Source organism: Hyaena hyaena, unplaced genomic scaffold (genome assembly GCF_003009895.1).
Source record: "Hyaena hyaena isolate Hyena2069 unplaced genomic scaffold, ASM300989v1 scaffold_311, whole genome shotgun sequence".
NCBI lineage: Eukaryota > Metazoa > Chordata > Mammalia > Carnivora > Hyaenidae > Hyaena > Hyaena hyaena.
Window position 1 is genome coordinate 1,122,146 of NW_024080944.1, and position 143,776 is coordinate 1,265,921.

Genomic DNA, 143,776 nt, shown 5'->3' on the forward strand with positions numbered 1-143,776 from the left:
TCTGTCTTGTCCACACTTTGCTTATGCAATTTCCTTCATCCCAGCAATGTTCTCCCCATCCTCACTTTACTTTCTCCAGGATCGGCTTAGATTGACCCTCCTCCAGGAAGCCCTCCTTAAGCCACCTACCAACCTCTACCTGCTCTGAGAGTCCACTCCTCGCATCCCAGGCCCTTGCCCAAGCACTGGCTTGGCTCTCCCTGTGGACTGAGAGCTTGGGATGGCAGAGTCTGGGCCTGTTGTTCCCACACACACCTGAACCAGACACATGGCCTCAGCAAAGGTCCGCAAGGTGGAGATGTGTGTGGACGTGCCCCCTTGTAGCTGGGATGCCCGTGAAACCTGCAAGGAAAGTCTTTGGGGGAGAGAAGGAATTCCTAGAGCCAAGGACCTGGCCATGAGGCCTCTGGGACCTCAGGCCCTTTCACCCCCTTAGCCATTCATATTGTTGGGCATTGGAGTGCACCCAGCACTGCCGGAACACGAAGAAGGGGGTGAGGTCCCATCCTGCTGGACCTCCCATTCTGAGGGGAGAGACAGGTAACAGGAAGCAAAGCCTCGGAATGATGTCAGAGGGAAGAAAGGAGCCGGGCGGGGCTAGAGAGCAGGGAGCAGAAGGCGCCCAGGACTGACAGTGATGAAGGAAAGCCAATGCGAAGATGCAGAGTTGTGAAAAAAGTGAGAGGGAGCCATACATACCAAAGTGGGGAATCACTGGGTGGGAAACTTCCTGCTGTCCCATCCTCAAAGGAGGAGCTGCTGGGCTCTGGTGAGCCGGGCTCGGGTCAAGAGCCACTGTGTGGCTACCTGCCTCAAGCACCAGTTCAGTTTGCCTGTGATGTATGACATGTCCCCAAGGTTCCTAGTGTATTAGCCCTGCCCCCCACACCCCTGTGCAGGCATTTTGGGAGCCTGTGACCGCTCCCCAAAGCCAGTGCCCATCATAACTGAGCCCTTAGCTCTCTCTCATACCTGGCACATTCTCTGAGGTTTGGCCTTTCTCTCCATGACCTATTTCTGACAGAGGCACTTGCTGAGACAGTCCCCCAACTGCTTTCTAATTGTCTATGAACAGAGCATTTGGGGGGCCCGGCCCCACACAGGGCTGAGCTTGAACCCATCTAACATTGCCAGTCTCTGGACAAAGGCCATCCTCTTTCATTTGTTTTTTCTTCAAACCCTCATGCCAGCAGCCGGCCTCTCTCACTGAGAAACAAAGATTTCATCACCTCACGATGTGGCAGCCAGACAGGCAGCAGGTAGCAAATAACACGGTTACATGGTGGTTGATTTGTGCAGGACAGTGGGCCTGCTCCCCACAACCTGGCTCCCAGCTACAGCCTCTGGACGGGAGACACGGCTGGGCCTTGGCCAATGGACAGGAGACCATGCGGAGCCTTTCCCCGGGCCCCTGGCAAAGAGAGGAATGTCCACTTTCAGTCAAAAGCCCAAGGAGCTGGTCTGCTCTTCCCCCTAGTTCTGAGGGGCTGGGTCCCATTCCAGCTTGTAGACATGTTTTCTCATCCCACTTCGTGTGTGTGTTTAAATAAAATTGAGCCCAACTCAGTGAAATCAAGTAATTTAACAGAAAATCCAGATTTCTAATGTCTCTTAAACAACAGGGAGATGTGGTGAGACCAGGCCCACATTCCTTTCTGGTGACGCTGGCTGACGCTGGGCAGTGACAGCCTCTTGAGAAGAGGTCTCTGTTCTCTGATCCAGCGCTAGGTTCGCCCTCCCCACAGCACAGCATCGAGACCTCTCACTGCCAACCTCCCTCATGGGTATAACTCTCTAGATCCGGGTAAAGGCTTCTGAGTTCACCTCTCTGGGCTATTACTATAACACGGTCACATACACAGGCACACTCAACCAAGGGCAGCTCAGGAGGGAAGCCTGAAAGTTCTAAACTTGACTTTGAAGTGTCTCATAGCCTCAGCCACTGATGCCCAAAGGGCTCACCGACACCCAGGATCTCTGCCCAGATACCAGGGTTAACCAGTATGCTCCTGGTCAGATAATGAGCTCTTAGAGGACACGGAAAAGAATTCTTGGGTACTCTTTTTTTCTTAATGTTTATTTATTTTTGAGAGAAAGAGTGCAAGCAGAAGAGGGGTGGAGAGAGAGGGAGACACAGAATGTGAAGCAGGCTCCAGGCTCTGGGCTGTCAGCACAGGGCCCAATGTGGGGCTTGAACCCATGAACCGCAAGATCATGACCTACGCTGAAGTCGGATGCTTCACCGACTGAGACACACAGGGGCCCCCTTGGGTATTCTTTTAATGAGCTACATGATATGACTAGGCAAGCCTGACTGCCCCTGAGAATCCTCTGAGGAACTTTGTAAAAAGTCCCAGTGTCCAGATCCTTCTCTCCAGACCAATTAAATCAGGTCCTCTGGGAGTGGGGCCTGAGCCTTGGCAGTTTGTAAGCCTCTCTAGGTGGTCCTAATGTATAGCCAGGTTGAATCTCTCTGGAAAAGGTGCCTCATTAAGTTGTCTCAGTGGAGACATGGTTGACACTAGGGGAGAAAGCATTTCAGAGAACAGAGAAAGCTATCCTAGCCCACCTAGGATTCCCAGGGAGAAAAGATTCTGAAGGGCAGTTGTCACTAATGTGATTAAGTCTGAAGCCAGGGAGCACTTCCCAACTCTCTTTCTTCCTTTAGTGATGCTGAGTTGGTTGCTCTCCAGAACCAGGGTAGAAGGACCATTCACTCTGCCCCAATGGTGCACAATTCTCGATGAATTCATTCCTGCCCCGCCCACCCCTCTGACCTATGGAGCCTGTGGTGTGTGGAGAATTTCCTAGACAGATTTGTCAGGATCACTCAAAATATCCATAGAATAATAAATACAGAGCAACTGAGAGTGGCTTGGTTTCGAACATACTCTTTTGAAAAGAAGAATTGAGGATGATGAACCCCAGCTACAAGAATGCTTTGGTTCCCAATATTTCCAAACCTTACTTCCCTAAGAAAGATGGCACATTTGTCCCAAATAATGATGCCCTCCTCCACTTCTTTGATGGGTTTGGGGAGTAAATGAGCCAGTGACAAGCTTGGTGACAGTGCCCCCACCTGCTTGAGAGGACAGTCAAGAAAGGTTGCCCACTTTTACCTCTTCTGTGCAACATTATATTGGAAATCCTAGGCAGTTCAATAAGACAAGAATGAAAAATTAAAAGGTATAAAAATTAGAAGAGAAAAAATAACACCATCATTATCCACAGATGACATCATTGTATATATAGAAACAAATCTATAGAAAACTGTGAGAATCAATAAGTGAATTTAGAATGATCACTGGATACAGGGTCAATGTTTTTTTTAATTGTATGTATAGGGGCACCTGGGTAGCTCAGTCAGTTGAGCATCTGACTCTTGATTTTGGCTCAGGTCATGATCTCAGCATCATGAGATCAAGAGTCACATTGGGCTTTGTACTAAGCGTAAAGCCTGCTTAAGATTCTCTCTCTCCACTCCCCCTCTCCCTTGCTTGTGCTCTCTCTCTCTAAAATAAAAAATAAAAATAAACAAATAAATAAACTGCATGTCTGCATATTAACAATTAGAAAATAAAATTTTAAACAATACCATTTATAGTAACAAAAATAGGAAAATCTTTTTTTTTTACATTTGTTTATATTTTTAAAAATTTATTTTCTTTTTTAAATGTTTTTTCACTTTTCAGAGAAAGAGCATGGCAGAGAGAGAGGGAGCGGAGTGGAGAGAGAAGGAGACACAGAATTTGAAGCAGCCTCCAGGCTCCGAGCTATCAGCACGGAGCCTGATGTGGGGCTTGAACCCACAAACCATGGGATCATGACCTGAGCCAAAGTCAGATATGTAACCAACGTACTGAGCCACCCTAATTTATTTTCAGGTTAGTTAACATACAGCGTAGTCTTGACTTCAGGAGTAGAACCCAGTGACTCATCTCTACGGGTGACACCCAGTGCTCATCCTGAAAAGTGCCCTCCTTAATGCCCATTATGCATTTAACTCACCCTCCCTCACCCCACTCCAGAAACCCTCGGTTTCTTCTCTGTATTTAAGAGTTTCTTATGGCTTGCCTCCCTCTCTGTTTTTATCTTATTTTTCCTTCTCTTCCCCTATATTCATCTGTTGAGTTTCTCAACATCTGTCTCTCTCCGTCTGACTTATTTCACTTAGCATAACACCCTCCAGTTCCATCCACGTTGTTGCAAATGGCAAGATTTCATTTTTTTTTTCATCACAAAGTGGTATCCATAATTTGGCTATTGTTGATAGTGCTGCTATAAACATTGGGATGCATGTGCCTCTTTGAATCAGCATTCTTGCAACATTTGAATAAATTCCTAGTAGTGCAGTTTCTGGGTCATAAAGTAGTTCTAGTTTTGATTTTTTGAGGAAACTTCATACTATTTTCCAGAGTGACTGCACCAGTTTGCATTCCCACCAGCAGTGCCAGAGGGATTCCCTTTTTCCACATCTTCACCACCATCTGTTGTTTCCTGAGTTGTTAATTTAAAAATAGGGAAATCTAATGAAAGGTATGCACGGCCTCTACACAGAAAACTGCAAAACATTTTCAAGAGACATTGAAGAAGCTCTAAATAACTGGAGAGATATACCATGTCAATCAGAAGATTCAATATTGTTCATAAGTTACTCTTCCCAAGATGATCTATAGAGTCAATGCGATAGCAGTAAAAATTCTGAGTTTGTTGTGGAAATGGACAAGTTGATTCTAACTTCATTTGGAAAGGCAAAGGGCCTAAAGCAGCTGTAATGATCTGAAAACAAGAAAAGCAGAGTAGGAGGACTTATGTTACCAGATACTGAGAGTTGCTATAAAGAAAAAATAAGTAAAATGGCTTGTTGCTGGCATTAGGATGAACAAAAAGATCAGTGACTAGACTAGAGTTCAGAAACAGACCCATGCTTGCTTGGTCAATGGTTGTGTCACTGAAATTCAGTGAGGCAAAGATGGTCTTTTCAATAAGTGGTGCTGGGTTGGGACGCCTGGGTGCTTCAGTTGGTTAAGTGCCTGACTTTGGCTCAGGTCATGGTCTTACAGTTCATGGGTTCGAGCTCCACATCAAGTTCTCTGCTGTCAGCTCAGAGCCAGATTTGGATCCTCTGCCCCCCTCTCTCTCTGCCCATCTCAAAATAAAGACAAACATTAAAAAAATAATAATAATAAGTTAGGTTCTGGGTCATTCAGATATCCATAATGGAAAAACCATGAATTGTCACACCTGCCTCACATCACAGGCAAAAATTTACATTGAAAGTGATTTGAGGCATAAACACGGAAGTAAAACAACAATGTATGTTTTCTAGAGAAAGTAAGCAAGGCTTTCTTAAAGCACAGAATGCAGCAGCTATAAAGGAAAAGATATATATATCACACTTTATTAAAATTAAGAACTCTTCTTCATCAAAGGACAGCTTAAGAGAATGGAAAGCCAAGGCACGGTCTGAAAGAAGCTAGTTGCAATTTCTAACAGGTCAAACTGGAAAAATCCCAAATGTCCATCACCAGAAGAGAAAAATAAATTGTGTCATGTTCTTACCGTGGAATACTATACATATAGTAAATTTTAGTAAAAGAAATGGACTATTACTACAAATGATCTGAGTGGGTCTTATGACAATGATGAGGGAAAGAAGCTAGACACAAAAGAATACATAATTTCAGGAGTACTTGGGGGGCTCAGTCAGTTGAGCATCCAATGTTGCTTTTCGGCTCAGGTCATGATCTCACAGTTTGTGAGTTTGAGCCCCGCCTCGGGCTCGGCGCTGACAACACAGAGCCTGCTTGGGATTCTCTCTCTCTCCCTCTGCCCCTACTTAGTCATTCTCTCTCTCTCTCTCTCTCTCTCTCTCTCTCTCAAAATAAATAAATAAACATTAAAAAAATACATAACTTCATTTAGGTGAGTTCAAGAACAGGCAAAAGTACCTCTGACTGTGGAAGTCTGAATAGTGTTACTGTTGCATATAGATATCCACATGAGGGGTAGGGGCATGCCACCTGTCTTGGGAATAAGCATGAGGGAGCTTGCTGCGGTCCCACAAAAATTCCACATTTTCACCTAGGTGATGGTTACACGAATATGTACATATGTAAAAATTCACCAAACTATTGACTTAAGATTCACATACTTTGTTTATATATAGTACACCTAAATTAAAAAATAAAAAATGGGGTGGCTGGGTGGCTCAGTTGGTTAAGCGTCTGACTTCGGCTCAGGTCATGATCTCACGGTTTGTGAGTTTGAGCCCCACGTCGGGCTCTGTGCTGACAGCTCAGAGCCTGGAGCCTGCTTCAGATTCTGTGTCTCCCTCTCTATCTGCCCTTCCCCTACTTGCACTCTCTCTCTTTCTCAAAAATAAAATAAAACATTTTTTTAATTAAAAAAAAAAAGGAGAGAAGGAACATAATCCCACAAAAGTAACTTCCTCCTCATTGAAAATGCTTTAGATTCAATGTAGCATTTCCCTTGGCAGCAAGTAGTATGGTGTTGTATCTGAGAAGGGAGAGGTTTCTGAAGAAGGAGGAGGAAGAGGAAGAACAGAAGGAGAAGGAGGGGGAAGGAGAAGAGGAAGAAGGAAAAAGGAGATGAAGGAAAAGAAGGAGGAGGAGGAAAAGGCAGCAGCTGAGAGATTTGAAGGTTTTAAAGAACAAAGAATCCCATTGTCTCCTGAAAACATTTCCAGAGAGCTGAGGTCCTAGAAGCACTCCCCGGAGTGCAACATCTGTTCAGTGATTTCCCATACCTAGTGGCCCCTATAAAGCCAGTGTGGATGCCCTTACGAGCCCAATTGCACATAGGGGAGAGATATCATGTTTCCATCTAAAAATGCACATTTCTTTCCTGGATAATAGTCATGTTACCCAAGAGCCCCTGGGACTGTCACATAGAGCTTAATAAGATATCACTGCCCACTAGCTACAGAAAATCAACATTTTTTTTTTTTTTGTAAATAGAGAAGACAAGCCTTTTTCCTTTTCTTAAGAAAAATGTCTCGAAATCGCTTCTCCTTTATCAATGTGTGGGCAGTCCTACATTCCTTCAAAACTCCTCCAAGATTTTCAGAGGAAGTTGCCAGGACTGGTTCTGAATTCTTAGAAATTTAAAACAGAGACTGAAAATAATCTCTCTTTTTTTGTAGAAATACGAACAAATAGTTCCAGATGGAATGGCATGATGTTGGGGCTGGAGTCACAGGGATATATAGATGAGACAAAATAGGCAATGAGTTAAAAATTGTTGAAGCTGTGTAATGGGAACATGAGAGTTTATTATATAGTGTATTCTACTCTTATTGTTTGAAATAATAAAAAAAAAAGAACAGATTCTCTGCAAGTGAATTGATTTGGATGGATGAACATTTACATGTGATCACGTGAATTAATCGGAAGATTCTGACTGTTGAAATCATTTCTCATTCACCTTTGAAAATGAAAATAAAATTTCCTGATTTGCACTCCAGGTCACTGTTACCATCAATGTATCCTTCACTAACTGGAGTCCAAGTTTGGGGTTTAAAAGTTTGCTGTTTTCCTTTTTGACCACTCAGATACATTTGTTTTTTATGTGCTCTTTTTTTAAAAATCTGGGTTCTTTCATCCAGCATAATTATTTTAAGATGCATCCATACTTTCATGTGCAGCAAAGTTCATTCCTTTTTGCTGCTGAGTAGCATTCCACTGGGTAAACACACCACAAGTTGTTTATCCATTCACCATTGATGGATATTTGGGTTGCTTCTGGATTGGGGTAATTACAAATAAAGCTATATGGGTATATGAATATTCACGTGTGGGCACATGCTCATTTCTTTTGGGTAAATACATAGAAGTGGAATGCTGGATCATATGGTAGATGTATGTTTAACTTTTTAAGAAACTACCACATTGTTTTCTAAGTTGGTTGGGTCATTTTACATTCCCAGTGTGTGAGTTCCAGTTCCTTCGCATGATTGCTGACATTTGATATGATCAGCCTTTACAACGTTAGGTGTGCAGCGCTATATCATTAAAGTTTTAATTTGCAGATCCCTAATGACCAATGATGTTGAGCATATTTTCATATGCTTTTTTACCATCCATGTATCTTCCTTGCTGAAATATCAGTTCAAATAATTTGCACATTTTTAATTGGCTTGCTTGGTTTTCATTATTAAAATTTGAGAGTTCTTCAATGCACGCGTTCTTTATCAGATGTATCCTTTATTTTCTCCCAGTGTGTGGCTTGTCTTTTCATTCCCTTAGCAGTATCTTTTAAGGGCAGAATTTATTTTTAACTTCAAAGAAGTCCAAATAATCAATTTCTTCTTTTATAGTCTGTGCTTTTGGTGTCTTATTTAAAAATCTTTGCTTTACCCATGCTTACAAAGGCTTTCTTCTATGTTTTCTTCTAGAAGTTTTATAGTTTTAGATTTTACATTTAGGTTTTGATCCACTTTGATTTAATTTTAGTATATTGGGTGAGGCATTGATCAAAGTCATTCTATATATAGATATCCAAATGTTTCAGCACTATTTGTTGTAAACATTATCCTTTCTCTACCCATTGCACTTTGTAAAATTGCAGTTGTTCACATATGTGTGGTATTTTACTGGACTCTGTATTCTGTTCCATTGATCTGTTTGTCTATCTTGATGCCAAATTATACTGTCTTGGCTACTATAGTTTTATAATAAGCCTTAAAATCACTTAGTGTTAGTCCTCCAACTTTGTTCTTTATGAAATTCATTTTGGCTATCCTAGGTTTTTTGTATTTCCATATAAATTTTAGAATCAACTGGTTAATTTCTCACCAAAAAGAAAATTTGCTTAGATTTCAGTAGGGATTACATTGAATCTATAGATCAGTTTAGGAAGAAATGACATCTTAACAATACTGAGTCTTCCAACTCATGAAAAGCATATATCTGTCCGCTTATTTAGATCGCCTTTAATTTCTCTCAAAAGTGTTTGATACTTTTAGTGGATAAGTCTTGCATATCTTTTGTGAGATTCACCCCCTCGGTATTTAATATTTATTGCTATGTTGTAATGTTTAAAAACAATCTACTTCAGATCATTGGTACCAGGCATATAGAAATACAATGGATTTTTATATATAGATCTTGCATCCTGCAGCATTACTACATTCACTCATTAGTTCCAGTGTCTTTTGTAAATTTCAAGGTACAAGGTTGAATACAAGCAGTGAGAATAGACAGTCTTGTTTTGTTCCTGATCTTAAGGGCGTAAGTATACTGGGGCGCCTGGGTGGCTCTGTCGGTTAAGCGTCTGACGTCGTCTCAGGTCATGAACTCACGGTTCGTGGGTTCAAGCTCCACGCCGGGCTCTGTGCTGACAGCTCAGAGCCTGGAGCCTGCTTCAGATTCTGTGTGTCCCTCTCTCTCTGACCCTCCCCTGCTCACCCTCTCTTTCTCTCTCTCAGAAATAAATAAAACATTAAAAAAATTTTTTTAAAAAGGGCATAAGTATTCAGTTTTTCACCCTTAACTAAGATGTTACCTATAGTCTTTTCATAAATGATCTTCAACAAGTTGAAAAAGTTCCATCTATAAGAATTGCTATTGTCTATGAGCTTTTATTTAGAGTGGATGTTAGATTTTGTCAAATGTTTTTCCACATGTAGTGAGATGATTATATAGTTTTTCTTTTTTAGTTTATTTATATGGTTAATTGTATAGATCAGTTGACACATATTAAACCAACCTTGCATTCCTTGGACAAACTCACCAGTGATATATTATCGCTTTTTAATTATTTTTGAATTTTATTTACTAACATTTTGTTTAAAATTTTTGCATTCATTTTGTGAGGCGTGTGGTTTGTACCTTTTTTTTTTCTTGTATTATCTTTTCTCTGGTTTTGGTGTCAGGATAATACTGACCTCACAGAATGAGTTGGAAAGGAATCCCTCCTTTACAATTTTCTAGAAAAGTTTGTGTAGAGTTGATATTATTTCTGCCTTTAATGTTTCATAAAATTTATCAGTGAATTCATCTGTGCCTGGATTCTTCTTTATGGGTAAAAAAGCAAGCCCAACTTTAAATATTATACTGCCTACAAGAAATATGTGTGTGTGTGCTTTTAAGGAGAGTTCATGTTCCATCTGTTCTTTGTTCCATTTTTCTTCTTTTTCTACCTTCTTTTTGATGACATGAGTATTGTTTATGCTTCACTTTATATCCTTTTTTTCTTTTGGCTTATAAACTATAGCTTTTTGTTTTGTTATGTTAGTGGTTGCTTTAAGGTTTATATATTTTTAACTGATGCTGTACCTCCAAGTGATATTTTACTGCTTATATAAGAATCTTTCAATCATATGCTCTCATTTCACCCATTCTAGTCCTTGTGTTTTGTTGCCATATATTTTATACACATATAATAAACCCCACAAACCATTGTATTTTGTTGTTATTGTTATTGTTGTTGTTGAAAAGATAATTATCTTTTCAAGAGGATTTAAATAAGAAGAAAAAATCTTACATATTTACCCTTTTAATTACCATTTCCAGCTTTCTTCACAAAGGAACAGATCTGCATATCTGAATTAGGACTGCATATTTTCATACTGACCATCTGTTAGCAAATCCCATTTCTATCTTTCATTCTTTCCATTGTTTGTTACTATGCAAGCATTGAACATCTTGAGGCTCTTTCCATCTGTGATGTGTCATGTCCCTCTCTGTTTTCTATAAGATCACAATTTTATTCAAATATGCTTTGGAATGTTTTAAAAAGATAGCCTGGCCTACTCTCTGTATGAAAGAGAATGTGCCAGAAGCCTGCTGATAAAATGAATAAATGGAGTTTAATAATTGGGTGCAAAGGAATTGACATCTGAACAGACGTTCAAAGAGATCATGAATGTTAGGGAAACTTCTCTTTCCTAAAGAGACCACTCCCATATTTCTGCAGGTCAGAGAAAAATCATAAGCCTCAAGAAAACTGCAGAGAGATATTTGGAGCCTAGTTCCTGACAGGATGGTAATATGAACACAGAATACTGCTCCCGCCCCAAGGATTTGCTCATAGTAGACACTCAGTAAATATCCACATGCTTCTTTTTTTAATTTTTTAAAATGTTTATTTAATTTTAAGACAGAGAGAGACAGAGCACAAGTGGGGAAGGGACAGAGAGAGAGGGAGACACAGAATCCTCATGAACTATGAGATTATGACCTGAGCTGAAGTCAGACACTTAACCAACTGAGCCACCCAGGTGCCCCTCCACATGTGTCTTTAATAGAGGAATAAAAAATTACTATTGGCCCTCACACATTTGAGTTAATGTGTTCTTCCTCCCAGAAATTTCAGTGTTTTAAATCTTATTGGATTTTAGGGGATTGTATACTTTGTCCCTAAGAAGGGGATGTCATTCTTTCTGGCCACCTACTGCCTCTGAACTGAGTGTACAGGGGATTCTCCACTGTGTGGGTCAGGGCTTCCTGACTACAAGAGCTGGTGGAGGTCTCCTTCCCAGCTTCCTTTGAAGTGAGGGACCAGCTTGATCCCCACTCTGCCAGTCAGATGCCCCATGCCAAACTGGAATATGACGTTCATGATGTAAAGAAACAGACCCTCATGCAATCCACTCAGCAAAGATAGCAGCAATGGGGGGCTCAGTGACAATGTTCCCAACAGGGCCCCCACAGAGCCTGTGCCTGTTCCCCAGTGTGAGTCCATCTGACCACTAAGCCATCTTTCCTGGTTTTCTGGTTCACCTGGAAATTCTGTGAGTTTTTTTTTTTTTGAGAGAGAGACACACACATACAGAATCAGAAGCAGGCTCCAGGCTCTGAGCTGTCAGCATAGAGCCCAACGTAGGGCTTGAACCCATGAGCCGTGAGAGCATGACCTTAGCTGAAGTCAGACGCTCAACCAACTGAGCCACCCAGGCACCGGTTGGACTCAATGATTTCTGAGGCCTCTTTCCACCCTGCTATCTTGTGGTTCTTTGAGTTTTAGAACCCTTCTCCCCACCCCTTAAGGGGCTCACTCCTCCAGGTTTGGTGCTGTGAATCCATTTACCTAAATCTTACTTTGTTATCTCCCATTACCTACAGAATTCAGTACAGGCTATTTAGCATCACTTGCAGATAGTATCACCATACATTCTGATTTTCCCTGCACAATTGTGGTGTATTCCCATTATTCCTATTTGCTCTCAAAGTGTCTTGTGTGGATCGAAGGTGAGGCAAAGAATTCGTAGACTTGACACCAAAAGCATAATCCATGATAGGATTAAAAGACAAGATCCAGAGTGAGAGAAATCTTTGCAAATGACATATCTAGCAAAGGACTAGTATTTAAAATATATAAAGACCCTCAAAACTTAACAATTAAAAAAACAACCACGATCCAGTTGAAAGTGAGCAAAAGACATAAACAGATATTTTACCGAAGCAGAAATGCAATTGACAAACACATGAGAAGGTGTTCAACATTATTAGCTATTAGGGGAAGTACAAGTTGAAAGCACAATAAAATAGCACTGCACACCTACAAGAGTGGCTAAAATAGAAATTAGGGACAATACACTGTCAAGGATTCAGAGAAAAGGGAACTCTTGTGCACTGTTAGTGGCATTGTAAAATGGCTCAGTCACTATGGACAATAGTAGGAGGTTCCTCAAAAAATTAAAAATAGAAATACCACACAATCCAGTAATCCCAATTCTGGGTAATTATTCAAAGGAAATGAAAACAGATTATCAAAGAGATATCTGCACTCCCATGTTAATTGTAGTATTATTCACAATAGCCACAATTTGGAAACAATCTAAGTGTCCATTAATAGATGAATAGATAAAGAAGATTTGGTCTGTATATACAACTGGACGACTATTCAACCATGAGAAAAAGAGAAATTCTGCCATTTGCAACAAGATGGAAGGACCATGAGGAGATTGAGGTAAGTGAGATAAGTCAGACAGAAAACACAAATACCACATGATATGCCTTATATATGGAATCTAAAAGAAAACAAACTTGAAAAAGCAGAGAGTGGAATGGTGGTTACCAGGGGCTGGAGGTGGAGGAATTGGGGATGTATTTATGGGTACATACTTGCAGCTAGCAGACAAATAAGTTCTGGAGTTCTAAGACACAGAATTGTGATTATAGACAACAAAACTGTATCATAAGCATTAAGTTTGCTAAGAGACAAGATCTTAATTATTCCCACTACTAGAAGAGATGATAATGATGTGACCTGATAGAGTTGTTAGCTAACAGTACAATGGCAATCATATTACAATATAAATGAATCAAATCAATGTGTTTTACACATTTGACTTTCACAATGCTATGTGTCAATTATTTCTTAATAAAAAGAAAATAAGGACAACACCAAAGGCTGGTAAGGATACAGGACTAGATCACTCATATGCTGTTGAGAATGTAAAATAGAATAGAGTTCCTTGAACTCTGGAAAACAGTTTCGACGTTTCTCAAAACACTAGAGATGCAACTTCCATAAGATTTGGTAGTTGCATTCCTAGGTATATATTCCAGAGAAATAAAGACTCATGTTCACATAGAAGCCTGTACACAAATATTTATGGCAGCTGTGGTCTTAATAGTCAAAACCTAGAAATAATCCAGATGTTCTTCAACAGGTGAATGGGTAAATAATCTGTGGCACATCCACACTAAGGAATATTATTCAGCAATTAAAAAAAAAGGGTGAGCCGTCAGGATGTCTGGGTGGCTTGGTCGGCTAAGCATCTGACTCTTGATTTTGACTCAGGTCATGATCTCATGGTTCATGAGATTGAGCCCCACGTTGGGCTCTGTGCTGACAATGCAGAGCCTGCTTGGGTTTCTCTCCCTCTCTCTGCCCCTCCCCTGCTTACACGCACTCTCTCTCTCAAAATAAATTTAAAAAATTTTTTAAGTTTTTTTTTAAAGGGTGAACTGTTGATCCATGGTACAACCAAGATGAATCTCCAGAGAATGATGCTAAATGCAAAAACTCCAAAGTTTTTGGAATTTCCAATTCCAAAGTTTACACACTGTATGACTCCTTTTATATAACATTCTTGACATGATACAATTATACAAATAGCGAGGAGATGAATGGCTGCCAGAGGTTAAAGAGACAGTAGGTCGAAGGGAATCAGATGTAGCTAAAAAGGGCAGTATTGGGGATCCTTGTGGTGATGGAAATGGTCCAAGCTTCACTGTATCAAGGTCAATATCCTGTATGTGAAGTTGTACTACAGTTTTGTAAAAATTACCACTAGAGAAAACTGGATGAAGGGTACACAGGACCTCCCTATATTATTTCTTACAACTACATATAAATTTATAATTACTTCAAAATAAAAGACTAATTTTTAAGAAGTGTCCTAATTGAAAGAATAATACAGCATTATCAGATAGGGCCCACTGTGATCTGACCTTTATTTTATGTCTCTAACTTCATATCCTGAAACTTCCAACTTGCACTTCCAGCCGCACAGTGCCGCTTATGTTCCCCAGCCTTCCCCAGCAAGCCCCACCTGCTTCTAGAGATCTCTGCCCCCCTGTGCTTCTGTGGGAAGCATGGATGCCTTTCAGACCCCGCTTGCACACTGATACTGCCACCATTCAGGCGTTAGAATTATCATCTCGGGGCTGGCCTGAGACGTGAGTGTGTCTCAGAGAGGCTGGTCTACAGGGACCCGTTGGGTAGTTTAACAACATTTGTCCCACATGTAGCAGGTGCATGCAATCTACGGGTATTTTTAATTTCCCTTCTGGTGTGCTGTGTGCCTCAACAAAAGCAGGACTGCGGTACATTTGGTCAAGTGGGGACATGTGAGTTCCTGGTATCATGTTTTCCCATTTATTCCGCCGATATCTTGGCATGGATATATAGTGATATCTCTATCTCTATAGACTGGCACCCAGGGCCCACTGGCCTGTCCTTCCATATGGCTTTGCTGGCTGTGGTGGTTTTGTGAAAGTCAGGAATGTCCTTCAATCAGGCACGGTTACCCTAAACTTTTAATTCCCCAAGGAACACGCCAGCCTTTGTCAATTGTGAATTCCTCCAGCCTTTCTTGAACCTGTCTCCATTTCCAGCCTGTGCCATCTCTCAAAGTGACAGGCTGCCTTTGGGGAAACAGGATGTCCTGCTCTGTGTTTTAAAGTTCCCTTGAGTGTCTAGCCTTTGTCATAAGATCGAAGCCCTATTCTTCATCTTCTCCATGACTTCACATGCTTCATGAGTTTTTAAGGATGAAGAAAGAGGCACTTTTTTTTTTTTTGTCTCTGTGACTTAAAAATCACCTTCCTGTGTGTTGTGGCCCCAAGATGCTATTTCACTTGCTGAAGAGGGGACCCTTCTTTTTGTGTGTATGTGCTGGACACAAAGCATTTAACTTTAATTGCTCTCCCTTGGGGTTGTGGTCCCACATTTCAGGCTTCTTTCCCATCTGATTTCAAAACTTTGTTCATGACAACCACTGAAATAGGTTTGCATTTGCTCCACAACACTCAAAAGCAAGAAGCATCACATTACTTCCCTTTTCCTGATTCAAGTTCAATCTGAATCTCAGCCCCTACTCACTATGGCAGTGAGATGCCCAACATCACCTGTTGTTGGGGACACTCTCTTCCCCAGGGTCACCCAAGGAGCCGGTGGAACTTGCACAGTCCTGAAAACTTGAGGAAGCATCTCTGGTCTTCAGGCCATCATGGCCACCGCTGAGATTCTCATTGCCCGTATTGCCCATTTACAATGGGTGATGTTCCAGGGCGCCTGGGTGGCTCAGTTTGTTAAGCATCTGACTTCGGCTCAGGTCATGATCTCATGGTTTATGGGTTCAAGCCCCACGTCAAGGTCTGTGCTGACAGCTCAGAGCCTGGAGCCTGCTTCAGATCCTCTCTCTCTCTCTCTCTCTCTCTGCCCCTCCCCTGCTCACACGCTGTTTCTGTCTCTCAAAAAATAAATAAACAAATGTTTAAAAACAACAATAACAATGGGTTATTATTAATAACAGTGCTCCTTCCTCTTCCAGCTTGGGTACAGCGTTTGTTCACTGTTGTTCCCCAGATTCACACCCCTGAGGACCCAGTACCCAACATCTGTGTGCCATCCCTCAGAGGCCCTGGTGTGAATGTGAGGTGTCATCCTCACCTTGCACAGACTCATCATCTTCCCCTCCATCCCCACAAGTCACACAAAGCCCCAAGCTCTAGACTCCATTCCTTCCCATCAGGCAGAACCAAGCTTAACCCCCTCTGTGAGGAGGGGCCATCTTCTAGGTGTTAGATGTAGCAGTCACTGTAAGTACACCTCCCCTAAACCCAGAGCTCACCTTTCTGGGGAAGCCCACAGTGCCTTCCCGCAGGCCTTGACACTCTGCCTGAGGATTTCTGCAGCTGCTTGGCCCAGGGGTATGCCTGGCCCTGGGTGCCGGCCAGAGTACCCAGAAGCTAATGTCCTGGGAGCAACTTCAACCAGTGATGAAGAGCACTTGGTGAGTAAATATGCCGGCTCTGGGCCCCTGAGGTGGGACAGTGCATGTCCCTGTTTCCCACGATCTCTCACATGCCCAAGTAGGATGGCGCCCAGGTGCCCCAAGCAGTAACCTGCTCATAAACACACCCAATTTGGCTCTCTTTCCCTCTGCTCCCTGACTTGTGACTCCTGGGATCACCTCTCGGATTGGGTGCACATCTCTGTCTTGGGGTCTGTTCCTGAGGCCCTCAACCTAAAACTCCTGGTAACTTCTGTTCTGGGCTCTAAAACCCAAAATCTATCAATACCTCCAGAGGCAAAGGAGTCTAGACCCAGTCTGCCCTTATCAGTTAAAAGAGGCATGAGAAGGGAGAAAAATTACTCTTTCTTTCTTGGGAGAGTCTCCTACCACAAAGATAATATGAGAAATGAACACTCCAATACATCTTCCTGCTGTAGAGCAATCACATACTGAACACCTACTGCATGTCCAGCCTGAGCCAGGGCCAATGAGTTGGGGTGGATGAAGGAGAAAAATAAGAAGTTGTGGGGGCGCCTGGGTGGCTCAGTCGATTAAGCGTCTGACTCCGGCTCAGGTCATGATCTCACAGTTCATGGGTTCGAGCCCCACGTTGGACTCTGTGCTGACAGCTCAGAGCCTGGAGCTGTGTGTCTCCCTCTCTCTCTCTGCCCTTCCCCCACTCACACTCTGTGTCTCTCTCTAAAATAAACATTTAAAAAAATTTTTTAATGATCCAGATCTCAGGAGAAGAAAATCAGCATTCAGGGAGTGGGAATGACCATTTGGGGAGAACCTAGCTTCTGTCATGTGTCTTATGCTCACAGTCTCAGGTATTTACTGGGGACACTGGGGCTCCGAAGAATGCAGGAACTTGTTCCAGCTGATGGTCACGCGGTCCAACTTTGGGGCGATTAGACATTGGCCAGTGGGCTCAGCTGCCCTGATACGGGGGATCTGGGCCATTCAAGGAGGGAACATTGCCAACAGCAGACCCCACATTGGACAGGACCACAGCAGGGTTTCTCTGCCTTGACTGAGCTTTTGCAAACCATGTACCCCAGTGCCACCTCCTGCTCCCAGGGAAAGTGTGGTGCAGGGAAGATAAAATGAACACTCGCGAAATACGTAAATGACAGTGTGGGGAACACCTTATTCATTGCCCACCTGAGTGACCTAGGGATTAGGGGTCATACAGAGCAGAGAGAATTGGTGGACACCCTCTCTGTATCTAAGTCAACAGGGTCAAAGTCACTGCAGTTAGGGACCCAAAGGCCTTCTGGAGCCATTATTGGTGGCCGTCACCTTATTCTGGTCTTCTCACCTGTAACCTGTATAAGAGGGCCTGGCGTGGTTGGACGTCATCGCTGAGACAAAGTGCAAGCTGTGTTTGTTTGCACGCTGAGCACCCACTCAAAGACACAGTCTGTTTGGAGCTCGGTTTCCCTGGCTTTCCTCCTCTACAGGCCAAGAGCTTGCAAACACTGCAATGTGAACGATGCATTAAAGTTTTATACACTAATATATATTTTACTGAACTTTTTAATAACCCAGGGAGAAATGGTTTTAAATAATTCAATATGGTGTTGGCCCCGAGCTGAACCATGATACAAGTAACGATGTATAAAATATGACACTAATATTGCATACCTTAATATAATAAATGTTTATCTTGATAATAAGCCATTTGAATTCTACTAATGTGGGAGTTACGGTTGCCATGGCATGGTCTTGTTAAGTTTTTAAATGAGACGTCAACAGCAACAGCCACATAAATGTGTACGTTCACCTACTTGCTGTTTATAAATGAACCAACTGGACAGTGAATGGCTTATTCATCAATAAAAGTTTTAAATGCTATTTATGAAGCAATTGAATGACTGGAGGAAGTGTGTTGCCAGTAATGTATGTTCCTTCGCAGAGCCAGCTTTGGGATTTTACAGAAAGTCCGGCATGAGGACCGAGGTCACCCTCCCCGCCCCACAAGAAGGCCATTGTGAAAATAAGGTGCCACCGGCACATAGTAGGTGCTCCATAAATTCTTGTTGGACAAATCTTTCAATGGCTGCCTCAGGAAAAAGAATTCAAGAATCCGAGTGGTTTCCAAACCTGGCCATGTATCAAAACCACCTGGACATCGCATTAAAAATACAGACTCGTAAGCCCCACTGAGACGCAGAGTCAGAATCTCCAGGTTTTCAGCCCAAGGATCCCACCCGAGTCTATGGTAAATTTGCCTTTCATTAAATTTCTACGAGATTTTTAGGCAGAGGATCTTAGAGTTGGAAGAACCCCTGGAGATGACCTAATTCAACCCTTAAAATCACACAGCAAGTGTGTGGGAAAGCCAGGACCCAAAGCCAGTCTTCGGGCTCCCATGCCAAAGCTCTGAAATTCTTTCCAACAGGCCTGGCCTGCAAACTGGTTGAGCAGTTTAAGCCAGTCTCCACTAGTTGAATGAATCAGAATGCTTTTCGTCACAAGGGAAAAGAAACCTAAGGCAAACCAGTTTAACCAAAAAATTACCTGGCTTCAGGTATCTCCAGATCCAGGGACTCACATGGCCCATAGGGATCCTCTTCCTGTGTTTCAGCTCTGCTTTCCTTTGGGTTGGCTCATTCCCAGGTAGCTTGTCTGGGTGACCTCCAAACTCCAGGCTGTCTCCCAGCAATTTAGCCATCCCAGCTGAAATGGGCCTTCTCTGTCCCTAGGGTAGCAGCCGACCTCCCCAAGGGTGATGCTCATTGGCTCACCTTTGGCCGCATGTTCACTCCCGAAGCAATCACCCTGCTCAGAGGAATGTCACCTAAGTTATGGGTCCATCCCTGTGACAGAGGGCACTGCAGTGGGAGAGTGGGGCGGGGGTGGGCTGGGGAATGGTTCCCTCTAAGGGAAACCGAGTCGCTGGCGCCAGAAGGGGATGGAGGCAGGGCAGGAAAAACAGCAGAACAGATGTCTCCTCACCGAGACGGTACCCAGGGAAGGCGAAGTCACAGGGAAGCCCAGATATCTCTCTGCAGCTTCTGCTCTACTCACAGAAAGCAATTTCACACGCGATGTGGCATTAAAACAAGCCCAGAAGTAAAGTGCAAAATTCTCATGAATTTTTAAGATGAAACAGGTAATTTCAAAGAGCCCTCGAGCTTGGAGGCAGCTCAGGCTCACCCCAGACTTCCAGGAGCCCCAGGCGAGAACTCAGCGGACACGCGCACTGATGGAGTCTGGGAAGCTTGAAAGCAGGGTCTGGCCCTGAAATGATCTGCAGGTTTGAATTATTCATTATTTGTGCTCATGATGTATCTAATATCTCCCCCACTCCCCACACCGGCTATAAGTCCCCAATGGTCATGCCTGTCCCTTATCCCTCCTTGGCTATGGGGAACAGATCTTCCTTTGGGTAGAAGGACCTGGAAGGTTCCACTCCCACCTCTGGCCTCAGGTACTATGGCAAGACTGGGTACCATTGGAGGGCAGAAACGGCATAGCCAACTTGCTTTGGGCCCAAGCAGAAGAGAGCTAGAGGCCAAAACAAGTTTAGCTTTGCCCTACCGGGCAGGCTATGCAGTGCAACTCCTGATTCCTTTTCCCTAACCCTGGCAGTTGTGCTGGAGAACATGAGTGTGAGGTCATCCATTCATCTTGCTGAGTCACAAACCCTGTTCCTGGGCACTGGAGTGTCAGAGATGAGTATGATAGTGTCTTTGCCCTTAAGGTACCCCCTAGTCTGAGCAGAGAACAAGGAAGGTTCTTAACCATCAGGATCACCATGTATGGTTGTGCAGGTTGAGCACTGCACGAAGACCTCCACCGGAGGGGTGAGTGGGACTGAAGCCCAGTCAGCTCTCTGCTTGCTTATCTGTGACCTCTGGCACAGGGATATCAAGAGGCACAAAACCAGTACGTATGCTAGTGGCAAATAGGAGGGGTACAATGTTCCCAAGACCGGACTCTGATCTGAGGAGGAAGCTGGGAAGCAGAATTGTGGGAGTCTGATGTGCTAGCCCCAAAACTGGGTCTCCAAACCCAGCAGCAGGGAGAACAGAGAGCAAGTGTGTGTCAGTGACAAAAGAAAAGCCTAAGTCAGAAAGAGACAGTAAGTCAGAGGAAGCCTGTGGTGAGGGGGGCCAGGCGCAATCTGTCTGGGAGGGGCAGATAAACTGCCCCTTTGCTCTCTGACCTATGCCCTGGCCTTCACCTGCCCTGCTCTGTGTTGCAGGGACTGCCTTCCCCAGGCCCCTTGCCCTCTGGCTGCTAGATGGTGTCACGTGCTACCTGCCATTCCAGCCCAGACAGCACGCCACTCCCTTCCTCTAGATTACCCTTCTCCATCCACCGCCTAACTCCTTCAGAACTCGAAGCAGGGGTGGCCTCCTCTAGGGAAGCCTTTCCTTTTGCACAGAGGGGATGGCACATCTCTCCTCTGGCTCACATAGCCCCCATGTTCTCCTGGAGTAAGAGACTTGCTGTATTGTTGTAAATCAGCTGAGCTACATCAGCCCCCCCCCCCCCCCCCCCCCCCCGCCCCAGGGCTCTGAACTCCCAGATGGAAGGGTCTCATGTCCCAGTTTCTGCATCCCAGCATCTGGTTCTGGCCTCGAACAGGAGGAGCAAATAATGTCTGATGCTCACTGTTTGTAAAAGGGTTTGCATTTACCTTCTCATTGAGTAACCAACTGACCCCGCGTGGCAGAAACTCATTCTCATTCTCATTCCACACAGGAGGCTAAGTGACTCACTCAAAGTCACCCTCTTAAACAGTGGTTCTTGAATCTCAGTCCCCCCTCACCCTGTCCTAAGCTGTTCCCAGCTCCCAGAGAGCTTCTCGTGCTTGAATATTTTTCCAAGACCTTTTAGAATAAAAGCACAAACCCTCCCTGGATGGGTAACTTGTTCACCTCAGTCTTGAGACCTAAGAGTTTTCTGGAGTCAGATTGCCTGACTTCAAATCCCAGGTAGGTCCCAGTCATCTTAAAATTTTTTTAAAGTGTATTAATTTATTTTGAGAGAGATAGAGAGACTGAGTGGGGAAGGGGCGGGGGGGGGGGCGGGGAGAGAATCCCAAGAGGGCTCACACCGTCAGCCCCCAATGTGAGGCCCAAACTCAAACTGTGAGATCATGACCTGAGCCGAAACCAAGAGTCAGGTGCTTAATGACCTGGGCCACCCAGATGCACCGCCCCCACCCTACCCCCCACCCCACCCCCAGTAATCTTAGGCAAGTTGCTTGATCTCTGTGAACTTTAGCCTCTTCGTCTGTAAAATGGGTTCAATAGGGTCCCTACTTTGTCACGTTGTGTGAAAGTTAAATAAGACAAGACATGCCAAGTCTTAGCACACAGCCTGGATCACAGGAAGGATTTTTTAAATGTCCCCTAGTAGCAATAGGGTCAGTTGACTTAACAGATGGCGTATTCTAACTCGCTGCTTCTCAATGTTAATGTGCATGTGAACCACTTGGGAGTTTTCTTTCCATGCAGAATCTGTTGCTGGAAGTCTGGAGTGGAACCCGGGGTTCTGCATTTCCAGTAAGCTCCCTGGTGATGCCTGCGCTGCTGGCCCAAGGACCACACTTTGAATAGCAAGGCTCTAGGTCAGGCCGGAGCAGGTCTTTGAGAGCTGGGGTTTGCCTGGGGAGTAGTGGTGTATTATTCTGGAGGTCAGGGACCCTGCCCAAGGTGGGAGGAATTGGGATCTGCGTGGGGTTTGGGGTGGGCAGAAAGGCGAGTAGTAGAGCGGGCAAAAGGGTGCCCTGAAGACCAGCACCCTCAGCTCTGCAGATTGGGGCTGAGGGAGGAGGAAAGGATGGGGCTTCCCTGAGTGGGGCCTGCTCTCCCCTTCAGATGACAGTCTTTGTGCCTGCCAACTGCCACCTCCATTTGTCCTCAGGGAGGAATGCTGAGGCTGTGGAAGGGCCCAGGGGCTGCAGACAGCTGCTCCCGCAGGCGAGTAGCTCTGGGTTCCTGTTCACTGCGCAAGAATGGCCTTCCCCCGGGGTTCCCCTGCCCCACCTCCAGGCTAGGGCCGTGCAGGAGCTGTGGGACCCCTGGACTGCTGGGCTCCCGCTGTCTGGGATGCTGTCTGGCTCCCGCCCTGCCCCCCACCCCCAGACGGCACACACGTGCCATCCAGGGAAGGGCTCTGGATCCCCTCTGACCTCAGCAGCCGCCTTCTAGCTTTGGAACCCCACCTGGTCACCCCTCTCAGACCTCACCTGATGAGATCCAGCAGGGGAGTGAGGGCAGGTTTTTTAGAGAGTCTGAATCACAGCAGATTTCTAAGCAAAGCGTGTCTGTCAAGTTTTAAATTTCAAGAGCCACTATTGAAGGGACTTCAGTAGTGCGCTGTAATCATGAAAAAGCTCCTTTTGCGGGTTTTAAGTTTTTATCAGATGCGCATGATTGATAAAATGTCACAGAGCACCGAAGAGCTTGGAAAGGGAGCCCCCGCCCCCCTCGCCACCTGCTCTCCGTGGAGCGGTTCTGAACCTTCCAGGTACTTTTGCTGGGGGCTAGTTCCTTATCTCAAGACAATAGGATTTTCTTCTTTGCATTGACCTGTGGACTTTGTTCTGTCAGAGTCCTCAGACTGCTCTCCAGTTCATTTACTGGGATGTAAGTGGGATATCTTGTAAACACAGGACAAGGTGAGCCTAGAGCTCTCCTCCTCTGCCACCTTCCCAAGCCTCTTCGAGACAATATGACTTTAACATGCTTTCTAGACTTAATCGATTTTAACTTTTTAAATGTTTATTCATTTTTGAGAGAGAGAGAGAGAGAGAGAGAGAGTGTGTGTGTGTAAGCAGGGGAAAGGCATAGAGAGAGGGAGACGCAGAATCCAAAGCAGGCTCCAGGCTCTGAGCTGTCAGCAGAGAGTCTGACGTGGGGAATTCAACTCACAGATAGTAAGATTCATGACCTGAGCCTAATTCGGACACTTAACTGACTGAGTCACCCAGGTGCCCCTAGACTTATCAATATTAGACATTATCTGTTACCTTCTTGATTAACCCAAGTTTAGATAATCAGGTGCATTCCTCATTACATGCCTTTGTGAGCATAAATCCTACCTTTATGCTTCTACTCTTAGGCCCATTAGCCTTCCACAGTGTATTTTGACTCCCCATAGGTCAAATGAAGATATTAATTTCTCTCCTTATTCCTTCCTACCAACCCTGGTCAGCTTTACTTTTTGTTTTCCTTCAAAGTTTACTTATTTACTTTGAGAGAGAAGGAGAGAGTGCATGTACAAGCTGGGGAGAGGCACAGAGACAAAATCCCAAACAGGCTCCATGCTGTCAGTGCACAGCCTGATGCGGGGCTCAATCTCATGAATGCTATGAGATCACGACCTGAGCAAAAATCAAGAGTCAGATGTCCAACCGACTGAGGCACCCAGATGCCCCTGGTCAGCTTTACATTTTCGAGACTGATGTGCTGTTGCACAACTACAAATAAGGTTTCTGTTCTTTGTTTACAGGCTGAATCTACAAATTGAAAATCAGGAAACAGTGTTTTACATGATTATGACTAGGCAAATATTGATGGTGGCTCAGACAATTATGGTAACAGACTATAAGCATTCTGTCTTATAAGTTTTTTGTTTGTTAAAGAGTTTCTACTTGCCTTTCTTTTCTTTGTCCTATTTGCCTACATCACATCCTGGTTTTCTTTCAAACTTTCCATCATATCAGAAGTTCTAACAAGCAGAGAATTATACTAAAATTATTGAATCACAAACCAACTTAATGTAATTCAATATATAGGGATGATTCCCAGCAAAGAGCAATCAGTGAACAAAGCACGAGCCATCAAAGTACAGGGTAGGTACTGGAAGCCTCCTGCTGTGCCAGGCATGAACTCCTCAATGCCTGGACCATGGTGAGGTCCGGGGGACCCAGTAAGAGACTGGGTAGTGGAAGAAGCCCGGCTCACGTTGACTGCTATTTAACAAGCAATTCAGAAGTACTTCAACTGGCCCATCTTGGCCAAATATCAGGCCTGCTAACAAGTTTGTTTCCTCTGAGTCATTCAGCCATCAGCTTCATCTGAACTGGCTGCTTTCTGGTCCTGCTGCCCATCAAATATCCTGGAAGCCCTCCGCTCTGCCGCGCTGTGCGACCCCCGTGTCCTAGATCCCGTGTGTTCTTCCTTGTTTTACCCCTTTGTGTTCTAGCCCCTCGTTTTGCTAAATGTAACGCCCAGTTTTGCCGTTTGATATTCAATTCAGAGATGATATTAAACATATTTAAGCACCACCTCATTCAAAAATTTTAGTTGCTTGACATCTTGTTACGAAGTCACACAAAGACTCTGATGTTTGAAAATCTCACTTTTCTAAAATGAGCATCAGTGACATACTCTAGTGGAAGTATCGCATTTGCAGTTGCTTGAAAGCAAACTAGGCCGAGGACGGGCCCTCAGGAGTGCATTCGCGGTGTGGAACTCCCGACCTGCTCTCAGGACACTTCAGGAGCCAGGAGCAATGCAGGACCGTCCAACACATCAGCCGCATCGTTAGCAATCTAGAGATAACTAATTATGTTCTTATTATTTAATTTAAAAATTTTTTACATTTAATTACTTATTTATTTATTTTGAGAGAGCACATGCATGTGCGCCAGCAGGGGTGGGGCAGAGAGGGGAGAGAGACTCCCAGGCAGGCTCCCACCTGTCAGCATGGAGCCCCATGCAGGGCTCAAACCCACGAACTGTGAGATCATGACCTGAGCTGAAACCCAGAGACAGTCATTTAACCAACCCAGCCACCCAGGCACCCCTTGTTTAATTAAAAATTAAATGCAAATGGAAGCTCTAAAATTGTCCTCCTGCGTGCCAGGGGGATGTCTTGCCCAAATCCGGAGGTGCCCAGCTCTCACTTTGGGTGCCACTGCTTTATTCAACAAGTACGTGCTGAGTGTCTCCGCCACTCCAGTCTCCTGTTCTCAGGGAGCTCACTGTTTAGAAGGGAACGTAGGTAAGAGAAGAGAACATTACAACCAGAGTGATGGGTGATGTCACAGAGGGAACACACATGACTGTGGCACTAAGGAGGGACTTCACCCAGAGGAAAGACTGTCCACACAACTGCTTAGATGGATGTACAGGTAAGTGGGTGGATGGATGGGTGGGTGATAGATGGACGAATAGACGGGGGGTGGATGGATGAGAGGATGAATATGTGGGTTGAGAGGTGGGTGGAAAAGTTGGCAGATGAATGGATGGATGGATAGATGAGTGGATGCATGGGGAGATTAATAGAAGGGTCTGTGAGTGGATACATGGGTGAAGTGACATCACAGAAGGCAGTGGGGAATGACAGCACAGTCCTGATTGGGGCAACCATCCTTTCCCTTGACCCTGCACATCTGAAAGATGGGGAAAATATCTGAGTCATCCCTGTTTTTCTGTGCCTGGCAGAGGCCTAACATACAGTAGGTATTCAATAAACGTTTGTCAAGTATGTGAATTAATGAAAATTAATGAGCACCAGCTTGTTCAGAGAGTTCATCTAAGCCTCTTCCCCTTTCTGGGCCTCAGTTTTTCCATGTAAAATATCTGCGACCTGATTTTATAATGCCATCGGTGCTGCAAAAGGAGACTGTGCTTGGGGACCTGTTTTAGATATCACCATGCGACAGACCTCAGGTACATGGCATCTTTAATTTACCACTTTAGTGTTCCCGCTGTGCTACTTCAGGCGCATGCATGATCGTATTCAGCACTGGCATAGGCATTGTTGTAATTACGTCCATTTAGCAGATGAGACTGTTGAGGCTCAGAGAGGCTAAGAAAATTTGAAGTCGGTTTGATTGGGATTGCAACCTTGCAAACTTGGGCAAGTCACTTCCCTTCTCAGAACCTCTCAAAGATGTGACGATAAAATGAGGTAAAGCATGTAAAGCATCTGCACCCATGAGGTAATTAGTGGTGTTTCTCTGTGTTGCTCAAGCCAGATAGTTGCAGAGAGGGGATTCTGTTCACATGCTGAGGACCTCAAGTTAACTAGCAAAAAAGATTAAAGTCCTGCTTAAGCATAGGGGTGGGCTAAGTGGGTGATGGGCATTAAGGAGGGTACTTGTTGGGATGAGCACTGGTGTTATAAATAAGTGATGAATCACTAAATTCTACCCCTGAAACCATTATTACACTATATGTGAACTAACTTGGATTTAAATAAAAAAATAATTAGTGAACAGCTGTGGCCATCCCCAGCCCTAAGGCGACGGGGTTCCCTTAGGTGCCATTTCTTTCCCCCGCCTGCCCTCTGGTGGTGAAGATGGGCACCACAGGCTCAGCCTCCTGCCGACGTTGCATCCAGAGTAGCCGGGCACGCGGCTGCCTCGCGACGCCATCTAGTGACGGTTGTTAACACTGCAGAACAAGAAAGGGATTCTAGGAGCTGGACCTCACTCCCCTGCTCCAACACCGCTGTGCGATGTTGAGCATATCGCTTAACTTCTCTGAATGTTAGTTTCCGCCTTGGCAAAATGCGTAAGGCACCTACCTTGAAGAGGTTTTGTGATAAATATAAGATGATTAGGGTAAAAAACCTAGCCGGAAACAATGATCCATGAAATTTAGCCCCTCTTAACAAAATGAAAAATTAAACCACATGGTTAGATTATCACAAGCTGGATCATTGGTTTCATAAAAGAATAAAGGGTCATAAGGCAGGTCAGTTTTGAGGGCAGGGAGGAAAAGGCAAAGGGAATTGTTAGGATAATGTGGGACTTGTGCCATGGCTCAGCAGTTCAGACAGATGTAGACTCAAGAAGATATTCAAGACCCAGTGATGACTTTAAGAAGCAACTTATGCTTGTGTCCTTAGGATGCAGATACGTGAATGTCACAGGACACAGCAGAGCAGAAGCCATGAACAACAGCAAATGTTCTAGCAGGGCCAGGCCAGTCAATGAGGGCTCCCTGGAGGACAGGATATTTAGTTAGGGTAGGAGCTGGAGAATGGGGAAGGGCTCAGGGATGGGGCAGTGATTCATCAGGGAAGGGGAGAAAGGAGAGGTGTGAGCAAAGGGCCCCGGGGCTTTGTGAAGGAGACCAGCCAGAGAGAAGCAGGAGCAGGAAGTCAGACTAGACCACACTAGGGCCGGGAGCTTCACCTGGACCCTCTGGAATGGGAGAAGCCCGTGAAAATACTCGAACACAGACTGACACTAGGGAGAGGCTGTGCACAAACTTGACATCTCTGTGCAAAGTGAATGGCAAGAATGATTAGATTGGTCAAATGTGCAAAGAATTGAAAGCAACGATCCCTAAAACCGATATTAGGTGGGCACTGCTGTCTCCTGGCACCAGCACTTTTCAGCAGGCTCTGATGGACCTACTGCTGGGTATAGATTCTTTCATACACGGCCAGATCCCTCCTCGGGCTGCAGCTGCCTCCTCAGAGCCACTTGAGCGGCCCCTCCTCCCTGCCATACTAGGGGAAGCTGCAGCTCCTATCAGCAAGAGGCAGCAAAATGTGATGCAGGGCCAATCCTATGCCTGCTGAGCATCAGAATTACTCGGACACCAGGGGCTCTTGTGAAAAAACAAATTCCCCAGCTGAGCCCAGAACGGCTGAGGCAGGATCTCTGGGGTTTGGTCCTAGAATCAGAATTTTTAATAGCTCAGCAAGTGATGGAGATATGTATCCAGGCTTAGGGTTACCGGTGAGCAGGGAAAGAGCAGGGATTTGGAGTCAGACAGACCCAGGCAAATCCCAGGTCCATTCCTTTTCAGCTGTGCTGCCCTAGGCCAATCACTTCACCTCCGTGAGTCCCAGTGTCCTGCCTACAATAAAGGCATGACCTCCTCCCCCCAAAAGGATAGTGGAGGCTCCTAGCACAATGCCAAACACACAGCAGGTGCTTAGGAGATGGAAAACTAAGCCCAGGGATGCCTGGGGGCCCTGATTGTCCTTCAGAGCTCCATACACATAGTCTGCAAGTTGAAGTTGATAACTAAGTCTCCTCAGGAAGTGGCTAGAAGTGGCTTTTGGGGGAAAAACAGAAGTCCCCAGGAAGGCACTGCTGCAGCTGGTCCAAATAGTAAAAGTTGAGATTTGGACCAAATCTTCCCTTGCCCATGACACCATCCCAGCTGGCTGGCCCTGGAAGAAACAGCGGGGCAGATAGGGCCTGTCCCTGGGGCCTCATGTCCCTTTAGGGTGCTGGCCTCCCTCCAGCCCTCAGGCACCCTCACCTCCCCTTTTCCCTTTCATCTCAGGCAAGCTCCCAGGATCACTGGGACCATCCGGCAGTTTCCGAGCCCCCTGGGACTCGCAGGTCTACGGGTAGTTGTGGGGTGATGGTTTATGGTGGCCTGAGCCAGGGGCTAGAGGCAGAGCATGGATCCTGAGATGCAGTGAGGGGATGGAGATGACAGGATTTGATCACTGGTTGTGTTTAAATAGATATTCGGGCATCAAAGGCGACTTCCTGGTTGAGATCAGAAGGAGTGCTCCTTTTACTGCGGAAGGACAAAGTGGTGGGAGCCGGTGGGTGGGAGACGACCACCAGCTTCTTAATGGTCAGGAGGTCGAGAGATGTATCAGGGTTAAATAAAACACTTAAGAAGGGGAGTAGCACCTGGGTGGCTCAGTCAGTTAAGCGTCTGACTTCGGCTCAGGTCATGATCTCGTGGTTCGTGGGTTCGAGTCCCATGTTGGGCTCTGTGCTGACAGCTCAGAGCCTGGAGCCTGTTTCAGATCCTATGTCTCCCTTTCTCTCTCTGCCCCACACCTGCTCACACACACACACACACTCTCTCTCTCATTCTCTCAAAAATAAATAAAACATTAACAAAAAAGAGATATGTCAGGGTTCATTTCAGCTCTCAGACTCAACAGATTCAACAGTGGCTTACACACAGCAGGGTTCTGTTTTGTGTGTTTTCCTTCCCCCAGAAGAAGTCCAAGTAGGCACCCCGGGCAGGCACTGGGGTCTACAAGCCATCCAGCACCCAGGCTGCCCCCATCTTTTTGCTCCACCCCAAGGGTGGATGTGACCTTAAAACTGCCTCAAGATCCAAGACGGCAGTGGAGTCAGGCATTACATCCCCTTCCAGTTAGTGGAAAGGAAGAAGGAGGGAAAAGAAGACTGGATGTGACCCAGAGTTCAGTGAGCTTCTTCCCAGAATGTCTCCATCCTGTGTTCACATCTCCTGGCCAGAACCAAGTCACATGGCCACAACCACTTCCAAGGGAGGCTGGGAGACACCTTCTTACTGTGAACAGCCATGTTCCCAGCTAAATATCAGGGGTCTGTTCCTACCTAAAAAGGGGCGGATAGATGCAAGAAGGCAATTGGCAAGTCCTGCTATAATCATCACCTCAAAGACGCCCAGAACTTTCCAGGGAGAGGTGTGGCTTAAGAAAAGATGGTAAGTGACTGCAACCTTGCTCGAGGAGGGCACACAGAGCGAGAAGGTGCCTGAAGTCAGACCTGCAGAACTACTACTACTTCAGGGACGGGTGGGCGGGCAGCCGAGGAGCCTTCGGAAGGGCCTGAGGAGGCACAGCTGGGGACGCGGGAGGGACTTCCGCGGAGCTGGCGAGCCCGGGGAGCTGGGTCTGGAGAGGAAGGCCACGTTCACAGCGTGACCGCCCCGCAGACCTAGAGAAGCAGGGGCTTCGGAGCAGCTGCTGGATTTCACCGCAGCGCGGTCACCCGAGACGAAAACGGAGCGGTCTGGGCGGGGTGGCCTCGGAGGAAGCCGGCTGGAAGAGCTGGAACTGAGAATGTCTACGCCGTGGGCAGGGACGACCTCTCCAGATCCTGGCGGAGGAGAAAGGTGGGGCAGCAGGTGGAGAGGGAAGAAAAGGTTTAAAGAGGAGTTTCAGGGGGCGGGGGGTTCCTCCCCCCCAAAGACGGAAAGAGAATTAAGAATATTTAAATACAGATGGGAAAATGGGGCCCCTGGATAGCTCGGCTGGTTAAGCATCAAGCTCTTGATTTGGGCTAAAGTTCATGATCTCACGGGTTCTCAGATAGAACCCTACGTCAGGCTCTGCGCTCTTCTCCGGGCTCTTCCCCCTCTTTCTTCCCCACTCCCATCTCTGTCAAAATAAGTAGTTATTAAAAATAATAAATGCAGATGGGAAGAAGCCAGTGGAGAAAATAGTTAAAGCCTGGAGAAGAGGAGAAAGGTAGAAGTCTGGAATTCTCTCCCCTCCTGTCTTCTTGGCAGAATTCCGGATTCAGAGTTGATTTAAAAATTATTTTAAAGTAAAAGCGTTTGAGGGGCGCCTGGGTGGCTCAGTTGGTTAAGCATCCGACTTCAGCTCAGGTCATGATCTCATGGTCCATGAGTTCGAGCCCTGCATCGGCCTCTGTGCTGACAGCTTGGAGCCTGGAACCAGCTTCCGATTCTGTGTCTCCCTCTCTCTCTCAAAAATAAATATTCATTAAAAAAATTTAAAGTAAATAAAAAAACATTAAAAAACTATTAAAAATAAAAATTTAAAGTAAAAGCATTTAAGTCACAGAAGATGCAGAAAGAACTCTCATCTGACTTAAGCAGAGCCTCCTCCCAAAATACAGGTGTCCTTAATCTTCCTTCCGGCATCTCCTCCAAATTCAGCTGCCAAGAAGACAGACTTGCCCGTTCCCATTATCATCAGTAACCTCCCAAACTCTCCCATCGAAGTCCGAAAAACCCCTCTTTTGTTAAGTTCACATACATAAACCTTTCCGTCAGGCTATTCTGTGCTTTCCCCCATTACTGGGAGCTACCACTTGTGTGTGTGAAAATGAACCTTGTCTTTTCTCCTGTTAATTTGCAGGCCCCCAAGCACTGGACACGAGCTGGGAGAGGAAGGGTTTTCCTTCCAATGGTGGTTTCATGTGGGCAGGCATGGGGTCAGCAGCCGGGATGGGAGCAAGGGTGCGAGGCCCAGTGAGGCAGGCACTCAGGACCAGGGCCGTGCGAGGCTATGTGTCCCAGAAACGTGCACACACGCTTAGGGAGAATGTGGAGGGGCGTCTGGGAGTCGTTTGGACTCTTGAGGAGGTGCTGGCAGGATGCAGTCACCTGCTGAGAGGTGAGGGGGGCAGGGCTGGAGCCCGTGGAGAGGTTTGCAAGGAGCTGCTGTGGCACTTTGGGGGAAGAACTCCCGGTGGCATTGAGGACCCAGCTGGGTTGAAGTCACAAGGTTACATTCTGCCAGCCCGAGACTGTGAGATACTCTCCGGCAGCTCTTGGCCCCATGGAAGTGGCACAGAGGGGTGGACAATTGGACATCTGAGGAACTGGGGACCTTGGGGGATGGAGAGGGTGGCTCAACAGAGGGGCAGGGCGGCCCAAGTTACGGCAAGAGGTGGAAAGGTTGGCATGAAGAGCGGTGGACCCTGGAGCAGTTGACAGGGAGAAGGTCAAGTCACACCAGAGGCCTCCAGATCTCACCAAGGAGGTGCAGTGAGAATGAGGGAGGGAGGGACTGTGAATGCAGTGGGCAGCATGTGGACTTAAGATGCTAATGGTCAGGGGCCCGGGGCTCTGTGACGGAGAGGTCTGGACTGTAGTCGTGGGAACCAGTGGCTCAGGGAGAAGATGGGTGAAGATTCTGGGAATCATGGCTGTCTAGGGTCCCAGAGGCTAGGGCACCGGACCGTCAGCCCTGTAGACACTGGAGTAGCCTGGGTGAGGAGGAAGGCAGTGAGAGCGAGGTGCCTGGGAGGGAAGTCAGCCCCAAGCAGGGGAAGACGGCTGCGTGGTTATATGGCAGAACCCTCAAGGGAGAGGAGGATTTCTTGCGGGGCTTGGGAATGGCGTGAAGAACAGGGAGGCCTGGGGTATCCGGCACGAAGGAGGATAGTTGCTGGCATTAAGGGTTTCTGCAGTGGAGCAGCGTCCGGGGGGCTGGACAGTGAAGGCAGATGGTGCAGGAGGTCTTTGGTAAGAGGCTTAAGGACCAAGGATTTCTTTTCCCGATGAAACAGGAGTTTGCAAGGGCTCATTTTGAGGGACTGGTTACTCCTCACCTCTGTGTAGCTGCCTGGCTGCTGGGTCCCTCTCTGAAGGCAGACACGGCTAGAGGTCATTACAGCTTTCTGTGGGGAACTCTGAAGGGGCCCCCAAACCCTCAACACAGCTTTTCCGGAAGTCACCACCAATGAATTAGATCAGGGGTTGACAAATTACAGTCCACCAGGCCAACTCCCAACTGCCACCTGTTTTTGTAACTGAGGTTTATTAAAACACAACCACCCCATTCATTTACGTAATCTGTGACTGCTTTTATGCTACAAGGGCAGAAACGCTATAGAGATGGCATAGCCCAGAGAGCCTAAGATATTTACCATTTACCCTTAAAAAATGTAGCTCAATTAGAATCTAGGTGAGACACTAAGTACACTTGCTCTCCCTGGATCTTGCCTACCCTGCTCAGGACTTACTATATTCCTTAAGTTAAAAAAAAAATCCCTATTTTTTTCTTTGTTAATGTTGAAAACTTGTGTCTTGTAACAAAATTACAAAAAAAGCGTACTACTTTTCAAAGTTCAGCAAATGAATTTTTACATATTAATATATTCATGTAACCACCATCCAGATAATGATAAATTATATATCCAGCCCTCAGGAGGTTCCTTTATGCTCCTTCTTGGTCAACATCTCCACCTCCACTGTGGAGTCACCTCAACTCTGACCTCTATCACTGTTAGTGTTGCCTGTTCTTCAAGTTCATATGAACGGAATGATATGGCAGGTAGCCTCTTGTGACTGACTTCTCTAATTCAATATATGTCTGTGAGATTCATCCCCATGGCTGCATATATCCATACCTTATTCCTTATTACTGCTGTGTAGTATGCCATTGCCTGGCCAGCCACAGGTTTGTGGGGTTCTTTAAAATTTATTCTTCTATTGATGCACAATTATTGTTTATTTTTCAGTTTGGGGCTAAAATGGAAAAGGTTATTGTGAACAATCATATATGTGTCTTTTGTCAGATGTATGTATTCATTTCACTTGAGTATATGCCTAGAAATGAAATTTCTGGATCATGGAGCAGGTGTTCATCTTTAGTAAATATTCCAGACAGTTTTCCAAAATTGAACCAGTTTATACCGATCTGTAGACTGCATTTAAATGGCATGAGAACCTTAGCTATGGGAGTGATGGCTCCTAAGAGTGAACTCTCCGGTGTTAGTAATGAAATAAAGAAAATGCCGGAACTAAAAGTCCTGGAAATCACAGCATGAAAGTAGTGGTGCTCAACTGGTGCAGATATGGATCAGCTGATGTCATTAAAAAATTATTTTAATGTTTATTTATCCGAGAGAGAGAGAGAGAGAGAGAGAGAGAGAGAGAATGAAAGGGGGAGGGGCAGAGAGAGAGGGAGAGAGAAAATCCCAAGCAGGCTCCACAGTGTCAGCACAGAGCCCAACATGAGGGTTGATTCATGAACCATGAGATCCTGACCTGAGCCAAAATCAAGAGTCAGATGCTCAACTGACTGAGCCACACAGGCACCCCTGTGTCATTAATGCCACACAAAATGGATGATGCCTCCCTGGGCTACCAGAACCTGGGAATCCAGGACACTCAGAATGATGTCTGTCAGCATTTGGCTTACCTTAACCATACTCATAGGAGACTGAGGTACCCCCGCCCCTCTCCCAGAAGGGGGTGTGGTCACAGAATCACTAAGATTCTGATTTGGAGTCAGGAAAGTTCTGAAAGCATCAATGTGCTAAGATGGTAAAGTATTAATCATTCACCCACTTAGGAACTGTGGACCTTGAACCAGAATGTCCTAAAACAATCTCTTAACTCCAGGCCTGAGGTCCCTCTCTAGTGGCAGGACTCCTCCCTCCTCTCTATCCAGGGTCTCCTTCTTGGACAGTAACCTAGTTTTCTCTCTGAACCCCAGGTTTTCTCAGCTGCATGCTTCTTCAGGTGGGTTCATGCACCTGAATTAGCTGTAGTCTCTCTGCGCTCCTCTGCCTGTCCCATGAGACATCACTTGCAGATTTCACTCATCAGGTCTCACAATTCCAAAGCCTTTCTATTGTATTTGCCTTAAAGTTTGGTTTAAGACAGACTGGGTTTCTATGCCCTTTGGGACATATGCATCTAGCAGGAAAGTAGACACACAAGTCAAGAGGTTAGAGATCTTGTTGGACTGGATTCAGACTTGATAAAAGAAGTAGATGAGCTCATTCCGGGTACATAAACTAGAAGGCTTAGAAGTTAAAAGTTAACCTCAGGGAACACATCAAAATTTTAGGGCAGATAGGGGCACCTGGGTGGCTCAGTCGGTTAAGCGTCCGACTTCAGCTCAGGTCACGATCTCACGGTTTGTGGGTTCGAGCCCTGCATCGGGCTCTGTGCTGACAGCTCAGAGCCTGGAGCCCATTTCTGATTCTGTGTCTCCCTCTCTCTCTGACCCTCTCCTGCTCATGCTGTCTCTCTCCCTCAGAAATAAATAAAAACATTAAAATAATTTTTTGACGGCAGATGGAACAGACTACCAGGATCTAGAAGGAAACACATACTTTTTGAAAATAAGAACATAATCCTGCCAGCATGCAACACTATTCAACAGACTGGAATATTTGTTTCAGAAGGCTTTGTGCTATCAGTATTGGTGCCCAGAAGAGCTTCCCCATGAATTAAGCACCAGAAGGACTTTGTAGTAGGTTCTGAGATCTCTGACTACCTACTTCGACCACATCCATCTCAGAGTGCTTTGAGGGAATCTTTTGGATTCTGCCTCTGCAAGACCAGGGAGCAGCATTTACCTGGACTTCCCCCAGCCAGTGCGAGATGTGTGACTGCCGAAATGAGAGCTCAAGGGTAGTGGAGGAGATGGTGCTTTGGAGATCATACCCAACTTTGTGTGGAGAACAAAGTTGAGACTATATGAGGACAGTGGCCAAGTCTGCCTCATCTCCACTTTTCTATTTTAATGTTTGGCTCTGTCGGGTGCTCAACAAATATTTGTTGAATGGATGTATGGACAAATAGATAAATGAATGGGTGGGTGAATGAGTGGATGAATGGAAGGGAGAATGGATGAATGGGTGGTGGGTAGATGGAGGGTAGGGTGAGGTTTCAGTCAATATTAGGTTTCCAATATTGTTAGATTTGCTGCCTTCCTCCTCTCCCACAGCCCAAGCCAGCAGGACCCCTCTAAGAAACACATGAGGTCCTTTACTTAATCTTTCAAACTTGAGGGATAGTAATACATATTTCTCTTTCAAACCTGAGGTTTATATTTACTTTACAAAAATATTGCACATATGGACTCAAACCTTACCAGAAAATAAGATTGAGGGATTAATATATGTGGATTTATAAAACGTACAAAACATATAAAACATTACAAAAACTTAATAGAGTATCACTCAAAACAACTACCATCTTAATGACATTTTAAATATTTTTTATTTAAAAACAATTTTAACGTTCATTTACTTTTTAGAGAGAGTGAGTGGGGAAGGAGCAGAAAGAGAGGGAGACAGAATCTGAAGCAGGTTCCAGGCTCTGAACTGTCAGCACAGAGCCTGACATGGGGCTCAAACTCATGAACCACAAGATCATGACCTGAGATCAAATTGGATGCTTCACTGTCTGAGCCCCACGGGTGCCCCTAAAACATTTTAGATTAGCAATAATGTGCCCTATATAATCAATTCACAGAAAATATTTTCAGGATCTTCCTTCTCTAAAATTTCAAAAAAATAAAAAGTGGAAGTGGGGGGGTTCCTGTACATCCACTTGTCTTGCAGCAAATACATGCATCTAACAAGCACTATTTTTTTTCAAATAGTTTATTGTCAAATTAGTTTCCACATAACACTCAGTGCTCATCCCCACAAGTGCCCTCCTCTATGCCCATCCCTCCTCCCCCCCACACCCATCAGTCCTCAGTTTTTGTCAGCATTCAAGAGTCTCTCATGGTTTGCCTCTCTCCCTTTCCCCCACCATTTCCCCCCTTCTTCTCCCGGTTGGTCCTCTGTTAAGTTCCTCCTAGTCCTCCTATACGTGCAAACATATGGTATTTGTCCTTCTCTGCCTGACTTATTTCGCTCAGCATAACACCCTCAAGGTCCATCCATGTAGCTACACATGGCCAGATGTCATTGTTTCTCATTGCCATGTAGTATTCCATGGTATAGATAAACCACATCTTCTTGATCCATTCATCTGTTGATGGACACTTAGGCTCTTTCCATGTTTTAGCTATTGTGGAGAGTAACAAGCACTATTTTTTTTATCTTCATGCAAATATTCAAAGCCCTTCTGACATTACGATATGGGTCTCTAAATCATGACTGGAGTGACTCACCGCTCATCCTGCCTCCATTGTAATGGTTCCTGATTATGAAAAAGGACCCAGGAGTCCAGCCACATAGTTCAGCATTTTGAACTAGAGGGATGCAAAGTTGGGGAGGAATTTCTGTTCCTATCCCATCTACTTCACAAGGTTTCTGGAATAATCTCCAAAGAAAATAGATGAGAGGCCCTTTGTGACTTTCCTGGCTCTGTGTAGCTTCATGCAGTTCATGTTGTAGGTATTAGAAGAGGGTCACCCTTCCACAGAGCCTCTCACAGTTCAGATCATGTCACTCACCTGCTCAGAAGGCTTTGGCACCTCCTCTCACATGCCACATAGAAGCAAGCCCTCCCTACAACCTGCAGGGCTGCCTGTGATCCAACCGCACCAACAATTGAGCTCAGCTCTTAAAATAATCCTTCTACCATGGGATTCAACTTGCCAAATTTGATCCTACATTAGGACCTTGGGACTTACCATCCCTTCTTCCTGGAATGCTCATTCTCCTGATATTCCCATTTCTTCAGTTCTCTGATCAAATGCTCTCTGCACAGAGAACCTTCCTCACCAACTGTATCAAAAATACCATCCATGGGGCTCCTGGCTGGTTCAGTTGGTGGAACACGTGGCTCTTGATCTCGGGGTAGTGAGTTCAAGCTTCACACTGGTTATAGAGATTACTTTAAAAGAAAATCAAATACCATCCACCTCATGTTCTGTTCTCTCACCCTGATTTCTTTCTCTTCGTGGCAATAACTTATTAATTTATTTATTATATCTCCTCAACTAGGAGAGAACATCCACAAAGGCAGGGAATTGTCTGTCTTTTTCACTGGGTTGTACATGGCACTTAGAACATCAGCAAGTGTTTGTGTTAGTTGTCTATTGCTGCATACACAAAGGTAGTGGCTTAAAACAACACACATCTATTATCTCAGAGTTTGTGTAAATCAAGAATCTAGGCATGGCTTAGCTGAGTCCTCTGCTTTGGGGTTTTGCATGAGGCTGCAATTAAGGAATTGGCTAGGAGTTGAAGTCTATCTGAAGATCTGATTGGGGAAGAATCTACCTCCAAACTCATATGGTTGTTGGGAGGATTCAGTTCCTTGTGGGTTGTTGGACTTAGGGTCTCAGTTCCTTTCTAGCTATTGGCTGGAGTCTGCCCTCAGTTGCTTGCCAGAGGGTCTCTCCACAGCCTAGCCTACAATATGGCATCTTGCTTCATCAGAGTGATCAAGGGAAAGAGTCAGTTAGCAAAACAGAAGTTGTGTGTTATGTAATGTAATCACAGGTCACCTTTGCCATATGGGTTAAAAGCAACTCACAGGTCCTCACATTCAAAGTGAGGGGGTCATACAAGGGTGTGAATACTAGGAGGTGGAGATTATTGGGGGCTATTTTAAAGTCTATCTGCCACATTACTTGCTCAATAAACACTGAAAATTTTAATCCAATGTTCAAATTGACACTGGGGAAGGAAAGCTATTAAGATTCAAGATTCGTGCAATTTATTTCTTGCACAATGTAGAACTTCTGTGAAATTTACTTATTATTTTTTCCAACTTCCCTCTGGTTCTGTGACCAGCCTGATCTGCTTGCCTGCAGGAGCTGCCCCAGGCTTTGAAGATTCACCCAAGAGAAGTGACCCACACACAACCCAGACCCTTCTGGAATCTACAATCTGAAACTCACCATTAACATAGCTTATTCCTTATCTACAAGGATCCCTGAAATTGGTGAGTTCCATCCTTGTATATTACAAGCTGGAAGTGGTGTTCTTGAATGGTCACTTTGCATTTATTAACTTGCTGCTAGCCAAGTTAATAATGCATCTAATAAAAAGAAAGAAATACATTGTTCAGTGAGGTAGATATTATTAATATGATTCCATTTTAAAAGGGCCATTACTTCAGAGTCTTGATGTCTGGGATGCTGTTAAAGAGGATTTTTTTAAGAGTCTCCATGACAACAGAGAGAGGCCCGCTTCCCCTGAGTCGATTACAGATTTGTCCATGTAGGCGATGGGAACACATCCAGCTTATTGGGAATTCTCTTCTGTCTCCTTTGGCAAAAGCCCTGGCTTATCATCCAGAGTGAGCAGGAGTCTCAAATCCATCAATATTCACTGATGAAGTCGTCGCCATTCATTAACAAAGACTTGATCAGCAGACATTTATTGATTGCCAGGCATGTGCAAGGCACTCTGGAGAATTCAGAGATGTTGCTGTCTGAAGGACTGACATGTCCACTGTGTGACAAGTTCCAGCCCCTCCAGGCAGAAGGAGCCATGTGGGACAGAGCCATGTGGTGCAGACCCTGCTCAAGGACCTGGGACCTACACAAAGGACCCTGGTAAGGAATCGTGATGTCATGATGTGCACATTGGACAGTTCTGACCTGCGCGGGGGTTCTTGGTCTGTGGGGTTGGGCTGCATGGACGGGAGACCTAAGACAGTGGGTAAAAACTTGCCCTGGTCTTAATTTCATATAAGCTCAAACACCAAGTTTCTGGGTCACCTTGGGCATGTCATAGGACCTCTCTAGCCATTACTTTTACCCCTTACATGAGATAGGATTACGTTTCTTCTTGGTGAACATGCAGTGATCACATTGTGATCTGTTGCTTGTTTGACAACATAAGCCTTTGAACGTCCTCAGGCAGTGATGATCCACTGTTGTCTTAGAGGTACTCAACATAGTGCTGGGCATGCCCTAGCACTCGACAAATGAACGCATGAAAATTGGAGGCTTCCTGCAACCACTCCATTCATAGCCAGCCTCTCCACACTGCCATTCTGCTGGCCTCTCACTCTTCCAAAGGAACTCCACGAAAGCAGAGAGCACCCCAGTTGTCCCAGGCCTGCTTCCCACCTCAACCTATGGCTCAACTCAGCTTTTCTGCTTTGGATAATTTTGCAACCCAGGAAGGGTCCAAAGGAATGGGATAAGGTGTTTAAGCCTGAACTCATGAACTGTGAGATCATGACCTGAGCTGAAGTTGGACACTCAACCGACTGAGCCACCTAGGTGCCCCCAGATGCAAACATTTAAAACAAAATTTTAGTTAATGAAAACTAGCAAGGTATTAAAAGGGTAATATATCATGATCAAGTGGAGTTTATCCCAGGAATCTGAGGTTGGTTTAATTTTTAAAAATAATGAATATAGGGGCACCTGGGTGGCTCAGTGGATTGAACATCTGACTCTTGATTTCAGCTCAGGTCATGATTCTAGGGTTGTGGGATGGAGCCCCACATCAGTCTCCGTGCTGAGTGTGGAGCCTGGTTGAGATACTCTCTCTCAATCTCTCGCTCTTGCTTTCTCTCTTAAAAAAAAAAAGAATATAATTTACCATATTAACAGAGAAGAGAGAAAAAAATGTATGGTCATCTCAATAGATGGATAAAAAGAATCTGACAGAATCCAGCATTCATTATTGACAAAAACTCTCAGCAAGTTAGAAATAGAAGGGAACATCTTCACCCTGATAAAAGGGAACTATGAAAAGCCCTCAGCTAACATCATACTTAATGATGAAAGTCTCAAAGACTCTTTAAAATCATAAATATTTTCACTCCTCTTGTTTAGCATTTTATAGAAGTTTAAACCAGTACATTAGGAACAAGAGATTTAAAAGGCATTGAGTTGTAAAGGAAGAAGAAAAGCTGTTAGAGCTAATAAATGAGATTAGCAAGTTTACAGGATACAAGAACAATATATAAAAATCTATTGTATTTATATCAACTACCAATGAACAATTGGACATTTTTTAAACAAGACCATTTGTAACAGCATAAAAAATATGGAGCCATTAGGGATAAATTTTTTAAAAATGTGTAACACCTGGGGGAGGCTGGGTGGCTTAGTCGGTTAAGCATCAACTCTTGATTTCAGCTCAGATCATGATCTCATGGCTCAAGGGTTCAATTCTTGCACTGGGCTTTCAGCACATAGCCTGCTTGGGGTTCTCTCTCTCTCTCTCTCTCTCAAAATAAATAAACTTTTTAAAAAATGTGCAATACCTGTATAATGAAAACAATAAAACATTGTAAGAGAAAGTAAAGAAGGCCTAAACAAATAGAAATATATGGTGTGCATTTTTCAGATTTAATATTGTTAAGGTCTCTAACTTCCCCAAAGTGACCTATAGATTTGTTGCAATCCTAATCAAATTCCCAACAAGTGTTTTGTAGAAATTCACAAGCTGATTCTAAAATTTATGTGGAAATGTGCACGACCTAAAACAACATGATTCTGAAAAAGAATAAAAACAAAATCAGAGGATTGTGCTACCTGATATTAAGACTTATTATAAAGCCACTGTAATGAAGACCATGTGGTATTGCCGTAAAGACAGACATATAGATTAATGGAACAGAGGAGAGAGGTCACAAATAGACAAGACATATAAACCAATTGATTTGCAACAAAGGTGCCCAGACAAATCAACAGGGAAAAGATGATGCTTACACATGGTGACGAAACAACTGGATATCATATATAAAAACTTTGACCTCCACCCTGACCTATACTCTATAAAAAATTAGCTTGAAATGGATCATAGACCTAAATGTAAGAGGTAAAACTTCTGGAGGTTAGAAGAAAATCCTACTGGCATTGGGTTTGGCAAAGATTTCTTAGAGAGAACACAAAAGTCAAGAACTGTAGAAGTCAAAAATCAACGAATTAAGCTTCATCAATATTAAAAATTTTGCTTTTCAGAAAACATTGTGGGGCATCTGGGTAGCTCAGTTGGTTAAATGTCTGACCCTGGATTTCAGCTCAGGTCATGGTCTCAGAGTTTGTGAGTTTGAGTCCCACATCAGGCTCTGCACTGACAGTGGGGAGCCTGCTTGGGATTCTCTCTCTGCCTCTCTCCATCCCCCAAAGTAAAAAACAAAAACAAAAACAAAACAAAACAAAGAAAAAAACTTTAAAAAACATTGTTATGAAAATAAAAATGCAAACAATAGGCTGGGAGAAATTATTTGAGCAATGGTATCTGACAAAGACTTGTGTCAAATATATAAAGAACACTCACAACTCAATAATAATAATACAAACAACCCAATTAAATAATTAAAGGTTTGAACAGACACTTCACCAAGGAAGATATACAGGTGGCGAATAAGCACAAATAAAGATGCTTACCATCATTAAACAGTGGTGAAATGCTCATTTAAAACACAGTGAGATACTACTATACACCCACTGCAATGGCTAAAATTTAAAGTACTGACTATACATATCAGGTGTAAGGATATGGAGCAACAGGAATTTTCATACACTGCTGGAAAGAATGTAAAATGATATATTCACTCTATTTGGCAGTTTCTTAAAATGTTAAAATAGGGGTGCCTGGCTGGTTCAGTCAGTAGAGCGTGTGATTCTTGATCTCAGGGTTGTAAATTTAAGTCTCATGTTGGGTGTAGAGATTACTGAAAAATAAAATCTTTTAAAAAATTGTTAACATATGCCTACCATATGACCCAGCCATGTCACTCCTAAATAGTAACCTAAAAGCAATGAAAACATGCACCTACTAGGACAAGTACCAACTCTTATACACAAATGTTCATAGAAGGTTTACCTGTAATAGCCCAAACTGGGAACAACCCCAATGTCCATCAACATGTGAACCGATAAGCAAATTGTGGTATATCTTTCAAATGGAATAATTTCCTTTTTAAAGATTTTTAAAAATGTTTATTTATTTATTTATTTATTTTTGAGAGAGAGAGAGAGAGAGAGCAGGGGACAGGCAGAGAGAGAGAGAGAGAGAGAGAGAGAGAGAGAGAGGGAGATACAGAATCTCAGAAGCAGGCTCCAGGCTCTGAGCTGTCAGCAAAGAGCTGATGGAGGGCTTGAACTCATGAACCAGGAGATCATGACCTGAGCTGAAGTCAGACACTTAACCGGCTGAGCCACTCAGGTGCTCCAAAGTAAAGTAATTTTCAAACTAATGGAATAAGATTCAGCAAGAAAAAGAACAAATTTTTGATACACACATCAGAATGGATGGACATCAAAATAATTATGCTAAGTGAGTAAAAATAAGCCAGCAACAAAACTAAAAGTATGCATTCTGTGTGACTGCATTTATATGTAATTCTAGAAAATGCAAACTACTCTCTAGTGATAAAAAGCACATCAATGTTTGGACTCTGGCAGTGATGGGGAGAACTAAAGTGTGCAAATTGGGGGATTATTTACACAGGGTATGATTAGCAAGAGTTGGGAAAGGTAGATGTGGGGGTTGAGGGCGAGAAGGAAGTCTCCCAATTTCTAGTTTCCAGACTAGGGAAGGGGGATGGCATGTTATTCCCTAAGATAGGAAACACCAGGTTAAACATCAAAATGTTCAGTTTTAACATTATGGAGTTTGTGCGCAAGCAACTGGATGCTCTTGTCTGTTGCACAACAGAGAGGTCTGGGCTGGAGGCAAAGAATCTCAGAACCCAAGTCATCTGAGCCCATATTAAAAAATATAAGTAATCTGAGTACACTGAGAGTATGGGTGACCCCAACTGGCTTTGGAATGCAATTTCCAAAAAAAAATTCAAACTCACTAGAAGATAAATTTGTTTAGCTCCTCTCTGAATAATACTGAGTTTGTTTTCTCATGGGGTGGTTTAAAAAATAGAAAAATAGTAAAGAAAACATCTTAGTTCAGTGAAAAGGGCCCTGAAATGTTGAGGAAACCCAGATTCAGTCCCGGATCTCCCCTTATCTCACCGTGATTGATTTTGGACAAGCTGACTGTCCTCTGTCGTTTGCTCTGGGTGCAAAATTCTGCATTGGCAATGGCTTTCTTTTGGCATTTTAAAGCTGTTTTCTAGCTTCTGTCTTTTCTGTTTTGGGTCCTAACTGGAAGTCTGGGGTGTTATGTGGGTCCCACCTCTCTCATGAACATGTACCCCAGTTTCGGTCTTGCTAGTGGCCCCAAGACTGCAGAAAGGTCCACCAGGTTCCCAGTTTCTCTTGCCCCTTTCCGATTGGCTTCTAACTGAGAAGGAGGGACTGTGGGTCCATTCATCCATCCATCCATCCATCCATCCAGTTTTGATAAAGTATGTGCCAGGTATGGTGGCAGATGAAATAGGTTGCCAGCATCTTTTGTCGTCCCTCTATGATTTCTAAATGAGATTTGTGTGAGTTCATCCAGTGCTTGTTTGTTTCTTTTTTCTTAGAAATCTCTTTTGGTTGAGCTCAGAATTTAGAGGACGAAAATGGATGTTTAGGTCTATGATTCAGCAAATTACTTTCAGTTCTTTGTGACCGTTTTTGGTTCTAGGTCAGGGTCAGAGCCATCTCTTAGTTTTATTTAACGTGGTCATTTTGTGTTCTGTTCCTCCAGATTTGCCTCTCTAATTAAATTTTAATCAGATAGACAGTAAAATGAATTTGCCCTCCCTAGTTGCTCTTAGAAGGGGAAGGGGGCTTATATAATAAAACTGTGGTGGGGAGAAGGGATCACAGCTGGTAGTAAGTAAATGAATCATGCATACATAAATAATAGAGAACAGACCACCCTGAAGCTGAGAGGCTCCCATTGCATTTTAAAAAAATATGCATGTGTTAGGGCGAGTACAACATTTTTGCAAGAACCCCTGAAATAACCTTCAGCCTTCTGTAAAATGTTTATCTCCTGAGACCCTGGCATTGCCAGCAGTGAAGTGGAAAATTGCATGGGACAACCCTCTCTCTTTATAGCTTAGTTTGATATTCTGTACTGTATTAATAGACAGAAATCTATTATGGATCATTTATATCTTCATGCTTATTTTTGTGTACTATGTCTTTTTCCAAGTTTATACAGTGAATGAGTCCTCCTTTAATAATCAGAGAACCAAAACCCATGGCAACTGGAATTTACAAATAATATTTATAACCTAGATATTATGGTGGGCGCAAATGAAGTATTTTGTGTGGATGTAAAATTCTGTTGTAAGCCAGGATTGCCGGCAGCAGACCTTTGGAACTTGGAATGTGGTGCAAACAAACCACCCCACCTCCTCCTCTAGACGACTCCCTGGTATTATGTTACCTGGGTTTCTGCTCCAGACAACTTGTCTTCTCCCATCACAGAGTTCCATTGGGTGAGGCAGGAGCCCATTGTTTCTCTAAGTCTCCAGCGTAAGACAAAGAAGCCTGGACAAATATTTGTTCAATTTTTGCTTAATGAATTGAAACTGAATTGAAGATGGGCAACTGCTCCCAGCTGCTCCTGGTCTAGGCAGGGATTGATTGTGTGAAATGGCAGCAAATGGCAGCAGAATATTCATTCAGCAAATGGCAGCTGCCTAGCAGGATATTCATAACTTGGGTGAGCCTGGGACTGTTTTTATAGGTTGGATGGGTTTAGCTTTCACCGAATTTTGATAGTTTCCCTGAGGGCCAAGTGTGTGTGGAAAGGACAAAGGAACAGGCTGAGAGAAGAAGCAGAGACCAAGGTTGTGAGCCGATGGCACTGCACGTTTTCCTTTCTACTCTGTTTTACACTCATCGATGGCCATCACTTGTTCCTCTACCAGATGAATAATAATGGTGACAGTTCCCATTTTGTGGGAACCAAAGTGCCAAGCATTGTCCTATGGGTTTGTACTACTCAGGACTCTCTTGCTTGCCAGTGACATAAAAAACAAAACAAAGCAAAACAAAAAACCAAAAAAACCCCACCCAATTCTAATTTGTTTGGCGGAAGTTGGGGATTTATTGAACAATGTACTTGAAAAAAATCCATGTCCTGGTTTCAGGCATGACAGAAAGCCACCTATCTCTCAATTCTGCTTGCCTCAGTGTCAGCCACAGTCTCTGGCACAGCCTCCCTGGGTGCTGGCTAGGTGATCACTGACAGCTTCAGGCCATTGACATCCTACCTCCTCAACAACCACTGAGGAAAGAGGTTCAATGGGGATAATAGTCTTGAGATACTTATATATATATTCCCATAGGAACCTTTTCTTTCTTTCCTTATAGCCCCTTCTTCCTGTGGCTTAGCCATGAGGTGTTATTGTCCTAGAAGCAGGGCAACGTGGATGCCACTCAGACCCTAAAGTCCACAGGGAGGAGGAGGGGGATACCTCCTCCAGAATGGAAGGTGGCATAGAAGCCCTTGGGGAAAAGGCAATGTGAGCAAAGAGACTGGAGAGGATGAGTCTAGGCAGAGAATGATGCTCAGGCCCCTGAGGCCTCCTCTGTGCCAGGTCTTGACCTAGGAAGGGGTATAGGACAACAACAGAAATCCCAGCAGGTTGAGAAGAAAGCTGAAAGCGGCGGGAGCCAGTGCCCTCTTCCTGTTTGGAACTCTGCCCCCGAATGTCCTGTGCCACCACAGGGGGGCTGCAAAAAAGTGAAGAGCTGGCATGACATATTTAATGGGAAATGGATCCAGAGGGTGCCCCAGAGTCTTTAGTTCTCCTGTGACAGAAAAGGGATCCAGAAGCACCCACATGTTCTCTGTGAGGGATGAAGGTAGCTGAGGGGGGGGGAGGGGGGAGGAAACCAACCTACCCCAAGGTCACAGTGGCTGGGATGGACACGTGACCCAATCCTGGCAATCAGAGTGAGCCCCAGGGCATGGTGGTATGGTTGGTGGTATGGTTGGCAAAGAGAAGCTATTTCTCTGCTGGACTTGCCTCTGTGAGGTTGCGTGAGCCTCAGTCGGCTAGGGTCTCCTTGTGGAAAGAAGCAAAGCTGATTGATGGAGAGTCTCTAGAGTGTTTAGTCTTTGGAAATAAATCCAGACGTGAGGCAGAAGTGCCCTGGGCTTTGCATTTGCATAAATCAACCAATTCTTTTTTTGTTTAAGCAAGTGAGAATTGCGTTATCTGTCATTTACAGCAGAAGGGGCTCTAACCCAAGTAAGGTATAGAGAGGCAGCGCCAGCAAAGGGGTGGAGCCTGGATCAGTGGGAGGACAGTCAGAAAGACGAGCCTGTAGACGAAAGGAGAAGTGTTAAGTGGAATGGGGTGGGCTGAGGGCCAGATGGGAATGAGAAGGCACAGTGAAAAGATTTTGCGGTGAGCAGTACACACTCCTGGGTTCATGACTGGGAGGGGTTTTGTCAGTCAGGCAGGAAGGAGCTCGGGACAGCAGGGCATCACGGGAATGGGGTGAGAAGGGCAGTCTAGCAGGGTTTGGAAACACCCACTGGACCTTGAACCTTGAAGGGAGGAAAGCATCCTAAGTGGCTGGGGAAATGGAATGGTGAGACCACATAGGTAGATGGGGTTGAGAGCCGGGGACCGTGGACTTTCGTGCGGGAAGTGCTGATTTGAGAGATTGGAAGCAGAAAACCAGAGAGCAGGCGGAAACATGGCTAAGTTATCTGGGTGTTTTGTGGATTTAGGAGCCCTCAATACACGAGTGAAAGAAGAGGCCAAGTGATGAGCTCCTCCAGAAGGTGCACCTCGAAGGTAAATAGTTAAACAGTGGTGTCTATTTTGCTCAAGGCCAGTTATGCTAGGGCACACAGGGGTCATTGACACCAAAAGCCTCTCTGACAGTCACAGTTGGTGAGATCAACAGTCAGAGAAATCGTGTAGAAATTCCCACCAGCTGGAAGCCAACATTGGAAAGAAATGACCCACGAATGCAGTATCACATCAAGTTCAACCGCACGCCTCGCGGCTAACAGCGCGTTACAGATCAGGTTCAAGGGCTCAGCGAGTCCTCAGTGGCCCGCTCCTAGGAAGCCGCGGGGCGGGGACGGGGTAAGGGAGAGGCCTTGCCGGACGCCTGCAGGCCATCCTGAGACCCAGCAGCAGCAGGTCTAGAGTTGACCTATAGGGAGGGCCATCCGGATGTGGTCGGGGCCGGAAGAGAAACGCGAGAAAGGCTGAATGAGGCGGGGGCACGGTGGCGAGAACCGTGACAGTTTGGATCCACGCGTCAGCAGTGACTCGGCGGTGGAGGGTCCCAAACACGCGTGCCCAGCCCAGCACCAGGATCGGGGCGGTGCCTGGCCGGGCACAAGGCCCCAAAGCACCCGCACCAGGACCCGGGGCGAATCTGTGTACCCCGGGCTAGGCGTGCGTCCGCGTAGTCTGATCCCAAGTCCGGCTTTGTGAGGAGCGCTGCGCCTCGGTACATGTGGCCGCGGCCCCACTACACTCAGGGTGCCCGTGACCGTGGCTTAGGCACGCCGGAAGCTCCTCGGACTGGCCTGTCTCTGGGGTCTCTTTGGCCTCCCCAGGTCAGCATCCCCTCCGCAACCCCTTGGGCGCTCCTCTCGCTGCCTGGGCCGCTCCGCCGCGGTGTCTCCGGGGCGGAGCTGGAGGGCGCCGCGCGGGGCGGGGCGGGGCGAGCCAGAGCGGGGCGGGGCCAGCAGGGGGCGCTGCGGCATGCAGTGCTGCCCCGAGGTCGGTGCTCGCAGCCCTCGCCTCCCCCCCGCAACGGGCTTAGCAGGCGGCGAGCGCCGAATCGGGCGCGCAGCGGCGGAGCCGGGGCCGGAGCCGGGCCGGGAGCACGGACGGTGAGTGGGAGCGGCCCGGGGTCCGGCTGATTGCTTTTGGGGCTGAGCGTCGCGGAGGCTCGAAGAGGACAGACGTCCCGGGGCTGAGAGCCCGAGGGGGTCCTCGGGTCGCGCCCACGCCGGGACAACGGGACTGAGTCTCGGGTGGGAGAGTGGTGCTGGGGGCCGGGGCGGGCTCCAGAACACCGGTCTGAACCGCGCGACTGGACTCCCACCTCCATTCCCGCTCCTTCCCCAAACCCCAGCCCCAGACTCGCTCTTTCTCCCCAGGCCACCGCCCCACCGGCCCCTGTCCCCGAGCCTCAGCACCCTCTAACTCTGCCAAGGATTCCGGCGCCCTCTCCCGAGCCCTCGCCCCCACCTTCCCCAAACCCGCGGCCTCTGGCTTCTCCACCTCCAGCCCGGCGCCCCTCCAGCCCCGCCTTCCTCCACGGCGTCCCCGCCCCTCCAGCCCACTCCCGCCCGGCGCCCGCACTCCTGCGCCTAATTGTAGCCCCAACTCGAGCTCCCGGGATCCCGGTTCGCGCGGCACTTCGGAACCTGCTGGTGTCCAGGTGAGAAGGCGGCGGCAACTTCTCCGCGGCCTTTTTCGGGGGTGAGGCTGGCGTCTCCCGCAGCTGCGTGCGCCCGGCGCCTGCGGGAGTGCCCGGACCTGCCGGGGGGCCGCCCCGCGCGTGGGCTGGCGCGCCTGGGTGCCCAGGTTAGGTCTGCGTGCGCCAGACCCCGCGGCGTGGCTTGTACTCCTCTGTAGCGCTCTAATAAAGAAGCCGGCTTTGTCACACGTCAGAAACGGAATTGGCTTAGAGCAGGTTGCTTTCTTTGTGGCAGCGGCGATCTTTCAAGTTGTACCTGTGGATGGTTCAGGGATTAGCGGTGCAGGAAGACGTGGAGCCATATTTTCCCGCTTTGCTGGGCGTTCAGAGGCTGCGAAGGGGCGCCCGGGGAGCGAGGCTCTCACCGCCTGGGTGGCCAGTGCCTTCGAGGGAAGGCAAGGATGCTTTGTGGGCTTTCAAAAAGTAAAATCAGGAGAGATGTGACATTAGATCGGTGCGAATGGGGAGTGTGGGGTGGATGTGCCAAGGGGGTGGGCTCAAGAGGGCTTCACAACTTGGGGAACATTTGTTGCTATTATGCGGAGGTCCCCCCTGGTGAACCCGAGTGTAGAGCAGACCGAGCTAGCCCAGGCTGACAAACGTGACGTGACTGCAAACGGGGCTTGGCAGCAGCTCCTTCCCCTCGGAGGTGTTTGGTGCTCAGTCTGGACATCTGTGGGAAGAGAGTTCAAAGCAGATGGTTTGAAAAGCCTCGTGTTCCCCAGAGAGGGGTGGAGATGCACTGCTTACAGCCTGAAAAGCCACCCCCTGAATCTGCCCCCATCCCATCTCCAGGCTTTCATCAAGTCTTGGTTTAAATTAATTGCCTATTTCAGAGAAAGGACACGTAGGGGATACTTCTCTTTAAGGGATTAGCTCCTGGCCAGCCCACCCTCACTAACGCTTGGGAGGCTGCTGTGGGCCGCCAAGGACAGGATGGGCCTCTGGCCTCTGAAGCATATTGCTCTGAGCCTTTGTGAAACTTGCAGTATCCATAAGTTGTTTTTTTTTTTCCCCTGTCGATTGGCCTGAATAGTAATAATTAGCTCAATATTCTTCCAGCACTGAAGAGTGAATTAATAAGTAATTAGCCCAAGGTCATACCCGGGCCTGGTGGGCTCCCTCCAAGTGCCCACAAATTGCTGAGGGCACCTTCTCAGTCCTCATCATGCTGCTCAGTGGTGAGCTGTTGACTGTCAGATGCCCCACTAGCCAGGAGTGCCTTCAACGGGGAACCACCTCTATCAGCATCCAGCCTGGCGCCCTCTAAGGATAGATACTCAGTGTGTTATCTAGTAAACAAAAAGGACCCCCCTCTTGAATCTAGTCTGAGTCCATAACTCATGCTTTTCCATTGTGCTGCACTGTTTTCAAAATATTGCCCTTAAATTCATCAATTTTTAAAAAATGCATAATGTTACTGGAGACAAACTCCTGTTTGTGTTTTTTTGGGAGCAGAGCACTCAGTTTATGGGTCAGGCTCTGATAGCTGGGTCTCTGACCCAGTGGGGACTCCAGAAATTCCATGAAGGAAATCGGCTGTCCTCAGCCTAGAATTGGGGTGAGGGGTTGATGGGCACTCAGAGGAGCTAAGGCTGTTTGCTGAGGGGTGAGACCTCTGCAGCTTAACCCACAGGGCCCTGAGCTGTGGCTGCAGCTCCCCACCCCACCTCAGGCATCCCTCATCCCTGTCTGTGATAGGAAGGAGCACCATCTTTAGTCCATTGGGTACTGTCCACCCCAAATAACTTTCCCATGGAGAGCTGGGAGCACCGCTTCTTACACATTTCTGGCAATACGATTTGCGGCTCTGTTGGGGCTGGGGTTTAGGATGGTGTTTCTGTTTGTTGGAGGTGGCTGTGACCCACTGACAGATCAGCACAGCTCCTCTTCCGCTGTCAAAGGTGACCCTGGAGAATACGACCAGAGGCCGAGGGGGTGGGAATGCCTCGTGCCACCTTTTCTCAGGAATCTGGGAAGGGCTGGCATCTAGAATGGTAGCTGGACATGGGAACCTGCACTGCCCACAGGTTAAGGGTTGTCATGGGCTAATCTTTCTTACCCAGACTGTCTCTGTCTCCAGGTCTGGCTCTTTCCCAGAATTCCTGCAGCTGATGAAAAAATCTGTTTCCTAGAAGAGGTTTAATTAATGCCTGCAGTTTGTGAGTGAGACAGGGAGGGAGAGGGCGGTGGTGCCTGCTCTCTCAAGGTGGGTAGGGAGAAGCATGGGAGAATATCCAGCGTCCTGGAAAAATAGCAGGGGTAGACTTCAGCCCCAGGGCATTGCCTTGGGACAGGGCTCTCGGTTGGTGGATAAGGTCATATGCCCACATTCTGGTTGAGGGGTTACCATGAGGAGCAGAGTCACCAAGATAGGAAAAATAGCTCACAGTAACCTGACATATGATTGCTGGGCCCACTGTTCAAGTTTCTAGAAAGCCTTGAAGGACAGCTTAGATCTGGGCTTAGCAAAGTGGGAGAGTACAGAGCTATTTTAAGTTTTTGAATGAGGGTTGTGCTCCTTAGGAAATGGCTTGAGTGACATTAGGCTGGAGTTTGGCCCAGGGGAGACACCTCATGCCTGAGATGCTGAGGGGGAGAACCAGGGGAGTGGAAAAGAAGACACAGCTGACCGAGTCTGTGAGCCTGCACTTAGGGGTGAAGAAGAGGCAACAGCTGCTTTTTGGTCAGATGGTGGGCCTTTTGACACGAGCAGCCTTCCAGGAACCCTTCTTTTTTTTGTTTTTTGGTTTTTGTTTTGTTTTGTTTTTTGAGAGAGAGAGAGAACAAGTGTGCGTTCAGGGAAGGGCAGAGAAAGAGGAAACAGAGGATCCAAAGCTAGCTCTGTGCTGACAGCTTTGGCACCGACTGCAGTGAGCCCAAGGTGGAGCTTGAACTCACAAACCTAGAGATCATGATCTGAGCCAGATTGCTCAATCGACTGAGCCACTCAGGGTCCCCACCTCCACCCCCGGGGGACCCTTCTTGAACCTGCTGGGCAGCCTGGCAGATGGAATAGGCCTGCTGAAGTCCCCCCCCCCACCGCAGATCCTTCAAGGCAGTCATGCACCGAGGAGGCACCCTATGAAGCAGGAATGAATTGCAGAGTCTGCTCTGAGTTCCAAAGGCAGGAAGGTCAGGGTTGTCTAATGGAGGCACAGACAAGACTCCAGCCTGGTAGCCTCCTCTCCCAGCAGGCTGCTCTGAATGTGCTTGGGCCTTGGTTAGGGAAACCCCAGGCTTTTGGAAAGTTACAGGTCAATCACTAATAAAGAGAGGAGCAGTCCCAGGAGCGTGGAGGTAGAGAAATGGTGAAAAAGGCATTGAAAGATAAACTTGGAGGGGCCTGAGGAGTAGTTCCTGCAGCCAGGGGCAGCCTTCCCCATGTGCTCTTGGCTGTTTCGTCCATGCACCTGCCCTCCCCCCTCCCCTCCCCCTGGTCTCATCCTTCTGAACTGCACACCTCAGGGAGCGGCCTCTGTGCTGGTACCCTGGGCTGGAAGAGAATTGGGGTAAAAATTCTGTTTGTATTTGCCCACTTGCCTCCCCACCTTATACATTCATGTTTCTGTATTATGGGGCCTGGTCATGTGCTTACCACTCTGGGCCTCTGTGTAGAACCGACTTCCTTAGAGAGAGCTGTAATCAATAGCATGAAAACCAGAGCTTTAAAAAACTAAGATGAAAATTATTGCACCTGGTTTTGACACCCCCCTTCCCCTCCTCTCTGCTCGTTTGTGGTTAGAGTCATAATTTACACCAAATTTACAAATAGTTTGAATACTATTTGTCCTACTGCTCAATTAGAAGGAGACATGTGTCTTTCCCACTAACAAAACCACAACTTGCTTCGCTAGAACTACCTCATTCTTGGGTCCAGTACCAAACTTTAGGCCTTCAGGGATATAGCCATATCATTTTGAGCTAATAAACTATAAAATAAAATGAAGCTCTTGCTTGCTAATTTTGTCATCTAATATAGGAGAATCTGAAGTTAGAATAAAGCATTTTACTGCCTTGTTAACTCTTTATGCTTCTAAAATGAAAGAAGCAGTTGTATTAAGGTAGAAGAATGGTATTGTAGAAATGTTTGGAAGCTCAAAAATAGTAATGGATGGACACAGTCTTACAGAAATTATTAAATTGTAAATATTGTTATTAAAATGTGCAGTGATATAAATAATTTCCATAGAAGTATAAGCAAGTATACAATTTTGATGAGTATAGATTGATAAGTATAGAAATTTTAATCAGTCATTTTGTTGAAATACTTAATTAAATATTTAATATTATGATCATACCATATAAATAGGCAACTGAGTCCATGATCTTAGTCCTTCTAGCAAGTCTGGGATCTTCAAGATGGGGACACAGGACCACAGGGTGTTTCAAAAGGCTTCTCCTAGAATGCAGAACTCTTTTTTTTTTTTTTTTTTAATGTTTGTTTATTTTAGAGAGAGAGAGGGAGAGGGAGACACAGAATCTGAAGCAGGCTCCAGGCTCTGAGTTGTCAGCACAGGGCCTGACATGGGGCTCAAACTCACAAGCTGTGAGGTCATGACCTGAGCTGAACTCAGATGTTTAACCTACTGACCCACCCAGGCACCCCTAGAATACAGAACTCTTGAGAAGAGAAATACTATGTAAACTTAGGTATTGCTGCTACATTTGCTTCATAACCAAATGTGGCTAAATAGTTATTTGAAAATTATAGATAGTCTCCTGCTTAAGGGTAAAAATGAGTATTGGCTTTCTTTAAAATGTTCTGCAGGTCAAATGGACACAACCAGTATGTGATTAGCATGACCGGAAACCTCCTGGAAGCATTTCTCAGGGTTTGTGGATGTAAGAGATTCTCTGCTGATGACTTCCCGATACTAGAGTATCTGAATACCTGTGTATTCAGCATAGTACAGCAGTGAAGAGTGTGGACTCAGAAGCTATTCTGGCTTTGAATCCTGGATCTGTCATTACTAGTCCTACACCTTTGGGCAAGATCTTTAACCACCCTGTGCCTCAGTTTCTTCACTTGTAAAATTGAGATGGTGATGATGAAAATTGAGATGCTATTATTGTGAGGCTAAAATGAGATAGTTCATGAAGAGGACTTAGAACAGTGCCTCGCACATGATATGCTTTAAAAATGTTAGTTGTTGGGGCACTTAGGTGGCTCAGTCGGTTAAGTGTTCAACTTAGGCTCAGGTCATGATCTTATGGTTTGTGAGTTTGAGCCTCGCATCAGGCTCTGTACTGTCAGGGCAAAGTGGACTTGGGATTCTCTGTCTCCTCCCCCCCGCCCAAAAAAGAAATAAACATTTAAAAATAAATACATTTTTAAAAAGTGAAAAAAAATGTTAGCTGTTATTACTATTCATTTATTCCTTAAAAATATGTTTTTGGTGCCAACCAACCTCACTGAATTGGTGGATATAAGAGAACGGACAAGACACACATAGTCCCTGTCCCAGGGGGACAGAGGACATTGTAGTTAAGTTCACAGTGAAGGACATGAATGGTAGTGCAGACATTTCCCAGACACTCGCCTGCCTCTGGGCCACCTGCTATGATTGTGAGAGCCTAGCGCGGGCCTATAAAGGGTTGACTGTGGCACAAGGTGGAGCTGATTATCTTCAGGGGGTACACAAAGGTATGATGTTGCCTGGCCGGCTGTTTAAGATGGGCACTTGATTAACAAACACATTAATGTTTTAATGTTTTAACAACTCAGGTTGTTAGTGGGAAGTGTGATAAGAGACTGTAAACTCAGTATTTACCCACCTGCTTTGCCAGCACTGTTCTTGGTCCTGGCGGACAGCATACTGCCCTGGCCACTGCTTTGGACTGGTGTTCCAGAAGCCCCCAAAGCCCCACAGTCCTGTGAGAGACCCAGGTCTGAGTGGGGAGTGGCACAGCTGCTTGAGGGTGGCTAGGGGATTTGCACAGAGGCAGAAGGCCAGACTGTCATTCTTCCTGTGTCTGCCATAGTCAGAACCTTCTGGAGACAAAGGTCTCTGGGAAGCTGTGTCCTTTCAAGGCTTGGATTTAATAACTGGTTCTGGAGAAGGGAGGTTCTCGTTTTCTCTGTGTGTCCTACAAAGAATCTCCCACTTGGAAAGCCGTCCAAGTAGCGCCTGCCATCACGGCCTGGCACGGGCCTCCAGCCATGGGCTGGCGACTAGAGAGCCCGTGAGTGCTGCCTCAGGAACTTAGCACCTCTGCCTTGTGTGCATGTGAGTGGTACAGCCTTGGCTCCACACTGGAACACTTCATGCTGAGAAGCCGGCAGTCAGGCAGGAAACCTGATAGCTCCCTTAATGAGGAGGCTGCTTTTATTCATTTTTAAACTACTGGAATTTGAAGTCATGGAGATTTTGTCTTTTTTTTTTTTTTTTTTTTTAAATACTTGCCCCATGCTTGGAAAGAAAGAAATGGCAATAATGTCATTCACTTTTATTTCTTTATTTTTAAAATTTTTTAAATGTTTATTTCTTTTTTTAAATTTTTTAAAATGTTTTTATTTATTTTTGAAAGAGAGAGACAGAGAGCACTAGCAGGGAAGGGGCAGAGAGAGAGGGAGACACAGAACCTGAAGCAGGCTCCAGGCTCTGAACTGTCAGCACAGAGCCCAACGTGGGGCTAAAACTAACGAACCGTGGGAATGCTCAACCGGCTGAGCCACCCAGGTGCCCCTGTCATTCACTTTTAAAAACCATTTATTTGTATACAGGGAGAACTGAGTTAAACAGAGGGGAACCTTTCCTTAGTTTCCACGTGGTTCCCCAGGTGCTCTAACTTTTCTGGTCATGGTTGCCTCCTGATTTCCCAGATGGGGTCATCTTTTGTTGCCACCATCACAGTTCCTAATGGAAGCACAGACCTGAAAATCAAAGCTTGTATATTTATGGTTGAAGGTCATGGCACTGACAGTTGACTTTTGTTGTCGTTGGCTCTGTCTTCAAGGTGAAAAATGATGGTTGTCTTTGAGAAGGATGTATTTCAGAAGATGGCTAACGTCAGCAGGCAGGAAGATGCAGGCAGGCACTTCTGCCTCATTCTTGGTTCATCTAATTTCCAGCATTTCCATGTTAGGAGCATATGATTTTTTATTTGTGCATCTTGCTCTAATGACTGCTGATTATCTTGGAACAGCTGCATTAATTGATGGTGTTTAACAACTCAACGTACAGTAAGTAATTGCAGTTGGCTTGGCTGAGCAGAACACGTTCTTTTCACTGGCTTTTCAGCTTGAGGAGTGTTTTCTCTGTGTGCTGAATGCCAGAAAGGGAGTTGGGAACTCCTTGCCCCAGTGCCTACCTGCTACTCAATGCTCACGCTCCCCTGGGACACTGTGTATCATCATAATGTCTGTTCCCACTGCATGCAGATTGTCTGAGCTCGGGCCTGTCTCCTCAGCTTGACCGGGAACTCCTGGAGGCTAGGGACCACATCCAGCTTGTCTCTGACTCTTCAGCCCTGAGCACAGGACTCACATGAAATAGGCCTCAGTAAAGACTGGGTGAATGAATGAATGGCTGGTTGCAAAGCAGTCAGGTTTGCTTTTGGCTGCAAGTAACAGAAAGTCCTACCTTAGTGGCTTAAGCAAATAAATAGTGCTTTCTTTCACGTAACAAGATGTCCAAATGTAGGCGGTTGCTAACATTGTTTTCAACAGCTGATGTCTGTCTGGACTGACACTTCTGTTATTTTCTTGGCCTGTCCTTCATGATGGTGAGATGACTTGCAGCAGGAAGGAGGCACCAACCCCACTGGTACCTTTTATCAGGAAAGCAGATAATTTCCCCAAAACACCTAGCGGAGTTCACCTGACAGTTCATGTGTCACATGACCAGTCCCAGTTTAAAGGGCTGTGTGAGTATTTAGCAGGGCACACTGCTACCAAAAACAGGTGGGCTCACTGCTAAACAAATAACTCAAATATGCTTAAAGACTCAAAAATGGTAGTCATTTACTTTTTGCTCACACAAAATCCAAAATGGCTATTCCTAATTAGTGGGGAGTTCTCCAACAGATGATTAAGGGACCCAGGCTCTTAATTCTACCATGCTTGTTTACATCAATCAGAAGAGGAAGGAGCATGGAGGATGGTGTGTGGGAGAATTTTATGGGCCAAACTTGGAGGTGGTGAATTAATTCCAGTGACATTCCATTGGCGGGGGCTCAGACACATGGCCACACCTCCTGGAACAGAGGCTGAGGAATGTGGTCCAGGGCCGAGGAGGAGGAGTTGGGTTTTATCATTAGCTGGAAATTGCTGCCACAGTGTCCCTCCCACCCCTGCCCAAATCAGAATTCTCTTAGCAAGGAAGAAGGAATGAATATTGAGGGACAACTAGGGGTGTCTGTCTTAGAAGGAAAAATTGTGCTAAAAAGGCTCTAGCCAAAAATAGTCTTTATTTCCAGATCATCTGTCTTAAATCCCTGCTTCTGTTCCTACCTTTGGGAACTGGACTAGAACAATAGAAGGTCCTCATTATCCCTATTTCTTGATCCCAGGCCCGTTCTTAACAGCTTTATGGGAATGAGTCATAATTGATCCCCCTCAGCAATTGAAGATTACCCACAGGAAATGGGACTCAGCATCCCTTGGACAGAGAAGCTCTGAGCCTGTGAGAGCTTCTTGCCGGTGAGTCTTTCAAGTGCCCCCACTCACCTCATCTTCCAAAGTTTCTCTTCCTCTTTGGCCCCCAGCCTAGCCCACCCACATCGGGAAGGGAGCAGAGGATGCAGCAAGAGTGACCCCTCCTTCCCACTCAAATGATTTGAGAAATCTTTTCCCAACCACTTCCTGCTAGTTTCTCTCTGTAAACATTAATGAATGATCCATTTATCTACTGGGTTTTAGTATTTTGTTTGTTCTTGTTTGGTTTGTTGTGAGTCTCTGTGATAGGTGTTTCTCCATCCACAGCATCTTTCTTGGTGCCCTTCTTTCCTCCCTCCCTTCCTTTCTTCCCACACACAGCTACTGAGCACCTGCTGCTTCCTCAGTTCTGTGTTCACCTAGCCCTGGAAGGAGGTAGCCAGGGAAGCCAACCTGAGCCTGTGTGTTGATGCATATTACAGGAGGGCTATTGTTGCCCAGTATTGGGGGGCCTCACCTAGCATTGGGGTCAGGGGAAGCTTCTAGAGGGAGCTGGCTTTTGAGCTGAATTGGAGGATGAGTAGGAGTTAACCAGGTCAAGAAGGCATCTCAGGCAACAGAGTGGGCACAGAGCCTGAATCATGAGAAGGGGCATGTGGGGGTTCAGGGAGAACGGTGAATAAGTCCAGTGTGCCGGAGTTGGGGTCCAGCAGTGTGGTCATTTATTCATGTAACAGAGCGGTGCACAAGGCAGAGAAGGTCCCAGCCCCAAGGGAGCTGGGGGTGTGGGCTGTAGGGGAGGCTGGACAGGAATCTGAGGAGGGCTTGGCTGCTGTCCCAGCCTCTGCCCTGAAGGGCTTGCTGTTGGAGGCTGAGCAGGATGTGGGCCCACTACTTGTGCCATTCACCGCTCCTGCCCCGACCCTCTGTTTCTGATTCTTGTCTGGTCCTCTGCCCGGGCATTACTCGGGCTATGAAAATAGAGGCTGGCACCAGAACACTGGCATGTAGTCGGTGAGGAAAGTTGAAAATGTCATTACAAATCAAGGTGTGTGCCAGCCGGATTTTTGATGGAGCACTTTCTCAGAGCCCCAAGGATGAGGTCCTCAAGTTGATTTACAATATTTTTCCCTCTCCTTTCAATTCTTACCAATACTTCTGGCTACTTGGCTCCGAATATGGCCTAGTTGTGTCTGTTACCCACCCTGTGAGCATGTTGAAATGACCAAGTGGAATAACTTAATACCCACCCTGTGAACACATTGACGTCTACTAAGTGAGGTTTGCCCTTGCCGTGGGCTGGCCTGTTGGGAGACGCCAGGTCATCTCTATGGGCCCGTTAGGCCCAGCCACACAGTCCGTGAGGGATATCCAGGCGAGAAGTCTGTAAGCACTGCCTGAGAAGGGAACTGTTCTCACCCGCCTGCACAGGTCTGCTCAATTCCCCAAGGAAATGGGGGCTGTGCCAGGGCTCAGCAGGCCTGTCAGCTGCCTTCATTGTGATGAATGGTCCCAGGGTGGTCTCCTTCTTTCTCTCTACCCAGCTCTGTTCACTATAGTGGAATGGACAGTGCTAGGGAGTGGGGTGCAGTGTGGGACTTACGTGCTAGTTTAAGTCCAGGGGTGAATGTATGGCATTGTGTTTCCAGGGAGGGAAATCTCAGTCCATAGAAGGAAACTTGGACCAGCCCATGGTGTCTGCTGGGAGCCTTCTTGGTGCTAAGGGGTATATGAAAGATGCATAGTAATAAAATGAGAAAAGGAGGATCCTTACTACCTATGATGTGATTTATAATAAGAAATATATATTCATTTGTCCCTGTTTCTGGTGCAGACCTCTTAAACTCTGCTGGGACCTCGGAAGGTGTCTTTTGTTGTGTTAGCGAAGTGATGTTTTTTGAAAGCCCCCAGGTAAGGAAGGATGGGGGCTGGTTTTCAGGAGAACCTGCCTGTGATTAGAAGGTTGGAACTTTCAGTCCCACCCCCAGACCTCCAGGGAGGGGAGAGGGGTTGGAGGTCAAGACAGTTGTCCATCAGTCATGCCTATGTAATGAAGCCTCCATAAAAACACAAGAAGACGGGTTGAAGAGCTTCCAGGGCCAGCATGTGGGGATATGGGAGACTGGCATCCTGGGAGAGGGCGTGACAGCTCTGCGACCTTTCCCACACACATGCCTTGTGCACCTCTTCCATCTGACTATTCCTGAAGTCTATCCTTTTATAGTAAACCCATGATCTAATAAGTAAAATGTGTCTCTGGGCTCTCTGAGCCACTCTAGCAAATTAATTGAACCAAAAGGGGAGTCAGTCCTCCAGTCAGAAGCACAAGTAACAACCTGGATTTGCAGTTGGCCTCTGTAGTGGTGGGGACTGGGGGAAGTCTTGTGGGAAAGAGCCCTTAACCTGTGGACTCTGACGCTATCCCCAGGCAGATAGGGTCAGAATTGAGTTGAACTGTAGGACACCCAACTAGTGTCAGAGAACTGCTTGGTGATATCGGGGGCTGGGGGCGAGGGAGAACGCATACACACACTAGACTTAGGTACAGAATCCTTAGTATCCTAAGTGCAGTCCCTTCCACAACCCCGTAAAGTGGGTGATTTTGTATTCCTCTAGAATATAAGCTCTGTGAGGGAAGGGATTTTGGACCAGTTTGGTCACTACTGATCCCCAGTGTCTGGAACTGTGCTTGGCATATTGCAGAGGCTCAGTAAATATTTGTTGAATCAATAATCGAATCACCCCTTACCCGTGAGGAAACCAGCTCAGAGAGGTTAAGTAACTTGCCTGAGGTACTGCAGCTGGTAAGCGGTGGAGTAAAAGGCCCGGATCTCAGTCCCAGGGAGGCATGGTGAGCCGTGCTGTGACTTGGGGTCCCAGCCCCATTGCCCTTGGAATATCCTTCCAGGATAGCCCCGGAGGAAAGCCTGCAGCCTATCTGGCTGATATTCTGACCAAATGCAGCACAAGCTTGGCAAAAGCTCGCCTTTGTACGGTGATGAGCCACGAGCCCCCAATGTCAAAGCCGGCAAGGTTGTCTGCCTTCTTGGCTGCCAGTGCCTTGCTGTAAACTGGAGGGCGGGATGAATATGCAGGAGTGTATCTGTCAGCAGCTCCGGAGTGATGTCTGTGTTGCCGCCTTCATCCTGTCAGGCATGTGTTCAGGAACCTTCTGTGGCTCCCTCCTCCTCCAGGAGCCTAGTCTGGCCCCAGTCATTCTCCCCCCTGTTCAGTGATGAGTGACTGCATAAAACCTGTCATCAGTCCACAGTGTAGGGAGGGGTGGATTCTGCCTCCGCGTGTGTGCTACTGCACACGTTATTTATCCTCCTTGAAATGCCTGCTCGCATCAGGCATGCTCACCAACATCCTACCTGCCCATGGAGCTTTAACTGGTTCTGTCTCTTCCTTAAGGCTCCCTCAGGCTGGCTCGCACATAACCCCTTACCTAACCCCTGCAGCCTCAGTCTGTTTATAGAGTGCATTTCCTAATGGAGTTCCTGGAGCCCTGGTTTCTTTGGGTGTCATGGGGCTTCTGCTGAGTGGGGTACCGGGCCCCTCCCAGTGAACTCTGATTTTATCTTTCTTGCACATCAGGTTCTACGTTGCATTCATTTTGAAAGGAGGTACTCTTTCAAAACCACTGGTCTCTTTATAACTTGCGTACCTGCCTTGTGACTCCTTGCTTAACTAACATTGTTTAAAAAATAACTTAAATAGGTGTGCCTCGGTGGCTCAGTAGGTTGGGCATCCGACTTCAGCTTAGGTCATGATCTTGCATCTCACTAGTTCGAACCCCACATCGGGTTGTGTGCTGACAGCTCAGAGCCTGGAGCCTGCTTTGGATTCAGTGCCTCCCCTTCTCTCTCTGTCCCTCTCTTGCTCATGCTATATCTGTCTATCTCTCTCTCTGAGAAATAAGTAAACATTAAAAAACTTTTAAAAAATAATTTAAATAAATTCTACAGTTTTCTTTTTTTCTGATTTTAAAAGTCATACATGTTTAAGAACATTTGGAAAATGCAAAAGACTATAAATGAGAAAAGAAGTCTTCCAGAATCCCACCACCTGCTTTAAGAGTTGTAAACCAGTCTTCCACCCTTGCAATTTGTTTCGAAGCGTAGTAAGATTACTTGTCGTCCCAGCTGTAACCACTCCTAACATTAAGGGTCTGTTTTCTCTTTCTAGAGTTTCTTTAAGAATTGTCACTTTTGGGGCACCTGGGTGGCTCAGTTAGTTAAGCATCCGATTTCGGCTCAAGTCATGATCTCACAGTTTGTGAGTTCAAGCCCCGTGTCGGGCTCTGTGCTGACAGCTCAGACTGAAGCCTGCTTTGCATTCTGTGTCTCCCTCTATCTCTGCCTCTCCCCTGCTCATGCTCTGTCTCTCAAAAATAAATAAGCATTTATTTGACCATTTTTAATGGATTTGACCATTATTAATTTGAGGACTGTCTCCTTCCAGACCTTATTCTGTAAGTTTACATGTTTTCTTAAAATTTCCTGGTATATGTTGAGATGTGCAAATGTTTGTTTTACCTACAGAGACACCTGTATAACAGATAAGCACTGTATCTATTATGCTGCTGAAATAGAGAACAGAGGCAAAAGAAAAAAATTAAATTTCTTTACAACTTACAGCCCAATGACAAGTTTGAGATAGGCAGTGTGACCTTCCTCTAGGAGGTCAACTACCTCGATGATGACACTTGATTAAGGGCAAATGGCAACCTTAGCCGCACAGTAGCCTGGCCTCCAGGATCTTGTAAGTCTGTGTTAACACAGAAAAATTTCCTTGGAAGCTTCTGTATCTCTGCTCCCCAAGATATATGTTAGCAGTCATCTTCCAAGCATATGGCCCACTGATACACATCTGAAGGGTCTCATGACTAGGCTGTTACTGTAGTAGTAAATGACCTTTTCCTAACAGCTAGCCTCTCAGGGTCCTGGAAACCTTGCTTCCAAAATTCCTTAGAGACTTAGGCTATCCCTAACCCCCTCCCAACTTCAGTAGAGCTCTTTCTACCCATGAGTCCTATCCCCATGCTTTAATAAAACCTCCTATTTATACTGAAGAGAACTCAAGAATTCCTTCTTGACCATTCACTCTGAACCCCACCATTTCCACATCACTGCCACTTACATACTCTCTCTCATTCATTTTTTACTTGGCAAAATTAGGAGGTTTGTCTAACATCCACACCTAAGCCCACCTCTTTCTCCCTCCCCCTCCCTTCCCTTCGTTTTTTAAATGATTTTAAATGATTTTATTTTTAATCTGTATACCCAACATGGGGCTCAAATTCACAAGCCCAAGATCAAGAGTCACATGCTATTCCAGCTGAGCCCGTCAGGTGCCCCCCTCTTTCCTTTTAATGGGTGAATACTGTCCCATTATATGAACAAACTGTACTTTTCCAACCATTTCAGTTTTCAAATTTTTATATTTATTCCTATTGCTGGTTTATACACATGAACAAGCATTTTTGGGGATTGGATACCCAGAATTCAAATTCTTGGGGCAAAGGGAAGGTGTGTTTACTATTTTAATTAGACCACCAGTTCTTCTTCACAAGTACTGTTCCACGTAACCCTCTTACCAACAGTGTGTGAAAGAATCTGTCCCCGCATTGGGACTAACATGCCCTAGAGATGAATGATCTTGTTATTTTTTTGCCAATCTGAAGGGTGAGACATACGATGTCATTTTTAAATTTGTATTTCTTTCCATCCAGCTTTTCCAAGCATATACATACACGCATTAAAAAAAAAATTGGGTCGTGCAATGCATGGCTCTGTATCCTTTTTTAGTTTTTCACATTAAGTCACATTAAAATGTTCACATTTTCTGGGTCATTGCATAGTCTTCAAAAGCTCAGTTGTTCTGGGGTGCTATCTCACTGAACAGTGCAGATGATCTGGAATGTTCTTTATCTTAACATATTTATGTCCTTAATCTCCAGCATCCTGGGGAATGACAAGTAATAGAAAAGAAGGGAAAGCAGAAGGTACCCCTTCTGTGGGAGGGATTGACGTGGGATCTGCCCACGGAATGAAGCAAACTGAAATCTGAATCAGACGTTCCTGCAGGGGCTTGTCCCTTAGGTATTTGGCAGGGAGGTGCCTAAAGTAAATATCACCATGAGCTCTTGTTTTATGGAGACGTTGAATACTACCTGTTAAACATTAAGAAGCTTCATCTGTTTCATGTACTCCATTATGAAAAGTGCATAGCTTTGTTTGTTGTGTTGTTTTGGATAGGGAGGTTATGGTGCTCCCAAGCATCTCACATTGGTGGAAACATCTGGGAGGTAGGGTGGTGTGATGGACATCATGTTGAACTGGCATTCTGAAGAGCTGGCTTCAGATTCCATCTCTTCCCCTGACTGCTGTGTATAAACCTGAAAAAGACACTCAGACCAGTTCCCGGGGTTCTGTGTGGTGTGAATGAGCAGGGTGTGAGTGGGTTTGGACAGCCTGGTGGAGCATAGGCTAGTAGTTAGAGGCCAATTCTAGCTCAGTCTTCTTGAGAACAGAGAGCACCATCTAATTGTAGGATGGTATCATAAAAGATAAATATTTGGCCTTTACCTCCAGTTCGGAGCACGCAGCTCCTGAAACACGGAAGCTCCGGAGTACTCAGAGTATCTTCTATGTGCTAATCACTGCTGGCCTGGGGGGCAGGAGACGGGGCTAGACAGCTTCTGGATGGGAGCTGGTTGCCTGACAGGCCAACCACCATTAGAAGTTTGGACTTTCAGCCAGACCAGTGGCCTGTGACTCAATCAGTCATAGATTTGAAGGGATACCTCTATAAAAACCTCTAAACAAGGGGATTTAGAGTTTCTGGGTTGGTAACACATGAGCATGCTGGGGGGCAGCATGCCTGGAAAGAGAGTGGGAGCCTCGTGCCCTGGCCCCATACCTTGCCCTCTGCATTCCTTCCATTTGCCTGTTCCTGAGTTGTATCCTTTATATAATAAATCTATGGCAACAGCAAGTAAAATGTTCTCCAATTTTGTGAGCTGTTGTAGCAAATTATTGAACCTGATATGGGGAGGGATTGTGGGAGCCCCCCCCAGCTTTGACTTTGTAGATAGATCAGACAAAAGTAGGTAATTTGGGGACCCGATGGGGTGGGGGGTGGGGTTTGATGCCCCTTGGGGACTCGAACTACAGGCATCTGCCCAACTGACCTCCCTTGTAATTGGGTCATTAGAGGACATACATGGACATAGGCACCAAGCCCCCAAGGAGCAAGACTCTTTTGTGGGGGCTGAGATGGCCAGGATGACTGTAGTCATACCAGTGAGCCTGGACTGACAGTAAAGCCTTATAGGCCTTGGGCATGGTTTGATCAGCATCCTAAGAGCATTGTGGGAAACTGCTAAATGGCCAGAGTTTTGTTGACCACCTTCCAGGAGGATTATAAAAGACAATCCTGTGATCTCACTTACACATGAAATCTTAAAAAGAAAATGAGGACATAGATATAGACAATAGATTAATGGTAGCCAGGTTGGGGGGGGGTGGTGCTGGGCAAAATGGGTGAAGGTGGTCCAAAGTTACAAAATTCCAGTTATAAAATAATTAAGTCATAGAGATGTAATGTACAGCATGGTGACTATGATTAGTAATACTATATTGTATATTTGAAAGTTGCTAAGAGTAGATCTTAAAACTTCTCATACAAGAACAAAATTGAACTATGTATGGTGATGAATGTTAACTATGGTGAGGAATGTTAACTAGGCTTATTGTGGTAATCATTTTGTAAAACATACAAATATCAAATCATTATGTTGTGCATCTGGAACTAATATTGTCATAGACTCTGGTCTGGAGTTCTCTCTTGTCCAGCAAGAAAGTAGGATGCAAGATTAAAAATAAGAGAGAGGCTAATGTCCAAGAGGAGACAAGAGCCCCTAGTAAGGGTCCTTGCTCCGGTTTTATTAGGATCAGAAGGCTTAGAAGTATGATGGCCATGCACAGAGAGACAATGAAACTGTGAACGTTAACTCATGGGTGTGGGGAAAAGGGGGTTTTGGAGATAAGCAGTGTTAGGGGTTTGGGCCAGTACAAAACAACATTCTGGTGCTGGGTGGAAAGTTGTTTACAGCGAACATGAGGCACCACCTCTGTTTACTTGAACTGGTCTAAGGGATAAAAAAGAGCATGCTACCTCAGGGTCAACAAGGCACCTGTCTTTTGCTAATCAGCTCCACTCTGGGCAACTTTGCCCACTGTGGTCTACAGCCTTTTTCACCTGTTTACCTATTTTGGTCCTTCTTGAATCAGTTACCAAAAATCTCCCAACAAATAAGAGCCCTGGGCCAGATGGCTCCCCTGGGGAATTCTACCTACTTTGGCCCTTCCTTCCTGTGAAAGCAGTATTCTGTTATCATACTAAGTTGGGGGGCATTTCTGCCCTGAATACCTAATCTTGTTTACCTCATCTTGGCTGTTTTGATCCTGAGATTCCCTATTCCTATACCTTTGTCCTATATTGGGGGCCTTTGCCCTGCTTGTCCTATACTGGGGGCTTTTGCCCCGTTTACCTAATCTTGTTTACCCAAACTTGGGTGTGTACATCCTATGGCTTTCGAACTCTTTATACCTTGTTAACCCATCGGTGCAAGCTCAGGGAATTCCTAAGCTTATTCCCCACATAGTATAATGTTATACATAAATTATATCTCAGTGAAAAGAAGAAGACACCTTTGGGAAGACAAGATTTTGCCTTATGTTTTTAAATTAATGTTAGAATGATTTCTTACAAAAGAAGACTTTCAGGTATGTTCCTAGTTTCAGAAGAGGAAGCACAGATCTCCATCCTGATTAAATGAGTTATAATTACACCAATGATATGGTAGTCTGTGGTCAGTTATCAGAAGGTTGGGGGGCAGATCCAGTCTTCCATAGCCAACAGAGTTCACAGCACTGTCAACTGAACACAGTCTACAGCAAACATTTCTGACATCATGATGTCCTGTAACGCCCAACAAATAGTACAGCAGTCACAATGAATAGTGCCCAAGGAAAAATACAGCAAACCTTGGAAGATGACTATTAAAACAAATCTCTAAATATTACAGGGTAGCTCTTTGCTCTATTTAGTAGACATACTCAGAAATTCAATTTAGAAACTCAATTTAATGATGATAATACAGAGTAAGTGTTTGTTCATTTAGCTTAAGTTTGTGGGAACTGATATGTAAACAAAGGTCATGGCCACCCCAGAGCTTTACATTCTCAAAAGCACTTGTGTGAACAGCTCTCTCTCCCATGGTTCTCATTAAGTACTATCGATTTTTTTTTTTTTTTTTTTATAGAACCCCTAATGATTTACCAGTAAGTATGGCCTGCTCTGGAAAACTTGAAAGGACCTACCATCCACCAAATGACATCGTTGTTTCAAGACCTCTGCTTCTCTCAGCCTCAAGTTAGGTTTCAAGGTAAGTACCATATTCCAGATGACAGAGTGATTTTAAGATGTAAATAGCCAGATCTCTCCCGAAAATGTTGCTTGATCATAAGTTTATGGGGCTAGCCCCAACCTGTACATTTAATATTCCTAGAAAACTCTTGCTTCAAAAAAAAAAAAGATTTTATTCGTGTATTTTCAGATGGTAGCAGACCAGAAATGGAAAGGAATTAACCATTATTGAGCTATTATTGATAGAATTTTGGAGTGCTGGTGGGGTCTGGAGCCAATGGCCAAGAAAGAAGTCTTGACGTGAAAAGGTGATTTTATTAAAGCATGAGCATGGGGACAGGACCTGTGGGCGAAAGAGCTGCCCCCGAACTGTGAATGAAGAGAGACTGGTTTTATACTTGGGAGTTGGGGGAGATAAAGTCAAAGGGAAGTTTCCAAAGGGACTTTGATATGCTAAAGAAGACTCAGGGATACTGGAGGCCTAGCTATTGTCAAGCAAAGGTTGTTTTTCTCTCTACCAAAGCATTACCCTGAAGACAGTAGGGAGTTCCTGGAGAAATGTTATACATTCTGTCAGCCTCCCGTATTTGTCAGTGGGCTGCAGGTTATAAGGAAATTTAGTTTTATCTGCCACTTCCTTGTGTCTTTGTTTCCCACATCATTATGACTCGGGTCGTAATAGAATCCACATATAAGTGAAATCATACATTACTTGTTTTTCTCTGTGTGACTTATTTCACTTAGCACAATGCCTTCAAGTTCCAGCCATGTTGTTGCATCTGATATATATACATATATATATATATATCACATATATATAGCACATTTTCCTTATTTATCCATCAATGGACACTTAAGTTATTGCCATGTCTTAGCTATTGTAAATAATGCTGCTATGAACATGGGGTACAGACAGAGATGCTGATTTGGTTCCTTCAGATATATACCCAGAAGTGGGATTGCTGGTGGTTCTATTTTTAACTTTTGGAGAGACCTCTATACAATTTTCTCTAGTGGCTGTGCCAATTTACATTCCCACCAACAGTGCATAACAGTTCCCTTTTCTCCACATCCTTGCCAGCATGTAATATCTCTTGTAGAGTAGCCATTGTTTTGAGAATACCCATTCCAACAGGTGTGAAGTGGTATCTCATTGTGGTTTTGTATTGTATTTTGTATTTCTGTAGATTAGTAATGTCGAGCATCTTTTCATGTATCTGTTGGCCATTTGTACATCTTCCTTGGAAAAATGTTCATTCAGCTCCTCTGCACATTTGTTTAATTGAATTATTTTTTTTTCTATCAAGTTGTAGGAGTTCTTTATATATTTTGGATATTGATCCTTTATCTCATATAGGATTAGCAAATATTTTCTTCCATTCCATAGGTTGCCTTTTCATTTTGTTGAATATTTCATTTGCTGTGCAGAAGCTTTTTAGTTTGATACAGTCCCTCCTGGTTATTTTTGCTTTTGTTGCCTTTGCTTTTGGTGTCAAATCTAGAAAGTCATTACCAAGACTGGTGTCAAGGAGCTTACCCTCTGTTTTCTTCTAGGAGTTTTATAGCTTCAGGTCTTTGTTTCAAGTCTTTAATCCATTTTGACTTGATTTTTGTGGACAGTGTAAGAGAGGGGTTCCATTTCCTTCTTTTTCATGTGGCTGTCCAGTTTTTCCAACACCATTTATTGAAGACATTGTCCTTTCTCCATTGTTTATTCTTGGTTCCTTTGTCATAAATTAATTGACCGTATATGCATGGGTTTATTTTTGGGATCTCTATTCTGTTCCATTGATCTATGTGTCTGTTTTTATGGTAATACCATACTGTTTTGTTTACTCTAGTTTTTGATATAGTTTAAAGTCAGAAGTGTGATGCTTCCAGCTTTGTTCTTCTTAAGACTGCTTTGTTTATTTGGGATTTTTTGTTTGTTTGTTGTGGTTACATACAAATTTTGTGAAAAATGTTTTGGAACTTTGATTCTGTAAATTGTTTTGAATAGTATGAATATTTTAACAATATTAATTCATTCAGCTGATCATCGAAGAACATCTTTCCGTTTATTTGTGTCTTTAGATTTTTCCATCAGTGTCATAGTTTGTAGTATACAGGTCTCTCATCTTGTTAGTAAAATTTATTTCTAGATATTTTATTCTTTTTGATGCAATTGTAAATAGGGTTGTTTTCTTAATTTCTTTTTCTGAGAGTTTGTTGTTAGTGTATAGAAATGCAACTAATTTTTGTATATTGATTTTGTATCTTGTAACTTTACTGAATTCATTTCTTAGCTCTGACAGCTTTTTGGCGGGCTCTTTAGGTTGTTATATATATATTCCCTGCAAATAGAGACAGTGTTACTTCTTGCATCCTGATTTGGATGTCTTTTATTTCATTATCTTACCTAATCGCTCTGTGTAGGGCTTCCAGTACTATGTTGAATAAAAGTGTGAGAGTGGGTATCCTTTTCTTGTTCCTGATCTTAGGGGAAAAGCTCTCAGCTTTTCACTGTTGTGTATGATGATTGCCATTGACTTTGAGGTCTATGTTTAATTACAGCTTTAACCTAAGCCAAATCAAAGCTTTGGAGCTTATAACTGTGTTGGTCTCTACTTTATTGGAAGGGAGCTTGTACCAGATACCAATTCAGCTTTCTTCCCAAGCAAAATACCTGTGATTCTGTGTGACAGTGTCCTTAAATCTGTTATTGTAGTTTATAAGTGTAAAGGAGCCCCTGAAAAAAGTTTGAGAGCTTATTTTGGGATCTGGACCAGAGAATCCCTGAGTCTCAGGTACCTGAAGGCCTCCTAGAGGTCACCCACATCAGCCCTCCCCACCTCCCCCCCCCCATGCCCTCAGCACTGCCAGCAGGTGGCTGCCCACACTTGACCACCTCCTTGAGCAGGAGGGCTCATTCTGTACTGACACTGATGCTGCCAACCTCCCACTGAACTATCAGCAGTTTTCTAAAACATATTTAAGGGCATGGAGTTCCTGCCCTCGGCAACGGCAGAGATTATCCGCAGGGGACCTGGCAGCACCCCATGCCTCATCATGATCAAGTCCTGTAATGAGCCGGCAGTGAGCCCAGGGTTTAGTCAAAGCTCTGTAGGTACGTGTGCTTCCAGCCTGAAGAAGGCCTTGTTGGACAAAACACCTTGATCTGTGGCATGCATCAGTGCTCCCATTCCTGTGTCCATCCAGAATAAAATCCTGTTTCTGTGTAGTATTGTTAATGCAGAAAAGCACAGCTTTCAGAAAGTGTAAGTGGCCATGGCAACCTACATTTCCAGGTGCACCTGATTCACATTGCACAGCCGTGATTCTCAGGCCCTTGTAAGCTCTTTTTTATTTTCTGCCTGTGAAATTTGGCTTTCGCCGTGCATTCATTGTATGCTTGTATTTCTAGTTTTACAGCCTTGCCTATTTACTGTTCTGTGCTTCCCTCGACATTTTAACAAACTTTTAATTGACATAGTTTGCTTGCAAAATAAAAAAATCAGCTATATTTTTAACATGACGTTGTGATGAGTAAATCATGCCAACTGCATGTTCTCCCTTTTTTTGTTGACGTTCTTATAGGTGCTCTTGACATTCTAAAGTAAGACTATGCCAATTTCAGATGTCATTACTTCTGCAACTTCAGAAGGAGCAAAGCAGCGCTGTTGGATGGAACATAGGCTTCTCCCACAATGTCAGGAAGAGATCACTGGGGCGTACATAAAGATTGAAAATCCTGGCTCAATGAATTAGTTATTTCAGTCTGTTCTGGTCCCGAGAAATGATCAGACACCTTTACAAGTTTATCCTCTGTAGAGCTTGGAAAAAACCTCAAAGGAGAGAGTGGCAGGAACGTGTAGTTCAGAAATGGGGGTGGGGGAGCTTTAATATTTCAGGGTTTAAAAATACTAACTCTGCAGATTATCTGCCTCATATCCTTTCTGGGAAGAAACGGTAGCTGAATAATTCACGTTGCATATTTGAACACATGTAAAATAGGGAATAAAAGGTCTTGAGGCTGGAACACGCACCGCAGTCAGCAGGCTGACGGATGCTGCTCTGCTGAGTGGCTCCGCCGTGCCGCTCTGCCATGTAGCTCTGCTGTGTGGCTCTGCCGAGTTACACCTGAGCAGGCCAGCGCTGATGTTTCTTAAACGTCTAATTATGATGGTATGTGCTTTGATTGCTAGATCTGGAAAGTGCTGGTACCGTCATTATTTTTAGAATAATTGTGTGTATTGTCAAATCTGCAATTGTGGATTGTTGCAGACAACCCCTTGCTCCCTCGTTCCTAACAGAACTCTGATAAAAATATTTAAAAAAAATTTTTAAAAATAAAAATATTAAAAAAAAATCTAACAGAACTCTGATTCTGAGCGGGCCTCCACCCTCTCCCTTCCCCTATGGGCCTCTAGCAGGAGGTGAATCCCAGGTGTTTTCACTTACTTGTGGCCCTTTGCTGGTGCCTTTGATGGGTTTGCACGTGGGCTCGTGACACTATTCTGGCAGGGATACAGTAGGAGAAATCCACGGGAGGGCTTCTGGGAAAGCTTTCCTTGCTTCCAGTAGAAATGTGCAAGATTATCCCTTCTGCCTCTTCTGATTGCTAAGTGTGATGGTGTGGCTACCATCTTGAAACCCCTGGGGGACATCATCCTAGGAACAGGACAAAAACAGAGAATGACAGAGACTCTAGACAGGGGTAGATCCTGGCTTCCTGATGATGCTTTTGGGTTGCTGAATTAACTAATCTAGGACCCGCCATTCTTCAACTTCACATTCCTTATGTGAGAATATGGGTGAGTTCCTTATGTTAGCTAGCATTTTTTCTTACCTGCAGCCAAGCCATCTTCAAAGATGCATAAATAATTTATTTTTTTAAGTTCCTTTTTTAAAAAAAAGTTTATTTATTTATTTTGAGAGAGAGAGCAAGCAAGGGAGGGGCAAAGAGGGAGGGAGAGAATCCCAAGCAGGCTTTGCACTGTCAGTGCAGAGCCTGATGTGGGGCTCAGTCTCACAAACTGTGAGATCATGACCTGAGCTGAAATCAAGAGTCTGACACTTAACCGACTGAGCTACCCAGGTGCCCTCAAAGATGCATAAATAATTTAAGATAAAATAAAAAATAAAACTCAAAAAAAATAAAGGTTATCATATGATTCATTTATATTATATCTAAGAGTGACATTCTTAAAGTTCATTTTTTTTTATTTTGAGAGAGAGAGAGAGAGAGCCGGGGAGGGGCACAGAGAGAGAGAATTCCAAGAAGGCTCCATGCTGTCAGCACAGAGCCCAACGCAGGACTCGAACCTAGGAACCATGAGATCATGTAAGAGTGACATTCTTAAATATGTGATGAGGTTTTTCTGTCTAATGCAGTTTGTTATGAATATGTGTGTGCATATGCATCACGACCGACAGAGGGAGCCCCCAAGAAGAGGACCAATGTCATTTAGTGCTGGTGGCAAGTTCTAGCTAGGATATTGGCTTGGCTGCTTTAACAGAGGTGAAATAACAATGATTTTAAAAGGTGGTGAGATTGTTTATTCTCTCCCAAAACAGTTTGGGCTGGCAGGCAGTCAAGAAAATGGGTGTCCTGCCCCATGAGATCATCCATGGTTCTTCTCTGTTATCCAGTAGGATGTTGTCTCCATGGACATCAAGAAAGCTGGCCTGCCACCACACCAGTGATTCAAAGCATGGGAAATGGTTGAAGAAGGAAGGTCAGAATGAGATTAGACTAATAGCCTCCTTTTGACCCAGAATTGCATATAATACTTCTAATCACAACTCATTGACCAAATGGTCATATGACAACAGCTAGTTGCAAGGGACTCTGGGAAATATTATCTCTAGCTGAGTGGCCATGTATCTAGCTAAAACCTAGAGAATTCCATTAGTAGGAAAAAAAAGCAAATAGACACCTGAGGACAGTTAGAAGTATGTGCCACATAGTGTGTCCTCTACAGTGGAGAGGAAGAGCGTAATGAGGACAAAGTGCTGGGTGCCACTCTCTGATCGTCAAGCAAGGATTTGAGTCACAGGCCCAGTCTCCCTGAGCAGACTGGAGCCTTGTGACAGTTCCGACCTAACCTGGCCTCTCTTCTGGTCAACCAAAGGACTTGAATCAGTGATTTTAAAATCTCTTCAAACTCTGACCTTCTCTGGCTTGTCTTGCAGGCCTTCTATTTACAGAGCTGGGGCAGAGACCAAGGAGAAGCAGAGTGAGTACTTCATATGTAGTGGTGGGTATTAAAACCATACGGGAAGTCACTGCTAACTTATTGAGCACTTATTAGGAGCCAGGTACTGTGCTGGGTCTCTTACACCTGTTAACCTCATTAGCCTTAACACAGGCTGTGAGATGGGTCCTATGGTTGTTCCCAGTTCATAGATGGGGAACCTGTGGCTCTATAAGGGTTTGAGAAAGGCTCTAGACCTAGCCAACAGATCCCTGAGCCCACATGCTTAACTATGTGTTATGGGAAGGGCTGGAATGTGAGGTGGGATTTGTGGGGTGTGGCCAGATCATAGTAAACCCTGCGAGTAGGGTTTAAAGAGCCTTGGACCTGATGCTACCCTTTATCAGGACTGGGTTTGAGATTGATCTGCAGCATTGATTGGCATCCCCGCTGTTACCCCACTGCCAGGAGATGGCTGTTGCCATTCGCATCACATGTGGGCATGACCTCTCACTACCCCAGGGTAAAAGACAGGCTGTTCTTTAGGAGGAGAGTACCTGGTGAGAGGAGCCCCAGGGCAGGGTCAGCTTTGGGGCAAAGTGCAGGATGCTCAAGGAGAGGCAGGCCACTGCCCCTGTGAGCCGAGCCGACCTGTGGCCTGCTCCTGTTCTGCATTCCCACAGGAGGCCGGTGCTGGGAAGACACAGAAACCTGGCCCTGGAACGTGAGGGTCAGTCCATGAAGTTGGCCTGTCCTTGAAGCTGGCACCGATTAATGGGGTGGATTCTGGGATCACATCCTCCTCTGACCCGGAAGTTGGTAGCTTTGTGCCCAAAGGGGATTCCAGGCATAGAGTGGACATCGGTGCTTGTATTGTCCTGGTGATGGTACTCCTTGGGGTCATCAGATAGGCTGGCCTGGATAGGAGGAGTGCAGCCCACCTGTCTATGGGTGCCAGGCCAGAGATGAGGACTCCCTGGCCTGGCCCCATGGGGCCTCTGGGCAGCCAGCTTTCCCTGGGCACAGCAGCATCACTGAAGGTGCAGCTGTTGGGTGATGCCCGGACTAACCCACCTCCCTTCTCTGGCTCCTGACACTTAGTACAAACAGTGCAAACTTTCCCGCTGGCCCCCATCAGTCAGTACAGTTTTACTTGGTGTTGTTCCTTTGGTTCATTCTGTTTTCCTCAAATGCAATTATAAATGCACCATTTCTAATCTGCTCTTCAAGACTGAGTTCTAAGGGCGCCTGGGTGACTCAGTCGGTTCAGCATCCGACTTTGGCTCAGGTCATGATCTCACAGTTTATGAGTTTGGGCCCTGCATTGGGCCCTGTGCTGACAGCTCGGAGCTTGGAGCCTGCTTCAGATTCTGTATCTCCCCCTCTCTGTGCCCCTCCCTCGCTTGTGTCTCTCTCACTCTTGCTCTCACTCTCTCTCTCTCTGAAAAATAAATAAACATTAACATATTAGAAAAATAAAAAAAAGACTGAGCTCTAGCTGAGCCTCTTCTAGGAATCCTATCCGCCGTCTCTCGGGCTCTGTGGTTCTCCTGTCCCCACTCCCACTTCCCCCTGATGGCACTGGTTTCATATGGTGTAATGGTTTTTTACTCATTGCTCCACTGACCAGTCTGTAAGCTTCCTTCCTTTTTTTTTTTTTTTTTTTAATCTTTAATTGCAAACTGACACAAAAGCAGAGAGGATCATATAACACATCCTCCAGAATCCCTCACCCAGCTCCAAGCGTTGTCAGCATGTTGCCTGTCTTGATGTATTTACGTCCTTCTCAACCTGCTCCCACCCTGAATATTTTAAAGCAGTTCCTAGATCTCATATCATTTTCCCATATATACTTCTGGACATTTTAGCTGGGGGCTTCAGGATGGCAGTGCTGTGTCCTGTGTCCACAAAACTGTGGATGATGCCTGACACAAATTGGCTCTTGAGAAATAATGTTATTTTGAATCGACTGATTGACTGGGTGAATGAATTGGCTTCAACCTTTAGAACTGAGCATGCATCTAGCTGGAATTTGAATAACAGAATGTGAATAACTGCCAGGAGCCCACAGCTTCCTTGATGCCTGTCCTGCTGCCTGGGGTTTCCACGAGGTTCTGAAATCTGTCCATTATTTATGAGACTTTAAGGTTGGTTTATTCTTAGCCAAGCATCTTTGATTTTGCAATGAAACTCTACGTTGAGGTGACATGGGGTAGAGAGAACTATTAAGATGTAGCTTTTACCTTTGCTTGATTCACATTTAGCTCACAATTATAGCCTTGGGGTTTGAATTTTTTAAATTATAATACTGTATTTACTTGGGCCAAAGTGATTAAGACCAAAAAAAATCAAAGTATAGAATACATCTAAAGCATTTTCTTTAATAACATCTTTCTATTCCTGGTAATGGTATTTTAACTACGCAAATAAGAGATAATTGAATACACATTTTTCTTTCAAGCAGTTGTGGTCATGTTTAAAACCCTGAATTCTGTACACTTTGAAGGGTACCCTGAGTAGAGTCTCTAGATGTGGCATTTCCCACTCTTACGAGGTAGAAAATCAGGCCAGGATTTGGGTTTTTGGAAATCTCTGGTGGTAGAATGGTAGTTTGTAAAAAATGCCTTTGACATGCTCCTTTTTCCTTTTAATTCAGAAACAGTATTTACTGTAATACGATGGGAAGTGCCTATCGACCAGTCCTTTTTTCAAAATTATATTCTAAAATATTTTCTTTCACCATTCAAATCTGTTGTAAAGTTAAATTAAAGTTGGCTGGGTTTTCTATTTATTTTATTTTTTGCTATTTCATCAGGAATTCAGAGTAATAACTCTATTTCTGGATTTAAGATATTTTTACCATGTGGGTTTAGCACAGGGAATAAGGCTGTGCCCAGTAGACATCTGATGACTAGTAGCTTATATGTTCAGCCTGGAATATAAAAGTTGTTTCTACAGACGTATTTATAGGAGCTGGATTCGGTCACGATGCCATTTTGAGTCTAGAGTGTCTTTTCCTTGGAAGGTAGGGGATGGGACTTGAGGATGTCTGAGGACAAGGAGGTGTGGATGCCGGGAAGTAGGTCATAAGCCAGCATCTCACTGTGCTGCCGTAGCGTTGACTCTTCCCATGCACTTTATTTTCTGGGCTGTGAGTGGGCAAGCTGTGGGGTTCCTGCCGTGGACCCAGACACCTGGCTTTCATTTGGCATGACTTGGACATGTCTGATGGAGTGTCTGAGGGAGCCATAGTACACCCCAGGAGTGTGCACACACAGCCCCTGTGGAAGAAGTATGCAAGAACATGCCTGGAGGGAGCCACGGATTGCATGACTTCCTGAGCGGCTTTGTGAGCCTCCTCCCTGCAGATGGAAAAGAGAATGGGCTCTCTGGAGAATGGGCCAGAGCTCAGGCCACAGAGACAGAGCCCAGGGTTGGCTGGTAATCCTTGTCTTCTTAGGATGGGGCCCAACAGAAGCTGACATAGATGTTCCAGGCTGGAACACCTGTGGCAGGGAGCAGGGGGGACACCCCAGATGAGTCAGCTGAGGGAAGGCTCGTTGTGGTGGCGGAGTCAGGAGCGGGGCTGCAGACGTGGCTGACTGCTCTGATGACTGGGGCTGGTGAGTAGGGAAGTGGCCAGAGGCCAGGATTTGGAAGAGGAACCACAGCATGGGGAAGAAACAGCAGCTCAGGGCAAAAAGCAAGTCTTTGAGTTTAGATAATGATGCAAAGATTCCTCCACAGCCGGGCAGTCAAACACAGCATACACCTACTGCTGCTGCTGTGTGTATGCCTGCTCCTCACTGCCTTCCTGCTCTTACTCTTATTCTCAATCTTATTTAAACATTGGGATCCTTGACTCGGAGAGATGAAGTTAGGTGTCAGAGGGACACATAAAAATAAGCAGCAGAGCAAGGAATTGACCCAAATCTACAGGTCCTGGAGCCTCCTCTTTGCCTCTCCATCATGAGTCCTCTCAGGCTCTTGCACTGAGGAAGTGTCCCCCTTGAAGGCAACTGTTCTCTGAACCATGTGCCGGGGTCCTAACTGTAGCTGCAAACACAAATGTCTTCAGATCCATGTGAATTTTAGATACCATGTTTGTATAACCATTTTAAAAAATTAAGAAAGGGGTGCCTGGGCTGCTCAGTCAATTAAACATCCAACATCGGCTCAGATCATGATCTTATGCTTCATGGATTTGAGCCCCACGTAGGGCTCTGTGCTGACAGCTCAGAGCCTGGAGCTCATTTCAGATTCTGTGTCTCCCTTTCTCTCTGCCCCTCCCCTGCTTGCGCTCTGTGTTTCTCTCTCTGAAAAATAAACAAACATTTTTAAAAATCTAATAAAAAATAAATTAAGAACAATGCATGACCTTCCTCTCCAAGTTTTCTGGGAAAATAGGCCCCAGAAGAAGGCGTGTGTTTTTCCTGGGGCTCATGTTGCCAGCCCCTCGCTCCAGGTTGTGTGCACAGTCCCCGGGGCTGTGATCACACCAGGCCGGTCCCCAGCAAAAGTGGAAGTAACGAGACTCTGACCACATCCCTGGTATTTGGTATTTGGCATTTGGTCGTGGTGCCAAAGGAGAGTCAGAGGGGGAGGGTGCAGAAATCTTGAGAGCGTTAAGGGGGAAAGGGTGGTTGTTCCCAGATTGAGGCCTGTGCCATCAAATGAAAAAGCTACAGATACGTAGAGATGTCAGTAGCCTAAAAACTAGAGGCAGTCAGGCAGTCACACAGTCCCTGCCATCTGGTTAACGCAACACATCTCACTATTTTAAATCTGGAACTAAATATAGCCCCTTTCTGAAAAAGCACTCAGCATGTTGAGGAATGTAGGCAAGTGGAGCTTTGCATGTGCTTCCTACGGATGATGGTATGGGGCTCTTGACCCTGGCTTAGAGATCCTTAGTAAAGATGCAAGGCATTTCTTCCTTGTCGTATCTGTTAGCTTTCGTTTTGTATCAAGTTCCCAAAATTTAGTGGCTTAAAACAACAACCATTAAATTTGCTTCTGATCTGTGGGTTAGCCACGCAGTTCTTTTAGTCTATGCTGACTTTGCTAATACCCATCCGCTGGTGGCATGGCCAGGCTGGAATGGTCTGGGATGGCCTTGCTCACATGTGTGGTGGTGGGCCGGCTGGCTGTTTGAAGAGAGCCTCAGCGGGGATGCCTTGCTTTGGCTCCATGAAGTCTCTAACATCCTCCACCAGGTAGCCGGGTGTCTTCCCATGGCGGCCTCAGTGTTCCAAAAGCCACAAAGGAGAACAGGCCCCAGTGCATAAGTACTTCTCAAGCCTCTGCTTGCAGCTTCGTTACTGTTGTCCTTGTTTGGCCAAAGTAAATACCTTGTCCCAGCTGAGAGTCCATGTGGGGGAAACTACACAGGCCATGGATACAGAAAAGCATGAACATATTGGGGACTGTCACTGCTACAAATTCACCATGCTCTAAGCCTGAGATTTAACTCCATGGGCAGCGGAACTCCACCTAATGGCCACCGGAAGACAGCTCTGAACAGTATTGTGGTTCATCCTCATGTAACAAAGGCAGTGTCAGGTAAGACCTGAGTACTTAGTAGTTCTGGGGACCTCGACCTTACAGGTAGTGTGGTAGAGAGGCTGGAGGCAGGAAGTAGCTGAAGGGCCATACCTGGCCCAGTGTGGGAAGAAAGACCCTCACCTCCCACACCCAAATGCAGAGCAACCAAGTGGCAGGTCTGGTCTCTGAGGTACCCCCCAGGTGCAGAAGTCACAGGTGGGTGATTTCCCAGAGCAGCAAAGTTGTTTCTGAGGCCTAGAGTGAGAGAGAGGCTGAAGTCAGCATTTGAGCCAGAGCTGCAGGAGGGGGGATGTGGACAAGAACATATGAATGTTGAGTATTCACATACCTGGAAGAACTATTCCTTGTACCCAGGAGGAGGGAAGAAGTGGCAAAGTGAAATAAGAGAAAGATGAGGTAGTAATGCTAGTAACAATCATTGTCCTTTGAATGTCTGTCACATGCTGGGGATTGTATGTAGTCTTTCCTGAGGTAATTAGTTGTGAGTCACACATGAGGAAACAATCTCAAAGAGGTTAAGGAACTTGGCCTCTGTCACCGAGATCAGTGTTCTGGCCCAGGTCTGTTTGCCTGCACAGGGCTGTGCCTGTCCTTCAGCACCATGCTGCTGGTGGGGTGCATAAGAAAGGAAGTCTTTAGGGGGGCCTCAGTGGCTCAGTCTGTTGAGCATCCAACTCTTGATTTCAGCTCAGGTTATGATCTCACAGTTCATGGGTTCGAGCCCTGCATCAGGCTCTGCACTGACAGCACAGAGTCTGCTAGGGATTCTTTCTCTCCCTCTCTCTCCCTGTACCCGTCCCTCCCTCCCTTCCCCTCTCCAAACAAACAAAGAAACAAACTTAAGAAGATATAAAAAGAAAGAACATCTTGTTAGCAGCAAGGACCACAGAGCCTTCTCTACAGTAGAGCTCTGAAACACCCCAAAAGCCATCTCCCAGGCAGGAACACTGGAAGATCTTCATGTAAAGGAAAAGATGGTGGCTTCAGAAGAAAGTGGCATGGTAACAGAAGGGTGAGGAAGGCATAAAGAAAAGCTCCAGTGCATTTATTGTCAGGGGTACAGAAATACCCCAAAGGAGACATTTGCTCTGAACCCCCTTCTCATTTTGTGATCTAATCTCTACCCACACACCCCACTTAACCTTCCCCAAATCAAAAGGAGCACCTTATAAGAAGGTCATTGATAAAGTGGGATAAATTTATCCCAATCAGGAATGACTGAGATAATGAGAGGGCTCTGAAACCCACAGGCTATTTAGTGAGGAGCTGCCAGCCATCTTCGAGTATTTAAGAAGCCAGCACATGCCAAGAGTCAACTTATTCTGTTTTGATCCTTAACTTGCAGCTAGAATCAATGTGCAGACCTAGTGGGGAGAGGCTACAACACATGAAAACGAACTGTAGAGGCACAGAGATCTTGTTTTGTATCTTGTCGCCATCATTTAATAACCTGTGCCCTTGACTTGCTTTTCTGTGTGCGTATTAGAAACACACACACCTGCCCTGCAGAGAGTAAAGGAGGTCATGTCAAGGGCCCCACATGGTGGCTGGTTCACATTGTGCTCTTTGAATGGAAACCTAGAGAACCATGGTTTTGAGCCGTTAGAAGTTCCTGGTCCTGGGGCGCCTGGGTGGCTCAGTCAATTAAGTGTCTGACTTCAGCTCAGGTCATGATCTCAAGGTTTGTGAGTTTGAGCCCCATGTCGGGCTTGGTGCTGCCAGTGCAGAGCCTGCTTTAGATCCTCTGTCCACCTCTCTCTCTCTCTCTCTCTCTCTCTCTGTGTTCTTACCCCCTCAGGTGTGCCCTCTCTCTCTCAAAAATAAATAAACTTTTTCTTTTTAAGTTCCTGGTCCCTGGAGAAGCAGAGCAAAGTTATAAAGCTACCAAGGGGCTTGTACCCAGCTTGCAAGGGTGGCTAAGGGAGCATTGTTATTCTGCCCAGATGGGGTATGTTTTGAAAACACCCTGGCCAGTGTTTGCAGGTGAATGTTGTCACCTTCCATGCTCATCCCCTGGGGAGCTGCACCACGTGGTAGAGGCTGTCTAGGGTGGAGGGTAGAAACTGTGACTCGGATATTCCTTAGGTTGTTTTCCTATGGGAAGGTTTACTGTTGAACCATCAGAAGAGCTTTACCAAAGACACCCCCGAGGTCAAGGTGGCCCAGAGCCACCCAGGCTTAAGACTTTGTATCTGGGATTGGAGTTTATCAGCATCAAGGGTTCACCCTCCTTGTTGCTGCAGAAGGGATACCTGCAGTGCCACAGTCCGATGGACCCAGGTTCTGTCTCCTACTGTGACCTCAGCCTCCTTGGGGGTTCATTGCAGAAGTCATTGCCGTTGGCCATTGCCCCTCACCAAGCACAGATTCTGCTGAGCTGCTTTCAGACCTATGCATGTCTTTTCAGACATCCTCAAGTGGAATTTATGAGGAGTTTGAATTTTGGAAACAGAAAGCATTTATTTGGGGACCCAAGTACATTTAATCCAGGGTGGGATCAGCCAGGGTTTTCACTGGGATGCTAGACTTGTGAGTCTAGTGAGTCCCCTCCAGGGCAGGGAGGGGGGTGTCCCCAGGAGAAGTTTCAGGTCATCTTGGGATGCTAGGCACTGGCCCTTGATTAGGGGTGGTGACTAAGGAGACAGAAGCAGTTCTTATTTGAAGGTCCAAAATTGGGATCTGGTTGTTAACAGAGATACTGGTTGCCAGTGTACAGGCTCAATTGGGAGGTGCACATGTATTTTTGTTAGTCCTTTAGCAAATGTTCTCTTTTTGTAGAAAGTCTGACAAATCCCTTTAAAGGAGTGGTTCTCAAACTCCCCTGCAGGGCCCTTGCTGGGATTAGGGACTGGGAGACACGGAACTCCAGCCTCTGGATCATACCTCATTCCCTACTAATACTTTTTTTTTTTAATAGGTAATATGAGATAGAATTCACATACCATCTAGTTCACCCAAAGTGCACAATTCAATAGCTTTTAGTATATGGATTCACAACGATATGCAACCCTCCCCACATCAGCAAATGAGTTTTGTCTGATTGTGTCTCTTGGGGCTCTGAAGGAGATCGTGTCTGAAAGAGGAAAAGATGCCGCCACTAAGAGAAGGTTTGAAATTATTGTTGTCCTCTTCCTGTACCAGACTGAATCTTTTCTGGAGGGAGTATGGTTTCCAAGCTCTGTCTCGAACGCCAGAGAAAATCAGGAGATAAACTTGACGTCTAAGACTGAGGGGTTACAACCTAGAGCAACCATTCACCTTTCTCACCAGCACCCTATCCCTCAGCATTTTTTAAAAGTCCTTTTGTACTGCTCTGACACAGTGAGAGGAAATAAGAATGGGTGAAGTGGGGCTGTGGGAAGACCGGTGGACGCAGCTAAAATAGGGTCACCAGTCCAGATGCGAGGAGGCCTTTGATTAGCAGATAGAGCTACTGAGTGTAGGGATGGATCTTCTGGTACACTCCAGCCATCCCCAAAGGCATTACTGTGGGACACGTGGCAGTGACTGGCATTCAGGTTAATGATTAAAATTTTAAAAGACCAGAATCGTATTAGCCAAGTATTCAGCAAAAACTGGTTGAAGATATAGCAGTTGGTTGTCAGCATTGGTTGAGTATGAGCTGGTCCATAAAGACTGTCTGTCTGGCACGCTAAAAGTTCGGTAAACTTCCTTACTTTTTTCTTTGGAAAGGTCACGCAGGAAAGTATCTCATTCTCTTTTGATGTCAGATCAACGAAGCATTCATGAACTGGTTTCCTCTTCTTGATGAGAAGGGATCCTTCTCGGCTGCTCTTACTTGGGGGCAAGGACGTAACCAACAGCGCACTCTTGTTCTCCGACTAGGATTCACGCTTCGCTGCCGGAGGACTGGGCTAATTGGATTATTTTCAGTTGACAAACTTGGTTTTCCACCTCGGAACACATATTTATTGCCTTGTTTCATTCCCAGGATGTGTTCCCGATTGGAGGTGAAACCATGAAAGGAAAATAGAACGGACAATAATGCTTTTCCGCAATCGCTTCTTGCTTCTGCTGGCCCTGGCTGCACTGCTGGCCTTTGTGAGCCTCAGCCTGCAGTTCTGTGAGTATCGCCTGGTGTCACTGGGTCGTGGTCGGGGAGGGGGCTTCATTCTGAGATAGAGGGCCCTTGTGGGGAGCAAACAAGTAGGCCCCAAAGCCTTTGTTTTTCAAATGAACAATGCAGTTTAAAACAACTGAGTCTTTTTATTGTTGGTGCTGATGGTGGATGGTTGTGAGTACAAATCCCAAACTGCTAAGCATTGTCCTGAGTGTCTTTTTTTTTTTTTTTTTGGCCATAAGTTAACTAGAGTGCTCCCTGGGCCTTGTGATATGTTTTTGGCTTCTGCACAGATCCATGAACTGCCCAGTTATTCCCCAAGTCTTAGATTCCCAAGGCAGAGGCACTGAGTGGCAGGGGTTTTGGCTGCTGGTTGGTTCTTTGAACATTGAGTGTCTGTTTAATGTTCGATGAGCTGTGGGCTGCTGTTGTTGGGGAGAATGGAGGAATTAGGTACCAAGCTCCGTTTACTGGGCAGCAGGGACCATGTATGGGAAGTCTTGTGTGGAGAGGCAAGAGCATGGCCAGTGAAGTCAGTCCTTGGACCTCACCTTCACTGGGAGCCTGTGCTCAGGCTGGGCCCTAAATCTGTGCACCCCACTGCTCCCCAAGAGTGGCCATCCTCTAACAGAGATCCAGCCCTGGCACCTCCTTGGTTAGAACCCTTCAGCTGTAGCCTATGGTGTCTGGGAGGCTCTTTGCCCTCTAGTGCCCACCCCCGCCCCCATCACCTTGAACTCTGTGCGATAGCAATGCTGAGTTACTTGTCATTCTCCACATGTTTACCCTTTTCTCTGTGCCCGACCCCACCAGCTCCTCTTCCTGGAGTGCCATCCTTCTAACCTCCCTCCCATTCTTTCCTCCACACGGTTCATTTAGTCCTTTTCTCTTCCAGGAACCTTGCATAACTCCTTTCACCCCCAACTTGCTCTGGTGCTTCTTTGATGTACATCCAGGATGCCTTAAACCTATTCCCCTCCCTACACTAGCCATGTGGTATTCCAGTGCTCAGTTCTTGTGTCTCTTCCTTCAATGAGACTGTCTGTTCAAGGGCGGCTGAGTGGCACAGTCGGTTAAGTATCTGACTCTTGGTTTTGGCTCAGGTCATGATCCCATGGTTTGTGAGTTTGAGCCCTGAGTTGGGCTCTGCACTGACAACTCAGAGCCTGCTTGGGATTCGGTCTCTCCCTTGCTTTCCATTTCATCCCTGTTTGTGCATGTGCTTGCTTGCATGCACACTCTCTCTCTATAAGAAATAAACTTAAAAAATGTGTGTGTGTGTGTGTGTGTATACACACAAAGACTCTCTGTTCTCTGAGAGCAGGGGCCACGTCCTGTGTCCCTCCATACCCTAGTATCTGCACTGCCAACCACACAGTAGGCATTTTATGACTGTTTATTAAATGAACTCCTCCAAAAAGCAGGCTGATCCTAATTCCCTCTCTTGGTGCTGTGCACTTGAGGCTGAGAGTGTCTGTACAATGCTGGGAATTTTTTTTTTTTTTTTTTGCTGTCACCTGCCTTCCCTCCATTGTACCACCTCAGCCTGATGGACGGGAGACAAGTGGTTGGCACCCATCACTGCTTAGTACAGCTCTGTGAGGAGGTGGCATTTCTGTTGCAGTTTGAATGATGGAAAGAAGAGCAGGTGGCTCGGGAAGTGGGTTGTTCTGAGTGCACTGGGGAATGTGGGACAGACTTGGCATTTGGAATAAGTGGTTTGAAGAGAGGAGGCTTTGAGCAAGTTTCACTGATACACCTCCAATTTGTGACATACTCCATGCACACGTCTGGGACATATGACAGGCTATTTCTAATACCAAAGACAATTAAAAGTCCTCATTTTATCCTTCCAGAATAGAAAACGGGGTCAAGAGAGGGTGGGCATAGGGAAGTTTAAAGATACTCCAGATGGTTAATGAACCATAAAATACGAATCCCTTCTAAAAAGACATGTGTTAGGACTCTCGGTAGTTTAATTGTTTGTAACTTTTCATTAAAATTTTTCCGTCCTTTGGTTGGAGATGTAGGAGGTTACAATCAGCCTTGAGTTTTATTCTGAGAAGCTGACAGGTTCTGAGACCTGAATGTGGGTTACTTGTGTTTGCTGCGTTTCTTTTGCATGAGGTGGTTTCCACGTCACTGAATTGGCCAGTGTGTTTTGCTTATATAACTCTTCTGAAAGTACCTTCTGTTTTAGCAGAGCCAATTTTCAGCCATACTTTTTTTTTTTTTTTAAGGAAAATTTTGCGGAGTAAATTAGCCTGCCTGGGTTTGGGCTCTTTCTTTATTCTTGGATACGTCGGAGTTCGGGAAGATATTAAGATATGGATGTTCTTACTGCTGTTCTACTTCTAGGTAAACTGTAACTCAGGAATTTACCCATTTCTGTAGAAATGGAGTTTAGTTGCCTTCTTTATTTAATTGCGTTGTGGGTTGCTGGTATTAGGGTGTAAGGAATAGCACTAATTGATAATACAAAGGTGTGCGTTTAACTGGCACTTGTGTTTTCATTCCTACACTAAATTATACAGACTTTTTTTCATCATTTCTCTTGGCTAATTTTTGAATGCCAAATTAGCACTTGTAATTATTTTAGGTAATATTTTGAGGCAATCAAATATAACGTAGTAAGTGAACAGTATAATTTTATTTGCTTTCTGTAATGATCATGTATTTTGTCTTATTGATAGTTTTCTTTTGCTGATGTTTTGAATATGGGAAAGTTATGACCCAGGTTACCATTTAAAAATCATGTTGTTTAAATAAGCATTTCTTACTCTTGGTACAGAAAGTGGGTCTGTGAAGCCAGATATATTTATTAAGTGCTTATGTGTGTTGGGCATTTTTCTACAGTGTCGGGGTGGAGGTGGTATGGAAAGGTTATAAAAAAGGTTAAGACGCAGGTCATAGTTTCTCAAAATGTTTCTTTTAAACGGCACTAACGCTAACAGTCTCTAATGAAAATCATTTTGTATTTTCAAGTCCTTGATGTTTTTGAATTTGGAAATAGGGAAATTCTGAAGTTCCTGATGTTGGAATTGGAGGAGGGAACAAGGAAGGCATACCCGTCTTTAGTTGTTCTAGTTAAAATGTTTACAAGTGGAAAAATTACTTCTCAAATTAAGGGACTCCGGGCAACTGGGCAAGGCGGCCAGGACGTGAAGACTTGTGAATGATTAGTTATGTTTCTGCTTTTTGTGCTCTTTTGTAATCGTCCATTTTCTTGTTTCGGCTCAGCCTTTCCCTAATTCTTATTTTATGCTCCCTTCACCATGTTCCACCCAGCATTCCCAAAATGGCAGTGTGACAGGAGTGCGCAGGCTCTGGAATGACAGCCTTGGATCTGAGTGCTGCTCTGCCATTAGGCAGCCCCATGTGAGCCTCTATTTCTTCTTCTGTAAAATGGAATTAGTTGCTGCTTTGCAGCGCTGGTGTGAGAACAGAGAAACCTTGTGGGGAAAACCCTTGGCTTGGGGAAGCATAGTCAATGTAAACCTTTTAAGCAACAGCACGGAGTCCCATTACCGGGTACCATCTTTAGAAACCAGGGCTTGTGGTGTCCCACAGGTTACCGAGCCTTGTGATCCTTCAGCCACTTATCAGGGAGAAGGCTTTTGAAACATATCATATATTTGTTTGGTTTTGATTAGAGTTCATTGGCCTAGATAGTGACCAATTCTACACTGGGCACCTGGCACCTTTATCTGGGGGCAATTTTCCTGGGCAGAGACCCAAGTGACCAGAGCAGATTCTGAGGGAAATCCTAAAGACAGATTAGAGGTTCAGATCCCCAGGCAGGGGATCTGAGGGTATGGTTACCTTGCAGTCATCAAAGCCAGGGTTATCTTCAATAGCTGAAGAACCTTTTCTGCAGGAGTCAGACCTGTTCTGTTGGCCCAGGTGACCATGGAGACACATTCCAGTTAGGCAGAAGGTAGAACATTCTAAAAGTCAGTGTTATGCAGAGGTGGAGAGCATAGTGTGCAAATTTTGGAGCATTGCTCTGCGAATAGAAGAATATTAGACAGGTTATTGGGCCTGATTCCATTTAAAGTCTCTTCAAACTTTGAAGTTTTATGAATTTTATTTTTTCTGGTTCATCTAATGCTCTGAGTATGTATAACTTTGTCCTTCAGCAAACGTTCCTTGAGTTTCCACCACAAGTTAAATCCTGGGCCAGTAGCTTAATGCCTCAAAGGCCACAGGAGCATTTGTCTACTGTCGGAGAATCATAAGCAGACACCTGGAATACAGTTGCATTGAGTTAGGACAGGTACGAGGTGATAGCATGTAAGGTGAGGAAGGGTAAGAACATGGCTAAGGAGTTAGACTGCCTGGATTGAATCCCTGTCCTGCCACTTACCAGTGGGGTGACCTCAGCCATGTCATTTACCCTCTCCATGCCTCAGTTTCCTCATCCGTACAATGGAGATAATGATGATTCCTATTTCATAGAACTAGTAAAAGATTAAGAGAAGTCAGGGGTCCCTGGGTGGCTGTCAGTTGAGTGTCCAACTTTGGCTCAGGTCATGATCTCACGGTTCGTGAGTTAGAGCCCCACATCCGGCTCTGTGCTGCTAGCTTGCTTAAAACCTTGGAGCCTGCTTTGGATTCTGTGTCTCCCTCTCTGTCTGCCCCCCAACTCCCGCTCACACACACAATCTCTCTCTGTCTCTCAAAAATAAATAAATGTAAAAAAAAATTTAAAAAGATTAAGTGAGGTCACGTTTATAAAACACCTAGGACAGTGACTGACACATAGTGATCACCGTATATATGTTTGTTAAATAAATTGAATTCGAGGGCATTTATGGCAGGGTGGTATGGGAGGATAGGGGACGAGAAGATAATCTAGGCTGGGAGTTCATGGAAGACTCCCCAGCAGAGGTGACATCCTTGAGGGATGAGTAGAAGTTGGCCATGGAGGTGAGAAGGGCATTCCTGCAGATGGAGATGGGTGTGCAAAGGCAGAGTTAGAGAGAGCAGGACCAGGTTAGTCACCTGTGTGTAGCTATTAAGTTGGACAAAGGCTGGGACCACCTCCATCACAGCATGACATCCTGAAGGCTTTGGGGAGCCTCTGAAGCGGGAACACACCACAGATTTATGCCTCGGAAGGACCACAGTCCAGGATAGTGTTTGGCAAGTGTGGTATCCTGAGCACCTTGAGCAGAGTGGCCCTGGGAACCTGTAAGGAGCACATATTCCAAAAACAAAAAAGGGTACATTTTGTGCCCCTTCCTCCAGAATCCAAATTTTGGCAGGAATGGGACCCAGAAACTTACATTTTTGAGAAGCTCCCTGGGTGAATGTAGTGAGCATAGATTTTAGACACTCCCAGTTTGGAGGCTGATGGAGGCATGAAGCCGGGAGGCAACTCAAGCCATTCTGCCTCCGTGAAAGGCTGAGGGTGGCGCTCTGAAGGTATTGGCTCAGGGAAGAAGAAGCAAAGCCAGAACGACAGGTGATGGGTGGTAGAGTGGGCCAGGGTGATGGGAAAAGAAAGAAGACCCCACCAGGACACACAGGAGTCTGCCCTAGGGAGTTCAGTAAATGCCTTATTCACTAATGCATTCATGCGTTCATTCACATAAACATCTCTCCGCCTGGCTTAAGTGTGCCCAACCCACGACATGGACTGGCAGGTAACCATGTGGGGCTGAAGGCTCCCTGGGACTGGGTAAGGCCCAGGCAAGTGGACAAGCTGGGCGCGGAGCAGGATGGGGAGTTGGGAGTGTCGATGAGGGCATGGAGGTCATGGGAGGTCCCCACAGGCCCATTTGGTGCTACGTGGTGCTTGGAAGTGCATTTCAGTATCTGAGCCAAAGAGAGTGTCCACCGCTCCTGAAGCCACACTCCGGGAGATCAGGTCTCCTGGGGGCATGTAGAAGCCACTCCAGACTGACAGTTTTGTTTGGCCCAACCAATGTTTTCACATTTATTTACCAAGGTTTTAGAACTTGGGCAGTTTCACATAAACTTCCAGCCCCTCTTAAAAAAAAAAAAGAAGTGTCCAGCAAGCTGAGGCCCTTGGCTCCTTGCAGCGAGAGTAGCTGGAGTGAGCAGCGGGGTAGTGGCCGCCCCCGGGGTGTGTGCGAGCTCTTCCTTTCACTACATTCTCCACTTGCTGAGTCCTGTCACCTTGGAGTTTGTGCCCTGTGATACAGGTAGAGGAAAGAGAGGACAAGGCAAAGATGGAATCGGGGCGGACAGAGGAGGGGAGGCCATGACGGAGACAGAATGGCAGCAGAGAGGTCGGCTTCCAAAGCCAAGGGAAACAGGTGGGCACATGAGGAGCCTCAGCTTGATTAGATATGTGTGTATGTGTGGTGCTGTCTGTGTGTGTGTGCGGTATGTATGAGTGGTGGTGTGTGTGAGTGGTGTGAGTGATGTGCGTGTGTTCAATAGGCACCCAGCTGAACCAACTTAGTATGTGTGAGCTGGATATATATAGTGTGTGTGGTGTGTATGAGTGTTGGTATATGTATGTGGTGTGTGTGTGTGTGTGTGTGTGTGTATTGTAAGTGGTATGTGTGTGGTGTGTGTATTCAGTAGGCACCCCAGCTGAACCAGCTTTGTGTGTGAGTCGTTTGTGTGTGTGTAGTATGAGTGGTGGTGTGTTTGTGGTATGTGTGTGTGTTCAGTACATGCCCAGGCTGAACCAGTTTAGTGTGTGTGGGTTGTGTGTGTATGTGGTGTGCAAGTAGTGCGTGGTGTGTATGAGTGGCACTGTGTTTATGTGGTGTATGTATGTGGCATAAGTGGGATGTGTGTATGGTATGTGGGAGTGGTGTGTATCTGTGTCTTCAGTAGTTTCCCAGGTGCCTCTCTTCCCGCAGGGGCACCATTTTCCCACAGCCTGCAGCCCCCACACCCTCTCCCCTTTCATATGCTACTTTGGATTGCTCTTCCTCTGGGAAAGGGAATAACCGTTTGCTAGAGCCACATGTAAATTAAAAGAAAATTGCCCCTGAGAAGGAGAGTGAGGAGCCCCTGACAGGTACCTGGGTGTTGTGACTTTCGTCTTGGTTGTTCACACCCTGGCCTCAGCCTGCTCTGTAGTTGACTATTGACATTCACAGCCTCCGCTCTTTCTACGCCCCCTTGGAGGTCTGAGGTAGATGGTGGTAGGGATTTTGCTGAGGCGCAAAGTTGGATAATAATAGCTGGGAGTAAGCTCCGGGCTGTTGAGCAGGCCTGTCCCTGCCAGCCAGAGGTACTTGTCGTTCCCCCACTTCATCCTGAGTCTGTTTCATGGAGAAAAGCTGGTGCCCCAGTGGTGTGTGTGTGAACTGGGGATTCGTGAAGATGTTAATGTTTCATGGCAAAGGTTTGAAGACGCAACCCTCAGAATGCCAAGGGTCTGATGTACTGTGTACTCTATTTTAAAAGCCACAGTAAGGTTCCTCCTAGGATTTTATGTTGGTGAATTGGAGTCAAAAAGAAAGGAATTAAACATGAGGGTTTACATTTTTATCCTAAGAGGTTCTCTTTTTAATATTCCAATCTCAACATTATCACTAAAGTTTTACATGTAGTATTTTTTAAATTTCAATCCTTTTCTCGGAGACTTATTTCCTGTTTGATTTCTGAGAGGTTTAATTTTGGTTTTTCTCTGAATGTTTCATATCCAACTACCACTAGAATGAGTTTCCCTTCCTGGCAATACAGTTGAATTTACACACATATGTATTCCCGTATAAAATACCATATGTACTTTTAGTTAATATATTATGGACAACCTTCCAAGTGATTACAGACGGGCATGTGTAATCATGGTGTAATGGCTGTGGGAGTATTTACTATTGGACACTTTGGCCACCTTCCCCCTTTTCTCTGTTATAAGCAATGCTGCAATAAACATCTTGGATTGCACATTTCCATCCTCTCGCCTAATTATTCTTTTTCTTTTAAATTTTGAAGTTATTTATTTTGAGAGAGAGAGAGAGAGAGACAGAGCAAGCAGGGAAGGGACAGAGAGAGAGAGAGGGAGAATCCTAAGCAGTCTCCATGCTTTCAGCACAGAGCCCTATGCGGGGCTCAAACTCATGAACTGTGGGATCATGACCTGAGCCAAAACCAAGAGTCGAACACTTAACTGACTGAACCATTGAAGCACCCCTTGCCTAATTATTTTTAAGAGAAATCCTCTAAGATCAGAAACTAGGAAGGAAGAAGGAAGGGAGGAAGAAATGAAAGAGGGAGGGAGGAAGAGAGAGAGGAAGGGGAAAGAAAGAAGAGAAAAAGAAAGAATGCCCCCCCATACATAAATATGTCTATTTTTAGCTCATGGAAGGGCCTGCTATGTGACACTCTCCCCCCTCCTCCAATGTAACTACGACGTGAACACGTTCATCACATAAGATGTGACAAAAGTGGATTTGGCACACTTAATTTTGACACTTAACCTACAGAACTTTTTTCACCCCCAGAAAAGGAATCTCATTTAGAGAAGAGGAGACTATCTGGGGTAGTTAGTGTTAGTAAAACTAGAAAATGTTTGTCAAACTAGCCAGCAAACTCAGGAGCATAGCCACATATGCCAAGACTATGTGAGGAGAGGGACAAAATAGGAGAGGAAAGCTGCATGATGTTTACACTGGAGTAACTGCTGAATGGAGGGAAGCCAAGAACACAGTGCGAGTTTGCTCAGGTGGAGTTTGCTCCAACTGCACTGATGAACTTGGACCCCACTCCCTGTTGTCTTGGCAACAGGGCACCCGCCACAAGCTGATGACATTTTTAAAAAATCCAAAACACAAGAAAGTCCACATTGGCATGAGATTAAGTGGTCATCAGAGGTGGAGCCCCATGATCTTGATTGCAGCTCTGCCCCAGGGCCAGGGGAGGCTGGGCGGCTCAGGAAACTACCAGGAATGAGGTCTGGATGGCAGAATCTGAATCTGGCATGTGAGGGTGAAGTCGGGCTGCACCCAGGAAGAGCTCTGTGATGGTCTCCTTGTCAGCGCACAGCGTACAGAGCCAGGCTGTGCCCTGGGTGGGAGGGACAAGGAGTTGGCCATGATGCATGGCCCCTCTCTGGTATGTCTGGCTTGGGCTGCAGCATCCCATCTTGCCCCTCCCTGCCTCCCTCCCTTTCTTCCCTGTATCATCTAAGGGGCTGGATCCCATTGCCCCAGGGTCTGCCTCTTGGGGAGCCTGGAACCCAGCCAGAGCTCTGCCTCTCCCCAGCCCCAGGTATCCAGCAGAGGGAGGGCTGGTTGGTCACTCCAGGTACCTGAGGGCACAGGCCCCTCCTTCAGCATTGTCTCTTCCCCAAAAGCTTCCCCAAAGCCCTCCCTCACTCCTGGCCATCTCTTCCTAGTGACCCTTCCCACAGACGACTAGCCGCCTTCCTGGGCAGCTAGTTTGGTGGCCTCAGTGGGGTTTAGTTTCCTTCAAAAGATAGACCTTTGAGACACAGAAAACTTACTTGCTCCTCTTGAGGGGAGGAGGAAACAATGTCCTTGGGCCTTAGTGACTCTTAGCAGAGCAGGGACAGAAGCACGGATTTAACCTCTGGCAGGACATCCAGCCACACATATGTGCTAAAACATGGACTGTGGGTTGTTCTAGGTGATAAGATTTTCACTTCTTTTTATACCTTAGTGTTGAATGGCTATTTAAGGATGAACACATGTTTATGTGAGTTGTACAGCTCCTTTTTCATTTTGAAAAAAGAAAAATCTCCTTTCAAGGGTATTGAAATCAGAAACCTATTTCCAGGCACACCGGGCAGTTAGCCGGAGTCTGCAGATGTCCGTGTTGTCTCGTGTGGCTTCAGGGGTCCTGTGAACCCTGTGAACTGTTAGATTCAGAAGTTTGTGTCTGTGGTCCTTTTTCAGGGTGGAGGAGCAGTAACTTTTATCTGATTCTCATAGGTGGGGCAGAGGGGACTCAGGCTGGGAGATGGTTAAGGATGGCTGCTGGTTATTTTCCCAGTTCTTTCTGGGGGCCTGTCCTTGGATGACTCTCCAATTTCTAGTTTCTGTCATGATTTGGCGTCCTTGGTGCTTCCATTATCTAAGCCAAAGAACCATGTTTGGGCCACGCCAGTTATCAGTTGCCTCAGAGGAGAGTGAAGTTTCTTGGCCCCTCTCAGAGGCCACAGTGGGAACCCAGTCCCTGTGCTCTGGCAGTCCATGGACTTAGGGCTTGGTTACTCATGTCAGAGGGAGGTTAGGCAAGGAGGAATTAAGAGCTTGGGAACAGCCTTTGGCAGAACCTCCAGCCTGATCTGATGTGCTGAGCCCTAACCCCATGAGCCACTCCTGCTGTGATTTATTGGCTCGCTGAATGGGACCAGGCTTATCGCTGGCACAAAAACACTTACTAGATTCTTAGCTAACAGCAGTTCACCATAAGGCAACGAGAATGAGGAATGATTAAGAATGAGAGAAGAGGAGAACAGGAAAGGTTGGTTATATTGCAGCCCAAAGTGGATAGGTCAGAAAGGATAGATTTCAGCTGTTTGATCAGTCTTATCCATGTAACACCCAGTCTCTCAAAGTATGTAAATGTGGACTTGATTTTCACCTTGCTTGACTTCTACTTCTGCCTTTAAAAGCAAATGGCCAAAGGCAGATAACAGAACTGGTCTCTCTGGTTGTGCTTCTGATTTATACTTGAGAATTACGTATGGACATTTATACATTCAGTGCAGCGTAGAGGCACAATGGACCTTTAGGACAGCTTAGTGGATTGGGGAGCTTTGAGGGAATTGTGGGAGTTGCCTATGGAGAAAGTCATTATTCTGGCAGGCCAGTGAAGGAGAGAGAATATGAGAGCCTTTGAATTACTGTGGAGTGCTAGGACCAGTGGTATTTTAGCTTGTAAGAAGGAACCATCTAGGGGGCATATGGCTGGCCCAGTTGGTAGAGCATGCGACTCTTGATGTCAGTGTCATGAGTTCAAGCCTCAGTTTGGGCATGGAGCTTACTTAAAAAAAAAAAAAAAGTGCCATCTTGGATATGCTGGATATATTTAAAGGAGTCAGAAAAGATGCTAAAATTGGGTAGTCGAGGAGAAGGGAGATTGGTTCATTGTACTTCTGTGAAAGGTATGGACACAGAGGGTCAGCACTGCTTCCAGATCCTAAGTTCAAGGGAGCATCTTTTAAGAGCCTGGAAGTAGCCAGAATAATCACATCAAGGGGACAGACATGCAAATAACACTTCTTATCCCTTACCACACTGCAGGCTCTATATGGTGTTCTACAGGTGATGTCTCTGGTCATCCATGCCACCACTCGGGTAGGGATGCCATTGTCTTCATTTTACAGGTGAAGGGAATGAGGCATAGTGAGGCGGGAATGTTTGCCCAAGGTCACACAGCTAGGAAGTAATAAAGTCAGGACTTGAACGCAGGTTTGTGACTCAGTGCCCCCCACCCCCAGACCCATACCACCTCCCTGCCTTCAGAACCATCGGCAGCCATGGCAGCGGGGTGACTGAGGACAGACTTCAGTGGCCCTGGAAAGGAGGAGTCCCAAGAAAGAGGTGACTCTAGTCCCCTAGGGAGATGACCAACCCAGGGCTGATCATGAGGCAGGCCCTGGCGCTAGAAAGGTAAAAAGTAGATGGAGGAGCCATTGTTTTGGCCCCACAAGGTTCCCTGTGGATGCTGTCCCTGGTGTAACTCAGGCCTGAGGTGAGCCAGCACTTCAGCCCCACTGTGCTTGCTGTCCACTCGGACACCTGTGGATCTGTGACACCTGACTTGGATCTGCCAGGGTGTCAGTGTGACGAGAAGAGCTGACACAAACACAGGGACAGTAGGGGGCAGCCTACAGCCTAGGGCCTAGGGTGGGGATGGCAGGAGGCCACCCGAGTCCTGGTAACACTGTTCCTTTCGTGTGAGGAAGCCTTTCTTTCCTGGAAAGGGCCCTCATTAGCGCAGTTGGCTAGACTCAGGCCCCTATCCCCGGACCCCAGTCAGCTTGGCAAGAATGGGGCCCAGGAGGAGCAGCATGACAGCTCCCCCCACCAGGCGACAGGTTTGGCATGGGGGAAGGTGCCACTCCACAGAAGGAAGGGAGGGGTGGTGATCTGACCCAGGAATGGTGGGGGGGGGAGGCACAATACGTCAGATTTGAAGCACCTATAAAGGGCTTGCATACAGGGGGTTCTTAAGGCCAGACCTTGTGGGAAAAGGCCAAGTGTGCAGGTGGATTTTTATTCTCTGCCCTGGGCCAGAGCCCTGATATGGGGAGATGAGCTAGAGACCATGGGCATTGGCTTGGTGCCCTCAAGGAAGGACTCTAGCCTGTCTGTATGGAAGTCAAAGTGACTCCCAGGTAATGGGCTGGCAGCAGACACCTGGCTGTGAGATTACCTGCTGGTCCTGTGGATGACTGAATTTGTCCAAATAACTGAAGTAGCCTGAGGCCCAAGGCCAGACAGGGGCTTACAACCTAGGGGTCTCTGCTGGTAAGTAATGATCTGATCCTGACCCTGAGCCCTTATACCTCTTTCTTCTATCCAGTGAGACACTTCATCAAAAGCATAGAGCACAGTCCCTGGCTCTGAGCAGTCCTCCAGTTCAGCAAGCATTTATGGAGGGCCTTCCCTGTGCTGGTCAGATGGGGAATATTATAAACATGAAAAAGACTTAGCCCTAACCTTCGAGATGTTTGGGGTGGCAGGTTGACAGATTGTGGACAGCCCTGCTTATGGGTACTGTGGTGTGAGTCAAGATTGCAGCAAGAACCAGGTGGGCCCATGGAAGAGGGGTGTTGGGGTGGGATTCCTGGAGGGGTGACCCTGGTATCATGATGGAGTTGGCCAGATTTGGAGAACAGCGGTGGGGTGAGGGTAATTAGATGTAAAGGGAGGAGTATGGGTGAGAAGCACCTGGTAGTGGTAGTGGGGACAGCTCTGAGCAATTCAGAACAGTGAGAACCAAGTTAGGGGTGAGGATGCAGGAGGGTGAATCTGGAGGAGACGTCTCACCCCAGGGTTTTATGCATCAGAATCTCCTCCACATGTCTAGAGTGTGGAGGACCCATCAAAGGGCCCCATGTGGCCTGGGCCTCATTCTGATGACTCAGGAAGGTGTAAGCAGCACAGGGTGGTATCAGTAGATAGAGAGGTCACCAGGCCCGGATGCAAGAGGAAGCAGCAGATACAATCTTTCTGGATGGAAGGTCTCTGATTTTCACCCAGTCTTTATCTGTGGCTTTCAAACCACCACTTTCTGGGGTCATGACTGGGTCCTTTGAACCCAACTACTATGGTTCCTTCTTATTCCATGGGCTGCTTAGTAAAAATACCACAAACAGGGTAGCTTATAAACAACAGAAATTTATTACTTTCAGTCCTGGAGACCAGGAAGTCCAAGGTCAAAGCACCAGCAGATTCGCTGTCTGTCAAGACCCACTTCTTAGAAAGCATCTTTTCTCTGCAACCTCACAGGGTAGAAGGGCATGGTGGGTGTTACTCTTGGGCTCTCATTTATAAGGATGCTAATTGAGCCAATCATCTCCCAAAGGGCTCACCTGCATATATCATCAATTGAGGGTTAGGATTTCAACATGTGAATTTTAAGGGGACACAAACATTCAGTATATAGCAGTTCTCAAGTGGTAGCCCCCAAAGGCCTTACCCCATGTGCTTACAGATAAAGTAGCAAACCGTGGGGACTCTGGGATGCCCAGGGACCAATGGCCCTCAGTCCCTCTGTCACTTCTACCATCATGTGTCCTTAGCTTCACCTTTCTCTGACCCAGACTCCAAGGGAGTGTGCCCACAGGCAGGGCTAGGAAGCCAGAATCTGGTACCATTTCATAAAAGATCAGAGTTAAAGATTGAGGGCTGCCACACAGCCAGAATTGCTGGGTCATTAAGATGCTTCCTTCAGACATATACTTTTCTCATTCGCTTGCTCTGGCACAAATTCCCCCATAGTAAATTACCTCCAAACACCTGAACTGTGTGTTAGCGGTTCTGGCCACTTATTAGACAAGTAATACAAGTAATGAATGAAAATGTAATAACTATGCTAATACGATTCTGCTAATAGTGTATCTAGACATTATAGAAAGATACATATATGTTTATACATATGGGATATATATAACATACACTTACTGTAAATATGTATGTGTGTAACACATAAAACAATCTGGACATTTATGGAAAAACAAGTAAAAGTACTTCTTCACACCCCATTCCCCCTGTTCCTCAGAAGAAACCACTGCTGCGTTGTCGTGGATGTCCTTGTAGATATTTTTTATGCATTTACATAGGATACAACTTCCTGTAGATTCGTACATTGATAGTTTGTTTTTTCTTATCTAGTGACTTGATTTATTCACTTCACTTCATTTAGCTTTAATTCTTTTCCATTCTTTTTAGTTCTGGCAGAATATTCCTCAAATGGATGTAGCGTTCTGTTCTGTGAATGATGGCTATTTAGTTGTCTTCCTGTTTTTGTTATTACAAACAGCACTGCGGAGAATTTCTTTGGCCATATATCTTTGTGATTAGAACTGATCCCTCTGTTGAGTGTATTCCAAGATGTAGAATAATGGGATCAGGGATAAAGCACATAGAACATTCTGGTGAATGCTGCCAAATTCTTCCAAAGGTTCTAATTTCTACTATCACTTGCATCACAGAGGGGAGTTTCACACCCGTGCCAGTACTGACATGATTATTAAAACATGATATTCTAGTCTGATGGCAGGTATCATATCCTGTTGTTTTATTTTGTATTTAAGTATGAATAATGTTGAGCATCTTTTCATATGTTTATTGCCCTTGGTATTTATTTTTCTGTACTTATCCCACTTATTTTTTTAAATGTTTTATTTATTTCTGAGAGAGAGAGAGAGAGAGAGAGAGACAGCGTGAGCAGGGGAGGGTCAGAGAGAGAGGGAGACACAGAATCCGAAACAGGCTCCAGGCTCTGAGCTAGCTGTCAGCACAGAGCCCGATGGGGAGCTTGAACCCACAAACCATGAGATCATGACCTGAGCCGAAGGCAGACACCTACCTGACTGAACCACCCAGGCGCCCCTGTACTTACCTCACTTATATCCCTTATTGATTTTATAGTTATAGGAGCTCGTATGCATTTTTAGATATTAATAATTTGTCTGTTATGTATGTTGCAGATATTTTCCTTTACTTTTGTTTATAACATTAGTTTGCCAAAGGGAAGTCTAAAGTATTTATTAGAAGAATTTGTAGGGGCGCCTGGGTGGCTTAGTTGGTAGTACATCTGACTTCAGCTTAGGTTATGATCTCGTAATTCAGGAGTTCAAGCCCCACATCAGGCTCTGCTGACAGCTCAGAGCCTGGAGCCTGCTTCAGAATCTCTCTCTCTCTCTCTCTCTCTCTCTCTCTGCCCCTCTCCCTCCCTCCCTCTCTCTCTCAAAAATAAATAAATATTTTTAAAAAAAAGAATTTGTAGAATAAATTAGGGAATTTAAATGGATTTAGGCTGGTGATTGAGTCGTGTTTTAGCTATTGTTCAAATGTTTGTATATTATGGTAATTAATAAACCTTTTAGAAATGGTGCATGGGCACACCTATTTCTGTGCATTTTCTCAGTGGGTGGATGCTAAAAGTACCACTGTCATTGTATAGAGAGTTCCAGAAAATCTGTGATGCTGCAGAGATTCCCCATACATGGAAAGGTTGGGAACCATTGACCCAGAAGATGGACTTACATCCGCTTATAAGTAATTGATTAAGTCTATTAATCAGGATTCATTTGATTATAAGTATCTAAAACCCAACTCAAATTAGCTTAAGCAAGAAGGGTTATATAAGATGTATATAACTGGAACCTCTAAGAGAGATTCTGCCTTCATCCACATCATCCAGTGTCTCAAAGAATGGATATTTTCAGGTCTCTCTCTGATTAAGTCTCTACATTTGTCGGTCTGCCTTGTCTGTACTTAGTATCATTCTCTTCCACAGCAGACAGTGGCTGTCTGAGGAGGGAGAGGTGGCTGGGGCAGCTCCAAGTTTCCATTCTGAGGGATCCAGCATACAAAAGAGCCCCTTTTATACTGTGTGGATAGCACCTCTGCCAAGGAAAAGGAGACTAGCTGCCCCATCACTGTCCTCATTGACTCAGTCATATGTCCACCTCCAGCCAGAGGTCAGGGACACTGTGATTGACAGTTCAGCCGAAACCAGGAGAGGAAAGAAAAGTTCATCAACAGACAGAAGGACGCTAGCTGGACAGACTTCAGGACCCACACATGACATACAGAAGACCGGTAGGGAGAACCTGGCCTGGAGGCAGAGTGAGCTTGAGGTGGGGTTCCATCCACCACATTCGCCTTGGGCAGCTGCCTCAGTCTCCCCCAGGGCTCAAGACTGTCTTCTCTGTAAGGTGGGCTTGTAAGGATTACTGAGTGATGCCTTGATCAGGCTCTTGGGAACCCCAAAGTGCAAAGCACATGATATCCCACGAGATCTGTCAGACAACACATCTAGCACTTCGTAGGTACCACATAGGTGATGGTTTTCCTCCATGGTGTTTCCTAGAACTCAAAGGGTGTTAGGAATGAGGTAATCAGTTTGCATGAAGTTCTTCCTTTACCACTGTGAGTGAGGCCCCTTTCCCTGGGGTGGCTCACCCACGGTTGCACAGGTAATTATTGGTCAGAAGAAGTTAATGGCATTAAGAAAGAGGCAGGGTGCAGTTCTTGATGAGAAGCTAGCTTCTTGCCAGACTAAAGTCCACTCTAATGCCGAGGGAGAGAATAGTTGCTCAGTGAAAATCCAGCCACACGATGGGTCCCTGTGACTGCATGTGTCATGACCTGCCTTGCCTTCCATGCAGTCCACCTGAGCCCCGTGTCCACAGCCAAGAATGGAGTGAGTAGCAAGAGTCGAAAGAGAATCATGCCTGACCCCGTGACCGAGCCTCCCGTGATGGACCCTGTTTACGAAGCTCTCTTGTACTGCAACATCCCCAGTGTGGCTGAGCGCAGCATGGAAGGTAGGCCCACCCTTGCCGCCTACCTCGGTCCCCAGGAAGATGCCCCTCTGGGAGCTAGCCCTTCAAGCAGCACAGCGCCACCAGAAGGAGCCAGACAGCCTGGGCTCAAATCCTGCAGTTGCCGCTAGGCTGTGCCCTTGAGTGAGTTCCCACATTAGCTACCTCATCGGCGAAAAGGGGTACCCAGTGGTACCTGGTCACAGGGCTGCCCGGAGGCTTAAGCAATTGCTTTGCACAGCACATGGCTCATGATAAGCCCTCTGCAAATGTTTGCCATCATGGCTCATAGTGAGATACCAGAGATGGAAAGGTAGGCATGGCAGGCTCTAGGGCGTCACCCCCCAGCTCCCCTCTTTTCCAGGAAGCTCTCTCGGGGCTTAGGAAATCCACAGGATGCTGGATGCTCTGTGGGTATACTGCAGTAAAGGTATAGCAAAATATGATTTCTGCTTTGAGTTTTGCTTTTTTGAAAGTGTATCAATGAATGATATTGAATTTTTTTTTTCAATTAGTGGCCTGATTTATTTCATGGAGGTTTAAAGCAGAAGTCATTGTTTCCAGTACTTCTGTGGGCCTCCCCCTAGTCTGTGGATATGAGAGAGGCCACACGAATGAACGTGCCCCCGTTTCCCTGGCCTCTAGTCCCTACTCATACCCCCAGAGGCTCCCCATTACTTCTGGGGGTCTGAGACATACATAACCAGCCCTGTCCTGTTCCTCTGCCTGACTTGTGAGCCCCCCCAACCCCCAGCATGGCACCCTCCTAACGTGGTCGTCCCTCCCCGCTTCTGCAAAGTGGAAAGGATCCACACTTGCTGCATGATAACCTGGATACATGCTCCTCTCCCACAGGTCACGCCCCGCATCATTTTAAGCTGGTCTCAGTGCATGTGTTCATTCGACACGGGGACAGGTACCCGCTGTATGTCATTCCCAAGACGAAGCGACCAGAAATTGACTGCACTCTGGTGGCTAACAGGTAAATTGCACGGTTTCTAAAAGTTGTTTTCAAGAATCTATTCTCTCTGTCTCAGTCACAATGCTGGCTGGAGAATGACCGAGGCCGGAAGTAACCGACACTTGCTGAGCACAGACCGTTCGTCAGGAGCCTGATTTTAGAACAATCTGAGTGTTAATTGCCATTTTGCAATTGTGAAGAAGGAGGCCCAGAGAAGCAAGGATGCCTGTGTAAGGCCACACAGCACATAAACTGAGATTTGAGTCCAGGCCTGTGTGAGGCCTGCTTTCCTCACCTGTGCACTTCAGTTTTAGGAAAAGCTGGGACACAGTGCAGTGAACACAGGGCGGGATGTCCTCAGGCGCAACTGTTCCGTTTGGAGGCAGCAGGTAAGTTCCTTAGTCTCTGAGCCTCACCCTCACATCTCTGCAGTAAGGATGACCGTGCTGTGGACCTTGCAGGGTCCAGGTGAGGAATGAAATGAAATAGTAGAGGGGAATGCGCATTGCCAGCTGCAGAGCCATGTAAATGTAAGATGTTACTTTAGCCCTTTAATTGTTTATGGGAATAGGGACAGTATGTTCTTGGTTGAGAGCCCTGAGGATGAAAAATAATGCAAAAGAGAGTAGAAATTTTGCATGTGAAAATAGCACGGCTCCAGGGGTGCCTGGGTGACTCAGTCAGTTAAGCATCCGACTTCGGCTCTAGTCAAGATCTCACAGCTTATGAGTTCAAACCCCGCGTTGGGCTCTGTGCTTACAGCTCGGAGCCTGGAGCCTGTTTTGGATTCTGTGTCTCCCTCCCTTTGTCTCTCTGCCCCTCCCCTACTCATGCTCAGTCTCTCTTTGTCTCTCAAAAATAAACATTAAAAAAATTAAAAAAAAAAAAAAAAAATGACAGAGCCCTAAAATGAAATGACAAAGGGCACCTAGGTGGCTCAGTCAGTTGAGCATCGGACTCAGGTTCAGGTCATGATCTTAGGGTTCATGAGTTTGAGCCCCTCAGTGGGCTTACTGCTGTCAGCATGGAGCTTGCTTCAGAGCCTCTGTCCCTCTCTCTCTCTGCCCTTCCCCTGTTGCACGCTCTTTCTCTCTCTCAAAAATAAATAAAACATTAAAAAAACTTTTTTTAAATGAAATAACGGGCCAGGCCTCCGCAAATGCGTCTGGGGACACACAACATGGGTCGCGGTTTACTGAATGAGCAGAGGAGCGCTCAGTGGGGAAGACGTTATTTGGATGGAATGCTTCTGGGTGCCAGCCTGCCTCGGGCAGGGCCACTCTGGCGGAACGATGACTTGCCTCTTGTCAGCCAGGCCTGTTCCTTCTAGTGGATGGTGGTGTGAAGCCAGTGGTTTCAGGTTAACTCTGTGCCTCCAGGCCTCTCACTGTCCAGGATTAAGGGGAAGAGGGAGCGAACCGTTTGATACAAACACACCATGAAATACTGCACGACTGTAGGCCTTCATGCAGTTTCTCCTTTCCTGCTGGAGGTCACGAAGCTTGCAGCCTGGGCATTTGTGTCTTCTGTTATGTGTTTAGCAAATATGGGTGCATGTTCCAGTGTCCCATGAGTCAGTAGCACCCCAGGGTTGAGACTGGCCGCTGTCCAGAGGCCACGGAGACACTGGCTTTCTTTTCGCAGTCTCTAGCCTTCCATGCCAGCCCTTCCACTGGGGTCTTCTGAGACTGCTACACCCACCCCTTGCCGGCCCCCCACCCCTTCAGGCCTCTGCACCTGCTGTTTAGCTTGCTTGCCCCGTCCCTGCGTGACCCACTCCTATAGCTCCTCAGGAGACCTCTGAAAAGCTGCCTCCTCCTCCGGGAAACCTCTACTGGTGTGTTTGGACGAGTTTCTAGCTGTATTAGGCACTGCCACTGCCTCACGCACTGAGAAGACGGATGTACTGGAAGGGTCTTAGAACAAAATATGTAATGACCACACCTGAACTGGCCTTAGGACTCGGGCAAGGGCAGAGGCCCGTGCTGTGCTGAGTATTAACCCTTTGGTTTCTGGAGTGGGGGATTGGTTGGAGGACATGGGGTGGGGTGCAGGGAGGCAGCTCAGACAAGTGGCTGTCCTCCACTGGCACAGACTTCGGATATCTGCCCTTTGAACTGCCCAGGAATGGACAGGTGAAAAGGCCTCTGAGTTGGCCAGCCTCGGGGCAGCCTCAGAGACTTTGTGGACAGTTCCTTGCTTCCGCCCTAGCGACTCCTGGCTTCTGCTCCTTTCTCTACCTGGGCTTCACATTCCCAGATGTGAGAATTTCAGTAGCTTGGCTCTGACCCGGAGTCTGTCCCCAGACCAGTCAGCTCTGTTGCTGCAGGATCCCTGAGTACCTCAAGGCTCTGAGGCTACCCTGGCTGTTCCTAGAGAAGGTCCCCATTGGGCACAGCCACCTGGCAGTGGGCAGGGCCTCCCCTTTGCACCTACATGCTTTGCAGCTTGTCTTCTGGCATGATTATCTGCCGTTCCCACAGCACTGGCTCCTTAAGTGTGTTGTGTCTTGCTCCTTCCTGTATCATTGGTGCCCAGTCCGAGCCTGGCATAACATAGTTGTTAGACTGGGTTGGTTGCTGAGTGAATTCTGGACCTTAGTGAGAATCACAGGTCATAATGGCTAATCAAGTGCCTCATAATTGATTTCAGCCTCTGCCACGGAATCCTCTGAGGCCTTTGTGACCTTGTGGATATAGGGAAAATCACTTTACCTTTGTGAGCTTCAGTACTCTGTCGTGGAACATGGGGACCATACTCCATCCCTTACCACATCCTCCTGAAGTCTAACTAAGGGGAGAGACTAACCACTGAACTAGTCATACTGAGAGGTTTAGGAACGGTGCTGTTTCACTTACTGCAGCATCCTGCAGGCCTTCTGGGGCCCAGCCTCTTTCCCACTCTGAGTGGTCATGGTCTTGAAGCCAGGCCAGGTCCCAGGGTCCCTCCTTCCATCACAGCCAGGGCAGGGACCTCTGACAGGGGCATTTCTGGAGCTCCCATTTGAGAGATGCTGTTCCTGGGGCCAGCTGCTTCTGCCCTCATTTTCTCTGTCCTTGATCTTTTTGACCTACTTTTATTGAACAGTCTGTAACTTTAAGAGCTGCTTTAAGTCCTTTGTGGAAGGAGGGTAGAGTATGCATGTTGAATTAAGTAATGTCATTTCATTAATTACATCTTTAAAAACAGGAAGTTGACTTGTTATTATAAATACCTACTTGGGGCGCCTGGGTGCCTCAGTTAGTTGAGTGTCCGACTTCCACTCAGGTCATGATCTCACAGGTCATGAATTTGAGCCCGGCATTGGGCTGGCTGCTATCAGCCTGTCTGCACAGAGTCCGCTTTGGGTCCTCTGTCCTCCTGTCTCTCTGCCCCTCCCCCACTCATGCTCGCTCTCTCTCTCTCTCTGTCAAAAATTAAATACAACATTAAAATAATTATAAATACCCACTTAGAGTAAGAGTGAGCAGGACTCCCAGTGGCGTGGACCCACTTTGGGACTCTGAATATCCCGGGACGGTGGGGTCTGGGTCACCAGTTGTGCCTGTTCCTTCCCAGGTGCTAGTTCAGTGTCAACAATCATTCATTTTTATGGCATCTGAAGGCAGTGGGTCCTGGCATGTACCTGCCCCTCCAGTCTAGTTACGGTGTATCTGGACCAGCAGGCAGGCTTGCAGTGAGCTGAGTAAGGAGTGCCAGCGTCAGTGCCAGTGAGTTTGCCTTCACAGTGACACATTCTGTGGCTCTCCCAGGCCTTTGTCATGCGAGCTGCCTCTTCACGAATGCCACGTGCCTCATGACAGAGGGGCAGTTTTAATCCTCATAGGACAGGAGTAAGCCAGCAGTAAGGTTATTAGCCATACATATGCCATGTTTACTAAATGCTTTTATTTTGATACATGTTATTTTATTATTTTTTTAAATTTTATTTGTTTTGAGAGACAGCGTGCGTCCAGGGGAGGGGCAGAAAAAGAGAGGAAGAGAGAATCCCAACCAGGCTGCACACTGTCAGTGCAGAGCCCAACGTGGGACTCAATCCCCAAAACCGTGAGAGCATGACCTGACCCGAAACCAAGGGTCAGATGTTTAACCAATGGAGCCACCCAGGTGCCCCAATACATTTTATTTTTAAACGCTTATAATGTGGCAGGTACTATAATGTCATGCGACAGGAGGTGGCATGTGGATAGGCACCTGAATAAAATGAAGGAGCCAGCCCTGTGCTGATCTGGGGGAAGGGTATTCTACAGCAGGTGCAAACAGCCTGAGGCTGGAAGAGCTGCACATGTATGAGAACAGTAAAACCAGTATGTGGCTGGACTGGCAGAGTAAGGGGAGAACCAGCTTCTAAAGATTCATAGAAGAGAGGCTGCTTCTGCCCCAGGGAGCCCACTCCCCTCTGAGAGACTGGTCTGGTGCCTAGTACCTTGGTGTCCTCAGGGAATGTTGATGAGCACCTGTGGTGACAGCAAAGGCAACAATATTAGAGACAAAGAAAAAGTAGAAGTGGAAGTAGTTTTGGAACCATATTTAGGCTCATGAATCACAAGAGGGCAGCCTGACTCAGCTTGGGGCAGAGGGAGAGGTGGACGCCAGGTCAGGGAAGGCCACCAAGAGAAAGGGACCTAAAGGGTGTGCAGGAACAAGCCAGGTGACAGCTGATCATAAATGGTACTTGGGGTAGTGAAACCTACCTGTGCAAAGGTGTGGGCAGGTGGACAGCTCAGCCCACAGGCTGGAGCACGGAGTGGAGAGGTGGGGAAGGACTAGGTCATCTGACACTTTGAATGCCCAGCTTAGGAGAGTGGACACCGTACACGAAGGCAGTGAGGGAGCTGGGAAATGGAGGGATGAAATTATGAAGATCTCTGGCCGCCATGATGTGGAGGGTGGATTAGAGGCCGGCAGTGATGTTTACGTTCCTCTGGGGACAGTGAGCCAGAAGAAGGGTTTCCTGCAGAGTCCGAGCCCAATCCTTAAAATGACCCACCAGTGCTCTTGTGCTCTTCCTCCTCCCCTTGCCCTGCTTTGCCCTCCGCTGTGGCTCCCCTCACCCTCACCCCCTCAGCCTCAGCCACACGGTCCCTAGCTCTCCTTCCCACTGACTGTGTCCTCTCTCTAGCTAGACAGCTGTTCCCTAGGAGCTGTATGGCCGGCCAGTTCTCCCACCTCCTATGAGCCTGTGCTTAACTGTCACCCTCTCAGTGAGGTGGCTCAGAACACTTCACTTACAATTACAATGCCCTTCGTCCACCCAGGTCTCCTGGGTCACCTTTTCCCTGCTCATCCTGTCAGTGGTTCATAGCATCTGTTACCTTCTAATGAGCATACATGCGCGCGCGCGCGCACACACACACACACACACACACACACACACACACACCCTCTTTCTAGTCTTCATTGTATGCTGTCTGTTTCTCCAGGCTACTAAGCTCCCTGAGGGCAGTGTTCAATGTCGCTGTATCCCAAGTGCCCAAGGCAGTGCCTGGCACATGGAAGGAGCACAATTAAATATTTGTTGAATGAATAAATAATAGAGGCTGAAACTCAGGGAGTGGCAGCAGAATTGGAGAGAAGACTTGGATCTGAGAGAAGGTCACCAGGTGGGGTCGGTAGGACTTAGTGACAGGCTGAGTGGGGGTTGAGACAGAGACAGAGGATGGTGCCCTGATTTCTGATTGGGTGTCTGGCTGCGGGAGAGAAAATGCAAAAGCAGGAGGAAGAACAGGGAAGTTATGAGGACAGGTCTCAGTGCTATGTTTGAGCTGTTGTCAGATAATTTCTAGAAGGTAGTATAGGTGTGTAGGTGTGGAGCTTAGGGACATCATCTTGCTGGGAGGTAGAGGTTCATTTGAGAGTTCACTTGTCAATGGCAGGCGAAGCCGTGAACTTGACTGGTATCACAGAGCCTGTGGAGTGAGGGAAAGCCAAAATCAGCCTTAGGAAATGCCAGCCTATAATGCAGTACAGAGAGTAGGGAGGAACCCAGGAGGAGGTGGTGACTTTGCAAGCACAGTGGTGCTGTTAGGAGAGCTAAGAAAGGAGAAAGTTTTAGGAAAGGGTGAGGGGTAATTAATCACCTCAGTTAACACACACACAGTTCCAGAAAGCTGAAGACTGAGAAGAGTATATTGAGTTTATCTTTTTAGAATTCCATTTCATTAATAGTATAAAATAAATTCTTTTGCATAAATTATAAAAATCTGTGGTATGAACTCATTCCAGTTTCCAGCCACGTAAGCATTTTTGAATTGTTTTCTGATAACAGTATCACTGGTATTATACTTATTCTCTATTTGTCTTACCGTTCTGTGCAGGACTCAGAAATTGCTCAGATTGTAGCTAAAGCACAATGAATTTTCCCATGGGTGTGTAGATTAGCCTCAGGGTTCTGTCTTGGTGTTGTGGCTTAGAGAGAAGTGAATAATGCATATAAAAAGGTAAACAGTAATTCTGGAAGTGAATAGTTTGAAGCCTTAAGACAGTAGCACTTTTAATTCTTTGAGTTTCCAATATGATAGCAGATTTCCAATGAGGCTACAATGACATGAGTTTTTCCTGAAGAAAAATTGATTGTCACAAATTTAATCATTTCTGTTTGTCAGAGTAAGGCTAGCCTTTTGTAATAAAGAGACTGAAGAATGCATTGCCTCAAATAACAAAGGAGTGTATCTTTGCCTTGTGTGAGGGTCTGAGATGAGTGATCCAGGTAATAGGATGGGACTCCACTTGGTCATTTAGGGCCCCAGGGTCCTTTCAGGTCATCCCTCCCATTGTGCCCTAGGGAGGTAGACACTGAACTAGGATTGGTGCCCTGTCTAAATAGTGGCCAGTGGGAAGGAAAAGAGTGTGAAGGGGCACCCCATGATCTGAAAACCTAAACCCAGAAGTGAGATACATCCTTCCATTCCCTTGGTGAATACCATGTGGCTCTACCTAACCACTAAGGCCTCAGACATGGGATCTAACCAAGTTCCCAAGAAGGGAAGAACAGATTTTAGTGTATAACTGTTGAAAGCAGAGCCACATTGTAGTAGTAGTAGTAGTAGTAATAGTAGTAGTAGTAGTAGTAATAGTAGTAGTAGTAGTAGTAGTAAAAACAGATTTTATTCGGGAACTAATGCAGTAGGAGAAAAGAGATCTTAGCATAGAATTGGGCTCAAATCCAAATACAACATGGGCAGTGGAAACTTATAACCAAGGATCAGGGTGGGGGTCAGTAGATGGAAAATGACTAAAGGGTGACATCAGGAGTGAGGAGATTGCTGAAGGCAGGCTGCAGTGGACAGATACCACCTGGGAGATGAGGAATTTGATCAGATATCAGAAGCAGGAGACTCTGGCTAAATGGACTTAGCAGGGTTTTTGCTAAAACTGGGTGATACAAAGAGGGACATAAGTCCAAAAAACATGGAAGTCCAAAGGTTGAGACCTAGTTGGGAAGACAATTTAGAGGAGCCTACCTATAGTTTGCTCAAAGAGAATCTTTACCATAATTAGTTTCATTCATAATACTTCTATTGAAATCTGAATATTTTAATAAACCACCATAGGAATTTGCCATATTCATTGCTATGGATTATGGGAGGCTGCTACTTTTCATCAAGCATCTAAGGTTGGTGCCTTCACAGTTGAATTCATTCATACATGTTTTGGGGTATCTACCATGTACTAGGTACCCTCTCGGCTACAGGGGTGGGGCCGTGGACTCCACAGGTAGGACCTGGTATTCAGACCCAGGACAGGCCTGGGACTCAGATTACCTGGTCCTCTTCCTGTTAAAAAGATCCAGCCATTTTCCCTCTCTTCTGTATGTGAGGTTTTTCTATCATGAATCACCATCTTTCCAGACTCAAAAACAAGTTTTCATATGTGTAGTTAGATATTAACATATCATTAAGTAGTCAGACGCCCCAAAAACTTACGCCAGCTCAGCAAACACTTCCATTAGTGAAATTTCATTTCTGAAATTGGCAGCAAAGCCTTCTCAGATCTTCAAAAATCACCAGCCTGTAATAATGACCTAGAACAGAACATTTGACTCCTGTTGATGGATAGCCTTTGTTTATGTGGATTCATATTGGCAGCCTCATTGGCAGCCTGGAAATCTTATTCCCCAGACTGCAAATGTGTATCTGTTTTAGCCTCAGGAGTAATAACATGCCCTCTGTTTTTATGAAAAGACACAATGCCCTGCAGCAACCCAGGATAATTAGATTCTATTAGGATACGTGAGGGAGTGGCAGAGAGAGGGAAAGGGAGAGAATCTCAAGCAGGCTCCAGACCCAGCACAGAGCCCAGTTTGGGTCTCCATCTTAGGACCATGACATCATGACCTAAGCCGAAACCAGGAGTCAGAAGCCTAACAGACGGAAGCCACCTAGGCACCCCAGCATTCTCTAATTTTAAAACATTTTTTTAAAGAAGGACTTTTTTTTTTTAGCCTTATATTTTTGAAAGATAATAAAAGCATCTCAGCAGTTATTTTACAAGCATTGCCAAAGTTAACTGTGCTTTCAGACAAGAAAGGTCTGCCATTGGAACAATTTCTCCTTGCTTCTTTTCATGCTGATTTAGGTGAGCTGGGAACTAGTCTTATCTGTTCACTTCTGCTTAACTGGAGAATGGATACACACTCGTAGGCCATTTCATTATTCAGGGAAATTGAATCAGCAACTAGAGAGATAAATCTTGATCTACCTCCATGGACTTAATGGCAAAATTATAAATAATGTCAGATATAAAAAAGAGATGTTTTTAGCTATTCATTACCCCCCCCCATGAAATGAAATACTGTATGTGCAAAATGCATAGTGAACTGTAGAGAGCTATAGAGATATTGGTTACCTCAATCAGTTAATTTTCTTCAAAGGAGATTTTCCTGAGATCAGTTAAGGATTACTGAGATGCAGGTTGAGGTAGGTTTGCCAGGAAGAAGGGGCAAGATGTGGAAAGTCTTGGAAGCATGAAAGAACAAGGTACATTGGGGGGTTCGGAAGGCAGTTGGTTGTGTGTGACCAGAGTCCAGCATTAGAATGGAGAGGGCGGGGAAACCTGAGCCTCAAGTAAGGTGGGGCCAGAATAGGCAGATGGGCCACACACGACTTCTCTGGGAAGGTGACAGTGAACAAGCCCGGGGACAGCTGGCCCTGCCTTTGAGTCGATCTCTGGCTATGGAGAAGGCAAGATGAGAGGAGCAAGATTAGGCTGTAGGTAGACTGAAAAGGAGCCCATGCCATATAGACAAAAGCTGCCTGAGCTAGAACCCAGGTAGTGGCTGCAGGGACGCAGGAGAAGGGGGTAGAGAAGGCCCAGGAGGACACGTCTGCAGGATTGGGTGGCAGATGGCATGTGTAGGGGCAGGGGAAGGAGCAATCGAGAAGGGCTCCCGGCCTGGGCATGACTACCTGGCGGGATTCGGTAGCCACCTGGGGAGGGAGACAGGAGGGTCGCAGGCTGGGGATCTACATGGTGGAGGGCAGAGCTGACTCCCATAGTACCGGGAGTGATGGGTGATTCAGCACAGGTTAGGGGCTCATACTGGCCTCATAAGCGTCAGTGGTCGAGTAATAATGATACTGGAATTTAGACATGATGAAGCCAGTACCCATTACTGTGAGTGAAGCGGGGCATGCCACCCCTGAAATTTTACTGGCTGAGGTTGAAACCCTTGTGGACCATTTTGGAGCACAGTGACCACTAATTCTCTGTGTTGTCTCTCTAGGAAACCGTATCACCCAAAACTGGAAGCTTTTGTTAGTCACATGTCAAGAGGATCCGGAGCCTCCTTCGAAAGCCCCCTGCATTCCCTGCCTCTTTACCCCAATCACCCGCTGTGTGAGATGGGAGAGCTCACGCAGACAGGTATGTGCGACAGCCCTTTGCTCGCTCCTTCTCCTGAGCGCTCCTCCATTTGGTGTACATTGGAGCACACGTGTCTGGTCAAGACTCTGTGGGCTCTCAGGGTGAATAAGGACCAGTACCTCAAGTAACTCTGAGTCCACCAAGGTCTCTGATTACACATGTGATTTCTAAAAATAAAAAAAATTTAAAAAATAAAAAACGTTTTTCTTATTGCAAAAGCAGTATAGTCAATGGAAGAGACATTAGGAAAGACAGGCAAAAGGCAGAAAAATTTAAAGCACCTATAACCCCAGTCCACCAAAGAAATTAGGATCCTGTTTTCTTTTGTTTATATGCCTGCGTGTGCACACACAGTGGTAGCTTACTAAACCCTGTTTTGCAACCTCTTCATTTAATAGTATGTTGTGATAGTCTTTCGCTATCAGAAACTGTCAACAGCATTTAATTTAAATCCAGGTTAATTAACATATGGTGTAATAATGATTTCAGGAATAGAATTTAGTGATTCATCACTTACATATAATACCTAGTGCTCATCCCAACAAGTGTCCTTCTTGATGCCCCTTGCCCATTTAGCCCATCCCCCCATCCAACACCCCTCCAGCAACCCTCCATTTGTTCTCTGTGTTTAAGTGTCTCCTATGGTTCATCTCCCTCTCTGTTTTTATGTTATTATTTTTTTTAATATTTTATTTATTTCTAGGAGAGAGAGAGAGAGACAGCGTGAGCAGGGGAGGGTCAGAGAAAGAGGGTGTCACAGACTGAAACAGACTCCAGGCTCTGAGCTGGCAGTCAGCACAGAGCCCAACGCGGGGCTCGAACCCACGAACCGCGGGATCATGACCTAAGCGAAAGTCGGACGCTCAACCGACTAAGCCACCCAGGCGCCCCATGTTTTTATATTATTTTTAACAGCATCATTTCTGATGTCCATATGTTATCCCACTGTTGCTGGGCCGTAATTTCTGTATCCAATCCCATGTTCTTCGATACTTCAAAGAAAGTAACCTGATTAAGTTTGAATGGAGAGATCTCAGGAGCAAACATGAATGGCAGATCCCCAGTGAGATGGATCTTGTTTGGCTGAGAGTGTTCCTCGCAGAAGCCCATCTTTCTCTCGGTAGTCCTGCTCGTACCATTACACAGCCAGTTCCACTGTCAGGGTAGTTGGCGAGTTAACTGTGGGGTCACCTCTGTTGGGAAGATAAGGAACTAGGAGCCCCCCAGTAGATTCTGGTTTCTTCCTACTTCAGTCTGGGATCCCAAAGAACGTTTTGCATGGTCACCAGTCTTTTTGGAAGAATTGAGAGGAAGTGTTGGCCATGTTGTTTCCTTGTCCCATCAGTACTGTAGGACCTCAGCCTCGATAGAAGGACGGTCTCTGTCCTCTGGTTGGCCCTGTGGATTTGCCATTTTTCTAAGTTTATTTATTTATTTGAGAGAGAGGGAGAGAGAGAGGAAGAGAGAGCACACACTCAGATTGGGGAGGGGCAGAAAAAGAGGGAGAGAGAGAATCTCAAGTGCCACCCAGGCATCCCAGGTCTGCAGTAGTTGAACTCATGAACCATGAGATCATAACCTGAGCAGAAATCAAGAATTGGATGCTTAACTGACTGAACCACCCAAGTACCCTGAGTTTTGCCATGTTTTAAAAGTCATTATTACTGAGGAAAATGATAGTGAGAGACAGTAGGCCAAACTGAAGGCTCTGGAGGACTAGCCTTGAATAAGGAGTTTTGATAGGGGTGCCTGGGTGGCTCAATTGGTTTAAAGGTCAGACTCTTGATTTTGCCTCAGGTTTCATGGTTCATGAGATCAAGGCCCGTGTTGGGCTCTACACTGATGGCATAGCGCCTGCTTGGGTTTTCTTCTCTCCCTCTCTCTCTCTGTGCCCCTGCCCTGCTCATGCACTGTCTCCTTCTCTCTCTCTGTCTCTCAAGATAAATATGTTTTTAAAGGCTTTTGATAATTAGTTTCACATACACAAGATCTGCAATAGTTTAATTTCTTTTTAATTTTAGTTTTTCTTCTGTAGTGTTTAAAGTCTTTAATTAAAAATTTTTAATAGATCCTAGTTAGTTAGCATATAGTGCAATGATGATTTCAGGAATTAATTTTTTAAAGCATTTTTTTAAAGGTTTATTTTTGAGAGACAGAGACAGAGTGTGAGAAGAGGAGGGGCAGGGAGACAGAGAATCTGAAGCAGGCTCTAGGCTCTGAGCTGTCAGCACAAAGCCCGACACGGGGCTCCAACCCACGAACCGCAAGATCATGACCTGAGCCAAAGTTGGATGCTTAACCAACTGAGCCACCCAGGTGCCCCAGGTCTACAGCAGTTTAAAACAGGAGCTCTCATCCTGCCAGACCAAGCACCCCTTTTTGTTAACAAGTATTTTGGTGGTTCTCCTTTAACTATCCTGAAGTAAAATTCAAATATAATATGATCTTTCTATATACAAAATTTTAAAGAAGGGCAGTTCTATCAGATACTCTAACTATAGTATAAAGGAGAAACAGAAGGAAATAAATTTGTTATATAATTTTATGTGTCTCAATATAAAAGCTCAAGCACACCTACACTAGCAAATAGAATGACATAGTCGGTTGTTTATGCCTACATGTAGATTGACAACAGTCACAGCTGTAAATGCAGCCTGACTAAGGGATATTATATTGGGGACTCTAACACCATGTTTTGGAACATGATTTTTTTGACAAGTTCTGATTAAAATAAAATACAGATGTCCCTTAATATATATTGCATATCTGGAAAAATCAGGGGGTGCTAATGGTATGCAAAAATAGTTTTATATTTATGACACAAAGAAACAGGTTGTAGGCTAAAGTATTTAAACAGGTTTTTCATGTGTGGGAATATTTTGTGGTGCACAAAAGTTACATGGGACAGAGAACAGTTTCTTGTGGAGATTGTCTAGCTCTGTGGTCCCCACCCACTAAGTGTCGGGAATGTTCCTCCCTATGTTGTTGTGACAACTCAACCCCCAAGACCTCTCTGAGAGCACAGTCATGCTCGCTAAGAACCATTGGTCAGACTCTCTGGTTACAAGCAACAGAAACCAACTCAAGCAAAAGAGGGACATTTTATGATAAGGATTCAGGGTGACTCACAGACTCTTAGGGCAAGATTATGACCAGGCTTCCAGAGACTGGAGCCAGGAATGAAAAAAGCTATCTGTCCTCACCTCTTTGGTTTTGCTGTGTCCACAGAGTGGCAATCGTAGCCACACCCAGAGGTGAACTGCAAGTCCAAGTTCTTTTTTTCCCCCATAGGTGTCTCTTTTAATTTTAGAGAGAAAGCACGAGCAGGGGAGAGGGGCAGAGGGGAGAGAAAGAGAATCTCTCGCACGTTCCATACTCAGCATGGAGCCAAACATAGGGCTCAGTCCCATAACCCTGGGATCATGACCTGACCCAAAATCAAGAGTCAGATGCTCAACAAACTGAGCCACCCAAATGCCCCAAGTCCAAATTCTTTAGAGAGAGAGTCTGATGGGGTCCTTCAGAGTCAGTGCCCATCAGCTGGCTAGGAGGCCAGGGTAACTGAGCAGTGAGGGGCCCAGCCACTAAATCCAGGGGCTGTTCCCTGAAAAGAGGTTGGGGCAGGTGGCCCTCACACACTTAGAGACAATTGTTCATTCTGACCTCTCTTCTCAATTGGTCTATTATCTACATCATTTTCTAAATCAACATTACTCCAGAAATCATTTTCCTAGTACTGTTTGCTCCTGTTCCCTTATTCTCTTTTAATGCTCACTTTTATCTTCTGTTTTAAATTTTGTTAAACATGCATATCTGTTAGAATAGTCATTTATAACTGAAACACTTTTGGCGCCCCCACAGTAACTATTTAAGATTGATCATTATTAGTACCTGCTCTAGTCAAGACGCTTTGGCAGCTGCCGAGTGTAGGAGAGGAGAGTGGCTGGGTGAGTAGATGCTCCCCGGCTTGTCCTAAAGGAGCTCGCAGCTGCCATAGCACAGCCCGCAGGAAGGCAGCTCACTGTGCTGCTGCAAGCGGTGAGGTCCTACAGAGTAAACCCAGGGCTGTAGAGTGCATAGGCCCATGACACAGGACAGGTGATGTCCCCCCAACAGAGCTGGTGAGGTGGTGAGTGAGATTAGCATTTGTAAAGTGCCTAGCATGGTGCCAGCCTATGCTAGGTTCAGCAATTACAGCTCAAGCCCTGGAGATCCAGTGGCAAATTGGAACAGGAAGGAATTTTTTTTAAGCTTATTTATTTTGAGAGAGAGAGTGCTTGAGAGGGGCAGAAAGAGAAGGAAAGAGAGAATCTCAAGCAGGCCCTGTGCTAAGAGCTGAAACTCACAAACCATGAGATCATGACCTGAATGGCAACCACGAGTTGGACATTCAGCCCACTGAGCCACCCAGGCGCCCAGAAAGGAATTCTTGATCTGACGTGGGAGAGGGAGGAAGAAGGAAGACTACAGAGAAGGCAGTACTGGAGCTAGGCACTGGATAAGGATTTCTCTAGGCAGAGAAAGGGGAAGGGCATGAACAAAATCATGAAGAGACATGTGTTAGGAGAGGATAAGAGACCCTAAATGGCTAGAACTTAGTATTTCTGCAGGAAAATAGAAGGAGAAGGCGCTATGAGCAGGGACTAGGAGGGCAGGGTTGGGCCTGTGGAGGTAGATAGGGAGTCTTGAGTTCCAGCTCTGCCACTTCTTAACAGTGATTTGCTCAGGGCCTCAGTTTCCTCAGCTGTAAAATCAGGAAAATGGACAATACGCCTTTTTTGTAAGGTTTTTGTGAGGATGAAAAGAGAAAGATGTGGCATGTGGGAAGCACTCAACCTTAATATATGTAGCCTAGGAATATAATGTAGACCCAAAGGTGAATTGGGGCCAGACACAGATTCTTAATGTTTGTCATTCACAGTTTGCCTCTTTTTGCAAATCATTTTGGAAATACCTAAGAGCTGTGTCAGCGCCGATCTCTGAGGGAATTCTCTTGATATACTTCCTTCAGAATGGGACCCTTCATGATATTTGCCTGAGCTGTTCCCTTCCCAGGCCATTGAAGTTCCCTCTGTCTCACGCATCTGAGCCTTGCGTTGTCTCAGGTTTTCATGCCCTTTGGGCATCTGAATAAGTGACATTGGTCACGAACTGGTCGTGGGGCCTGCATGTAGCTTACCCTCTCAGAGAACTCACATCTGTTGGTGAGATTCCATCCCCCCTCCACCTGCTGCATGAAGGGTGAGCTTACAGATCGTTTTCTACTTGAAGACAAAGCTTTTCTTTCTTTTTTTTTTTCCTCAAGATAATTTGTTCCCATACTGTGATGGTTCAAAAATAAAACTTTTTCAACTTTTAAATAATAGGCAAATTTAAATTTTTTGTTCCTATTGGGGCACCTGTGTGGCTCAGTCGGTTAAGTGTCTGACTTCAGCTCAGGTCATGATCTCACGGTTTGTGGGTTCGAGCCCCATGTCGGGCCCTGTGCTGCCAGCTCAGAGCCTGGAGCCTGTTTCAGATTCTGTCTCCCTCTCTCTCTGACCCTCCTCTGTTCACACTGTCTCTCTCTCTCAGAAGTAAATAAAACATTAAAAAAAAATGTTTTTGTTCCTATGTTCCGTTTATCCCATTTCTGTGCCCCCATCAGCCCCAGGTAATAAAAATCCCCTTTTATTTAAAAGGGCTATAATAAATGTACTGTTCTGCCTTTGCTTTTTTTCAAATATTCTTTCTGGGTATCTGAGAGATCATTCCATTTCTGTGCAGACAAAATATTCTTGATGAGCTGGTGACCCCACAGTGGGATTAGGTAGAATGACCCTAGAAGGTTTGCAGAGTCTTTGCTTGGGAGAGTAGGGAGAATGAGGGAAAGGAGAGACCTCCCCAGCAGCGAGGGGACTAGGGAGCCAGCAAGCAACTTTTTCTCTTTAACCTGACTGATTCCCATGGGCCCTCAGCTGCTGAGGGCCAGCTGTGTCCTTGGGCAGGTTGGAAAAAGCTCTCTGCAGGCCCACGCCAATTACAGCCTTGACATCTATGAGCAGGGTGATTCCTGCCTTCTGAGGCCCACCAGTCACCACGCCCCCTCCCAGGGAAGGGGCGGGACAAGAGGGGGGGGATTGAGCAGATGGTCCTGGTGCTTCCCCACTCTGCCCACCCCTTCGTGGATGATAACCCCAAGAGGCTCCCTTCGTGAGTTGATGTGAACCCACTCTTGTAGCTTCCACATGCTGGGGAATGGTTTTGATTATATTCTCAGGCACAGATCTAAAGCACTGTAGAGTTGGCCATGGACTTGACTTCCCTTTGCTACTCCTTTTGCTGAGCTGGTAGTGAGGACAGCTCATGTCCCTGTGTTTCAGGAGTCGTGCAGCATTTGCAGAATGGCCAGCTGCTGAGGGACATCTATCTAAAGAAACACAGACTCCTGCCAAATAACTGGTCCACAGACCAACTTTACTTGGAGACCACTGGGAAGAGCCGGACGCTCCAGAGTGGCCTGGCCTTGCTTTATGGCTTTCTCCCCGATTTTGACTGGAAGAAGATTCATTTTAGGCACCAGCCAAGTGCTCTCTTCTGCTCCGGAAACTGCTATTGCCCCCTGAGAAACCAGTATCTGGAAAAGGAACAGCGTCGGCAATACCTCTTACGTTTGAAAAACAGCCAGCTGGAGAGGACCTATGAGGACATGGCCAGGATCGTGGATGTCCCCACCAAACAGCTTCGAGCGGCCAACCCCATAGACTCCATGCTCTGCCACTTCTGCCACAACGTCAGCTTCCCGTGCACCAGAAATGGCTGTATTGACATGGAGCACTTCAAGGTGATCAAGACACATCAGATAGAGGACGAGAGAGAGAGGCGGGAGAAGAAACTGTATCTGGGCTATGCACTCCTGGGCGCCCACCCCATCCTCAATCAGACCGTCGCCCGGATGCAGCGTGCAGCAGAGGGCAGGAAAGAAGAGGTCTTTGCCCTCTACTCTGCTCATGATGTCACTCTGTCACCAGTTCTCAGTGCCTTGGGCCTTATGGAAGCCAGATTCCCAAGGTTTGCAGCCAGGTTGATCTTTGAGCTCTGGCAAGACAGAGAAAAGCCCAGTGAGCATTCTGTCCGGATTCTTTATAATGGTGTTGATGTCACGTTCCACACCTCTTTTTGCCAGGACCACCACAAGCATTCTTCCAAGCCCATGTGCCCCCTCGAAAACTTAGTCCGCTTTGTCAAAAGGGACATGTTTGTGGCCCTGGGGAGTAGTACTAGTACTAATTATTATGATGCGTGTCACAGGGAAGGATTCTAAATGGTGAGCAGTACCGTGCTTATAGAATCTATGCCAGTACAGAGGGATGGGAAGGGTCTGCTTCTAGTGCTATCTGTTGCCAAGGGTATAAGATTACTGATTTATAAAGGCTAGAAGTCATGTTTGAGAGCCAGGTAGATGGTTGGGTTGAACAGGAAGCACATTGCTATAACTGGGTACACAATTAGTTACTGGGTACATAAGACCAGTTCACAGAGAAAGGGAAGGTACTTTTATCAGAGCCAGACTTTGCTTACAATGCCAGAATAATAATTTTGATCCACCATGGTACTATATGATGGAACCAGCAAACCTCAGCCCAAATTTTCTTCATCTGAGACAATTTTACCTTGTCCTACTTCAGTGAAACATTTCCTGAAGTGATTCATTTAAAATAGGGGCCGGCAGATTTTTTCCATACAGGGCCAGATAGTAAAGATTTTAGACTTTGAAGACCCAAAGGCCGCATATAGTCATAACTATTCAACTCTGCTCTTATAACGTGAAAGCAGCCACAGACAGCACATAACCAGATGAGTGTGGTTGTGTTCATGGGCGGCAGTGTGCTGACCCCGATCTCAGAAAACAGGCTGTTCTACAATTTGCATTTTCAGTGCTTTAAGAACCAATGGAACACAGATTTATTCAGTGGTGCCTCCAGCAACTTCCACTAGAAACACCGAATTTGATCTGTATCTGGTGTTATAATAAAACTTGAGGGGACATAAACATTGAATCCGAATGAATCCTAGAAAAACTGTTAGAATAATACTTGATGTTCATGATGATCACGGTAGAAGATAGTTTTAAGTATGTTTTAAATATTTGTCTGCTGTAGTCTATTTGCTGTATATGCTGAGATTTTTGTATTCCATTTAGTATTTTTATAGTCTGGGAAAATATTTTCTAAGGCCAGTTTTAAATGTGCTCTTATTCCTATGTAATATTCAGTTTCCTGTACCTGCTTGGTGGTTAGAAGGAAGCCGGAAGCCGAATTCAGGCACTTTCTTCCAATAAAACTAATTACGGCCCATTCCCTTTCTAGAATTAGATAAGTTTTTAAACCATTTTCATCAATTTCAAATGGTAAATTCTAATTGATTTTTAAATAAGTTTTTGGAAGAACTTTGTTACTAGATAGTTAAATAATCTTTATAAGGTATTTTATATATTAGAAGCGATTATAATGAAATCTGTGGTTTCTGAACTAAAATGGTGCTAGTTCTTTGTGAAGAAATGTAAAGTGCAGGTGAGACTTCCCTGTGTTGTTGGCATTCCAAACTTTTCTCTTTGTTTTTGTCTAATGTTGCCTTTGGATACGTCCATTTCTATAAATAAATTTTTGAAGAATACTGGTACATACAAGTCATGGTTTTACGTATGGGTCTTTTCAAGTAAGTTCGTTTTTTAGAAATATATCCTTTTTTTTGTATATATAAAAATGTTTTAAATTAGAAGACTCTCCAGTATGTGTGGAGAAGAGAGGCCAGGCCCCCTGGCCCAGCGTGGGCAGCTGTAGGCTACACTCGGCCCAGCAGACATGGCAGAATGACACAGCAGCCCTGGCCTGGAGGGACTGGGGCTTCCTGCTCTGACAGCAGCATCAGAGCTTCATGGGTCGGGAGGACATGCACAGCAAGTGGCCTTGGACTGGCTTGAAATCCATCTACACGGCTCCTTTCGTGGCTGAAAATCATGTGTTGTCTCTTGGGTATGTAAAGGCTAATCAGTTGGTTTTTGCTCCCACTCATGGTATATCTGAATCAGGAGTGCTAAACACAGCTTGAAGATTGAAAACCAAAAGCGAATAAGAAGATGTTTTAAAAGTCTTTTGGAAACATCTGTTGATAAAGGTAAATATTTTGGATAAGAGCCAACATTAAAAGCATAGGGAAGATGTTTTTGCCTTCCAAGACATGGGGTATGTACATCATTAGCATATCTTCCTCAGCATCAAGTTCTGAGATGTCTCACTCCATAAACTCTTGAGCACTGAGCTGAGATTAATGCATTCAGTTCTTGATTTCTGGGCCGTGGTCTTAATGGCTTAGTTCATGGCAGGTGTAGGTGCAAATTCAGCTTTCTTGTTTTTATGATTAAAATTAATACATGCACACTGGAAAACAAACTATACGAAAGCAGCTTCAAAAGTGAAGTTCTTCTCTATTCTCACCTCCAGAGACAACACTGTGAGCTGTTTGACAGATACTCTTCCAGAAATTTTCCATGCAGATGTAGAAATATATATAATTTTTAAATGAGACCACTTTGTATATATTGTTCTGTGATTTGCTTCCCTTAAAATATATTTCTCGTTAACTTACTTCCCTTAACAGTATGTCTTTGAGATATTTCCACATTAAGATAGATGATAGGTAGGTAGGTAGGTAGCTCTTTTTATAGCCATTGCATAATATTTAATGATATACATGAAACATATTTTTGAAATTCTTTTTAACATTTATTCATTTTTGAGAGAGTGAGAGAGACACAGAGCATGAGTGGGGGAGGGGCAGAGAGAGAGGGAGACACAGAATCCAAAGCAGGATTCAAGCTCTGAGCTGTCAGCACAGAGCCCAATATGGGACTTGAATCCACAGACCACGAGATCATGACCTGAGCTGAACTCAGACGTTTAACCAACTGAGCCACCCAGGTGCCCCTAAAGACATATTTTTAAAATATCATTACAAATGAATGAAATTGAAACTTAAAACCAAGTTACTAAAAAGAGATCACAGGCTTTTGAGATACACAAAACAAGCAGAAGCCAGCAATTGTACATGTTAATTTTGTAGCCCAACTAAGCAGTTAACCCTTTTTCAGTACAGCTGCAGATATTAATATGACTAGAGTATTATTTCCCCAATGTCACTGATAAACAGAATTGGAGAACTTAATACTGCTATTAAGCCTATTTGAGGATCTTCGAGGCTATAGCAGAATTAGGCTTTTGAAAGATGTGAGTGAATCCTTTGTCCAGGACCCCTAAAAACAGATACAGGAGAGGCAGGGATGCCTGCTTCCATTTCTGTGAATCTTCAGGAAGCCTTCTGAACAGATTTAGCAGCCCAGGCTAGTGTGGGTGGACCCCAGTGTGTTTAAACACAGCCACAAGTACAGAGCAGAAAACAGCTAGGGTTTACATTGCAGTTCTGGCTTTGATAGTGGCCAGAGGTCTGGCCTGGTCCCCAGTTAACTCCCATTGCCCAAGACCACGGAACTAAATGTTGGGACTGTACCCCTGTATGGGGCCTGTCCTGTAGCCATCTCATGAATACTTCTGCTTGAGAGGAACCAGCTGAATTCAGTGTCTGGTCAGGTTGTCCTGGCCTCTGGCCCATCTGCCAGCTGATACTGGACTTGATGTGAGAAGCAGGTATCCCTGAAGGGTCAGCTTGGATCTTCCCAGAGCTGTAGAGCCCTTCAGCGGGGTGCAGCCTTAGGCCTGGCTTCCTAATGCCTGTGAGTAGTAAACGCAGCATTTTGAGGTCAGGATTTCCTTGAGAAATGCCCTGCAAGCATTTCTTTATCAATCCAAATGCCCTCAAGTTCCTGCTACCCCTAAAACAAATGAGGAAGCAGGCTGGAGTGGCGTAGGGGAGGTGAAGTCACTTTTCTGAAGGAAGAGCCCAAGCCTAGAGTCTAACCCAAGTGTGTGTAACACTGGTCAACTTTACGGTGGGTGTACTGTGTAACACACCATGGAAAAGTAAGTTTCCTAGACTAATTTAATCCCCACAGTAGCCCTACAAGAGACCATATTTTCTGGTGAATATCAATGAGTACTAAAACAGTGGGGTTACATCTGTTAAAAATTTAAATCTAAATGATCAGGAAAATATTCCAAGTGTGCCTCTGACCATCTGTGGTTGCTGTTTTTCTTGTGAAAAAACTACTTATATAATATAAAACTAATCTTGGCCGTGATGTTATGTTATACTCTGCCATTAGAGGATAGCATCAAACATAATGTTTAGCCTTCAGTGCCCAATCTTCCATCTGTAAAGGAGATCGGGTAGTTTGGGGACATGTTTTAATAGGGAGACCAGCTGTCCTGGTTTGCCTGGGACTAAGGAGTTTCCCAGGACGGAGGACTGTTCATTGCTGACACTGAGCACGTTCCCGGCAAACTGGGACAGGTTGGGTACCCCAGTGTTATGTGACACACCTATTAGGTAGTACCGTCATCCCCAGTTTATAGAAACAGGTTAAGTCTGATGGAGTGACCATCAGAGGTTTCAGGTAGTATGCCGCAGAAGTGGGACTCAAAGCTCTTGTCCATTGAACTCGAAGGACCGTGTTCTTAAGCAGGATATGACAGTGCCTCTCAAAACCATTTAGGACTGTTTGGTTACATGCCACAAGAAACCTGAATACAACGGTTAAGCAAATGAAGCCTTTCATTTTCCCCAGTGGCCCTAGCATGTCATCAGAAACCCGGACTGCTGTTTACATCTCACTGACTAGAACAGGGTCCCTTGGTCCACCTCCATTGCAAAGGAATCTAGGAAAGTGAGTATTTCTGTTGGGCACATTGCTGTCTCAAATCAAGCATTTCTTTTTTTTTTTTTTTTTTTATGTTTGTTTATTTTTGAGAGAAACAGAGCATGAGCAGGGGAGGGGCACAGAGAGAGGAAGACATGGAATCCGAAACCAGCTCCAGGCTCCAAGCTGTCAGCACAGAGCCTGATGTGGGGCTCAAACTCATGGAACCATGAGATCGTGACCTGAGCTGAAGTTGGACACCGACTGAGCCCCCCAGGCGCCCCCAGTTACCTCTTAACAAGGAAGAATGGGGAGTGGATATTGGGAAGAGGACTTGCAGCAATTACCACATTCCCCGAAGCCAGCGTTGGGACTGAAGGTGTGGGTGCTCCACCACACAAACACCTCCCCCCACCGCCCCGTTTCAGGACTCCTCCCAGCAGCTGGCAGTGTCTCCCTTCCGGGACAGCCATATCCTATGACGAGGCAGGGCAGGGATTGAAGCCCCCGGGAACAACCCTGAAAGGCCATCCCTGTTTCGTCGCTCCCCACGGCATCAGCTGAGGCCTCATGACTGCATCACAGCCCACTTCTCCCTCATCTGCTGCCTTCTCTTCCTCCACAGCTTCAGCCCTAAGAACATTCCCCGGTAAACTTCCCGCTGTGTGTCTGTCTCAGAGTCTGCTCCTGGGAACCTACCTGCAACAGAAGGCAAACAAAGCCTCGGGCTCAAGGCCTCCGCTAGTCTGGGTGGTAAAATTGGGGTCATTTACTTGAAAGGGATAATATATCTATTGATCACAAATTTCTTCTATCACTGCCTTTGAGGGGTTTACTTTAGCGTGGAAGTTAAGTAAGCACACAAGAAGCAAAAGGAGAAACTTGATCTTGAACAGCCCAAAGCTGATTATGAGAGCTGTTCTGCCAAGACATTTATTGAGCACATACCAGGGGCTGGACACTGACATAGCCATTATGTCTCACGGGATGTGTAAGCATTTATTATCTTCATTTTACAGGAGACTGAGGCCCAGAGGTGGACCTCTGCCCAGGATGCCCCAATCACTAGGAAGTGGCAGATTCAGGACTGGAACAAGAGTTTTCCCAGATGACAGAGCTCTTCTCGCTCCCTTGGCACAAGGCTTCCCTGCTCCCTTACTCCACTTCCCTCCTAGAATGAGCAAAACCTGAAGCCACTCATACAGCTGAGTCGACGTCAGTCCAGGGAATGCTCTTTGTTACATTCATGATTCTAGCTCCCTGCGTTTCTCCTCCCATTTTTTTTCCTAATGCAGCATTTCTAAGAAAGTAGGATCATCTTCTAATGGGTTGTTTTAGCCTGAGTTCTGAGAGCAGTCTGAAGGGGGGATAAAACAGAAAACAAAAAACCCCTTAAGTGTAGGTGTTTATGAATGTTATCCCAAGGACAGGAGCAAAGGACAGGGATGGTGACAAAGGAAGAGGGAAAGCTGTAGTGGGGATGCATTGCCGAGCTGACATGGTCACTGGTGGCTCCAGCCCACATGACCTCTGGACACACCTGAGACGCATCTGATCCGTTCACCTGGGGGAAGACCAGAGCGACATAGATCCCTCACTCCCATCCGCGGCTGTCTGCCCTGCGCTGCGGGGTCGGAGTGCAGAAGGTTCACCTGGGCACCCTGGCATCTGAGAAGCCCTGGGGGAGAAAGCAAGAGAAGGAGAGGCTGTCAGGTCAAGGCCTGCATGGACTCAGTCACCACAAAAGTGGGTGTACAATAAACTATTTGTAAAAAAAAAAAAAAAAAAGTGGGTGTACAAAGATGTAAGGCCGAGAGAGGACTGGGAGACGTGTTCAATGGGAGAAGCCAGCGTTCACTGAGCACTTCGGGGTCCCAGGGCTATGCTGTGCTTTGTAAGCAAAGCCTTGTTTCCGCCTCATAGCAATCCTGTGCCTCTGAAATCTTCCTTATTGTCTCCCATTTTTAAGCTGGAGAAACTGAGAGGAGAGGTCACCCTCTCAGGCCTCCCAGCAGGGAAGTGGCAGACCTGGGAGTCAAGCAGCTGACTCCCGAACCCTGGCTCATCACCACTCCACCATCACAGTCAGCGTTCCTCACGGGCCCCACGTGAATGGGTGAGGGCTTACTAATACGTGCTAAATCCACACTCAGTATTTCTCTCTGGCATATGGACTGTACACTTGTGTCAGCACAAATCAAACCATGCCCCTGCTTGTTAAAACCCCGTGGTCGTCCTCTACCCTCTAGAGAAAATCCAAGCCCCCTAAGGGGACTCACAAGGCCACAGGGGTTGTGCACAGACTGCTGTTGTAGACACATTCCTTGCATGCCTGGGAGAGTGAAAAAGGGTCAGTGTCACCATGTGGGTTGCTGGGTTTGCAGAATCTCTGAAGGGAACCATCCTGCCCAGAGGCCCCCCTCCCCCAGCAAATCTTCCTCAGGACCTAGCAACCTCCTAGTCTTTCACTTTCTTCTGCTTCCCCGTTTGTGTCTGAAGTAGGATATCCCAGAGAAGAAAAGAGCTTTGGGACCACACAGGCTGAATTCAAAACCAGTTCTACATCACTTCCTACCTCAGATTCCCCATCTGAAACTGGGGGGTGATACCTCCTGTGAGCGTGCACAGAAAGCACCAGGCACAAGGACCCTCTATAATCACTACTGTCCCCAAGTTATTCTTTCTTTTAACTGCTCTGACATGAAACCAGCTGGAGCTGGAATATGCTCCTGCCCATTAAGCCAGCAAGCCCATCTGGAGGCATAACATCATGCTCTAGGCATAACTGGGCGATACAACTACCTGGGCTCCTAACTTCCCTTTGGCGGTGAAAAGAACTCGAATCCTCTGAGTCCTACCTTTGTGCCCAATGCCATAGTTGACACCTTATGTTAACATCTCAGCTATTCCCAAAGGGAAATTGAGCTCAGAGCCCAACCTTTCTCCATGTTGCCTTCATTATCTATATCTAACCTCCTTCTTTGTGCATTAGAGTTACTGCCCATTGCAGAAGGAGCAGCTGACCAGAGTCCAGAAAAGGAATTGGACTCATCGGCTTTAGGTCAAGTGATCTAGCCCCTCCTGGACCCCTAGAGAAGCAGCTGCTCAAAGAAGCAGCCCAGAAAGTAGCATGCACCTCGACAGAAGACAGATCCTGCCCTCAGTGCTTCAGCTTTAGGGAGTTGCCACCCTCCATGCCCTGGGAGAGACAGGTAAGATGCTCCTCCATTCTCCCTCCTCCCCCATGGCTGGTGTGCTCCTGGCAGCGGTGCCTGGAAGTGGCCAGTCCTTCTGGTCAGTAGCTGGCTGGCTTCCTCCTAGCTCGGGAGTCAAGCATGTCTTGGTTAAGCACTTCCTCGGTGAGAAATCCTTTCTGGAGCCTTTCCTCAAGCTGGCCAGAGACTGGGCTGCCACAAGCCTGAAGTTTAGCTCTGGAGTGTGCAGGGCGCGGTTGTGAAGGGGCGCCACTCTGCCGTCTAGTGTCAACTCTGCCTGGGCCTTGTTCTACAGCCTCTCTTTCCCAGCAAACTGAAGCTCCCTCTGGTGGCCTAGGAGTCACCTCATCTCTCCACTTACCTATACATTAGCCCCCACTTATCCTCGAGGGATACATTCCAAGATCACAGTGGACACCTAAAACCGCAGATACTGAACCCTATATATACGATGTTTTTTCCTATACATACATGCCTATAATAAAGTTTAATTTATAAATTAGGCATGGTAAGACAATATTAATAACATAGAAAAATTATAACAATATACTGTAATAAAAGTCCTGTGAATGTGGTCTCTCTTTCCCTCCCTCAAAATATTATACTACACTCGCCCTCCTTTCTGTGATGATGTGAGATGATCCAATGCCTACATGATGAGATGAAGTGAGGTGACCGCTGTAGGCACTGTGATGTAGCATTAGGCTACTACTGATCTGAGGATAACTCAGAAGGAGGATCATCTGCTTCTGGACCACATGTGACCCGTGGCCGAAACCATAGAAAGCAAAACTGCAAATAAGGAGCGGGGAGCGCTACCGTATTGTCTTCAGGATGTAGCAAGTAGAAACACACTCTGTATCCAGATGGTTTCACCACAGCTGCCCTTTTGTCTCACTGGTGACCCAGCTGTTCAGCATTCTCAAGAACTGACTCCCTGATGAATGGACTGATCATTATATCGACCTTCAACTGATGAATCCTGAAGGACCACTGTCCATCTGAAAAGTTAACACTAAGTGACTGGCCAGTTGGCTGATTAAGTTTCTAAACCACAAATCATTTGATTGACCTACTGGCTTTTTAACTGACCCTCTAACACTAAATAACTAAATATCTGATAAGCTTGAACTGTCTTCCAGCTGACTCTTCCACTAACCAGCTGAATGACTGACTGCCCAGCAGAGGTCCCACAGACTGACAGCCTGGGTCCAAAACTAAGGGTACCAGAAGGATGGAAAGACAGGCTGCCCCATCCTCATGGCCTGAGACTTGATGAGGCCCTGTGCTTCGTCCTCTGGGGGCTTGGGGCCCTACTCTTCCCCTTCCGGCACCACTTGAAAATTACAGAAAGGGCAACCAGGAAACTGATCCTCTGATCGAGTGAAGTTCTTAATCAGGGACCAAAATATGGGTTCTGATTTTGTTTTCAAAATCGTGTGGTTATACAGCTGTTTATCTGGGAAACATGTTCACAGCTTTCACTGGATTCTTTAAAAGAGTCCAGCAGACACACATTCAGAACTACTGCTCTGGAAAAGCCCTTGGCAAACATTCAGTTAAGCAAAAACCTTACCTGAATTTAAACCCCATTTATCCCTCCCATTAGGCCAGTGATAAGAAAGTAACTAGGAAGAGCCAGAGTCATAATGGACATGGATGTAGGAGGAAAGATAAAGGCTGAGCTGTGTGTAAAGTTTCCAGAGAGAGGCCCAAAGAAATCAACATGTGTTCTTTTGGCGTAGAGGCCACACTTAGCCCAAGATAGCAGGACAACCTCAGCTCTGGGCGAGGCTCTTTGAACTGAGATGGATACATTTATCAGGGCCCTTGTCTGGAGCCTGGAGTATGTATAAGTATATGATCATGAGTAGCTATATGGCTGTGTGTATTTACACAGCAATGTGCGTACAAGGGTGGGTAGAACAGAGCTGTATGGCTCTGAGAATGAATGTCCTTTGGGTCAAAGCATGCATCTCAATAGTTTTGTGAACAGATTTACACAAAGGAGGACCCTCCAATGTTTTTTGGAGTCGAGAGATTAGCAGCAAGTATTTCATAAAGCAAGATCATCTGCATACATGCCAGCAGCCCACATCAGAAATCTGGGAATCCTTAACTCTTTCCTCCCCCTGAGCCCTTATCATCCACTCAGTCCACACTGCTACTGTCACCATTGATAATCACATCTCCCTGGATTACTCCTCAGTAATTGGAAGGCCCTTTTAAGTTCGTTGCCCTGCTCGATGGGGACTCTGAGCTCTCGAGGCCCCAGAATTTGTACGCATTGGCCCTCAAACCTGGTCCTAAGCCACACCCCCAAGGCTTTAGCTCTGACGCCTCTTCCTCCAGGCCGTGAGGCGCTGTCCCTACATCTAACATCTCGGCGATATCACAAGTCGCTGTAATTGCCTAATTGCAATTTGCAATCATAACTGACAGAGGACCCAAGTCCGTTCTAACCTGGGACCCCTCCCCGTGGTACAAGGAGCCAGAGCGACACAGGCGTACGCGACTTCCCCATGCTGCAGAACCAGCGGCCGCAAAGTGAAAACGGAAATGTGCGTGCACAAAGGGAACAGTAGGTACTACGACTCCCAGAATCCTTCTGACCAAGAATCCATTTCCCAGAAAGGCCCTCGGGGTCCCCATCCCGGAAATGCGCTCGTTTGCGAAAGCAAAAGGTGGGACCATCCTGGCCGTGGAGAAGCTTTCTGAATGGGTAGAACGGAGCGAAGTTTGTAGAGTGTTTGCCTCCAGAGGTCGTTCGTGAGTCAGACAAACCCGACTTTGAAGGGAAAGACCCGGCCACGGTCCTTCCGCGCTTCTCGGTGCTGTGTTATGGTTCCTCTGCCGGCCCTTCTCAGCTTTGCACTCCCTCTGCTTGATCTGGCTTTGCCTGCTGCCGCTGCTACAGACTCTCTGCCCACCCCCGGGCGTCTCTGAATACAGAGACTGCCTGTATGGCGAGGCAGTCCCGGGTACCCTTGTTCCCTGCATTATCCTGTCTTCCGCTGGGAGTTCTTACTGGATGCAATTCTTTTAACAACTTTTGAACATGTCTACAAAGTCTTAGTTGGTCAGTATTCCATTATATCTGCATAACAGCATTTTAAGGAATATGCAGCCCTGCTCAGCCTAGTTAGAAGGGATGCCGAGGAGAAAATATTCGTGAACTATATAAAAGATTAATAATACAAATATAAGTCAATGAGGAAAAGGCAACCCAATTGAAAAATGGACAAAGAATATGAACAGGAAATTCACAGAACCAGAAATAGTTAACCAAAAAGACACAGGTTAAGATTTCCAACAGGACTAGTAATCGAGAAAAATACACTATAAAACAGCAAGATGTTTATTTTCACAAAAAAAAATGCTATCAGATAATTAAAAGGAGCAATAGGGTTGGTGACAATGTTTCTAACATCAATTGTTCATCGAATTCGGTGGTTATGAGTGTAAATCGGTACAGTGCTTTTAGTAGGCAGTTGGACTGTGTTTATCACGATCAAAAAGCCTGCGTTCCCTTTGAGGTGGGGAGGGGCTGACGCAGAGTGGGCGGGGCTACGGGAATGACGTAGAGGGAGGGGCTGGAGGAATGGGCGTTAAGGGGAGGGGATAAAGCACTGGAATGTAAAGGGGGTTATCTGTAGGACTGGGAGTGATTAAAAGGACTGGGATTGACGGAGAGGGAAAGGGACAAAGGTTTGGGGGAACCAAGAAGCACTTGAAAAGATAGGGGGAAGTGAGAACAAATGGCAGTGGGAAGATTAACGGGGATTAGAAACAATCGAAAAATTTGAGGGGGACCGGCAGGGATTAGGAAGGTAAAATAGAAACACCTGGCTTTCAGTGAATTGACCTAGAGCCACTGGCATTACAAGACCTGCTACCATTGAGCAAGGCCCCTGTGGAGAATGAGGTTTGTTAGCAAACAGGAAATACTGACTTTCAGAGTGCTACTAACAGTACCTTGCAGAGTTCTTTTACTTCTCGTCTGGGCCGTGTTATCACATTGTAGTTTGTTTCTAAAAGCAACCTGAGATCTTTCAAGACTCCTTACTCTGCAACTTCTGGTCATGAATGGCTTATGTCTTTCCCATGTGACCCTCAGGTGTAAACTAGACATTTCAGCTGCTTCAAGTAGAAACTTACTTTGTCACTTTTAAAACTCGGAAATGCCCCCAAATCCTGGGAATGCATCAACGATGCCCTCTCTGTAATAGAGTGCAAGAAGTAGGCATACAGAGGTGCAAATCCCAAGACTCTTCCACTTCTCTCTTGGTTTGAGGCAAGGGTTCTTTTAGGAAGCAGAGGCCCTGTAGTCTCTGGCTTTCTCTGTGGTTCGTGCCGTTTTCCACACGGTGAATGACAGGACGACCTGATATCAAGTATCGGCAAAGGGAGAGGGCTGTAAAGGGCTTAATTGTGACCATAAAAATTCAGATGTTGAAGCCCTAACACTCAATACTTCAGAATGGGATTGTATTTGCAGATAGGGCTTTTCAAGAGGTATTTAAGTTAGGATGAGGCCATTTTAAGTGGGCCCTAATCCAGTCTGACTGGTCTCCTTATAAAAATAGTAAATTTGCACACAAAAAAGACACACTGGGGATTTGCATGCACAGAGAAAAGGCCAGAAGGGCAGCCATCTGCAAACCAAGTAGAGAGGCCTCATAGGACACCAGCCCTTGCTTGACATCTTGATCTTGGGCTAACATCCTCCAGAACTGTGAGAGAATTAATTTTTGTTGGTTAGACAACCTAGTCTATGATGTTGTGTTATGCCATCCCTAGAAAACTAATACAGGGGCTTTCACAGGCCTGGGGGAAAAAAAATTAACTCAGGTCTTCCGGTTAACTATTACTGGGAACTATTTGGAAGTGCTTCCTTTGAGCATGGAGAAAGTCCCTGCTGCACTCCCATACACATATTTACTTTTTGTTCAGGAAATGTGGAGTCTGCCATTACAGGGCCTGAAAAGTTCCCCAGGTGTGTTGCAGGGTCATCGGGTACAAGGGGAAAGAAAGGATTCTTGAAATGTTGTGTGGTACAACTTAGTAAGTTCATTTAAGCAGCACAGAGGCAAGACCCATTTGCAGAAAGGACTGCACTTTTTTTGCTGTATGAAGCTGGTGGTTATATACTTAGTCCTCAAGGGGAAGGGGATGTGCAGGGACTGTTGGGTCATAAATTTTTTCTTTGAATTTCTACGCATAAAACTACTTTTGTAACATTTCTCTATTGCTTCTCATTCAGTTTGGTATTAACTATGAGTGAGATGTACAGACTGTCATGAGGCCCTTAAGAATGTAGCAACCAGCACATGTTTGATCCTTACTGGAACTGTGCAGGCTGTAGATCAGCCAAAAATGAACATTTTTCTGCTTCTGTCCCTCATCATTTCTCCCCTGACCAATTTTTGGTCCTTAAATCTTTAAGGTTGTTGAAGGGTGAAGGCCTCATCTTCTGTAACTTCTTCAGGCTGACAGCAGTCATAAGAGATATCCCAGCCTATGCACCAAAATTAGTCACTGTCTGTCCCTACAAGTAACTATTATGGGAGGCTGTGGAGTTCAGAGTGGACATCAGGATGAATTTGTTTCGAGTAGTAAGGATCATGTGTCGGCTGGGTGAGGGAGTCAGGAACTACTTGCATGTAGAACAAAGCAAAAGTGACCACACATTAGGATTACTATTACAATGAAAATAAAAAGAACAATGAAAAGACCCTTTAGTGTGGATCACAGCCCGCCTCCTGACCAGGAACTTAACCAGTCATTAAGTGGCAATGTAGGTCTTTAAGAGCACCAATTTGATTATTCATATCAGTAAGTAATCTTGTTATATTTTTGTCATAATCTTGAATGTAGAACAACATTCCACTTTAATAACAGCACATGTTCCTCCTTGTGCTGCTAAGACATCTAATGCCATTCTATTTTGTAGAACTACTTTAAATATACTTGAGTTATTTCAGAGATAAATAATATAATGGTATTTTTTTTAATGTTTTATTTATTTCTAGGAGAGAGAGAGACAGCGTGAGCAGGGGAGGGTCAGAGAGAGAGGGAGTCACAGACTCTGAAACAGGCTCCAGGCTCTGAGCTGGCAGTCAGCACAGAGCCCGACGCGGGGCTCGAACCCACGAACTGTGAGATCATGACCTAAGCGAAAGTCGGATGCCTAACCGACTAAGCCACCCAGGAGCCGCAGTATTTTAAGGGTCAATTAAAGCCTTCATTGTGTATTTATCAAGGGCCTCCATGTGCCATATGGCATTTTCTAAACCTACTGATAGAAGAGAAATAGATGTCAGATGATTATACCAATGGAATGCAGATCTTGTCCATTGTTGTTTTAGATATGGAAGACTAGCTGGACTTGTGATAGTCTTAGTGCTATGGCCATACATCTAGTCATAACCTCTAGTACACCTTCCAGTCCAGCCTGGTGAAAGCCATGGCTACATATTTGTCCCACATAACTGTTGTGTTCCATTAGGCACTAGCCATCTGATGGCTGGTCATTTTGTCCAGTCAGTAGCAAACCAATCAGTTGCCTATAAAATAATGGTATGGTCACAGGCTTCTGGGGGAACCATTCCATTTAGTGAGTATATTGGGCCATGCATTGAGAGTATGGTGTTTTCAGTTCCCAGCATAAAATGACCTCTGGCTTAGTTGTCTTGTTGTGGGAATAAGCCACATACATTCATCCCATATTTGATGTCATCCTTCCTGGATGTGTCGGCAGGAAGGACTATGTAGTTGCGGAATTTGTTGTTCTGAGCCTACCTGTAGGTTGCCATATTCAGTTAAAATTTTAATAGTTTAAGGACAAGAGAAGCCATCTTATAGCCTGGAGAGTCACATGTAACATTTGCTGTAGGCCAGCCAGAAACATTCTTGCTGGTAATAGAAATATCCCTCTCTGTGCCTGTATCAAGATGATGAATCATATCAGTGATGTAGTGGTGTAAATAATGCCAATCTGTACCTTGTAAAGGAGAAACTCACCAAGGAAGGCCTGAAGTGCTTGATATGGGCAGTAAGCCACAATCCAGCATGAATACTGGTTTTGTAGCTCCACATAATGTTACACTGATTGTAGAAAAGAGTTACCACTTAGGTATGGTGTGTAGATGGCAGGTAACAGAAAAGAGACCTTCATGTTTTCTTATCTTGTTGTTGAAAAGGAATTTGAGACCTTCTGCTGGTTCGCAGGAATATGAGGGCACGTTGACCAGCTCATTGCCATCCTCTGTTGAAAGGGTATAAGTTTAATTCTAGAAATACAAATTCAAGTCGAATGACCTTCTAGTTTTACCGCAGTGGAGTGCTTAAAATGACTCTGTAAGGTCCTTTCCATCTAGGAATTAGTTCTCCTGAGTTGTTTGCCTGCCAGTCTTTTGAATAGACTAGTTCTCTGGAGTTTACTTGCAAAGAATTTTGAATTTCCTTAGGGTCTGGTTTTGGCAGTACCTTATTAGCATATTTGTTAAGAATTTTATGGATTAATCTAGCATCTAATGAAAAGCATAACATTAATTTAATCTGGCTCTGCGGATAAGTCAATGGTAAGGGTCTACCATATATTAATTCAAAAGGGCTTAACCCTATTCTTTCCTGTGGGGTGGTTCTTATTCCTAAGAGACCTATTTGTAAGAGTTATCCAGCTTTCTTATGTTTCTGTGCTCATCTTGGTGAGGTATCTTTTAAAATTATGGTTGGCCTTTTCAACTGTGGCTAGCGATTGAGAATGTCAGGCTGTATGTAAAAAATATTTAGTTTTGTGGGCTCGGGCTACCTGTAATTTGGGCTGTAAAGGATGGGGCATTGTTACTTTGAAGAGATCAGGGAGCCCAAACTAAGGACCGATTTCCCTTAATAAAGCCTTTGTTACTTCAGTAGCTTTTTCTGCCTTACATGGGAAGCCCTCCAACCATCCAGTAAACGTATCTACAAAGACTAATGAATATATCCCTTACAAGGTGGCAACTGTGTAAAATCAATTTGCCAGTCTTCCCCAGGGTACTTTTCACATCTTTGGGCAAGTGTTACAGAGAGAAGGTGGCCGTAGAGCACCTTCAAGGTTAACATGGGCACACATTGCACACGATTTACATGCCTTTTATAAAACGGCTCTTAATCCTATTCCATCAAACAAGGGTTTGGTGAAATTCCATGAAGCTTTTCCTCCCATATGAGTAGCCTGGTGCAAGCCTGGTGCTAATTTGCATTGTTTCTCCTTAAGGACAAAGATTTCTCCTTTATCGTTCTTTTTTTTTTTTTTTTTAATGTTTTATTTATTTCTGAGAGAGAGAGAGAGAGAGAGACAGCGTGAGCAGGGGAGGGTCAGAGAAAGAGGGAGATACAGAATCTGAAACAGGCTCTAGGCTCTGAGCTGGCAGTCAGCACAGAGCCCAACACGGGGCTCGAACCCACAAACTGTGAGATCATGACCTGAGTCGAAGTTGGATGCTAAACCGACTGAGCCACCCAGGCGCCCCCCTTTATCATTCTTATACCATCCTTCAGCAGTTTTAGCATATCCTTCCCCAAGTCCCTGTTGTTTCCTCCCATAGTATAAGTGGGAACCACAGTGCTTAAGAGATTAGAGACTGGTGTAAGACTCAGAACTAGTTTAGTTCAAGCTGCCACTTTGGCTGCCCAATCATCTAAATTATTTTCTTTAGACTCTAGCTTTGTTCCCTTTGGATTCCTCCAAGATGCTTTACAGAACCTTCTTTAGGGAGATGAACTGCCTCAAACAGAGTTACAGTTTCAAGTCCATATTTAATAGGGGACTTAGGCTAATTAATAATCTGTTTTACTTCCAGATGGCACCATATGCATGAAGTGCAAGGAGGGCATATTTTGAATCTGTATATATAGACTCTTAGGCCTTTTTTAAAAATGTTTATTTATTTTTGAGAGTGTGCACATGAGTGGGGAGGGCAGAGAGAAAGACAGACAGAATCCCAAGCAGACTCTGTGCTGACAGCAGTGAGCATGATGTGGGGTTCAAACGCATGAACTGAGATCCTGACCAAGCCAAGACCAAGAGTCAGATGTTTAACCTACTGAGCCACCCAAGCACCCTGACTCTCAGGCCTTTAGCTAACTGAAGAGCTTGTGTGAGAACTATCAGTTCTGCCTTTTGAGCTGAAGCATTGGTTGGTAATGGGTTGGCTTTAGTAGTTTTCATGAAACTAACAATTACATACCCAGATTTAGTTTGTCTTTCTTATATAAAACTTCTGTTGTCTATAAACCAACTATCTGTGGCTTGCTCTTTTAGATCCAGATGTGACTGGAATAGACTAATTCTATTACTTCTTTACAGTCATGTTCAGACACAATAGTAGCATGATCTTGTCCAGGCATGAGGGATGCTGGGTTTAGGGTTTGGCAGGTTTTGAGAACAGTATCGTGGGAGTCTAAAGTATAACGTGATCTTTAGTTATCCCCCTGTCATTCACTGAAGTTTTAATTTCTAAAACTCCTTGAACCTGACAAGAAGCCATCACTGTTAATGGCTGTCTCATTGAAAGTTTAGCTGCTGCTTCTATGAGCTGTGCAGTAGCTGCTATTGCTCAGAGACATGTTGGCCATCCTTGGGCTGTACTCTCAATGGTTTGGAAAATCATCCTATAGGTCTCATTTCATGCCGTAGTTTTTGTGTTAGTACTCCTAGGGCTTGGCCCTGCTTTTCAGCAATGAATAGGGTAAATGGCTTTTCTAAGTTTGGTAGAGCCAGAGCCTGGCCAAAGATAGGTTAGTTTTTAGTTGTTGAAAGGCCTCCTGTTGTTCTTTGTCCCATTTTAAAGGCTCTTATTTGGCCCCCTAGTGGCCTTATATTGAGGTTTAGTAAAGACTTAAAACTCTGGAATCCATGGGTGGCAAAATCCAGCCATTCCTAAAAATGTTTGGAGTTGCTTTTTGTGGCAGGAGGTCCCAATTCTATTATAGCTCTTTTTCTTTCAATTTACAGGGAATGCTCTCCAGGTGTTAATTCATATCCTAAGTATTGTAACTTCTGTTTAGAAATTTCAGCCTTTTAGATGATACTCAGTATCCTCTCTCTCCGAGAAGGTTTAGTACACAATAAAATTATAGACTAAGGCCCCTTTTGTGGGGCTACATATTAAAATTTCATCAACATGTTGTGATATTGTTCCTTGAGGCAATGTAAGATACCTAAGTTCTCTACTGAGTGCCTTGCCAAACAACTGGGGACTATCTCTAAATCCCTGTGGAAGGACCGTCCATGTAAAAGGACCGTCCATGTAAAAGGATCGTCCATGTAAGCCGCCATGCTTGTTCTCCTGATGGAGTTCATTGAAAGGCAAATAGAATCTGGGCCTCTTCACTTAAGGGGATACAAAAGAACGCATCCTTTAAATAAAGTACTATAAACCATTTTTTATTGCCCAGGATTTGAGTCAATATAGCAGAAGGTTTTGGTACTATAGGGTGAATGGGGACTCTACCACTTCATTTGACGCGGGGCTCAAACCCACGAACTGTGAGATCATGACCTGAGCCGAAGTTGGACGCTTAACCGACTGAGCCACCCAGGTGCCCCTCCAAAGGTTTATGTGGAGGGAGAATTACTAAGGGACCCAGAGTTCCCTTGCAGGCTTATTTTCACTTTTTCTTCTGCTCATTGATTTTCTTGTTTGTCTGACTGAGTTGGTTTCTTTGATTAGGGTGGTCTATTTAAACAATCATTGTCTGAAATATATAAAGGTGGTAAGCCTGGAATCTTGCCAGACACATCGTACAATCTCTCTTAGATTAAGATCCTGACTCAATGCTATAAAGACGTGGATGTAGGGCATTTTGGTTCATTTTTCCTTTTGCCTGCAAAAAAAAAAAAAACGGCAAATTGATAAATAGTATTGAAGCTTAAGGGCCTGTTAATAAGCCATTTTTTGTCACCATCCAAAGACTACTGAAGCCAGACATTATTACAGAAAAAAGATGAAGCACTTCTTTAAATCCTGTTGTGCATATTGATTCCAATGTGCTACGAGATGGCCCAAAGGGGAATCTTTTGGGACTGAGGAAGCTGATTCCATAGTTAATGCCTACAAAATGAGGAGACTGCATTAACTAAAACCATTGCCAAAATCCCCCTCTACTTCCAAATGGCATCCCACCAGGAATATTGCTGAAGGTATCTGGGGTTCAGAGTGATGGTAGGCGTCCCTCATTTCTAACCCTCTGACAACTTTGTACTACCTGAGAAGGGGTGTCAATCTCCCTTCACTTTCCAGTTGCATTTTAGACTACAGTAAGTGCTAGTGAATGGACTGAGATGCTGCAGAGCCTGGGGATGTCTCTTTCCATTTTGAAGGAGTCAATATATTTGCCAATCAATAATAATTCCCTTTGTAAGCCTCTAGGTCTAGTATTAATGGATGGGGTTTTTGTATTGTATTAAGCATTATATATCTAAGCTGGAAGTATTTTCAATCTGAGAGCAGGACTGAGAATGCCAAATAGCCCTTGAGTAAGAGGCAAATGAGAGACATGAAAAAAATAGAAAGTATGGAGCTCCTATCTAATCCAGGCAACTTTCTCGGGAGTTTTGTCTACAATCCAGCGCCAAGGAAGTGGTCCCCCATTGTGTAGCTCTGACTGGTCCCTTTTGAGAAGCACATGGTCAGACATATCTTGGATTTTATACTAATCAAGGGATCACCCTGGGTTATTTAGGTAGAAACCTTACATAGGAGTCTTGAGATTTGCGCCCGTCATAACAACTTATGTGGTTGTCCTAAACCTGACAATAACATATGCATTAAAATGACAGGAAAAATAAGAAGAATCTGATTTCTGAGCCCAAAACCATTATGGCCAAAGTAATAATGTCTAGCTGGGTGACAGGAGTCCATCCCTTTCCATAGTGTGGTCACGGGCAAGAGTTCTCTCCTGAGCACTAGGGCAAGACACATTCCCAAGGGTCATACTATTCAGGACATTTCCAGAAAAGAACAAGTAAGAAGTAGAGGTTGGAGAAATAAGAGATTTACCAAATTGTGCAGAAGCTCTTGGATTCATTCCATAATCACTGTACAGGCTACCAAAAATGTTATGGGGTTGTTGATTGCAATGGCCAAGGAAGAATTCTTGAGATGTTGTATGGTGTTTAAGTAGGACAGAGGCAGGACCCATGGGCAGCTGGTGGTTATATGCTTAGTGCTCAAGGGGGAGGAGAAGTGCAGGGAGTATTAGATCATAAATGTTTTCTTTGAATTTCTACTCATAAAGCTACTTTCATAGGACTTCTCTGGTGCTTATCATTCAGTTGGGTATTAACTATCAGTGAGATATACAGGCAGTCATGAGACCCCTTAAGAATGTAGCAACCAGCACATATTTGACCCTTATTGGAACTATACAGTCTATAGGTCGCTTTCTGGGCTAAAGGTTTTTCTGTTTCTGTCCCTCATCAGGCGAAGCTAGTTACCAATGGTAAATTGGTAAGGAAAAGTAGGAATGTCTGGCCAGTCAGGCTGTATCTCTGTTAGCATGTCTTCTAACTGCTCATAGATGTAGTTCTCAGCTTTGTAGATTCAAAAACTTTTTCAGTTCAGGTCCAAGTAAATGATATCTATACTGGCTCTAAAAATCAACTGAAATTTTAGCTTAATAATGAGAACTATATTTTCAAAAAACAAACAAACAAACAACCCCAGAAATATTCGTGGTAGATTAGTCCTAAACAATCTTTTCCTATGAAGAAGAGCTAAATTGGGAAGGGGAGTGGAAAGAAGAAGAGCTAAGTGGAGACAAAAAATTCTTACCTGAAATGACCCTTGTTCTTCAGAACTCAACTGAAAGGTCACTTCCTTGGGAGAGTTTTCCTTGACCTTCCTAGGAATCATTAGAGCCCCTGCTCTGAAGTCCTAAGGAAACTTGTATTAGAAAATCCAACTTGTGGTATTTTTAATTAGTTGTTTATTAGCCTGCATTTCCCATTAGACGATGAGCTCCAAGAAGAAAAAGATTGTGTCTTATCATTGATTTATCTTCAGTAGTATTTGCTCTACAGTATGTGCACAGAAAAACAAACAAGCAAAAAAAAAAAAAACCTAGGGAATGAATTGATTAATTAAATTATGCTATCCCGTGTTTCTCCTATGGGATCTGCCTTCCAAATGAACCATGAGACCAGTCAGTCATCTCCCCATCTGCACAGTTTTGGAGACACAATGATAAAACCTTCCTCCTTGGCTTTTCCTTTTCTAGCCTTTTTAAGGATAGTCACCCTTCTATACCCTTCTGTTTCATTTGATTTTACAAATGGTCTCTTTCCTGGTTTTATTTACAATGAAACCCTTTATTCTTACCACTAAACTATCTCCAAACCACAACATAGGATGAATAACTTCTGGGAAAGTCTTCTAGAACCAACATGTCCTCTTGTGGACTACATCCCTTGATTTGGTCTCCAGACGTTTAACCCATCTCACTTTTGGGTTTACTCACCTCTGTCCACTGACTGTTCTCCCTAGGCACTTCGACTCCATACTCCCAATTCTTCATGGCTAAACTAGGGATTTGAGTGACAACATTGATAGATGATTGGGTAGTAGTAGATAGTACATTGATGAGTATCAATTAAACAGAGGACATGAGATAAATATTGAGTCTTTGAATTCCAGGAACTTGAATTCAATCTTTAGAGGTCAAAAACAACAAATAAATCAGAAATTTAAGAAGCTGATTCTTAGCCAAGTGCAGAACATCCAAGGGTCTTGTGTTTCCTAGTAGAGCGGGACTAGAGGTCTGAATATGGATGGGCCTGAGCCTAAAGATGTGGATGGTGATACAGTCTTGTTAAGCTAAGAGAATGAAAAGAGGGGGAGATAACCTCAGATTAGAGAAAGGTTAAGGTAATAGGTGACAGCTTTTTCCACTGGAAGGTTCTTGGGGACCCAGTATTCCAGAGAAACTAGCCAAAGTCAGCCGACTCAAGTTTTAACATTGCCTTTTATTTATATAATCCCTACCTAAATTCCAGTTTGTTGTTCAGCATACCTCCTGCATGCTGCTGAGTATTAAGGTCCATGAAGGCATGCACACTGCTATATCCTCAGTACGATCCCTAAACAATGGCACTCAACAAGTATTTTCTGAATGGGTCAATAGATGTATTTACAGGTAGATGGATATATGTATAAATCTGTATTGGTCCACTATGCAGTGCCTGCTGCTACTTCCCACAGCAGTTTGTGACTCTGTGATGGGTCCATTTCTCCATCCACCTGCCCCCTTATAGGCCTAAAGGCCCTTAGTCCTTTGGCTCAAATGCCCTAGCTTTGGAGACTAGCTACTTATTAACTAAACCGTTGCACCACTTGTTCTTATAGCCTTAAATTAATTTGGGTTAATTCTTAACTGTTTCCTTTCTGTACATGTGTCATTTAATGGGTTGCCTTTATCTGATTTTCCCCAATTTCCTGTGCATTTGTGGTTTCCTACAGGAGCTCTCTACCAGAAGCCTCAGGCAGCCACACCAAATGAGTGTGGGCATCTAAGTTTTCTAGGAGGACGGAGGACTCTCCAGCTACACTGGGCCTTATCCAACTGGTGTCCATCCCAACATCCCCACCCAAGGCTGTTTGTGCTAGAGGAGGAAGAGTGCCCACTCCAGAGCCAGTTCTGGGGGAAAAGAAGGAATGTTGATATAGCCAGAGCCCACAAAGAAGAAAGATTACTCTGCAGCAGCTGAAGGTGGGTAACATGCTTTTTCTCCAGTTCAGTGAGAATGGTCCATGGTTGTTGCATTAATGTGGTTTTTTTTTTTTCCCAAGTGGTCTTTGGAATAAACAGGAAGGAAAGATTTTAAATCTATAGAATAAGCTTCATGGGGAACCAAGAGTTTATCCACCATTGACTAGCAACATCTAGCACAGTGCCTGACATGTTCAATATGTATTCGATGCAGGAAGAAAAGAACAGAAGGAGGGAAGGAGAGAAAGAGAGAGAAGAAGAGATAGGAGAATGGGCACAACTGGAAAGAATGTTCACGTATTTTTCAGAAATAATGTGATGATAGCATAGTTGTGTTTTCAAAGTTAATTAAGTGCATGATCACTGATATCTACAATCAACAAAACAAATTAAGTTGCTTTGCAAAAGGAAGGGTGTATATATAAAGATAAAGTATTAGTATAAACCAGAATACCAACAAAGCTACTCTGGAGTTTATGCATAAAGATAACATCAGTGATTATAGTTTAAGGTAAATTCAAAACTCTAATGCAACAGCCATTTGTTCTATCTATACCAATTCTCAAAACAAATTAAAACCAACAAGAACTTTATTTATGAATAAATGTAAGCTGATCATGAAGTGATATAATTGCAACTGGTTAGTTTGGTATTTAGAAAAGGTCAACTAATCAGAAACGGCGCACTGAGGAAATTTACAAATATCTAAGCTTCCTGCCGTTGAGAGGGATTAACCACGCAGTAATTCAGCAACCGCTCAAAAGCATTTAATTATATGTCAAAGAAAAATATCTCAGTGCAGGGGGAAAAAAGATTAAGGAAATTAGCATTTTTAAAAAAGTATCAATCTTTCATTTATTGAGAGCATACTGGCTACGCAGTTCAAGTCCAGCAAGCCGACTCTAGGTGACACATACCTTGCAAAAGAACACACCAGCATGGTGGAGCTAGAGTAGAATAATTAAGACATATAACTTTTATAAAATCAAGATCTCATAACTAAGAGATTGTTTCTTCAGCAAGTCAAACAGCAACATATATCAAGGTTCTCAATGTTAGAAAAATCCCCAATAATTTTATATTATTTTAATTTGGGGGAAAATAAAATATAACCTAGGAGAAAATCCAAAAACACCTCTAAAACAAATTCAGAGAAACTTTCTTTGGACCAGGTTTGCAAAGATTGCGTTAGTATGAGGTGTCTGATTTGGTTTGAAAGTTTTGTCACAGTGATTTAGACCATCATGATCAGCACGATTGTATTATAAAAGAAAACTGTACTGTGACTAGCGGAAACAAGAAACAAACAAACAAACAAAATCCCCCCAAAACCCCACAGATCTTATTGCTGTGAGTTGTTCCCAAAGTTATAATAATATGATTCCAGTTTTACATGTGCAATAAATTCCACCTTTGAAACTGATTATTTCAAGAGTTGAGTAAGTCCCAAACTTTAGCCAGTGATAATTTTTGCCTTACCTTTTACAAGTTGTACTGCCACTGATATGTTTTTTCTTTAAATCAAATTCATGTTTTTAAATTTTTTTTTTAGTGTTTATTTATTTTTGAGAGACAGAGCATGAGAAGGAGAGGGGCAGAGAGAAGGAGACACAGAATCTGAAGCAGCTTCCAGGCTCCACGCTGTCAGCACAGAGCCTGATGCGGGGCTTGAACTCACGAACTGTGAGATCATGACCTGAGCTAAAGTCAGAAGTTTAACCATCTGAGCTACCCAGGTGCCCCTCAAATTCATTTTTTAAAAGTAATCTCTATACTCAATGTGGGGCTTGAACTCACAGTTCCAAGACTGAGAGTCACACACTTTACTAACTGAACCACCCAGGCACCTCAAGTCAAATTAGTTTTTTAACTTAACTATATTTAAAGGGAAACTTAGTGGAATTTACCACCTAAAATCATCTCAGGCATTCTTTGGAAAATACTTCCATCATGTGATGAGGAGGAGGAGGAGGAGGAGGAGGATAATAATAAATTAAAGACTGTTTCCAAACTAATTCTATGAAATGGAGACATTTTGGTAGAGAAGAAATCAGAATCCTTGGAGCTCATGGGAAAATGTTAGGGGAAATCATATGCTCAGATTACAGTTTGTTCTTTGAGGCTTTATATAAGAAGCAAGTTAATATTTACATGGCATTGAACTTCAAAGTCCAGGCAATAATGAGGAAAAGGGAGTGAGAGAAAAACAGTTTGTGTCACTTCCTTGCTCCTCCTTATCCTGTGGTGAGGCCCCAAGGGGGCAGCAGGACACAGCCAGGAGGGAACCAAAACAGTGGGGTTGGGTCTTACCAGAGTTCAGTATCTTTTGTTTAAGTTATAAAAATTTATTATGCTAAGATACAAGTGCTATGTTTCCCAACTCACATGGTGATTATTCTTGGTGGAGTTTCATTATGTCTTTAAATGATAATCTTTCCTTGGTGTGAAATTCTTTCCCTTACTTTTTTGTAGGGATGCGTTCTCTGATCACGTTGTGTGTCTTTGCCATGATACTCTTGGTCTATAGAAGAGGGTGCTGTTATTGTAACAGAGTAGGACATTATTTATGTGTACAATACAATGAACATCATCAGCCTTTTCAAGTACTTCCTTTCTGAATCTTCCCTTTTGCTGGGGTTTTTCACTTATTCCTGACTTTTAAGTTAGACCAGCCTCATATATAATACCAGCAGGGTGGACAAGGGATGGGTCCATATAAGATATCGTTCTGGGTTTGCTTCAAAGGGGATCATCATACCTGAGGCAGCAGTAAACCAGGGAGCCACTACTTGCATTTTAAAATTTGGCCATGTGATATATTGACATTGCATGTATTTAGATACATTTAGAAATGTTAAGTCTCATAAAAGATCCTTTAAAGTCAGGCTCCGTTGTTTGACAGTTCTATGTGTTCTTAAAAGAGTATCTGAAAGACAGAAAAGGGAACAGGAGAGAAATTTCCTTCAAATGAAAAGACAGAGTAAGAATTTTTAAATTCTTAACTGCCTGTTCCTTCAAGGATGGGGGCCACAATTCTCCATTCCTTAAGTGTGGGATATACACATTGACTTCCTTTGAAAGAGTACAGTCTGGAAGAGAGGCGAGGAGTAACTTTACAGAGGAGAAAAACCTGACAAACATGACTTTAACCTGGTAAGCAAGTCACTGTCAACAGCGCTAGCTCATGTCAAGTATGCTCCTTGATATAATATGAATGAAAATAGCACTTTACCTCTATGGTTTTCTCCCCCCAAACCTATGACTCCAGTTTAATCATGAAAAAAGCATCAGACAAACCCAAATTGAAGGAAATGCTATAAATAATTGATGAGTATTCTTCAAAACTGTCAATGTCCTCAAAAACGAGAAAAGTAAAAGAAGCTCTCGCAGCCCAGGGGAGCCTAAGGAGACATCACAACTAAGTGTAGTATGTGAGCCTGGATGCTGTCCTGGAACAGCAACCAGAAAAGGACATTACTTTAAATCCAAGGCACTTTAGTTAAAAATGGTGTAACAGTATTGATTCACTGGTTATGA

General features: G+C 45.3%; 2 protein-coding genes and 1 long non-coding RNA gene across 13 annotated transcripts in view; 2 read left to right on the forward strand and 1 right to left on the reverse strand.

Moving 5' to 3' along the window:
• The first annotated feature begins 25,527 nt into the window (after positions 1 to 25,527).
• Positions 25,528 to 119,134, forward strand: PXYLP1 (2-phosphoxylose phosphatase 1). Of its 6 annotated transcripts, none has more exons than XM_039248562.1 (9): positions 25,528 to 25,592; positions 38,355 to 38,505; positions 57,353 to 57,482; positions 66,769 to 66,891; positions 82,566 to 82,697; positions 99,499 to 99,657; positions 100,510 to 100,636; positions 110,340 to 110,479; positions 116,842 to 119,134. In XM_039248562.1, the coding sequence occupies exons 5-9, from the start codon at positions 82,619 to 82,621 to the stop codon at positions 117,780 to 117,782; spliced, it is 1,446 nt and encodes a 481-aa protein (XP_039104493.1). In that variant the 5' UTR covers positions 25,528 to 25,592; positions 38,355 to 38,505; positions 57,353 to 57,482; positions 66,769 to 66,891; positions 82,566 to 82,618; the 3' UTR covers positions 117,783 to 119,134. The 6 variants fall into 6 exon arrangements, with proteins under 6 accessions (XP_039104493.1, XP_039104494.1, XP_039104497.1 ...); XM_039248563.1 differs by having other exon boundaries at positions 25,538 to 25,592; positions 38,375 to 38,505; XM_039248566.1 differs by lacking the exons at positions 25,528 to 25,592; positions 38,355 to 38,505; positions 57,353 to 57,482 and adding an exon at positions 47,926 to 47,966.
• Positions 101,729 to 103,183, reverse strand: LOC120242664. The gene is made up of 2 exons (XR_005531132.1): positions 103,052 to 103,183; positions 101,729 to 102,002 (listed from the first exon to the last, which is right to left on the reverse strand). It is a non-coding gene; the product is annotated as an uncharacterized LOC120242664 (long non-coding RNA).
• A 9,012-nt stretch (positions 119,135 to 128,146) lies between the features above and the next one.
• Positions 128,147 to 143,776, forward strand: part of ZBTB38 (zinc finger and BTB domain containing 38) — a 158,288-nt gene continuing 142,658 nt past the window's right edge. For 3 of the 6 annotated variants that reach the window (XR_005531129.1, XR_005531127.1, XR_005531128.1), the window contains exons 1-2: positions 128,147 to 128,316; positions 139,990 to 140,239. The gene's annotated coding sequence lies outside the window, so the exon portion shown is untranslated. Of the gene's footprint in view, positions 128,565 to 139,989; positions 140,240 to 143,776 lie in introns of all 6 variants that reach the window. The other 3 variants (XM_039248540.1, XM_039248539.1, XM_039248538.1) reach the window with 3 other exon arrangements.

Coding starts and splice junctions, on each gene's coding strand:
- PXYLP1 (XM_039248562.1), top strand. CDS start 82,619: ATGCTTTTCCGCAATCGCTTCTTGCTTCTGCTGGCCCTGGCTGCACTG. Junction 82,698..99,498: donor GAGCCTCAGCCTGCAGTTCT/GTGAGTATCGCC, acceptor CCTTCCATGCAG/TCCACCTGAGCCCCGTGTCC. Junction 99,658..100,509: donor GGCTGAGCGCAGCATGGAAG/GTAGGCCCACCC, acceptor CCTCTCCCACAG/GTCACGCCCCGCATCATTTT.